At 41.4% G+C, this 144,179-nt stretch overlaps 2 protein-coding genes across 2 annotated transcripts; both read left to right on the forward strand.

Moving 5' to 3' along the window:
• The first annotated feature begins 4,621 nt into the window (after positions 1–4,621).
• On the forward strand, positions 4,622–55,174 carry col8a2 (collagen, type VIII, alpha 2). Its single transcript, XM_034124815.1, has 3 exons — positions 4,622–5,280; positions 43,591–43,782; positions 50,132–55,174. Exons 2-3 carry the CDS (start codon positions 43,620–43,622, stop codon positions 52,033–52,035), a joined length of 2,067 nt encoding a protein of 688 aa, XP_033980706.1. The 5' UTR covers positions 4,622–5,280; positions 43,591–43,619; the 3' UTR covers positions 52,036–55,174.
• Positions 55,175–56,535: 1,361 nt separating this feature from the next.
• ptp4a2b (protein tyrosine phosphatase 4A2b) lies at positions 56,536–78,768 on the forward strand. The gene is made up of 7 exons (XM_034124816.1): positions 56,536–56,701; positions 73,356–73,648; positions 73,969–74,077; positions 74,162–74,254; positions 74,395–74,525; positions 76,806–76,880; positions 77,560–78,768. Exons 2-7 carry the CDS (start codon positions 73,644–73,646, stop codon positions 77,669–77,671), a joined length of 525 nt encoding a protein of 174 aa, XP_033980707.1. The 5' UTR covers positions 56,536–56,701; positions 73,356–73,643; the 3' UTR covers positions 77,672–78,768.
• The last annotated feature ends 65,411 nt before the right edge of the window (positions 78,769–144,179 follow it).

The following is a 144,179-nucleotide window of genomic DNA, read 5'->3' on the forward strand; positions in this document are numbered from 1 at the left end:
CACGGCCGAGGGTTCGGGACACACCAAATTGACTTTGGGCGACAAGGAACCCGTTGTCGCCAAACAACGCAAGACGGCCGATATCGGCCTGGTGTGTAGGGGCCTAAGACGACAGGATCCTGGACAGGGACGTGACACTTTTGAGATGGTAAATGAAAACACTTTAATCTCTCAGTAGCCTCATAATCTAGAAGTTTGTTTTTATCTCAAACTTCGCCCTTTTTGGATTCATGCTCCTTCACGTATCCTACAACCTTGACTCGTGACACATACATCGTATTTGCGTACACACACTGCCATGAAAGTTCCTCTGTTTGAGATATAGCAGCACTTTTGCACTCTGGAAACAATTACCAGGCATTAATCTTCACATTCTTTCATCCCGCCACCAGCTCAGCTGATTAGGATATCCACTGGTACGCAAGGCTAACCTCAAACACGCTAACACACTCACTGTACAGTACAGTAGGTGCTCTTGCTCCCTATATAGTTACTGACCAACTCTTTTTTTTCTTCTCTCTCACACACACACACACACACACACACACACACACACACACACACACACACACACACCTGACATCTGATTCCCGACTGATGATTAATGGCCCTCGAAGTCTTTCAGCATGGACCACCCAGGGTCAAAATAACCTGCCACAAATACAGAAGCAGTAAAATACTTTTCAGTCGCCACTCTTCTATGTACACGCTGCAGCGTCTTGTGCGTGTGTGTGTATGTGCCAGGGCAAGAAAAAGGTGAAATGGTAACTGTGGAAATACTTTAAAAAATGTGCACCCCCTCCTACTGCCTTCAATCATTTGTGCTTGTGAAGAAAGTGGGGGGAATTACAGTGCTAACACCTTTCAAAATGAACAAGCGCCCTCCTGTTATTCTTTGCTGCAACTCTTATTCACTTTCTCCCTTTCTCTTTTACCCAATCTTCTCTCGCCCCTGTCCAAAAGACGGAAGAATGACCCCGGCTGTCCTCTAATCTCTCCTGAGAGCATTTTCCCAGGGTGGAAACACTGCCATCCTTTTTCCTCTCCACTGTCCCCCCTTCCCCCTTTTATCAGTGTCAAATGATTACCCGAGGGGAAACTGAGCCCGCCAAACAATGTGCGTCAGGTTAGCCAGGGCGAGTCCGGCCAAAATCATATCCTCCTCTACCTGCTCCGTCCATCCATCCATCTCCCCTCCCCCCTCCCATCACCCCACACACTCTCTCCGCCCCTGTACCAGCCGAGGGCCGTGGCACAGCCCCAAGCCCATCTCAGAGGAATTTCCCTGTTGAAATTTATATCAATATCAGAGGCCTCGAGTTTTATCCACAGCGTGTGAAAAGTCTCTCCTCTCCTTCTAAGCATTCACTTTCCCTTCCTTCCTCTTCTCTGACTGTCCTTTCAACAGCCTATCTTTCCCTTTTCTTCACTTTTATCCCCTTCCTCAACTGTTTATCGCTTTAAATTCCCTTTTGTTTGACTTTTTCCCCTCTCCACAACCTTCTTCCCTCACCACCGACTTTGGGCTCTGTTTAACGGCCCTGTGTAGGCACAGCCTGGTGAATGCCAGGCATTCCTTTGTAAGGTTAGAACAGACAAAGGTGGACCACATCACCTGAGAGCAAAAACAGCCCTTTTGAATCGTCGCCCGAGGGGAAAGAGAGGCTGAAAGCAAAGAAAAGAGGGACTATAAAAGCAAGAGAAGTGCAAGATGGAAAAGAGGAACACCTGTCCTCTGCTGTCCTCGCGTGAACCTTCAACTTTGACCTTTGTTACTTGATATCAATGCCTTGTTGAATAAAACGGGCTTGACTGAAGGAAAGTGCTTTGGTGTAGGTGCAAACCTTCAATCCAGTATTGAAAAGTGGGAGCTCTTAAAGGGTCTTTTTTTTACCTTATAGTAATGCGATTATTTTCTGTCAAAAACATGTTAGTTTACTCCATCAACTCAATTAGCCCCACACAATACTTGACTCAGAGAGTGACCACTGACTCGAGTAAACATGGTCATAATGCAACCCATAAGTTAATTCCAATCAAGCTCACAAACACAAACAACTCCACCCTTCAACACACTTCAACCATTCACACAACCTACTCAGGGAACATATATGCCCAATGACTCACCCCACCTAAACATACCACCTTTGAGTAGAACAGACCCCCATACGTTAACACATAGTGGGTTTATGTTTGGTGACGCTGGGTGTGGTGTAGGGTGGAGTGGATCGGTGACGCCAACCTGCCCTTCACAGCTTATTTTTGGGCTTTTGACGGACATCAAGGGCAAAGCAGGTCTTTGTGATGCAATGCAACGGTTTTCCAGTCACTTAACGGCCACTGTTTGTTTTTATTCTTACTAATGGAACGGAGCGAAGGGGAAAAGTGGAGTAGAAAAAAGAGAAACTTATGTCGACCAGGTGTTTTTTCCCTCTACTTGGGAATGTTTCACCTTGTAAAAGCAAGCAAGTGGGAGGGGACTTGTGTACCGTGCTGAAGTGAATGGTTTGGGGATTTTTCAAGGGGTGTGTGCTGACCAAACCGTACAAGGGAGAATGAATGTGTGTTGTGTGAGTGTATCAGAGGGTGAGCAGATATTTCTAGGGAGCCAGAGGCTGAATTCTTCGGTGGAACTGTAGCATAACCATGACTAGAAGAGGCGGGGGCTTCACTTTGTGTGCGAGCCTCCAACAAACTATTTTTTGCCTCATTGAGCTACAGAAAGCTATTGCTTTTTGTGGTAGGGTGTGATCAACAACACGCACGCAAGCACGCATTCTCCCGCAAAAACACACACCTTGTGGGATGAATGAATGGCAGGCCCTGACTACCACACAGGGCTCCTATTGATGACATCATTGCTGGGCATCTGGTCACTCCACCCTTTCCATGTTTCAGAGAGCCATTCAGTCACCTTCAACTGCACCATGACTCTTTTACATTCATGACGCCCATTGCTTATTTTCTAGTGATTATTCAATTTAGCCGGCTCCAGTCATGAACAAAATGCTTTTCTGATGGCACAATCAACAATTGGCCAGTTCATGCACATCTATCAGTGCAGTAAAGACCTCTCTTAACAGATACAATTTAAGTAAACTCCTCCAATGCATGTCTAATCATTTTGCTATCATGATATTGATGGGATTTGCAAAAAAGTGAACAAAAGCAACACATAAAACCCCATCTGCATCGTAAATTTGACCATAATTACACTCTTCAAACAGCCGGTCCAATTTAATATAATGGACATTATTGAAATATTCCCTTTTGAGACGTTGCCTCTAGTTCTCATGCAAGGAACGCGTGAGTCTAGCCTGACTTTGGTTCTAATGGTATAAGATTACACAGTCTGGGGACATTTATTACTCTTCATGAGCAAAACATGAATGAGGGAAGTGCAGCAAGACTGCCAGCGTTTGGTAAATAGATGGAATTCAAACAGTTATTGAAGTAATGAATGAATAGATGCTTTTGAAATGACAGGCCTTTAAATAAATCAACCCAGACTGGCGCTACGTGATGATGAATAAAACCACTAAAAACTTGGACCGTGTTGGAAAAAGCATTTTCTTGATTCTCTTTACCTCTCTCTCCTCCCGATGAAGCAATTTAATATCAACTTGGAATCAGATTCTTTATCTGATCACAAACTCAGCCAATGGCTTAGTCCCAAAAGGTCGTTCAGGAAAAGGCTAGGCCAGTTTTCTTCTGGCTCGTCCAATCACAAGCTAGGAGCTGCTTTCTCTTCAAGGTCCACTACCAAAGCACAGGGCCAGCTAACATGGTGCCAATTAAACACTGAATGCTAAGCCTGTTATGGCTTTACTAAACCTCTGTTGGAAATCACCTGGTGACCGATAAGGACCCACTGTAGTTCATCCAGGTTGTTAGCTAACATCCAAACCATTATTTCCAATTACCCATGCTGATGAGAATTTATGCATTCTCCCTGCAAATGCTTGGCACGTTTTAAATGTAAGGTCTATCTGATACTTGTAATACATCTTGTAGCAATGAATAGCTGGGCTGTAGCAGCGAAACGTGAACCGATGTCATTTGCTGTTGTGCTTTGGTGATTAAGCACAGGAGAGTGCTATCATGTAACGATTACACAGAAACGGCAGCAGGTTTGAGGCAACAACACAATGCCCCTTTATGTATTACACTTATCCAGTGTTATGTCTCACATAGAGGCTATTAATTGGCTATGGAGCTACAAGGCATGTAAAGAGAGAAGTTTGTGTAGGAGGCTTTAGGATTAAATTCTCTGGGGTGTTTATTGCCAACATCTACAGGTTGAAATGTAGATGATTTGATTTGTGTGTTTGCATAGCAGGAGGATAAAGGGCAGGGTGATTTGTTGGGAGGTAGGTTTAGGACAGAGAGGAGAGTGAAGGGAGGGAGAACATGAGCAAGAGACGCCTCCGAATTCCCCACTTTTGGTCTCTTTTCGTTCCCTCTTCATCCTACCCCACCCCTCTCTGCCGCCACCCCACCCCATCCTGCTCACTCCCCTCCTTCCTCAGAGCAGCCAGCCACAGACACTTGCTTTTTGTATGAAGGGGTTTAACCCAATGAACAATCCTGTCTGTCTTTCCCAAAATAAGCCAGTGGGAGAGGGATCGCTGAGTAAGCCAGGGAGATTGGAGCAGCGAGGTGCACAGCCCCTGGTTATAAGTCCTGGGAGTGCTGCTTGGACCCACAGCCTTTAGCTCCATATACACTGCCTTGCTGCCTGCCTGCCTGACTGACTGACTGAGTCTCACTCCACTGTTACTCACTCTCTCTCCCTCGCTCCTTCCCTCCTACTTTCCACCCTGGAGAGCGAGAGCGCACAGATTGGGAAGGTGCTCCTCAGACCTGCTTCTGGACGGCTTGAAGACGGCACAGACAGGACTTTTTGCTCTGCTCTCACTTTCATCCTCGAGCTTAATTTCAACATCCCTGCCTGAAACCACATGGATGGACTTTTTTTGTTTTTTGCCTGAGGCAGAGAATAAAAGTTAAACAGATAATTTGCTCCACCTGTAGTTGAAAATAACCTTTTTCTTACTTTTTGGTTGTTTTCCCCCCTGCACTTGTAAGCAGTACTGGACCTTTCAGGGTACAATCTCTTTTGGTTGCATGTTCATTGATTATCTGATGCCATCGCATCCCATGGGAGACACGCGTGGCTGAAGCAAGGAGGGAGGTAGACGAGAGACCCACCTGAAGCTCACACCTACCGCTGCCCTAACCAGTGCTCCCCCTGCCCCTCAACGCTCTGAGGAGAGAAAGGTAAGCTCTACCTGCCCTCACTTTTCTCTGGGGCTCTTTTAGCATCCTTGTGTCCTGCCGTGTTTTCTCTTTTATCACATGTGGCTGCAGTAGCAGATGCCAGAAGAAACAGAAGGAGAAAACAGGTTGCAATATCTTAGTCATGGGACTTGCTTAATTCTCCTCAGTCCTAAGCTAGTGCACAGAGTGCAGATTAAACAGAACCGGTGCAGTTTGCTCACCAAGCTCCAGACAAACAGACGTTGATTGCAATATTACAGTTGTACCTGTCCCCTGACTCTTTCTGTAGTCATAGTAGGAATCCTCTGTGTTTTACCCTGATGAGTGACGGTAGTGATTATTGATCCAGGTAGGGTGTAGACATTGTTGATACGTCATTGCTCCCAAACATCTACGACTCTCGCTGGTGATGTTGGGGTGGGCGTGGTGTGTACTGGGCTGAGTACAGGGGTGGGGCAGTGTGGTAGTGGGATATGAACAGTGGGTTTGGCTCAGATATTCTGATTACTGTCTTTAAAGGAGTGTTATTTTGGACTGTATGATTTTTGATAGATTTATTAATCTGAGAGTCTATCAAAGTTCATATAGTGAGTGGAATGTATGAGGTAAAGGAATACTGAAATTGGAGACATGGTCCTATCATTTTTCCTCTTCGTCCCTCCTCATCCCCCTGTTGCTTCACTCTGTCCATCCACTGTGACGCCTCTGGCAAGCGACGCTGCATTCCATTGTAACGACATCCCTCCATCGCAAACAGAAAAGAGGACACATAGCAGCGAGTCCCCAGGTATCCTCAGAACGACAGAGAGGCAGAGAGACAGAAAGCCGAAATGGAAAGGGAAAAGACCACATCAGTAAAGCTTCAAGAATGTGTGCTAAAATAAATAGAAGTGCTCTCTTCGCTGAGGAGATACATTTTTTCAATCACATGTGTTTCAGTGCACCAGCAGCATGCTTTCTTAAGAAGGAAGGAGGGAGACACAGAGAGAGAGAGAGGTGTAGAGAGAGAGGAGGGGGGGAGTCTGGAAAAGACAGTGTGCTGGAGTTCTGAAATCCAAAAACATTTGGCAGCACCCGTTTATTTCACTGGCTTACAGCAAGCAAAGTCCACTGAATATGTACCTGTGTGTGCGTCGGCGCAGCCACACATGCACGCTCCTAGGTGACCGAATCTGTGTGAGTATCAAATGGTGTTACTCAATCCTTTAAGGGGAGAGGGTGAATGGATACACACTTAAGCGTGAACTCTCCCCCCTGGCAGTGAGGTACGACAGGAGTTCTCAGGTCTGCAAAGCCGCTGGTGTGCAGCAGCAGTGTCTGCTTTAGTGTTCAAAGTAGTATTTGCTCATAAAGTTCAGGGCCTCTCTTAGATTTAGTGGTTTCCAGTCAGCTTCCAACACTCTCTTCATTTCCAATAAAGTACCTATAGGTCAGGAGATTTATGCCCCTCTCTGCATCACTAGCTTTTCCTTGGCACCAATTTCCATGGCTGGCACATGCATGATGGTAACATTGCTCTGTAACCATGACACCCATGCCAATGACTCCAGTGGTCACTTACTTAGTCACTGGTGGCTACGAGCAGGTCGAGTGTGTTTGTGTGTGCGGTACATTATTTAACCGCAGCTAACCGCCTCCATCCAGCTGCCCATCGAGGCCTTTGATACAACGTGCCGAAGCGTGACCGACCATGCACAAACAACAGTCACGCTGAATGCACTGCAGCACACACACTATCTCTCTGCCCCGTGCAATACAAACACCTACATGGTTTTAACACTCCTGATGCACACACATTTCAAACAGATGAACAAGCGCACACTGCCAAACCACCGCGGAGACTCTCGCGGCCCACTGCAGTTACTTTATAGGCCAGAACGTGTTGAACTTGGGACTTTCAAGACTCCAAACTCAACATAAGCTTTTTTCTGAGAATATGTCTTGTTCTGATGTCAAGGTGAAAGAACAAGGTCTTCTCTGTAGATATGTAAGCTTATTTTCAGAACACTTTTTTCTCACAAATCAAAGAGACACAGGTAGAGTGGATGCATACTCTGACTGGGAATTTAAGAAAATGTATTTTATTTCAAGAAAGAAAAAGAGAGAGACCATTTTTTTTAAATATTTCTCAGTGAAAAGGGGTTTAATTTAATATTATTATATATATATATATTATTAATTATAGGAGCTGTCTTTATGATGCCTTTCCTGTTTCTCACCCCTCTTTGGCTTGTAAATATATAGTTCCTACTGTGTGGCCACAAGGGGGCAGAATACCAGACAGGTAAATGTTGCACACAAACACAAAAACATGTCATGTAGTGAGGAGAAAACCACTTCCATCATTTGTGTTTATTGAATAATTGAACTCACCAATGCAACTATATACATCTAACTTATTTTATCATTTTCAATTGACAAACTTAGCACTATTTGTATATTCTTCTTTAAGAATGCCAAATCACTTACAATACGCTCTTAAAACATGAATCTATCATTTACAAGTGTGTGTGTGACAGGCCTACTTCCCTGAATTGTGCTCCCTAATAGTATTTAAGTGCATATGTGTTATGAGTGTGTGTGTGTGTGTGTGTGTGTGTGTGTGTGTGTGTGTGTGTGTGTGTGTGTGTGTGTGTGTGTGTGTGTGTGTGTGTGTGTGTGTGTGTGTGTGTGTGTGTATTACAGTGCACATGTGCTTCTATTACTCTCAGTCTCATGCCCGTGTGAGCAGGAAATGAAGGAGAATGCCACTCATTCTTAAGGAAAAGTAAACACACAGTTATTCCTTTACTTCCATGGAACCCAAACACCTTCAACACACACACACACACACACACACACACACACACACACACACACACACACACACACACACACACACACACACACAGAAATTCCCACTTTTGTTTCATAGGTACTTCAGCAGGAAAGAGTGTGAAAACAGGCCACTCCTTTAATGGCTTTAGCAACAAAGAGTGTGTTTTCTTTTAGGCCGGAAGACCATGTCTGCAATTACAGCCACACACACACAAGCAATGTACGCGCACACACTTTTCAGCACGAATTATAAGGCATACTAACTGACTGGTGCGGCTGATATACTGAGTGAGGAATTGCAGTGAAGGGCGGTGGAAACAGAACAGGCCCTGGTCTTAATCAGAGCCTGGACCATAACATTCAAGATGAATAGGCTGGATTTGTTTTTCAGCTAAGAGGGGGAGAAGAAAAAGACAGAGACAGTAAAGACAGAAACATATTTTTTTGCGTGCAGTATGAAGATTTGCATCTTGTCTCCCTCTACTTCCTTTAGCATCCCGGTTTATGCTTTCTGAGCTTGTTTGCACATCATCATTGGCCTCCACAGGCAGTTGATATATGTGGATGTCAGTCAGCTAAATGGCAGTGAATCTACACACACATGCAGCCCTCCTGAGTTGGTGGCGCAGCACGTTATTAATCAGACCCTTGAATGGAAGGACATTGTTTTGGCTCTGTTTGAGCCTTGAGAAAACATTTTAGCAGGAGTAGTAGGAAAACAGTAGAAAGCTTTCTATTGTTCTGTTTTCAAAGTTTGGCAACTTAATGCACTTATTTCTCCCTCTCTGTCACTATCTAATTATTTAGTCTGTCTCCCTTCATCAGTGTTCATCTGTCTCCCACTTCGCTCTTTCGTTCTCTCATAACTGTGTCTGGACCAGTGGGAGTTTTTCCACTGGGCTGGCAGCAACAGGAGGACAGAGAGAGAGAGAGAGAGAGACAGAGAGAGAGAGACAGAGAGACAGAGAGACAGAGACAGAGAGAGAGAGACAGAGAGAGAGAGAGAGAGACAGAGAGAGAGAGACAGAGAGAGAGAGAGAGAGACAGAGAGACAGAGAGAGAGAGACAGAGACAGAGAGAGAGAGAGAGACAGAGAGACAGAGAGACAGAGACAGAGAGACAGAGACAGAGAGAGACAGAGAGAGAGATGAGAGAGAGAGAGAGAGAGAGAGAGAGAAGAGAGAGAGAGAGAGAGAGAGAGAGAGAGAGAGAGAGAGAGAGAGAGAGACAGAGAGAGACACAGAGACAGAGAGACACAGAGACAGAGAGAGACAGAGACAGAGACAGAGACAGAGACAGAGACAGAGACAGAGACAGAGAGAGACAGAGAAACACAGAGAGAGAGAGACAGAGAAACACAGAGAGAGAGAGACAGAGAAACACAGAGAGAGAGAGACACAGAGAGAGAGAGACAGGGAGAGAGAGACAGGGAGAACATGCAGTGGGGAGGCTTGGCAGACGCCCCTTGTTGTTTTTCCTCCGCCTCCCATTGACTCTGTCAGCAGTGGCTCACTCTCAGCCGGGCCTCCGAGCTCAGAGGGGCTTGACAACACAACCTCTTCAGCTATCAGAGGCAACTTATCACAGGCACGCTTAGGAAACAGAGGCACTTTCATCGTAGCATTGCCACATTTCCCCCCTTTAAACATGCCATTTTCTCTTGTCTTTGTTCCAGTTGTCCCGAACTGTTCCCTTTTCTCCTTCCTTTACAACCTTTTTTTACTATTATACGCTACAAATCCTCCCGAATCAAATCTGACTCTTTACTGGGCTCAAACTAAGACCCCTGCTGTAAAACAACCTTGTTCTCCAACATCAGACATTTCTGCCAGTCATTGAGGCCTGAACAAGGCGTAGCATCCAAGCCACGGACAAAACACGTATTGAGCAATGTCTTCTGGAGTCAAATCTATATTTTTCCAATGGTGTGCTGGAGCTTGTGTTTTCAAAGAGAATCCAACAGGAACAAACAAGGCTTACTTCTCATCCAGAAATAGTGCTGTTCCAAGTTATTGGGATGTAACGTCCCATTTTATTCTGCTGAGGCTGAGTTTTCCCCGCTACAATTCTGGATGCAGGAGTTTCCTTGCATCTCCTGAGGATGTGTGTGACCTCACTGCTGACCAGTCTTAGTTTTGAGGGGGAGAAATGGAATCAGTAGCACAGAGCTAAGCCAAATGGAAGTTGTTTGATGTTTGCTTGGTTCAGGTAGCGGTACAAATGAGCGTGAGTGTACAGTACATGCATGTAGGATTATTTGTTTTCCTTTTTTTTGTCCGCTCCCCCTCATTCATTGCCCCTGGGTTCACCGTCTGGCAAGAGTTTTGTTTGGGGCTTCCAAAAGCAGGACGTTTGGGCCAGCTCTTTACAGGGGTCAGCACCTCGGTATAAAAATCACATTATCTTTCTTTTCATCCCGTGACAGATATACTTCCAAAGCCAACTGTTTATTTTTATTATTTCGCTTGAGATGCAGGATGGATATATCTTTCTCTGATGGGTCAATATTGAGTAAGGGTTTGGAAACAGCTCTTCTGAGACCATATGAACAGCTCCAGACTTTGTTATTGTTCAGTCTGAGCTTGATTTAGACGTGTGCGTAGGTGTTTGTAAAAAGAGAAGAGTCTGGGGTTATTGTGGCGTTATGGTTCCCTCGGAGCAGGATAATAAAAAAGCATTTTATTTCACTGGGCCAGATTTATTTTGGAGTAGGAAATGGATGCTTACTAAGTGACATAATGTATTGTGCTCTGTGCTCAAACAGAGTGGAGTTTTTCCTCTCTGACATTCAGTAGCAGACAGCAACCTAATAACTACCATCTATCAACAAGTTTTGTCCCACCAATTACCTCATAGTAAAACTTCAACTGTTAGAGCAATAGTTCAACACTTTGAAATACACTTATTGGCTTGCTTGCCGGAAGTTAGATTAGAGGATATTTAGCATTCTGCCTGCACCTCTTATTAATCTCACTATAAATAAGAGAATTTCCGACATGTAAACTCTATTCAAACCACAAGTTTTCCTGTTTATGCTTAAAATGCTGTTCTAATTAAACAAATAAGTTATAATGTGTTGTTTGGCGAAGTTTAAATATGCTAGAAGCTGACTTATTTGAGCTTTTATGGGAAGAGCTATGCTAGATGGTTCCAATCCTTGTGCTAAGCAAATTAGCCTCTATTGGTCGCTTCATACTTAGCAGACAATTCCTACAAATGTTAACTTTTTGTATATATTCCAGGAAATTGAAGTAGTCAATATAAAAATAACTGCAACAGATTTGTTTTTAAATGAATGGCATATTCTTTTTTTTTTGGCCACTTGGGGGCAGCAGAACAAGATGTACTCCTACATTTGATATAATAACACCTTATAAAATGGATTCGCAAAGGTGTTAGCAAACAGTTGGATATATATACATCAAGTCAACACAGTAAGAACTTAAGTATTGATTCTAGCTTCTTGTTTTTTAAATTTTGAGACTGCAAGTGCAATATTCACTTTCCTTTCTGATATTTTTTTGCGAAATAACATCATAACTTCTGACGGTTTAGGACATTCTTTAGCTCAGGGGTCGGCAACCTTTTTGATATGAAGTGCCATTCAAAACAAATTATTTTATCAGCGTGCTCGACGCTCGTGAACTGTCAACAGGAAGGCTGGGGGAGCCTCGCTGCGGGGAAGCAGTGTGTGGACCTGTCAGCGCAACTTACATTAGGGATGCTCCGATCGCCAATTTTGGGGCCGATCGCCGGAATCAGTATCGGCCGATACCAATCGCCGATCCGATCGAGTGGGCGGGGCCTATGGGGATCTTCCATGTAAAGTGATGTTTAAAACTCAGTTAATGGGGCTCATTCACTGGAGCTTCCACAAACAACAACCAACATAATTATTACATTCAAATTAAGTACATTATTCAAGTTTACATTAACTTTGGATAATAACACGGGAGAAATGAGCGGATAAGCGCTCTCTTTTCCTCTCTCCCCCTCTCTCCCCCTCTCTCTCTCTCCTGACAGCCTGTCATATCAGTATAGTCTCATGCAGCTCACTGATCCAGTAATGCGTGACCCGACAGTGAAGAATACATATATTTATAACTAGTTTAGCTTGTTTCAGAGGTAGATAAAATAGCTAAGTGTGTTAGGTCTAACTCTTGTGTGTGTTGCTCCGCTCACCGGTCCGTCACAGCGGGTGGAGCTGCAGGATTTCTGCTTCACACACGTTGCATACCGCTATTTTATTGTCATTTTCGGACTGGTGAAGCCATTTTGGCGAGCTTGTTTTGCCGCGCACAGAGAAAAGTGTCATGTATTTTACGTCATGCGATCGGCTCTCACGATCGGCATTTTTAGAGAGCACCGATCGATCGGCAGAGAGTGAGTATCGGCCGATATCGATCGGCGGCCGATCGGAGCATCCTTAACTTACATGATGCCGAATTTAACAAACAAATTTAAATAATTGGTTTAAACGGCATAATAATAAGGACGACCGTCCGTTCTGTGATTCTCCAGAACACACATGGCCAGTTCGCCCCTGTGTAGCATGTTATTTAGATGAGAGATGAGCAGATCGCCACTGGGCTTTCAACTAAAGACACAGCCACGCAAAAACTGCGGCATTTGTACAGCTCCTTATGGGTACTGCAATTTGTGAAGTGCTTTCCTCTGTGGTGAAACGATCAGCACTGCACTACTGAGGAAAGCGGCAGAAAGTCGCCTGGAGTTAAAGAGAGCGGGGCTGCGCTGCGTGCATGGCTTCCTTCTGCAGGTAACGGGGAGACGCGCTCTGACGGCGGTCTCGTTCAGGATCCGCATTTTTTTTTTTTTTATATTTTGCACACTTATTCCACTTATTCCTAGTGTGCCACTGGTTACGGTGCCGCGTGCCAATGGTGGTTGCCGACCCCTGCTTTAGCTGCTAAATGGTGATGCATTCACGAGAACATTGGCTTTAAAAGTACTCAGAAGGACGATTTGTAACAACCAAAAAAACACGTTGCAAAAGAGTTTTGGCATTTTAGCACATGATTATGCAAATGCCACTAAGCATAATATAAAATGAAAGCACATCACACAAACTGCTTCTGATGTCCTTTCATATAGAAATCACTGTGCAGTCTTTTAATAGCATGAGACTACAGGTGCCCACCACATGGCCACAAACCTCTGTGAGCTCACTTTTTTCAGCCTTAAACGAACTGGCACAGATTACCACTTACAGCCCAGATAAACACCTCATATTTAGCTTGGCTCAGGCTGTTCCTCAAAGAGATGTATTTGAGGTAGACCACCCCAGGCTTCTGACTTGTTTCTTTCTGTGTCACTCTGTATTATGCATCTCAAGAGTAAATGACACCAGTGGTTTTGTACACTGATGTATATTTACCATGCCACTAATCTAATTTCAAGACAACAAATACAATCAAATAAATCCACAGCTACAGTATCCCATGATTGTTCAATGTAGGGTGCCGTTTCTTTCAGACTTTATCTTTTAAATGGCCTGGCTTAGAAACATAATCCTTTCTGTGCAGACTTTGAGCCCATTGAGTAACATGTTTCATAATGAAACGCTCAGAGGCATTAGGCAGCCTACAACACAACAAGGCTTTCAAAGTTTTTTATTTTCATAATCAGCAGCAAACGATAAAATGTAAAAGCGACTTTGTGCTCATTCCAGCTCGTTTGAGGTGAACACTGTGAGCTGTGCTGTACTGAGTGAAACCCACATTGTGTATGTGTGTGTGTGTGTGTGTGTGTGTGTGTGTGTGTGTGTGTGTGTGTGTGTGTGTGTGTGTGTGTGTGTGTGTGTGTGTGTGTGTGTGTGTGTGTGTGTGTGTGTGTGTGTGTGTGTGTGTTTGTGTATGTGGTCTTAACTACAGTTCTCTTGTTTCTGTTTATCCGGACAATAAATGTAATACTTCCGGTAGTTGACAGGAGAGGCAATGCAGTTTGGCAGCATTCCTAAGTACTTACAGAAGCTGCTAAAGAAGAATTATTTCATGCTCACAGGACAGGAAGGGTTGTTGATTTGCCCAACAATTTAGGAGGCATACAAGTGGAGTTTAGTTTCATGGAGTTTAAACTGCTATACAGTGAAGACTAAGATAAACACACAGTATGCTCATTGGATGACAGCCTCACCGTTTGCCTTTCCATCATGCATTCACTCTGATTTGTTTGAGGGGTAACATAAGTAAGCATGCAAGGGGGCAAGGAGTCCTAAAAACATGATGACGCAAAGTATATTTCTAGCGATCCAATACAACATTCAGCTCATGATAATTTCCCCATATTGGTGCAATGTTATCACCCTTTATCTACACGTATGTGAACACGATTAGAGAGATTAGGAAGCTGCTGTTGGCTGTCGAAACACATCTTTAGTTGCATAAATCAACACAGAAGGGAACTATCTTATTAAGAGGTCAACGATTTAGGTGACCTGAGTTGAAATGTGGATAAACCATGCATGATAGATAATCTGACGGAAACAAAACATCCTCTACACTACCTGGTGTTAACCATTGAAGTCTGTTAGTCTTTGGATAGTGAAAGCTACAGAAGTACAACCGCTTTTGGGAGGATGTTCTTTGGCTTACTAACAAAATACTTAATTAGAGAGGGCTTTGAATCAATTACCACTCACTTTCATGTGGTTTGCAGATGGCTATGTACTCTCTCTCCCCAATTTTCCTACTCTTTCCTCTCCGAGCAGCCAATAAGAAAAGGCCTGCTGTGTTGCCTCATTACTAATTTGAACCAGAGAAGTGGTCATTTCCTAACAGTAGGCCCTGGCCTGCAACGCAAGCCGACCGACAACCAACCCAATGGAGCCCGAGCTGGACCTAAAGCGGGGCAGAAACCACACAAACCGAGGTCTTCCTGACATGTGGGAAAAGTGTGATATGGATATAGGAAACATTGGGAAGAGTTACAAAAGAAGGAACGGCTATGAGTTTGTTTGGGAGAGAAAGGAAGATCGAAGTGGTACATGATGAAAATGGGGATAGGAGAACATTGAAAGTGGTGGTATTTGCGGGGAAGAGGCAAGGAGAGGTGAAAACCTATACAAGATGTGAAGGTGGAAAAAGCAGAAGAGAGAAAATAAGCTTTGTCTGAGTAGCACTCAGTTTGTAGCAACCATGTGGCGACTTTGATCTGGCTGAGGATTTGAACCAGTGTCAACAGAAACATTCAGGGGCCGTCTGTTTGCTCGTAGACACAGATCATTCCTACATGAATTACTCTGCTTCACTTCGCCGCAGATCTTTACTACTCCAATGTTTGTTTACCCTGTCGGGAACACCCAACCCATTTCTCAAGTTGAGCCACAAGCTCAGTAATACCCCAGAACTCCTGCAATCAGCTGAACTCTCTATGCTGTTAATCTCTAGAGGGAGGCAAAAGTCTGGGTAGTTTTGAAGATTTAAAAGATACATTTGAGTTAAACAGTGCTGCTAAATATTATGTAGCTTATACAGAAACAGAGTCATTTTTCATGTAGCACTATAATCCAATCATTCTACTCCAGTCGCTGTCTTCCATCATGTTCTATCCCTCGTGGTCTGGGAGGAAGAGGGAGGGAAACAAGGAAGAAGACCGGGATGCAGACATGTCGGCAAAATCGTTACAGTTAGAGGATGTGTCCTGAATGCGATGTCCTTGCCATATGACAACCTGCTAAATCAAACCTGAGAGACAGTGACAAGACAGATAGAGGATTGATATTGGTTAGACTGGAAAAATTGCCCATCTGCAAAATTGCTTGAGAAGCTTCAAAAATATTGTTTTTCTTAGAGCAAGCAATATTTTAGCAAAAACCATGAGTCAGATGACTATGCCAAATTAAAATGCTCCCCTACGCTAGGCTTATAGGAAATGTAGGCACAAGCATCTTTTGACCTTGAGCCATACCAGGTACAAGTCTCGAAACTCTATGGATGTACAATCCTAAATCCAAGGACAACCTCTTGAATCCGAGTATATATTTTTAGAATATTAAAATGTGCTAAACATAAGCATAGAAGGACCAATGATATATATGATAGGTTAGGGCTGTGCAATTAATCGTATTTTAATCTCGATTACAATTTTGGCTTGCAACGATTACAAAAACAATGTAATCGAAATAAAACGATTATTATTTTTATTAAAAAAAAATAGATATATATTTTTTTTAATTTTTTTTATTGGTTTTTCAGTTTAATTATACTTAAAGTTCAGGGTAATCAACTGTTAAAGACATACTGTTCAATTTTTTTTTTCAATATATGGATGTTTTCAGAGTAAATGGATAATCGTTTTTAATAATCGTGATATCAATTATTGACCAAAATAATCGTGATTATGATTTTTGCCATAATCGCACAGCCCTATGATGGGTATTATGTGTTTTTGTATCTTGAATGAAGGCTTGTAAGGGCACTAATTCAAATTCAAAAGTTTGAGCCTTGTCTACATTTGCAGTATAAAAACAGACATCTGAGTGTATGGAAATGGTTAAATAGTAGACTCATAGATCTGTGCTTAATCCCTCTCCGCGAGTGGATCACTAGGACATCTTGTCTTGACGGATGCTTGGGAAGACCAGCTTAGACAAGCCAGGCCTAAAGCAGCAGGGAAACGCTCAAGCTTCAATCCATTCTCCTGTAGAGACAATGTCTAATCCAGACCCCATCAACACTTATGGGGAATGTGCGGAGGTGACCCCCTCCAAGTCAGCACAGTACGCACTTAATAATTACAGTGCCCTGATGCATTGGGGGCCTTTCCTCTGATTTGAAAACCAGGTCCGCTGACATTTCTGTATTGTGTCTCCTTCTGTTCCCATGCTTTATTCTGCTGATAACAAGTATCTAGTTTTCCTTGTCGAAATGTATCTCCCAGCATGCACAAAGTGATGATAGTCAGATAGACTTGAGGCAAAGCTCTGCCTAAAGATGGTTAGTGTTTCAGTTGCACAAATCTGTACTACTTTGTACCAATGGATCCTGATATCAAGAGAGAAATCAATGGAAACTCCAACAAAACGCAGTCCATAGTGAGTGTACAATTTCCTGTATCAAACTAGACAGATTTTCTTGTTGGTTTGTAGTATCATAGTGAATATGTTGGGAAAAAAACATCCCAGCAGTAACCCTTGGAATTACGTCTAATTCCACACCTCACCATTTGCCAACATTGTGTGCCGTTGTAGAGAGGTCGCGATAATGTGGTTTTGCTGAATCGTCTAATATCGACATTCTTGCTTGGTGATAGGTTTGGAAAGAAATGGGATTCAGAGTTCAAGAATCTGAGTGGCAGATTGTTTTAGATATGTGACTGCCATTATTTGTACACACAAACACCAAGATACACATTCTGTATACAATGGTTGTCAAATAACTACCGTGTGCAGGGAAACTACAGGGACAAAGTCCACAAAACAGAAGCTGAGCTGTGTGGTTTCTCACTGCTGCTTTCCTCCTCGATCAGTTATACAAAACCAAATAAACTCTGAAGAATGCACCGTATGGCGTCTGAATCAATACATCTGCAAATCCCCTCCATGTGACACTCCTACCGCTTTGTCTTTACCCGTTTGATTTCTCTCATTACGATTATTCAGAGAGGAGGGGAAAAAGAAAAGCATTTGTTGATATGCTGCCCGAGTCCAAAATTATCCAAATAGTTCTCAGTGCTGCCAGACACAACAGCATATTCACAGTCTCAGGCTGTTGGTGGATTCAGTTCAGTCTGGTACATTTTGATCACGTCTTCTATTGGGTTCTTTAGCCGTTTTGGCATTTTGCTGAGATACAGCGTACAGGTCTTTTCTGTCTATCGCTAAGAGATGAAATTGCAGCACAAATAGCCTTGCTTTCTGAAACTGTGTCTCCTCTCTACAAAATATATTCTAAGCTCCAGGGAGGAGTGTTGTCCTGCCTCATCATAACCTCTACATCCTATGTCCTCCCTGCATCTTCTCTCTCTACGTTTCTCCACGGGTTCATCATTCACTCCATAAAGGGCGTCTGGAATGTGTCTGTGATCACTTTCACTGCATTTTTCTTCAATAACAGGGAAGCTCAGACTGTAAACGTGTCTATTGTTGGTGGGAGCATATGCAGAGATGCAGACAGGCAGACAGAGTAATAGATGGTGACGTTTGTTGGCCGATAAAACCAACTGATCTACAGATATAGAAATCAAGACTGGCCCAGGCTCGAACATTTTCTCAAAAGTGTCTAAGAACATAAAACATCTTTGTTCTGTTGACTTTTGATGCTTTGGGAAACCCACTTTAAAACCCAGATGGAAGGGTTTTGTCTCCATTGTCAGTCTAGACTCCATTTATTTTCACATCTGTACTTGTGCGATAAGCAAATTGTAGCCATTACCTTATGAGTGTAAGAGGCCAATTGTGTTTTTCCCCCACATTGTGGATGAAGAAGGAGGGGAAATAGCGCACACAAGCAGAAATGAGTGTGACCAATGTGGGAGATGTGGTGAACATCAAGAGGTGGGGGTGGAGGGCTGGTAGTGGAGGGGTTGGTTTGGCGGATGGGTGAAATAAAATTGGCATCGCTGATGGAAAAGGGATCTGGATTCAAAACACACTTGTGTATAAACACATACATGCACACCCAGAAGACAGACAGCAGCACCCTATCATTCAAATAGCAATTCAAGGGCCATTTAAGTCAATCCAAGAAAAACTGCAGCCCGTATGATGTGTTGTCCGAGGCAAAGAAAATGTTGGCATGTGCAATATTAACAAGGGGTAGTAGAAATAAAATACAGGGAAACCAAGTCAGACAATGTTTGTATTTTAGTCTGCACATTTTTTTTTATGTCATTCTCCCGCCCTGATTTTCTCTGTGAGAGAGTACTGAGTTCTCCAGTCTGGGGAAATGACTCAGTAACAAGCAGGAAGGTGCAAAGGGTTTATATTCCTGCCATTCTTATCAGTAATCAGTTCAGTTCTTCCCTGGGCTAAACTTGCGATTTTTCCCACCAGTGCAGTTCTGTAGGCATGAGGGCAGGGTTGCCATTTTGACCACAGTTCCCAAACATTGACCCCATGTTGACAACTTGTTGCCAGGCAACATTCGACCACTGCGATGCACCTTGCCGCGATTTGCTAGTGCTTATAGCGACCTCATGTGTCATCCATCACCTATATGCAACGGCTGCTTGACTCACTTACCCCCCCACCCTTTCCTTTGAGACCCTGGACTACCCTCAGATAACAACCTCCTCTGAAAACGTGACAGACCAGGCCGACATGTAACAGGAAGGTTTGGGGGGGAATTTATCTGTCTGTCTAACAGTCTTAAATCTCCATCCAAGGCCAACAACCCCATAAGCAGTGTTGCATTCCGACGACTGTTATTTCAGCATTATGTGTATTTGCACTGTTCTCAACTTAAGAGCTGTGAAAAGTCGTCTAAACACAGCTTTCTCATACCACGCGATCCTGACCAGTGTTAGCATAGCGGAGCGAGTGCAAATATGGAGCACGGCGATTGAGATGTCGGATAACCGGTGCTCCGCGGCTTCATGTCTTGTGTTCATTTTTTTTCAGTCAGCCTCTAAAGCACGCAAGTACTCATACCTCTTCACTGTACTTAAACAAAATCCTTGTTTTACTTACATCTAGTGGTATCTAGCCTTGTAGATAGTTTGATTTCCCATAGTTTTAAGATATTCATCTATAACTTTTCTACCGTTATATTATAATACAGCAACAGAGTTTTTTTGTGGTATTCCAATTGATAATTTAAGTGAGAAATTATACTTTTTGTGATTGTGAGGAACTCTTGCTCTTTACACCCTGCAGAAGCAGTTTTGCCCATCACCTTCTAGATTTATCCATGCACCCCCAGCCTCACAAATGTACTCAGACTCAGACCTCAGACATTTTTTACAGACCATTCAAAAGCCATTACCTCTGATTTACAGGAGACGTATGAACTTGTTCTCCTTTATATTCGCCTACCACAAACCTCGCTCTTAACACGCACTACCTTCACCTCCAACACATGTAAAGTTGATCAACTCACGGTTTGAGCATGAGTTGATGTCTCCTGTCCCCATCTCTTTTTGTTTAGCAAAGAAAAAGAAATGTTGGGGTTTTCACTCGTACCTCTCTGAACCTAAGTAAACACGCTGGCTTCCAAACCATACAGCGTCGAGCTGCAGATACGCGTCAGACGGGCCGGAGTTATGCTTTCTCAGCAGCAGATGAGTGATTTGAAAGGAAGGAGAGGTTTTGTGGGCAATTTACATACGCCGGACTTTGAGTCATGTCAGGGTCGTTTGTGGGCTGCAGGCAGTCATGTCTTTGGCTCTGGACAGACCTTCATATTTCAGTTTGATGGCTTACATTCACAAGTGTTCTTTTAGTAAGGTTCAAGAAAAATCTCCCACTTCAAAAGGAAAAATAGGAGAAAGGTGTTTCTCATTTGCTTGGGTGTGAGAAGAGGGCAGCCAATAGACCGAAAGACTTGACATACAATCCATTTCCATTATGTACTGAATGCCCCTAGAGCACTGATTTCAGATTTGGTGAATGACGCTCTCAGCCGTCTCCCTCCCCTCTGTGTTGCCCGCTGGCACGGTGTTGCTCAACTGGAAAACAATAGCAGAAGTCCTCCATCTGGTTGCAGTTTGTATCTCGTGCCAATTTGAGTGGGAGTGATACAAAGACCTCCAAGGGGCTTAAAACAACAACAGATCGCTGTAGAGAAGGCCGGTTGCATATTTCAAGCTACTGTAGCAATAAACATACTCACACACATGTTAAGAGAAACCCAAGTGAGTAACTATTAAATTGATATAATTCAGAAATCTGGTGACTGATTACATTCAGGGGAATGGCAGAATGGACAGGCATTGGAAATACATTAAAATAATGAGCTGTATGATGACATAGAGAGAGAGAGACATGCATTGGGCCCACAGCAAGTGCAGTGGTGGAATGTCCTGGGGTGTTTTAATGGAGTTTGTCTCTCCACACCTGTGGAACTAATATCCAGCCACTGAAGTCAGATATCCTATGAAAATATTTGGTGGAATGAGAGAGGGGGAGAAGGGGGAGGGATCAGTTTGAAGGTTCATACCTAAAGGCAGGCGTGTAGTTTGGCTAACGCCTAGGATTTCCATTAAACTCCAGGTTTGAGGAACAAGATAATTGCTCTAGCAGAGTCTGCGGCCTGAACCCCATCTCCTTCTCTTTCCCTGTTTCTCATAAACACAGTACTGTACATGTGCTGCACAATAAAACAAAGGGTATGCATGCTGTTGCTACATAAATGATATTGTGAAACATATGCCATTAGCCGTTTAGATGTGAGCATATTGTAAAAAAATCACAATTTGAAAAATTATTGATTCGAAAATAATATGATACAGTACAGTACAAGTACGTCTGGGTCTCTGTGTTTCATTCAAGCTCGGCTCTGTGTGTGTGTGTGTGGAACGAGCCATTTTGTGTGCGTGCGCGCGCGCGAGAGAGAGAGAGAGAGAGCGCACCGGTACCGGAGATCGTTGTTGTTAGCTTCTGGTGCTAGCGAGCTAGTGGCCGGGTCTCAAACGGTTTGGTCACGATTAATCTAAACAATTATTTCCGAGGCACATGTTTATATGATCATTATAGTTATACAAAAATAAGAGAATAAATGAAAAACAGGTAAATCTGTTTACAGTTCTGTTTCATATGGGTGTTGAGAGATGTATCCATAGACCTCTTAATTTTGCTCTCAAAGTGCACCAGATTGATGCTTTTAACTTCAACATTTAAAAAAAAAATCTTCTTTTTGAGCACACAGACTTATGGAGCATTGTTTTATTATCACTGTTCTATTTTTTTGAAAGGAATGCTCACGTTCATATTGATGTATTTTAATAAATGTTAACTTGGCCCATTACGTGACTATTTGTGTTGGGGGGGGCCCAACTTTTTTTTTTCTCCAAAGGGGAGGCCTGACAGAAAAGGTTTGAGAACCACTGCCATAATCCAATGAACATTTGCATATTTTCAGTTCAAAGCACTTGATTGAGCAACATCAGTCCTTGGGGTTCGTAAAACCTTTTTATAGCCAATTAAATTACTTTTAAAAATGCATGGCTTACAAGTGAAAAAAACACATATTTTTCTTCCTTTTGTTTTCATCCGACAGCTGTGATGTGCTTTAAAGGTTTCATGAGGTCAGTGAGGATAAGAAGCCAGAATGCGGTATGGACATGTTCCTGGTAGCATTACAGGATTCGCTGAGGGTTTCCATGCAAATTCTCCCCCTGTTGCTTTGAAGTCACTGTTGGTATTTATCTGAAATGATGATGTGTCTTTTGCAACTGAGGAGTGAGTTTTGGTGGTTACATGGGACCGGGTCTTTCTCAGGGCAAGATGTGCATGCTTTTAATTTAGTTTTCTAAATATCCGCCAATTGGGTAAGATGTTTTTCATGTGCAATTGTTTAGGTTTCAAGAAGAGTGTTCAATCAACTCTCATTCGAAGCCAGTGGTGTTGGAAGAATCTGCCTTTCAAGCCATGCTAGCAACATGGCGACGGGGATGACAATGTTGACAACATTTCGGTTTCGACTGAAATATCTTAACTGTTGGATGAACTGGCACACAATTTATTGCAGATATCCCAATGCCCAGATGTTCAATCGTCATATCTGGTGTTCATTTGACTTTTCCCTCTAGTTCCTCCATGAGAATCAAGAGTTTTCTCCCCTCAGGATGAATTCATAGACTGTATGGATACATTTTAATAACTTAAGTGATCCATTCTTTAGCTAAGTCTTTTACAAATGCAAATATACTTGTTTTAAGGAATGTTATTTAATCATGTAATTAGTTGTAGGCAGTGGTTTTATAACAAGGCAATAAAGGCTGAAAGTTTGTTGCAGTTTCCCAATTTGAAAGGGTCTTTTGGAACCTCTTTTGCACCCTGGCATTGAGAAAAACCGACATTAAAAAGGAAAGAAAACTAAACATTTGTTTACTGTGTTAAGAATGAAAACATTGGCACATTTCTACAATAATGAACAACCATTACGGCATGTTGGTGTATTTTCTGAGTGTCAGCTTTGAGGAGTGGTGGTATGTTAATAAGCCCGCTTATAAAATTCCCCTCCACAATTAGGGTAAGGCCACTGAAAACATACCATAAATGGAAATGGGAGCGCTGTCTACATCCATTTTTGGTGACAAACAGCTTCTAATCACATGACTAACAAAGAATCCTATCAGGCCAAAAATAAAACCTTTATTCAAAAAACAACATCAAAGATGAGGATTTGTTTATTGTCTTTGCACTTGTGTTCAAATACACTTAAACCCTAAGAAATTAAGTGTCATATTTGGCTTCATAGTCAAACAAAACCAATACAATATGAAATGCTCTTAGCAGGAACATCTTAATGGTAATACCATTCTCTTATATGCTATAGAACCTGCATCAAATGAGAGATAAGACTGGATAACAAACATGACCTTTGAAAGTGACTGACATGGGATTTGACACCTTGACCTTTCCTACTGCTTCATGATTAGTGACATTTCCTAGGTCACTCGGGGTCACAGCTGATGCTCAGTTGGAAGTGAGAAGGTGGTGAAAGCCTGGTGGGTTTTGACAAACAAGTGTTCAGCTAGTGGGCCGATTGTTGTTGATAAATGTAAAAAGTAGTGCAGGCTGAATGCTCATAGAGAAGCTTAGCAGGCTTTTATAAGGCTATCGGGTCACATTCCCCCAGACACAGACTTTGAGACACACATTTGGAGCGTGAGGTGTGACTGGACAACTGAGTATGCTGCGTATGGATGGAGAATGTTAGCTTTGATGAGAGGAAACAAAAGCTCTCCTTTATTTCCCAGCCATTTTTCGCTCACCAGAACAGAGCTAATGGTGGGCAGACTGAGGGCGAATAACTTTGTGGATCAAGCCCCGTCTAAAGCTGTGGCAAAGTGCCGAGCTGCCCCATACCATGCAACTCTTCCCCTCACCCAGACTTTAATCTTCATCCCACTTTGATATCAAAGACAGAATCGCTAATGTGGGAGGGATGGAAGTTAGGAGTGAAAGAGGTAGAAAAGGAGGGTGTGGGTAATGGGGAAATAATTGGGGAATATGGTTTCCAAAAGCTGTGTTATTTTTTTATAAAGCCGAGAGATGTATTCAAGTCGAGATCAAACGGTGTGGTGCTTTTTATGTTCTCAGTCCACAGTGAATGAAGGAGCTGAGGTTTCCCGCAGCGGCCTGCTCTGTGTCACCCGAGGAACTCAAACTACTTTCCCTCTCTCTCTGTCTACCTCTCTTTCCTTCTTTTTCTCTACCGTCTATCCCGCTCTGGCCAAAAATCTGCTGCCTCAGTTGTTGGAAATCAGTCCGGACTTTACTTCATTGGAAGCCGTTCAAGTCCCTTAATCATTCTGCAGATGATATCTTTTGCTGTGACAGTTCAAATGGCACACTGTTAAACCTGCCTGTCATGTAGGTCTGAACCTAAGAGTACAAATAAAGGGACTGGCTTGAGGAAGCATCCAATAAATCACAGAAGAACTGACACAGTCGTTTTTCCTGTAGCTGTGAAACTATCAGGTGTTTAGCAGAACATAAAGTCTGCTGTGTGTAACATTTGACAGATCATTAACAGGGGTGTATCCCAGAGGAAATGACACATTTTCTCATCCATGATCTCACTCGTACTTTTGCACGTGGATTGGAGGGATCTGCCTGGGCCGGATCATATAGTCAATCTAATCTGAGTCACCGTTTCCGACCCGCGGCTTTCCGACCGCATTTTGGACCCCTCGCTTCACTTTGCGCTTATTTGCCAACGGACAACTTGTAAACAAACTCGGTGAAAGAGGTCTCTCAACAGCCACTTCTCCCTCCGATCCCCTCCTCATCCCTGTCATTCCTTATTTTGGCTGGGTCGGTCATTTAGGTTTGTTTGGAGTAATAACACAGCAGAGACTCCCACCCTTGGAGAGGATTAATTCACTGGAAAGACTGAATATGACTTCATGGAGGTATACCTTTCACTCTTGATTAATGGGCCTTATTCGACCCTTTGTGTGTCACACCGCACAGAAGTTTCACTGTGCTAAAATGAATGCACAGTAATTAAGTATTCTGTGCCTTCTAAAACTCGCAATAACACGTTTTTTTTTGGCCACTTGGGGGCAGCAAAAACAAGCTCTGAACATGATACTGATATGTCATTTCATTTTTATATTTGACTGACTTTGCTGAATAACATTAGCATACATCTGGAGTAATATTTCCTACACATACATAATTTAAGTCGAACATTTACTCTCCTTTTAGCTAATCTTTGGTCTCCACCAACTCCTTTTTTGTTTATTTCACCCAAGACATGATCAGCAATCTGAGTCATGTGTTTCTTTGAATCATCCATCATCAACCCCAACCTCTTTCCTGCGTGGATTTTGCCACTCTTGTTTCCGTCACCCACATTTTTGCCTTGCTCCGATCATAACCGACTTATGCTCCCACATTCGAAGCGGATGTAAAAAAGATTGGTGTGAATTCTCTGTATGGTCATCATCAGGAACAATCCCTTTCACATACAAGTGGTAAAATGATGTATTACTGATCTTAAAATAGTGAGTATAGCAGCTTTGAACTTGTAAAGCACATTTGCATCACCTAGATTTGTCAAAGGTCCAAGAACTTGTGCATCTTATGCTTTTTCAAGACATGAGAACCAGTCTCTATGTCTGTTCTGATTTATTTGCTCCGGGTTAGGCTCTAGTTTAAGGAGCCTGGCCTCTGCTGCCTCTCAGCGTCCCTCCATCCTCACCCACAGCTCCTCTAGGGTCCAAGGATGTGTCTCATTCTCATGTCTGTGGTGTAATTTTTATTCCTCTCGAACTCTCATATTCCTCCCACCAATCCTCCCATCCCCTCCAGCTGCCAAGTGAAGACAAAGAAGCTGCTTCAGCCCTCCTTTGGTCTGGTGATTATCTAAGCGAGGGCCCATCAATCTAAACTAACTCCAGACTCCCAAGAATGTCCCTTTCTTTTGCCTGCCAGGTTGGAGATAAACACATATCAGATCTTGAGAATCGGCTTTTAATGAACCATTAGATGCACGCAGACTGATGTAGCCTCCATGACTCTTATCATAACCTCCCAAACTGCTGCTCCGTCATGCGAGATATGATCTCATTAAACCACAGAGCGCAGATCCCACCATTCAAATACAGAAAAAGCCCTTTAGAGTGTTTCATTATTTCTACGTAAATTCAGCCATTTGCCACATAATGCATAATAAGAAGGTTATTATTGCGTCTAGCCTTGCAAAGGTTGAATATGCCTTTTATTGGCCCTTGGCAGCACCGCAGGAATTCCATGAGGCAGGTGAACAAGGAAATAGAGTTCATTCAACACTACACAATTACCTGATGAACAGCGCTCAAACTCGACATTCTGGGGAGCAGACCAGACACTTTAACAGCCCATTAAGTGTACATTTCTCCTGATCTTTTTGGTGTTTACAGCAGTAACAGATGTGCAAATAATTAAGTTTCCCTACATTGACTCATGCTTGGGATATACAGTCTCCTATATAGCATTCAGGCATTTCAGAGGACTTTAAAAGTAATATAGAGATTATATTACTTTGTACTGTTGTTATGCCGCCAGCTTTGGGTCCCCCTTAAACCGTCCCAGACTGACCATGTCTACTCTCGCCGGCTTTGATCGTCGCCGTTATATCTTGTCTCGTAGCAACTGGAACATTCCATCGTGTGTCTCTGATCACCTCCTGATGACTGCGCTATGGAGATAAGAGACAGGGAAGGAGGAGATCTGGTTTTAATATAAAAAGGAGCCCCAATGAAATCAATCACACACGAGGGAACTGAAACAGGGAGTCACCCGGATCGCGATTAGTGTCAAGAGAGCGGAGGGGTGTTGACAGGTCGGGATGGAAGGTCAGAGGGAGATACAGTGTCAGAGAGGGAGAAAGATGCATTCTTAGGGAGGAAATATGGAGTTAACTCCCGTATCTTTGAGGCACGCTTCTTCTGTCCTGCTCCAAGGATGACTGATTTATTCTGTCTCTGTCTCACCTCCTACAATCCACCGTCCAAAAACTTCACTTTCACTCCTTTGCTTAGGTTGGGTTAAATAAACCAGATAATGCAAAATGAGAGAGACATCCAAGACTGTTGCTGCAGTTTTTAATTCACACCATTGTGCAATTGATTTTATTTTCCAAACATTGAGTCCATTATTGGCGGTGATTTTTCTGTTGTTTTGGCCGGCATGCAGCATCTCATTCAGCTACTTTTTTTTCCTCCCCTTCCGTTTGATTATTGAAACAAGACGTGGTGCTTTTGGCAAACCCACATGCTCCTGTCTCCGTTTCCTTTCTTGACATTTACCAAACACGCCTGTAGAGCCGTATGGGATCACGAGAAAATTCACATCTAATTTGTCATTTGTCTAAAATCAGCAAATAGCTTAGCTAATGACTCTAAATAATCCAGATATGATTACAGATATTTTAATGACGATGTTGGCCGTTGCAAGCCTTTTTTTATTTTCTTTTGGAAGTTTGCTGTCATGATATTGCCAAGTTTTGCATGTCTGGCTGTTTCTAATTGACTGACCTGGAAAAAAATTGCACTTCAACTAAGGAAAAGTCTTTTTTTGTTTCTGTGAGGTAGCTACTCATGTTTTTGTTTCAGTGTGCAGAGGTTATTTAATGATCCAGACACTTCCAAGGCCTTGAATATATGCCCATCTTCAGCTTCGAGCTTCATTTTGATCTCTGAATCAAACCTGAAAAGTTTTGTGACTCCAAATTGGGCTTGGGGTGTAAAGTTGTGACAAAAAATTGGGGGGACAGAAATATAACCCCCTGGAAAATGACTCATAACCTTCTCTGTGGTAGTTCATGTACAGAAGGTGTCTAAATCAGACATCTGGCAACATGTAAGTGTGAGTGGGACTGGGCCTCCACATGTCATCCTTCCCTCTAGAGTATCTAACACTTTTACCCCTTATACTGTCTGGTGTGACCTTTGCTGCTCTTTGGCGGATTTTACAGCCTTCATAATGCCAGACATGAGCCCCCAGTATACTGCCCCAACGCGGCATTTCTATCAGTTTTCCTACATTTTTAACACGGCACCATAGGGGCTTTTCAGAAGCCAAATACCTTTTTTATGTGTTTCATACTAAAAGCTCAGACTGATGACTGCACGGATGTAGCCACTGTAAAAGTCTCACCTGTCACGTGCTATGGCTGCTCCACTGACTGCACTTTTTCAGCTAGAAGCAATTTGGATGTCTTGAAGAATGAATGCGAGGGTTGACTGGACATCAGTCGTTTTCCTGTCCTGTACTTTCTGTTTATGGTGGCTGTTGCACTGCATTTTATTACCTTACTGCTTTTATATTTCTTGGAGATTATATTTGGGCTTTTTAGCCATATAGTGCAGCTGAAGAAAGACAGGAAATGTAAAGAAAGAAGGGTAAACATTCAACCCCTGGGTCGCTGCTTAGGACTCAGCAGGGCGTCCCTTCACCACATTTATTTTTGTTCTCTAAATTCTTACTCACACCAAGCTTATGCCATGTAGCAGCCATGTTTATGCAGCCCAGTGGAGGATTTGGGGAGGTGTGAGGCCAGAACTGGCAGGGTCCTCTTACATAGCCATGTGCTCTTAACCGGCAGCTTATAAAGACCTGCATTGATCCGAATGGGCTTAAGCGAGGACCACAGTCAGAGCGGGATCTGCACTGTACGCTTGTGGTCTGCTTTAAATGCATATATGCGTGTGTGTGTGTGTTTTAGGTGCATGGTGGGCTCTATTCACCCGGATAAGTCTGGATAATGCTGGGGTCAGCTGCTTTTTAAGTGAGTGATCAATCAAACAGGGGCCAATGTACAGTGAGTGGTCCACAACTTGGATTCAAAGCATCCAATGAATTCCCATTTAAAACATAATGTGAGGTAGAAGGGGTGGACAAGTGATTTCCGAACAGGAAGGGATACAGCATATTTTCTTCTACCACCTTTTAGAGGGGAGAGAAAATAGATGTAAGAGTGATGGAGGAGGGTGCGCTGCCTGTATGACTGATATCCTCAACTCTGTTAAGTGTTATATAGACTCTCAAGTGCAAACATGCACACTACGCTACCTGCAGCCTCAACGCACTGTTGGAAAAGCAGCTAAATGTAGCTCCCAACATCACTTTATGTCCCTATCCCACACCCTCTTATGGCCTTGTGTCACTGTCTGAGTCCTCCGGCAAGAAAAATTCACTAGCTATCTCATTTCCTCGCAGTCACTCCTTTTTAAATCCGACATGGCATTCAGTAAATCCCTTTTATTCTAGACTGTAAAAAGGAAGGCTTCACATTGGACTTAGCAATTGCAGTTACTCAAAGCTAGTGGCTTTCTTTTGTCATTTTCCTAATGTGTATTTATCTGCATTTGTTCTGGTTGCTAAATGTAGCATTAGAGAGAGGAAAACAAAATGTTCTTTTGCAAAATCAAAGGGAGTATTCACAAGTAATAAGATGCACTCTAACTCATTTCGACTCAGTAAAGGGATTTGCTGCTGCGACGCGACTTTGACTGGTAGTTTATGGTGGTTCATTTGAGCTAATGTTAGCAAACTGGATATGCCACCCTTTTTCATTTGTATAACAACATCTTTAGTTTAATTTCCTATTTGTAAAAAGTTAGTTAGTTTCAAACGTTTCAAAATATGTCCTTAGTGAAACCTTACAAGTTCTGATAGTTAGCATTAAATGCTTTTTCAGATTATGTTAGCATACTACTGCTAGCGTGACTATAACATTTGTTAATAGTTTAGAAATATTACAAACACAACACAACCATATACAAGACATAAGATGAATAGTACTTCCCGAACGTCTAGACATTGAGCCTCATTCACTTACATGCAACTGATACTATGGATTTACACGTTGCTGGTTCAATATTTGATATAGGAATATGGCTCTGGGTACATTGGGATTTCTTTCTCTCTGATCTTTTGTCTTCTTTTTTGGTTGTCTACCCTGCTGAGTGCCAGAGAAGCCCATTCAGATGGAGCCCAGTCAGTCTGAAGTCCAGTAGCCTCCAGCACGGAGGCATTTCAGCTCCTTCAGGGGGATTTGACCAAGATTTCCTGCCCCTTATTAAATTATAATCTCCCTTCTACCTCTCTTTCTTTCTCCCCTTCTCTACTTTTCGGACAGAAAAATGGGCCTCACTCTCTGTTTTGCTGCCAACTGATGTGTGTGTTTGTGTGTGCTCGACGCGTGCATGTACGTGTAAAGCTGCTATGGCTGCCAGCGGAAGGAGTGTGTGAGATGATTGGCGGGGCGCGCATCTGAAGTGGGTCAACAGGGAGATCAAGAGCTAAAGCTTTTACTTTCTACTCCCCTTTCATTTTTTTCTCCTCCATCTCCTGGTATGTCTTTTTGCCTGTCGTAATGACTTCACGTCTACTTCATGGCTCCTCTTCCCCTTTTCTGTTGCTTCAATTTCGTTTACGGTCAATATGGCCGTCGCCCTTGAAACAAATTTCCATCTCCCTCCATCGCCTTCTCCAACAGTGGCAGCCTTTTACAATGCATTAGCTTAGTGTTTTCATGGAGTGTCAAACTGTCGAATCCTTTGATAAAAGCAGACTAGCAGAGGACTTTTCTGGGCTTTTCCCTCCTGGAAGTTCGCCCCAGCTACGTGCAGCCTGGGATTGTTTCCAGTCTTGGCAAAAAGAATGGAACAATTGATGGTGTGCGATTGTTCCAGGTTTAGTCGCCTTATTTAAGCGTCCCACAACATGTCTCACCTTCAGATCACTGAATCGTGATTAGACCCATGCAAACACTCTCCACATGGTCTTGACTGCACGCCACAGCCAGCTCTGCCTCTGGATGAACTGACACTATGAATATTTTAAAACGCGGTCAGGAAATAACAAAGCTTTGTCCCAAAAAATAATCTCAATGCAAAACCCCTTACGAGGAGAATCGTGATTCATTCCCTCAGTAGCTTGTTTTGAGCCACTATCTTTGTCTCACTTTTGTCAATTTTCTGTGTGTTCTCTGGCATGTGCGTAGGCTGCACATTACAGTGGCTCCATTCTGGCAGAAGTAAAGCCACCCACCCAGTAAAAGGAGAAAGGTAACAGCTACTTGGAGACATGGCAAAGAAGCACAAGAAATAACACAGACCGAGCCCAACCCAGTACATTAGAGCCCGACTGCATCCAATCCCTGATTCACCAGCATCCTTTCCAACTACTGAATAATGTCCCATCGACTCTGCACCTAAATAGAAATGTCCAATCATCATTTTCCAGCTGTATATTGGCACATGAAGAACTTTGGATGTTTGGTTATCTCCAAATGCTGTGTGGGGCTCTCAAAAGACCAATAAGAAAAGCCTTTGGAATATGTTTTCTTTTTTAACATATACAGAATTATAAGTATTACAAATCTGTGACAAAGTGCATGCAATATATTAAGCTGCTGTAACTGAAGCTACAAAAGTTAGCATGCCCAGCTAACTAGCTTACTACTTACAACTCGGGAATGTCATCATCTAACTAGTTCAAATACCTAGCATAGTCCTGTTCTTATTCGGTATGGGTAACTAAAGGCCTTACTTAAGCGCTACGGGCACATTTGCTTTAGATAGCGTAAGCTTCCATTACCTTACAATTTCTCATCCTCAAGTATTTTTCTCTGGTAAAAATGAAGTATACTTTTGACAGAAACATGAGCATTAGCTAGCTAGCTAGCCAATAAAATCAGTAAGCAACAGCAACAATTTTCCAACAAAAAACACGGCTACCATCTCCAATTTAAAGGTCCCCTATTGTACTGTTTTTCATCAATATATTATAGGTCTCAGATATATACAAAACATGTCTCTGAAGTGTTTGGCTCGAAACACCAAACAGATCATTGCAGCATCCCATAATCCCCTCTGTTTCAGCCCTGTTTCAAAAGTGCTGATTCTCTGTCTGAAGAAGAAGAAGATTGAAGATTCAACTTATTGTCATTACGTAGTACAGGCACTATGTAACGAAAGGGTTTCTCTGCATTTGACCCATCCTAGTGTTAGGAGCAGTGGGCTGCCATCATGTCCGGCGCCCGGGGAGCAGTGTAGGGAATGGTGCCTTGCTCAGGGACACCTCGGTAGCACTTGGTCTTTCTGGGACTTGAACTGGTGACCTTCCAGTTGCCAAGCCAAGTCCCTATGGACTTCGCCACCACCGTCTGTTACTTTAGATGAAAATAAGGAGCCACTCCCCACGCCCCTCTGAGAGATATTTGGTTAAAAAGAACACAATGGTTCAGGTGATAAGGTGGGGGTTACCTTGGTTGGTGATTGGCTAATGGTTACACAACCCAACAAATCGTTATGACATCATAAAGTGGCCAAAATCTGATCAGCTCATTTTCAGACAGGTTTTTATATAAATGGATCAGGACAAAAAGAGAGAGAATCTTTGTTCCTGAAACTTTCAGAGTCTCTTTACACAGAGGGGACACATGTTGATGTAGAAAATACATGAAAAGGTGGATTTTGCATAATAGGTGACCTTTAAGAATTAGGTTTTTAAGAAAAAACCGTTTTAAATAACTTTGACTTTCTTCATTATTGTAAACTGTCTATATTGTGCTAGAGTGGAAACCATAGTGTCAGTTTTACTTCCTGTTGCTTATGCAGTCCCCGCTCACTCCTTCTTTCTCACATTTTCTGTTTTCTGTTCTACTCCCTAGACATTTTCTGTTATGTTAATTAAGAATAACAGAGACTTGAGTATGTGTCAGTACCAGTGGACTTACAGTGAAAGAGAAACGCCTTGCTTGGTCAGGCCTTTGCAGCACACAATACATGTATTCACACCAGCAATGAGTGGTGCGGAGAGCAGGAAGCTTTAGAAGGAGAGAATAAAAGAAAAAGAAGATCCCAGGTTTCCACTCCAGACTTACAAGGCATGGAGAGACAGTCTCCTCAAACACCCTTTATGGTTGTATTTCTCAATCCATTCATATCCATCTTGGTATTCATTTCTCAATGCTCACATAATGAGTAAATGATACCAATGTCAGTTTCTGAGAGTGCTGATCTGTGTGCTTTCAGTGAGCTGTTTTGCTGGACATTTATTGCTAAAGAGAGGTGGAAGCAGATCGCCTTTTATGAGATTATTGTTTTTACTCTTTCCTCTCGTTTACCTCATCAGGCTCTCATATTGAGTTTAGGTGCACCGACGGGTCAGCTGGAAAGAATAGCGGTATCTGTCTACCAACTCTTTTTGAGCTCCCCTGTACTGTATATGGTTTCTTAGCAGGTCAGGGGTTTGTCTGGACATTTTGCAGCACATGTCCCTTGGCTATATTCTGATCTGATGCTTCGCTGAACGATGAGGTGATAGAGCATGAATCGGTTAAACAGCAGGGGATTCAGACTGGATAATTTATTGTAATGTATGCCCTTTAAATGCCCTAAAACTGTACCTGCAAGCGGTTAAATAGCAAATAAGGCTCACATAGAAACTGTACATGTGTGGGGTCCTCCAGGTTAATACTTCTGTGACCAATTAGCCTCACACTGACTGCTTTAACCCTTTGCTCCTGACTACACACACACTTAAGTTTTCATATGCTCGATACATCAGCCCCCATCTTATGATTTGCACGTCTGATTCTGCACTTAGAGAAGTGCCCAGGGGTATTCAACGTGTTCCTCTGGATGAAGTCATCAAGAAATGGAAACCCTCCGTCTCACCCCCCACACTTTACGCCACCTTCATTTCCTTTTCTTCCTCTCACTCCATCACCATAAACTCACCCCTCCGCTACCCGTTTCTCACCTGCTTTAATCTTCAGGGATGTTAGGAAAACACAGCCCCCACCACCGGTATCATTTCCTGAACTGATGAGACTCTTCACTTTAACTTTGACAGGTTTTTATTTCCTGAAGTAAAGTGAGGCCTTTTTCAAATCTGTCTTAATTTCAAACTTAGTAATAATAATAATAATAATAATACATTTTATTTTTAGGCGCCTTACATGACACCCAAGGACACCGTACAATTCGTTAAAAAATAAATAAAACGCTAATAGGCAACAAAACATGATAAAAACACAAACAGGAAATCATGGAGGAGACAGTCAAGTGGACACAAATGAAACATATAATGGGGAGCACTACAGTGAGTAGGCAGATCTGAACAGGTGGGTTTTTAATTGGGATTTGAATGTGGTGATTGTGTCTGACTGTCGGATGTGCGGGGGGAGGGAGTTCCAGAGTCTGGGAGCAGTGCAGCTAAAAGCCCGAGCACCCATGGTGACGAGGCGTGGGGTGGGGACGGTTAGCAGACCAGCAGAGGAGGAGCGGAGGGAGCGAGAGGGGGTGTACTCCTGAAGAAGGTCAGCCAGATAGGGGGGGGCCAGGTTATGTAGGGCTTTGTAAGTGAGCAGTAGGTTTTTGAAGTTGATGCGGGATTGAACAGGGAGCCAGTGTAGTTGGATGAGGATGGGGGTGATGTGTTCTGAGGCCTTAGTGACTGTCATCTTCTGTTATGCTTCTTCCATTTCACATAAAAAACCCAGGGTGCATAATCTGTCACGCGGTTGTTAGGAAATCATTAGGTAGCAACATAGGACAACAAGCATGACAGACAGGCGTGACAGATTCTGGAAAAATTAGGATGTGATTGTATACTTAAGCACCTGCGCATGAGTAGGCAAGCATTGCATGTGTAGAGAGACAGTGTCCTTTTTGTCATCTCCAGTGCAGATATAGATCATCATTATAGCTACCTAAGATGGATGAGGTCGGCGTATCTGTGTGCTGAGATGGATAAAGACTCTTTGACTCGCCATCATCCTCTGTCTCTTCTCTGATACATTTCAACAGCTTTCACAAGTTTAGTTTGATACAGACCTTTACTTTTCAGTAATATAAACTGCATCGCCAAAGGTATGGACACATTACATCCACTTGTGATTGTTATTAATGCTGACAAATTAAGTCAACTCATCCCTAAGGTGTTGGATGGGGTTGGGGTCAGGGCTTTATGTAAGGCCAGACAAGTCCTTCAGCACCAAACTCTGATTATGGACCTTGCTTAGCGCCTAAGGGAACTGTAAACCCTAACTATTGAAACGATTGACAAGTGATCAGGAAACGATTAAAAATGTGTCAATTATTTTGGTAATTTATCAAAGAGAAAAGCCTAACATTTCCTCGTCCCAGCTTCTTAATAGTGCTGATTTGCTGCTTTCTTTGTCGAATATATGAAAGTAAACTAAAGACAATTTGGGTTTTGGTGTAAGCATTTAAAAAAAAAAAGAAGCATTATGACATCCTTTTAGGCTTTAGAAACTCTTGACAAAATATGTTTGCAGCAGTTGCACTAGACTTTCCTTAACTGGAACCCAAAGTCTAAGCCCAAACCATAAAAAACACCACCCGAATAATCCTGGTCATTTAGTGTAAGAGCCCAATTGTAGTTTAATACAGGATTGAAAATGAAGTGTGTATATTAGTGAGTTAATGTACTGTTTAGTTTATATTCTAAAATGTGTATGAGTCAGCATGTTACAGTACAAATATACAGTATGCATCATGTCTCGACACTAATGATTCAATGGTCACACGACTGAGAGAACACAGGAGCGTTTATTTCGGCGGTGCAGAAGAGGCAATATTTTCCTGAGAAGTACCCAAACAAAATCTCTGAGAGACACTTTCCAGCTGGTGGCAACACAGGTTAATTCAGATATGCATTAGCTTTAAGGCCACACGCACACAAACACGTTATGTGTAGCCATTCTGTTTCCCCAGGGCTTATTTCCATAGTGTTAAGTAATACAGGGTGCGTTCAAAGCCACCTTAAACTGTGACCACTACTCAAATATTACGCAGTGACCTGACACCGGAAAGGCGTAATGGTCTAAGTGCCACTCAGGCTGAAGGGGGATTACCTCATTCAAAAGGAGGTGATTCTCTAAATAAAACCCCACACGCTCAATTTCCTCTGCCCCCCCCCACACACACACACACCCTCAGACTGTAAGAACTGTGCGGCTCTGTCCGCCAGCATGTTGTGTAACTGTTCTCACTTTCTCCATCTTCTGTCTTTCCCTCAATCTCTTCTGTTGGTATAGAGCAAGGCGTTCACACAGGTCAATGGTCAATAGAGCCCTGTGTTGTCTGGAAGTGATACCTTAGCAATATGTTTGGCCTGTTTGTGCATGTTTTAGGAGTTGCTTAATGTTTGCAGGTGCGTGTGTTTTTACTGCAAATCGGTACAATTCGTTAATACTCATATGTCTAGACTACAGATTGAATAATAGACCGCAGGTGTATAAATGCAAGTTATTTTTAGTGTGCCTGTAATCCCTTTCCAGTGCTGGAAGTTAATTCTTGCTGTAAAGAAGACGTTTAAAGTTTCTTTGCTGAATTTACAAGAAGAAAGTTCGGTAAAAGAAAATGGCTGTGGTCAAATAAAAAGGCTGGCCACCCATGTGGGTTCATGATAACAGGCAGGAATGGTTATGGTCGTGGTTGTGGCGAAGTTTTGTGAGAATTGGATGAATCAGCTAAAATATGTGGTCAGGTTTTAAGTGCATTTTCTCCGCGAGATCTGTGGTCGTTACCAAACTATCATGGGCTGTTGTTGAACTATTTGGTGTTTTTTGAAAAAGCTGGGGCATGTTCAGGTGATGATTCCTCCACTCATGGAGCGGCTCAAATGTTAACCACAAAAACAACCGCGTCTTCTTCCCTCCATGACACCGAATCCTCACACTTGGTCTACCTGTAGTCTCTCTTGGGCACGTGGTTTAGGAAATGCCTGGAAGTCCTGATCCACACAAGTACCGCTTAAGGGAAGTGGAGGCATAGCACCTTCAACCTCACCTCCCCAGCGCTGGTGATTTCATTAGCGGGCAGACGGAGCAGTTAGGGAAATGTGTGCTTGGCTTGCACTCGGCCGCGGTGTCTGTGTCTCTTCTTCCTGTCTGAGCCACTTGAGATGCTGCTGAGTTTGGGTTTGGAGGCTGTTGAGTCTGCTTTGGCCGACCGAAGCCTTCGCAGATTAGCATTTCGGCTCTGTTGACATGGCATCCAACACATGTTTGAGAAAGACATAGAGGTATGCTTTTTGTCCGTGACTCAGATTACCAGGTGGTTTGGAGACAGATCTGTGAAGTGTTCTCGAAATGGGAAAGTGGATGTCTGTCTATGTTCATAATATGAACACTTGCCAACATGTGTTTTTGTGTTTGATGTGGGCATTGATGGATTTCTTCTTTTTTTAAGATTCATTTGTGGCTTTATTTGATAGCTGTTGATAGACTGAAGGAGAAAGAATGAGAGAGATGGGGCGATATTCAGCAAAGTGCCGCAGGTCATGTTTGAACTCAAGCCACAGCGGTCAGGACTCAGCCTTGGATTCCTGAAAGGGTCAAATAGGTCTTTTTGCTTCTGATGTGTATCAGAGCATTTTTGTTATTAAGTATCTGTTATCGGAATATCATTTATTGTTTATTTTTTCCTTCATATGACAGCGGCACAGTCTACTGTTTTGCGAAAACAGCTCTCAACATAATGTGCATTTTAGGCTTAATTTGATCACACACTCTACAAAGAGACACTTAATGACTACAAAACAACTACAAACACACGCAAATTGACTAAGAGAGACACAAAACAACAACTAAGAGACACTTAATGTATACAAAGGGATAAAAAACAACCCGGAGAAAATCTGTCACTTCCTTACAGAGCCCCTCCTCCAACACACGAACGCGCACATGACCAATGAGGGCACGAGATAAGTTTGTGCACAGATGGAAGGCTGACAGGCAGGTAGGCCATCCAGTTACTTTAGCGGGGCTGGCTAAAATGATTGGTCGTGCTTTTTACAGTATTACGGCTTCCACAGATGACATTTTTTAATGGATTTTTTGTCAAAGCACTTAAGATATTCATTGCTATCGGGATGTTAAGAGCATTCCATGGAATATAACAAAAAGTGTATCTCGAGCCGGTTTCTCAAACTTACCTACCCCACCTTTAAGTACATTTTTCTGGTATCAGTAATTTACTCCACTACTTATTTTTCTGACGACTTTTTACTTTTACTTACATTTTGAACACAAATACCTGTACTTTCTACTTCTTACATTTTCCAAACAGGCTGGTTCCTTTAGTTTGAATGTGTGTTTGGTGGCGTGATCATTATTATTTAGAGTCATTGCGTGCCTATTGATTTGAACACGATCCGTGTATCCATCATTTCCTGGTCTTCTCTAAAGAAGAGGGACCAATGAAAACGTTGTCATGTTGCCGCTGTTCAGCATGGAAACATTAATTAGCTAACAATGACATTATTGTTCTATTAATATAAAGGGAGGTCAGGTACTCTTTAAAACAGCTGCTAGTTATGGGTACTTTTTGCTTAAAGGGCCCATGTCATGGCCATTTCCACTGATCATAATTACATTGTTGAGGTATACTAAAATAGATTTATACTGTGCAATTTTCCAAACTCACATTGGTTTCGCATACAGCATCTCTGTCAAGCATGTGTATTCAGCAGTATTCACTTTCTCCACTAAACGACTCGTTGGAGCTCTTGCCCCCCCCTCCCTGTGAGCCTAGTGTGCTCCGATTGGTCAGCTCGGCCACTCGTTCTGATTAGTCAACCACCAGAGAGGCTGCGCCCATGTCAGTGCTTTTCCCGGCTGCTCTCAGCGTAACATCAGTCTTATCATGGCGTCGGTACAGCGGTATATTTTATATACATATATATTTTTAACTGTTGTTATAGAAGAGTGTGACGGCCTCAGGGCCTTTGTCTTACGGTGGGGTGGAGCTGAAGAGGGTAATCAGCGCGATCACGGACACCTCCGTAGCCGGTGCTATTAATCCCAGCGGCCCGGAGTCTCTCTCCAAAGCGGCTGCAGAAGGACGAACTGAGCGACCCTCTCCCCTCGACCACCTGTCTCTGCATTTACTACAATAAATGTGCCGTGGTTTTGTAAACTCGTGTATGTCTCCTTGTATTTCCGTTGTGGCCTACGAGCTACTCTCATAACAAAGAGTAAGTTATTTTTACCCGTTATAAACTACTACTGTTTGATGAGAAATCAAATCATGGTTTGCTATATATGAATTCAGGGAAGAAAGGATAGGCCTACTAAGTATTTCCATTAAACTTTATTTTTAGAAATGTACAAAATGAACATAAATATACATATATACACGGTATATCATCCATTCCTCCTCCTCGCATCTTGCCTGCGCACAGTCGGTGCGGTGCCTTTTAGCACCCTCAGTAGTAGTAGAATCCCTTCCCCGTCATGGATTGTCCGCCAGGATCTGGCTGGACGAAATCAAATGCAAATCACAAAATATTAGAGAAACTTAGTTGTTTTAGATTCGTTAGTAGTAGTTGTGTAATGAACAGCTTGCCTGCTAATATGCTAACCTAGCTTTGTTTACCTTGGTAGCTAACACGATATGAACGTTAGCTTGGAGGAAAGGCAACTATAATGCAGTGTAATAAAACTACTATGAACAAAAGCTAGTGGTTCATATTAGGCTAGCAATAACGTGTTTATAATTGCAATCGTATACGGGTATTCTGCTACGTTCGGTCATACAATGTAACTTGCATGAATACATTGTTTTGCGCTAGCATACAGCTAGCCTCGTTAGCTACATGCAGTATATGTACGGTCACAATGTACGGTAAATCACAGTACAGTATACTGTATGAGTATTCCGTGTGTGTGACTGCAGACATTCTCCTGCCTTGACAAACATGTAAGGCCATCTGCTGACATTGTAGTTGATATATTTAAACGCTAGCAACGTAGCATCACAAAAATGTTTTTCTGACCGAAACTAGCTCTAGCTCCGTGTGTTAGATCGCTACGCCAGCTATAATGTAATTACGTTTCGCGACTGACCGGCAAATCACCCGGAGTATACTGTCAATAGGTATTTTGTGTGTGAATGCAGACATTCTCCTGCTATGAGATACATGTATGCAAGGCCATCTGCTGATATTAGAGTTGATATATGGAAACTCTAGCAACTTAGTTAGCACTGTGTCAATGGCTTAGCAGTCCAACACAGTTTACACATTTAAACAGTCTTGTTTGATAAATACACAAATAACAATGCAAACTTACAGGTTGTATACCCAGATCTTCCCCTGCTCCAAACGGTCCAAACAAGCTGTGCATATCCGGCCTCAAACTGGGCAATGTTTTGGAAGCTTTCGTCTGTGAAATGCCGGTTCTTCGAACCTCTGGAGGAGGAACACGACGCTGCTGGTGTGGCCATAGCTCTTCGGGATTGGTCCATTTCGTTCCGGGTACCGCATGACATCAGGCGGTACCCGGAACTAAATGGAAGACTCAAATGGGCAGTGACGTATCTCCAACGAGGCGTTTTGGGGAGGTATTTTCTGTGTTAGAGTTTTACTCGCTACAGGGTGTACTTTGAGGGTTTTGACTCTGCACACCGTTTACATGCATAAAAACCTTCATAACACACAAGGGGACGGGTAATAACCGGAAAAGCATGACATGGGAGCTTTAAGTACATTTCAAAGCCCATACTTCTTTACTTTTACTTGAGTAAAGAAGTTTAGTCAGTACTTCTACTTTTACCAGAGTATTTTTAAACACGAGTATCTGTACTTCTACTTGAGTAAAGGATGTGTGTACTTTTGCCATGTCTGGCTTTTACACATGGGTAATCCATCCATCTGTATTTGTGTGTGGATGTCTAACAGTACAGCTATCTAACTGCTATTGGAAAGTCGGAACAGAAGAGTGATGACTACAGAAATACTACTGTATGTCATGATGGGGTTGGCGGTGCCCTTTTACACCCGAGGGTCAGACTCTCCCCTCATCAATGCTACTTTTCTGTTCTGCTCTTTCTTTTCTGTGTATTTTTGTATCTGTTATGTGTGAGGACCTCTTTTTTCAGCTAAATCTGTTTTATATTAAGTGTCACCCGGCCTGCCAGACGAGGCTTTTTTGCTGTAAATCTGTATGCCGCTCATGTTCAATGACTGATGGTGGCTTTGATTCAATATTAGATCTCTTCTCAAACCCAGGCTTTTGTTATGGTTTGTTTTGAATGGACCGTTTTTTATTTGAAAAAGGGGGAAAGTTAACGAGGGTGAGCATTTCCAAGACACCCGCATAACCACTTAACAGAGCTATATTGTGTTCTCATGCATACTGAGAGTGTGTGTATAGTATTTTGTGGGTGTTCTTGTGTGCGAGAGTATGTACGGGTCTCGGTCCAGCAATGGCTCATGGTGGCCAGCCAGAGAGGATTGCGTGAGATTTTTTAACAGCGTCTGCAGAGCTATTTGAACAAAACATTTGATAAACAGATTGTGAACAGCATGTCTGCGTCTGATCCCGGTTCATGCGCGGCTCCTGGGTTTGAGTGAGTGTCGCTATGGTTATTGAGAAAGTTTGACGCCTGCAGAATGGTGGGCATCCAGAGCCGCATTTTAAATTACAACTGCACCAAAAACCACAGACCCCCAAACCAGACGAGCTTCCCTGCCAGCCAGCCAGCAAGTCGGCCAACGAGCAAACACTGTCTTACCAAAACTGCTCTCTCCTTCTCCTGTTTATTTATTTTAACATCTTTGTCTTTGCTTTCTTAATTTCTCATAGATTTGCTTTGGTGTGAACATTGGAAATGATTCTTCTTCCTAGCAAAAACTCCATAAACAAGCATAAACAGATACCGCAGACACACACACTTTTCGTTAAATGACAAAAAACCAGAGCAACACTTTGGTAAATGACTGTAAAACAGGAATGTGACTATCTAGCTATGTGGCTGCTAAACAATCACAGACGTCGGTTGGAGCAGAGCTGTTAAACAGACCTGGTATCTGCACACACATGGTGCCAATGAACACACCTTTCTGTAAATACGTGTGAGTTGAAGCCTGCTGTGAACTCCCAGATTACTCGCCAAACCCTGCTTCCAATTAACTGCAGTGTGTAATTCCATGTCATTTTCCAATTACAAAATGTCAGATCATTTTCAAATTAGAAAATGTCAATGCGTGTTTGAGTTACTGCTGTAAACTTGCAGAGTGAACTCCCCTCACACTGTCGCTATCCATAGCTGCAGAGACTACTAAGATGTTTCACTCACACTGTGACATTCATTTGCATTATATAAAGCAGGGGAATTAAAAGAGAGAGATGACGACCCACTCAAAGAAATACAATATTGTATTTAGTCTCTTTTGATTTGCTGAATGTCACCTATCCCTGTTATGGATGTGACTCTGCTGCCAAGTCTCTATCAAATGTGTGGAAAGTTAACAGATATGAACTTGCAGTATTTCGTTTTTCACAGCTACCAACCATTTTCTCTACTCCTCACACAATTGCCATGCCTGACACTGTATTACCATGACAGTTTTGACCTGAAAACAGGAGAAAATGGACCTGAAATTACATTTTGCCTTCCATAATATCACAAAATACCTCCGCACAGTCATCAGTCTAAAGAGAGCTGAGTTGAATCCAGTCCTGGACACCTACCGTTGCTCACTTAGGATACGCAAACACACTAACCATCCTGGTTTCCTGTTCGCACCTGACCACGCTTGAGAAAATATTTGGCAGAGGGCGATGCGGTCATTTCTTCCTGTAGAAAATTAAAGTCAACAGATCTGCCTGTCACAGGTTCTCAGGGCCATCTTAATCAAATATTAACCCAACGAAATACTCACCGCATACAGTGCAGCAGCTGAGAGCCCGAGCGCCTGCTTACGGGTTATATTTCTATATGTTTGCACCTCATATTTGGACGTATAAAATGTAATTCATAATCTCTTCTGCTTTCCCTAGAAACATGTCTCCTTGGCTGCCTTGGTTTCCTTTGGCTAAAGTGTCTGCGGCTGGCTTGGCTAGGAAACACTATGCTCTTAGACAGACAAACTAATAAAACTAATCCTCACTGCAAAAAAAAAAAAGATTTAATATCAGTGCATTGCTTTAAATTGCTTGCAGTAAAGTAATTTAATAATGTCAGCCCATAAAGAGTAAATGCATGTTTCACAAGGGGAAATGACTGTGTGCTTTGCAACTTTCAAGTATTTCAAATAAAGTTTTTTCCATCTGCAGATACAGCTGTGTGAGGATGTTAGTGGATTAGCCTGAGATGCACTAAAGCATAATGGCAAGGTTTCAAACCAACAACAGTACTTATTATTACTGTGGGTCTAAATTCTTTATCCAATCAAACCCGTCTGCAGGTCATTGATTCCAAGAAGTATAAAGATATTCTGCTGTTATTTCTCCTTCGCTTCTCGTAAACTGCAATCCAAGATTTAAACAACCCAATAAAGCTACGTCATGTTGAAGCATATTAAAAATGTCTTTCCTCTTCTGTTTGTTCCTCCAGTTCTTTGTGTGTGACATCTGAAGCTCAGGATGCTGGTGACCATGCTGCTGGCTCCTGTCTGTGTGCTTCTGATGCTCGGGGGCCGGGCCCTCGCTGGAGGCTACCCCCCCATCGCCCACATGAAGTACATGCAGCCCATGATGAAAGGGCCCATTGGACCCCCATTCAGAGAAGGAAAGGGACATTATGTCGGTGAGTGATACACTGCTTTACTTTGAGGTCTCACACACTTCCACTGGGTCATTTGACTGATGCCACGTAGAAATGTATTTATTAGGATAAACCCCTTGAGATACATCTGGTTTTCAAGGGGGTCCCGACAAAAGCAACGTCTTACATACATACATGAACAAAATAACAGAAAGCAAAGCATGACAAAGAAGGACAAACCACGTACAGTCTGTTAAGTACAATTCATGAAGTAATACAATCGTTACCATACAACCATATGATTCAGACACAGAAGAAGCACTCAAGTAAAGGTAGCAATATAGACATATTCTGCAGGTAAACGATACAACCCCATATACTTTATTGTCCCTGTAAGGACATTTTTGCTGTTCTGCAGTTCCACAACAGATAAAAAGTATACCTACATTATAGTACACGATAAAAGACATAATAACACATGACAACTGTGTTAAAGTGGTAAAAGTACTGCATTCAAAAACGTACTTAAATCAAAGTACAAAAGACCTAGCATCGAAATATACAAAAGTCAAAGTACTCAGTATGCTGAATGGCACATTTCCGAATAATACCTTTTACTGAACGTTACTGAATTACAACAATCATTGCATTAATATGTTAGCATGGCTGTGTTTCAGATGGTTACAGTTATTACTTTAAAGGGGACCTATCATGCAAAATGCACTTTTGTACGTCTTTTATACATGAATATGTGTCCCCGGTGTTCCAGGGAACTCACCAAGTGTCAGAAAACACAACCCTCTCTATTTTCCTCCATACCCAAATCTCTAAAAAAGGGGCTGCAACGGATCTGATAAAAACTGATCCAGATTTGAACACGGACCTGACGTCAGGACAGTGGCGCTACGGCTATTGGGCCAACTCCACCAATCAGGAGGAGACAGCCACGGCCATTGCCGTTCGAAAGCGCTGGAGACGCTGTAGTACATATGCCAGGCCTGTAGATGGTGCTGTTCTCACAGAATCAACCCTTGCTAAAACAGATCTAAAAAATGTCAAATTGAGCAAAATGAGGCATGGCTAAAATGCATGATCTGTTTGGTATTTTGAAAAAAAAAAAGTATAAATATGCCTTATATAGGTATGGTCCTACACTATATTATTCAAATATAGCATGATAGGTCCACTTTAATTAGTGCCGGGTAGCTTGATACATATTGAAAATATCATCAGTTATTAGTTGAAATATAATATATTATTTGATTGATCTTAACATTGAAAAGTAGTCAAAACAACAAGTAACTAATGTTTTCAGAGAAATGTGCTGCAGTAAAAAGTACAACATGAAAGTCTTCAATGTAGTGGAGTAGAAGTATAAAGTAGTGCAAAACTCTAGGACGTACCTAAAGTTGTAGAAAGTTCAGTAAGTAAATGTAACTAGTTACAATCCACCACTGAATTTAAGCATATATTATTGAGATACTTCACTCACTGAGGCCATGCTAAATATGACGAGTGCTAAGTCTTTGATAAGTCTCACAAATAGCCGTAAAGAAAACTACAGTCAAGTCTTGATGTTTGTGTTCAAATTCGAAAAAAAAAGGTCCTAACTTAACGTTATTTTCTGCCGTCTGAATACCTCCTTTATGGTATCTTGATAACTTTTTTTCCAATGTAAGCAAGATGTAGATCATAAGTCTAAACTACATAGTATAGACGAAATACATACAAAATCAAATATATAAAAATAACTTCCTAGGAAGAAAATAGTCCCCAATATCGCAATTTAAGATGTGATTGATATGGAGACCCTCCCTGGACAGACGTGTGCACTAAAGCTTCTGGGTTTTCGCGTCTCTCTTCAGGCAGTTGAAGGACGCCCTGAGAGTCCAGCAGCGTTTGGTAGGACCCCAGTTGGGGCCTAATAGAGGCCTGAGTGCCTACTGTTTTTCCTCCTGCCATCTGGATGCTGTTACCCCATTGTTTATCACATATTCTTTAGCTGTGGGATGGAGGAGAGAGTGGGAAGGAAATACATATCGATGATATAAAAGGGCTCAGGCAAAGGGGAACTGGGGAAGGGAGTGGGGGTGATAATCATCCTGAAAAAATGTGCGTGCTGTCATTGCCATCATTATCAAATTTGACTCTAAATACCAATACAAGTTCTGGATCATATGAGACGTGCCTGGTGTTAACAGAGGCCCCTTCTTCAAAGCAAACCAGGGGGCACATTTTCATTTCAGTACCATAATATGATGATCGACAAAGACAGACTCCAGAAGTTGGATTCAGAGCTAATTTAGTGTTGAAACATTGCCTTTAAATCCCTCACAGAAACATCAAAGAAGTGCTAAAAGAAGTCATGCTTTCTATACATGCTATTTCAAAGTGTGTTAGCAACAGGATTTACATTTGGAGTGAAACTAATTCACCACGTCGCTAGTGTGAACAAAATGCCTCTACTGCCACTCAGTGGTCATATGTCCACATTGCAACACCTTCCAAACAATTGATCAATTATTGTTCAACTAAAATACTATTTATGTTTCTATAATCTTCACAGGATGTGGTGTAATAATAAAATGTATGAATAAGGTTCACTTTTGTTTTTATACAGAATAGACAACCTCACAAAATAAATCTGACAATGTCCAATATTTACTGTATTAACTTGTATTACCATGTGACAATAGATGTTCAAGTAAAAATAAATACTTAAAACATGTCAAATGTTTCAATGCAAGACAATTGTGTTGTAGAAAAAGGCTCCCAGTTGTTCATCTAGGTTCTCTGGTGCTCAAACCTGCATGAGCCATGTATCAATCTGAGCTGAAGAGCAAACAGTACCCCTTTAGGTTTGCTCTTATAAGAGCTTTAATACATTTCTTGAATCCGTCAGTTCAGATTTATTTGAAAACACGACTTGAGAGCATGGCAACATGAACTGAAGAAGCCCCTTAATTCCTCTCTCTGTGCGATGTATGAAGGCGGCAGTGGAGCTGTAGCTAAACAAACAAAGCTGAAAGGCTATAAGGCTCTTTAGATACCTGACCTCAATGTTTCAGATGGCACTCTTGCTTATATAGGCAAACCTCAAGTGTTGATGTTTTATGTAAATATTCATTCAGAGGGTGGAAACCTAAAGTGATCACACCTGAAATGTCCCTATTGAACTAATAAACCTGTCAGTGAGAATACGTCAAAACTAAAGCAAGAAGTCAGATAGGCGAATAATTGATCATGTACACAGATTTGGTGTACATTTGAATACTTATTAAAAATTGTGGATTTTTCTATCTTTGCTGCATCCACTGGATTTTAGCAATGAGGCTCAAATACTAGCAGGAACAATGGAAAACATTGCTGGAACCACAAAAATATACACAACATTGTTAAAATGTGTCTTTTTCTCTAAGATGGCCAATGTTTTCAATCTACTGATTAGCCTTGTACTGATGGTACTAAATGTACTTATATTCAAACCACTGCTCTGTAATAAATGTTGCTTATATGGGATCATGAAAATTATATTATGAGAGGTATCTTTTTGATCATACTAATACAAATCTTTACAAGGATGCATTCTTGTTAGCTACCAGCAGGGGGGAGCAGAGGTCTTTAGTTACATCAGTGAATGTACATTGTACTGTATAGGGAATTCCAACTTGAATTTCCTTGCATGCTTGATCAAAACAGTATGTTTCCCCCTACATCATATCCTGCTGTAGAGTTACAGGTGTAAGTGTATTGAAAGATCCAAGGTTTGGGAAGCCATGTCTCATATAATGCTCTTTCTCTGCTAAAGCATGGATTAGGTCATTTTGATCTTTGCAACTGTATTTGATTGAAATCTTAACAGACGCTATGCATTTTAAATGATGGATACTTGTTGTTTGCACTTTCTTATAAAATGAGATCAAGGTGAGCTGCCCTCAGGCCTTAAACCCACTAATATGAGTAATACCCAGGCGAAGTGCTGCTGAAATGAGGTTGAACCCTGTTATAATTGGCCTGGAGATGAAGTTTTCTGCAGACAGAGCTTGTGTTTCTGATCTTTGCTTCCTGGAGGTGTTTTTCTTTCACTCAAAGAAAAATGACTTGGTCTTTTACATGTGGCATACTTTTTCAGTCAAAATTATTTATATTTTGCATTTTACTTACACTTTAAAACCCAACTCAGTCAGCTAAAAGACATAAAAGGGAATTAATGTCCAATTGTACATGTTCGTAACAACTGCTGATTTTAGGAGCATATTCAGTTTTTTATATCAATTGGAGACCTCTCCAGTAATCTGATAGGATTTAGGCTTTCATGACACCTAACATGCAGTCAAGAAAAATAATGAATTCATTACCTGAATAGGCAGTAATATTACTATAAACAGAGACTTACTAGAAATATAAAGACGTGAATTCAGACTCTTTCTAACAGACTACATTCCCTTTAAACTGTCGACAATCAAAGGGTTTAATTGACATGATTGAAGTTTTAATTGTATTTCCTAGGGATTGATGTTGCAATGACAGATGTTTATTTTATATCGTTACTTAATTCACAAGTTTTCCTTCTGCCCTGCTTAGTTTTTTTCCTTGAATATGGACATATACCACAAAGGGATTTTTTGATATATTCTCTCTTAAAGGTGGGGTAGGTAAGTTTGAGAAACCGGCTCGAGATACACCTTTTGCTATATTCCATGGAATGCTCTTAACATCCCGATAGCAATGAATATCTTAAGTGCTTTGACAAAAAATTCATAAAAAAATGTCATCTGTGGGGCTCTGTAAGGAAGTGGCAGATTTTTTCCGGCTGTGCATTTTCAAATTCTAGCGCACTCGAGCTGGTTTCTCCAAAATTACCTACCCCACCTTTAAGTGCCTTTAAACCTGCTAAATGTACTTTATCTCTACAGTGTATTGAGACTGATATTTTAAAACTCACTCATATTTAATGTAAAAAATGAAATTATTTGCATCTAATCCATCAATCTGTGAGTTGGCACTGCTGCACCAACGCAGTCTGTCCTCAACTTTTCAGCCCGCAACCCCCAAAATAACAGTGCCAGAGACTGGCGACCCCCCACCAGGTGAATTGTCAACGGGGAAATTCTACAGATGGCCAGTCCGCCCCTGAAAAATGTCTATGTACATGTTATTATTAATAATAATAATACAAATAATAATAATAATTATTATTATTATGAATAATAATTCATTTGTAATCATCTCGCGACCCCCCCTCGGGGTCTCGCAACCCTCACTTTGGGAACCCCTGCTCTAATGAACCTCAATGACCGAGATATTTTACTATGTTACAGTCGGGATCATTATAGCTTAACTGGATGCAAACTTTTAAGGTTTGATGATTTTCTTCAAGGGTTTATTGATTGTCTTTTTATAAAAGTAGTATCCTTTTAAACACCTGACACTCCTACCACTAAGTGGCAGTAATGTGTAAAGTCCAGTGTTCACCCATCCTTCATTTCTTATAAGAAAACAAAGCAGTGTTGCCTTCTGAGTAGATTACAGGTGGTTACTTGAATACCTCTAAAGGTGCAGCTGTATGCTACAATGTACATCGCATCACATCTCATCACATCTCATCCCATCTCATCACATCACATCTCATCACATCACATCACATCACATCTCATCACATCACATCTCATCACATCTCATCACATCACATCACATCACATCTCATCACATCTCATCCCATCTCATCACATCTCATCACATCACATCACATCTCATCACATCTCATCACATCTCATCACATCTCATCACATCTCATCACATCTCATCCCATCTCATCACATCTCATCACATCTCATCACATCACATCTCATCACATCTCATCACATCTCATCTCATCTCATCACATCACATCTCATCTCATCTCATCTCATCACATCTCATCTCATCTCATCTCATCACATCTCATCACATCACATCTCATCACATCACATCTCATCTCATCTCATCACATCACATCTCATCTCATCTCATCACATCACATCTCATCACATCTCATCTCATCACATCTCATCACATCTCATCACATCTCATCTCATCACATCTCATCACATCTCATCACATCACATCTCAATACATCTCATCTCATCACATCTCATCACATCTCATCACATCACATCTCATCACATCACACCACATATCAATACATGCTGACACCTTTATCAAGAGTGTCTTACAATAATTGCTTCCAACCATAATGAAATACATTTAGGAATGTATAAACTTAGTACATTAGCTCTCAATAAACCAACACATTTAAAGTGTAGATAAGGACTTGCATGTATTGCCCCACACACAGACACTTCACCTATTATGTTATATTTTAATATTAACAACATGATTTCTTTTCCAGATATGCCACCCATGATAGAAGTGAAGGGGGAACCAGGCCCCCAAGGGAAACCTGGACCAAGAGGTCCTCCTGGGCCGTCAGGACATCCAGGAAAACCTGGACTGGGCAAACCAGGTCTTAATGGCCAGCCAGGCCTTCAGGGGCCTCCTGGTTTTCCAGGAATCGGTAAGCCTGGACTTCCAGGTCTCCCGGGAAAGCTTGGGCCAAAGGGGATGTCAGGGCTTACTGGTGAGGTTGGCCCTCGAGGTGAACCAGGTCCAAGAGGTTTATCAGGGCAGCCTGGCTTCCCCGGCCCAGCTGGCTTGTCTCTGAATGGGAAACCCGGACTTCCAGGCATCAGAGGCCCCTCTGGGGCTCAAGGGGAACCAGGATTAAAGGGTCTTTCAGGCCAGCCAGGAGAGCGTGGGTCTAAGGGTGAGAATGGACAAGGGAAGCCAGGGCCTTCTGGTATAAGGGGTCCTCCTGGGCTTAAAGGCAGTCCAGGACCACCTGGTCTTCCAGGTATTGGCAAGCCAGGACTGAAAGGTTTGCCTGGACTACCTGGTCTTAAAGGTGATCTAGGAAACCCGGGGGAAGGAGGAGAACCAGGAGAGCCCGGGGCTCCAGGTCTACAAGGTCTGCCAGGGCCAGTTGGGTTAGGAAAGACTGGGCTAGATGGACTGCCTGGAGGTCCAGGTCAAGTAGGTCCAAAAGGGGAGGCAGGGCAAAGGGGTTCTCCTGGATTTCCTGGGACCCCTGGCTATGGAAAACCTGGTCTAAGTGGGCCAAAAGGAGAGAAGGGCCATGGTGGATTGCCTGGTCTCCCAGGGGACAAAGGAGAGCCAGGAATGGTGGGCTCACTTGGGGAACCAGGCTTTGATGGACAAACAGGACCACCAGGACTTCAAGGCCCAATGGGACTCCCTGGAAAACATGGAATGCCGGGACAGAAGGGAGAACTAGGGCCCCAGGGCCCTCCTGGACTGCCTGGCTTCAGAGGTGACCAAGGCCCGAGTGGGTCCTTTGGAAAACCTGGCATCCCCGGAGAAAAAGGCCTCCCTGGGTCTATTGGTGCTATTGGAAAACCTGGACCCAAGGGTGAGTCAGGGCATATTGGCCTACCTGGAAATCCAGGGCTGCTAGGTGCTCCAGGGGTTAAAGGTGAGACAGGGTTTATAGGGACTCCTGGCTCCAGGGGTCAGTCAGGTATTCCTGGTCTACAGGGGCCCATGGGCCCCATGGGGCCCCAGGGGGTTCCTGGACTTAAGGGCGACTCCGGAATGCCAGGGCTTCCAGGCCTTGGTAAGTTTGGAGAGAAGGGACCAATAGGTCCCCAGGGTCCTCCAGGGAAACCAGGCCCTGCTGGGCTTAATGGTAACCACGGCACTCCTGGTCTTCCAGGGCCCCCCGGTCCTCCAGGAAATGGTCAAACAGTTGTTGCCGGTCCAACAGATTCACAGTTGGAAGGGGATGAGGTACCAGGGGACAGGAAAGTGCCTGCGTACAATCAAGTCCCCCTCTCGGCCTCCGTGGCTCCAGCCTTCACAGCCATCCTCTCCACACCGTTCCCGCCCTCTGCCATGCCAATCAAGTTCGACAGGACTCTGTACAACGGGCAAAATGCCTACAGCACTGCTACAGGCATGTTCACCGCTCCTTTATCTGGTGTCTACTACTTTGCGTACCACATGCATGTGAAGGGAACTAGTCTGTGGGTGGCACTGTACAAGAACAATGTACCTGCCACTTACACCTATGATGAATACAAGAAGGGCTACATGGACCAGGCGTCCGGTAGTGCGGTCCTTGAGCTGAAGGAGGGTGACCAGGTATGGATCCAGATGCCCTCGGATCAGGCAAATGGCCTCTATTCCACCGAGTACATCCATTCCTCCTTCTCAGGATTCCTGCTCTGTCCCACATAACCCTGTCTTTTCATTCAAACATGTTCCTGTAATGACACCTCAGAGGAGCCCTTAACCTAAAATACCTGCAGCCATAACAGAAACACAAAACCCATAGGATTTTATATATTATTGCCATCATCTTTATCCGTCTTACCGTCAGCAACATCAGCGAAAGAAAAAACAAACTTTGTGAATGAAACATGGAAAGATTTAAAAGGCAGGGGAAGGAATTCCATACTCTGTTCTTTATTTCAATGTCCTTCTAACGTGTGTTTTGGGTTGTATTTTATGTTGGTGTTTTTTAGCTTATATTATTTTAATTATTATATTTTCATAATTTTATTGTTATTATTTGGTCCTTGTCACCATTGTTGTTGTTGTTTATCAGATTCCGACTATTAAGTGCCTTACTTTGTAATGTGCTAGTAACAGACCTTCCCATGTGACTGCACATCCTGCCCAAATGCTCTGACATCACCAGACCGTGGGGGGTGATTAGATCCTCCGGCTGCAGTCATGTCCCCCTTGTGTTTGTATTTAAACCGTGAATGGCAATACTGACATAAAGAGCAATGATACAACATAGCAAATATAGACAAACAATAGCAAAACAAGGCATTTTGTGCTGTTAAACCATTACTTTTCACATTTCTTTTGTCTGGCCTTTTTGGTACCCTGAACGATTGCTACGTTAAAATGATTAATGGGATTAAATCTTTGTTTTAAGAGCGAGATATATATATATTTGACAATCAGTTGGCATATGTAGGGTGCTTATTTCTCTGCTTCTTTCTGAATTCAGTAGGCGACCATTTGAAAGGACCTTTATGTTTCTTATAATTTATTCAACTGTCCAGAAATGCCATTGAAGAAATACTATCCGACCTCACAGTATTATAATTATTAAATTTAAACTGCCCTTTTAAAGAGGATAATGCAAGTACAATTCCCCTTTTTAATGTTCAGGACAATATGTATTCATACAGATAATGTTTACATGCCATAGAATAGATACAGGAATGAACTGCAAATTGGACACAATTCTAGCTGTATCTATGGTCCGTTTCCCAAATCCCTGAAGTTACTGCTTTCTGATGCTACACTACCTATCAATAAATCAGTATCACATTCAAATGTAAGTGAGAAATCTTTATATGAATGCTATGAAAGCCCCTGATCATAAATATATTGCATATTTGTTATAACTGCTAAGAAAAACAGGGATGCAAATGGAACACCTTTCTTCAATGCCAGTTTCTATGTGACCTGTTGCTGGGCAAACAAGAATAGTTTATATTAATTCCCAAACCATTGTGCCTAAAATAACTGAATTATGGTTTAGCGTAATGTAACATCCGTGGCTACAAGGACAGGATGTTTCAGAACCAAATTAGAATAGAATATACAGCCGGAAATGAGAATGAATCTGCATTTACTCCACGAATAAGTAAAGGGACTGACTGAAGCCCACAGGTTGTGAAATACAGGTTGTTGTGTAACATTTAACAAACCTGTGCCAGATTTCTGGGAGAGGTGGTGGGCCAGAGGTGAGGGTGGTGTATTTACTCATTTCTGCTGGATGAGGCATTAAAGTTACATGCTGTGTGTGTATGTGTGCTTATATGTTGTAGTAGGTATACGCTTCTGTCTGTCACTGTGTCAATATACGTGGGTGGGTGTGTATGTGTGTGTGTGTGTGTAGTTCACATTGTCCCCCTGGCATTCAGGTCAAAAGCACTCCAGTGAAGATAATAACAAACTTGGATGGAGTTAAGAAACCTTACAGTCCTGTTAATGTTACACCAGTAATCTGACTTTAAAATCTTCCGGCCTGTTCTGGGTTTTTAAGAAACCCCAACGCACTCTGTTGTTGCCTTTGCAAAGTATGTAACAAGTTATGAACTTTGTAATCATAAGGAGTAAATGATGGGAGACAAAATCGACATATTGGGATAAGAAGACAACATTTACTTAACATAAATTACTGGTTAACACTGAACACTTTTGACTATTTTGCATATTGGCTCAATGATGGTGTGCAAACGGTTTTATGTTGTACCAAATGATGAAAACACACACATTGTTGTGCAAGATATTATCAATGGTCGCAGATACAGAAGAGAAGAGGTTTGGGCAAAACTGAAAAAAAGGTAGCTTATATTACCGACTCCATGCCTTTTTACTTATGCCGCCCAAACGCTATCATTACACTGAATTTAGGACCACCTTACACCTTGATGGAGGAATGTCAGCGTGCAGGAGGATTGTGCCAAACATTGAGCTTTGCAATCAGAATGAATGTATACTGTTTGACTGAATTTAAAAGTGTCTATTAAATCATCTGCCATGCTCTGTTAATATACATAAACAACTTTCTTTTGGGAAAGCAGTTCTAAGATAAGGCCTAATCAGTATTTCAAATCTATGTAATGCAAACCTGCTCTTGTCCATTTCATTTAATGACATGAAAACACCTTCTAAGTATCATTATCTTTATGGGATAAGTCTACAAGACAGTCCAAGGCTCGTTTTTTCGGACATGGTGATGTGAGTTACATGTGGCTATAACTCTCTGTCCTTATCTTTTCAAACACAATGTCACGGGCTTGCAGAGTTTGCCCCGTGTGCAAATCATATACTAAGTAGGATCCATGTACCATCTTGATCACAAATGGCTTTGAAGTGTTTTTTGTTTTCTTTAAAAAAAAAAAAAAAAGCCTTGCTTCGGTTATTAAGGGATATTTGTTTGTTTTAGTTTCAATAAATACAAACGGCCATTCCCATTTGCACATGAAATTAATGAAGATGTATTTATACATTTATGATAATTTAATAGGGATGCCAAAACCGACCACCGAAGCCTAGAACGTATACATGGTATTTAACAGCATTGACGAGTTAAGAGCATTTACAACATGTAGTTAGCATTCTAGAGTTGTTTGTGAAGGATTATGTGTGGACTTTTATTTTCTATTTGCGTAATGTACAATGTATCATCTTATAGGATTTTTGTCATACAAGGCTATTGCGTGCACTCTATGCAATAGAATTTGGGTATAAAATGCACTCTTTTTGATTGAAAATGTTTGTCTGCTTATACAAAATCTACAGTACTTGATTGTATTGATATCACATCAATAAAAAACCTTCTTGTATATCAGTGTCAGGTCCTCTCTGTTTGTGTACTGTCTCTGCATCTGGACTGTATAACATGTCACTGGAACACACAGGAGTCACCCAGTATCATGAGTGCTACTATTAGTTGTTTTGGTAGTATATTTGGTGTGGACATATTTTGCAAGTAAAATAATGAACACTAGAGGGTGATATATAATTATATTAAAAACAGTATCAGGCCTTAAGATTTGAAAGATCCTTGTCTGATGCCAGTAAGCTCATTGATAAGCTTGTCCTTGTCAGTTCAGACCACACACAGATAAGAAGTGTGTGTTGGTCATTTGCTCTGCATGCACATTCATTTGTTGATAACCAAAAGTCCTCTTAAAATTAGAATAACTTGAAACTGTGTTTTGGTGTTCCCTGTGTTTAGATACCATAAGAGAAGCACTTACAACAAGTAGGGGAAATTGACCTAAGAGGGACTTGGAGCACTGTGTAAAACTGCATCTATAGTGGTATCCATTGAAAATAAATGGTCCAAACATGCATACATTTATTGACATAATTTGACGAAAAACGTCAATAAAAGTAGAATTAGGCTACTTTAGACCAACCTTGATGTAGGTCCAAAGACTCTCCGATGTCCTACCACATGCGTTTCTTAGAAGGCCAGTAGAACAACTTGAGATGTGATTGGATACACACCACACGTTAGTTATATAATTAATGTCACAAAACAACATGTGATGATCGCAGGCGTACTAATGTTCAGCTATTTTCTGGAACTGTCGTCACCGTGCACCCGGATTCTTCTTACGTCGCTCTGACGCCAGAGCCTCCATGCTGCATTCAAGTGACCCCGGTGAACTCGTACATCCAGCCTGAGAACTTGGCGACTTGACTTGCACACACGTGTTCTTGTAAATATAAATAACTGCTGTTGTAAAGTAAAGTAATTGACACACATTGTGATACAACCATAGACTGTATACATACAGGGTTACAACAGTAAAGCAAATAGAGAAGCTTGCATGTCAAACACATGTCATGCACATGTTGGCAGGTAGGCCACTTAAAAATGATTGCAGCTTTTATGCTTCACTTCAGAGCACACAATGACGCAAACCTCTTCTCCAGTACTAGCATGTATGTTTAGTCCTACTCTTTAAACATGAAATACAATCTTAAACACAGCTCTGAAGAAGACAAACAAATGTGTTTATTCGTTGTTGTTGTTGTTTTTAAAGATAAATACATGACTTGTGCACACACATCTGCACCTCGATGTAGGGCCGCGGTTTTAATAATACAAACAACTCTGGTCCCAGTTGTTTTCACACTGTGTTGACTTGCCATTTACTTGGGCTTCCTCGTAATATTTCCGACGGTCCCTGAAGGTGTGGCTGACTGAGGAGGCTCCTCCCCAACAACAGTTCCCGACCTCCGACGAGAATTCAAGCTGCCACATTGAAGAGGAACAAATAGGCGACCTAGCAGCGTTTTTCTACACTCCCTCCACTTTCTCCGGGGTAGTCACGGGATTTCAATGTTCAACCTGCTCTTTGTAAGTACCTAATAAACCTAAATAACTATTACTGACCCGTTTGAACTTGTCTCTGATATGATCGCAGCTACACAGATCCGCAGGAGGGTAGAAGTTGGGCTACATATTGTTGAGATGATTAGCACAACACAAGGGAGCTAAAGTAAGTTGCATGTATGATAAGACGGAGTGTAGCCACGTTAGCTCGCTGAAAATATTGTCTACGCACCATTACACTGATAAACATTGTGCCAAAGTGTATTCATTTCATTATTTTTCCCTTCCTCAAGTATGTTATCTCTAGAATAGCGAGTCGTATCTCTGTCTTCTCTCCTCAAACGCTGCTGGGAAAAGCAAAGTGACGGAGATGAGCTAACATGCTAACCAATATAGCTTCGTTAGCATGCTAGCAAGGCTATGGCTATTTCCTAGAATAACAATAAGACACATCTTCATAAATTTGACTAGCAGTATTATTGTGGTACCACTTGGTTATCATTTGAAAAACGACACATTATATGTATTTTGCCATGTTGTCTACACTGAACGTCGTCCGCAATTTTATTAAATAAGGGCTAATGTTACCCATAGCAGCACAATGAGCTATTGGTATCAGTAAAGGTAGCTTTTCTCATAAACATCCAGCTTAACATTAACGATGTTTTGGTTTTAACTACTGTCTTGGCATTGACGACAGCAGCACCTTTTTAAAGATGTGTAAAATATAACCAGCTGTTGTGATTTCCAGTGTTTTTTTGTGCTTCTTTTGGTGTTTTGTAGTGGACTCGACAGACGTCGGTAGTAGTGAGAAGCTTGGCCAGAGGTATAGATGGCGGCTGAGCTAACTGCCTTCCGCCCTTTGTGACAGATCTTGACCCAGAGCATGGTTGACTCATTATTGAAGCCATATGTCAGGCTTGCATATTAATAACACAATTAAGTTCTCGACAATCGATATATCCGGTCTATTTAATCGTGTCTTGGATATTGTCAAACTGCTGTCTTTATTGTTAACTAGCCGGGTTTTACTCCGTTTATTCGCCAGCCTTTCATGTCAAAAATATAGCTAGCATTGAGGTTTTGTGAGTATCTATTTTAGCATTGTCTGGGTTTTTTTTAAGGCACCCCGCCATTTAGCTTTGTTGGATGAAGTGAAATGAGGAAATGCACTTGGGGAGGAAGTTGACTAGAGCAGCTGTGACACTAAAGGCCGCAGCACATTCCCATGCCTCTCAGTTTTCAATTTATGACCTTCCTATGGTTTCAGTCTCTGCTCTGTAATACATTCTAGTGGGTGGCTGATACAAATGCATAGCTTTGAACACTCCTAACAACATGGGTGGATGAGTCAATGAGTAACTGGTGTAACAGGTAAGCTAATTACATTCCTGCCTATGAGTCAGTGCAAGGTGACCCAATTTGCCTGCAGATAATATAGAAGATATGATCCGTGCAATGCCATCACTCTTCAAAACAAACTGAGGGCATAGCAATTAGGGTAGAAGTAACATGATATTCCTGTTATAATTACTATATAAGAGTTCAATTCCAATAACTGCACCACTTGTGTAATGCCAGCAACAATAACAAAGACATTCTTCATGAAAATGTTTTTTTCCAACTTTTATGCAGTATCACTAAGTCTTTATTCTCTATTCACATTTTATTGTGGAAGTAGGTCACTCATACTTGTGACCTGCTTTATGGTAAAGATAATTGACAGTCCAATCTAGAAATAGCTCAGTGCACATTCATGGGATACCACACTTCAAGTTAAACTCCCTTTATCTCATTGTTGTGCACATTTGTAAGCTATGCAAAGGCAATCCTAACCTTCATTTTGCGGCATCGTTGTTGGACTTTGAGAAAGAAATATCTTCATTTTGCCAGCAGTGTTCTGCTTGTTTCATTTTGTGTGCATAAAGACTGAATCTCTTGTATCGGTTCTAAATCTAGCTGAGTGCTTGCATGACATTTTCACACCAACAGACTGGTGGTTGCGTTGTCTACAGGCAGCATGAAGAAAGGCAATGTGACAAGTGGGGAAGTTCTCAGCCTTGGTTACCGTAACTGAGAAAGGTGAGCCCAGTGTACAGTAACATGACACCAATTTACAGAGGAGGTTACTGGGGGAGAAGAGCACCTATGTTGTGGCCTGCTGGCAGTCGGCCCATCTAGCCACAGGGTGGCTGTGAGTGTTGAAAGGTAGGGTTGAAGAGGCCCGTTCCACAGTGGCTGGCTTAACAGATTTGGCCAATTTAAAATCGAGTTATGCCCCCGGGTGTCTGGTAGTGTTGAGAATGGAACACAAGCTTTGGTTTTACTATGTGTTAGCTTGCTAAGATCCTTGGCTCCAGAGCACCGTTGTTGTGTTGAAATCATCCCAAAGTGGAAAGCCAGGTTTAGATGCCCATACTTTTGTTCCCTTCACATTTTCAGCCGTTTAGTGAAAAGCCATATATAATTATGCATTAGTAGCCATGGGTACCTTGTGTGTTTCTTATCCTGTTTGTTGGTTAATCATGCCCTACTCGGCACGATGTTCGTTTACTGTTGTTGCCACAGCGCTGGGATGAAGCAAAGGCAGTGGCTCTATAGCAGTGCCTGACAGACTGACACCTCTGACTTCTAGATGCTGCTGTGCAAGGCTGCCTTTTGAAGCTATAGCAACAGGTAGGAATAGGATCCTCCTTTGTTATTTGTGTTTACAGTGTCCATGTCTAGTTACAGCTGCTCATAGCAGGGGAAAACACTGTCAATGCCAAAACATGCTATTGTAAAGCATGTTGTTATTGTTATTAGAGCTGTTGTTTGTATGTGTATGTTGTTGCTCACCTTGATCTAGAAAGGGTTCTAGGTTTGAAGCAACTGTAGTCTAGAGAATGCTTGGTTATTACACCTAAACAAGCTTACTGTGTTTTTTCTATTGCCTAGGCACTGTTATGCTTGTCACTGGAGCATGGCTTTTTCTCCATTTCCTTAAGCAGCTTATAAATCGTTGACTACCTCTCACAACACGACTTCAAACTAATTCATTGTGGCTATAATCGCGGGGAAAAAATATGTTGTACTTAAATCTGATTTTAAGATCACAGGGTAAGGAAGTTGGACTTGATATGTTAATACGGTTCTAGATCAGTGCTTATGGGCTGCACCCCCCTACTGCTTCTCCATCTTTGCTCTGTGCATATTTAAAGAGAGCACCATTGCTCTTCTCTGATTTCTTCATAAGGGACACCACAATTCCCACCAGGAGCACTTGTTGCTACTGCTGAGATAATCGTTGGTATGGCAACAGGCATCCCTCGATGCCGCTGTCACAGGGCCAACTTCGTTTCCAAATGTCAGAAGAATGGATGCCACAGTGGGACTCTGCCCCTCTCGGGGAAAATGTGAGCAGACTTTCTCTTTGTCGAGTGTCGGGCCTCCTGTAATCAAACTTATTTCTATTTTAGATTAGAAAATCACTATGATTAGTTGTGACTAATTACTGTTATTTCAATCATCATTGTGTCCTACATTGACTCTGGTATATATTTCTGACATCTAAATAACAAGACAACGTCACAATCCAGACACACGCATACCTTTAGTCTCTATATAACTGGTTTATCGCCCCAGAAAGTGTCCGTCAGTTATTTAACTGGGAGGACACGCCTTGTATTCACATTGAGTCATCTGAATTATTGTTGTGCAGATCTTTGCTACACCTGCTAATTTCTTCTGCCAGCTTTAGTACTCACTGTTCATGCTTTAGTGTGTTGGCAAACAGGTGGAGGTGTGTATCACTGCTGTGACAAATGTCTGCCTAGACACAGATGTTTTTATCTGGAGTCGATTGTGACTAGCGTATAATGTAACAAAGGAGCTTATAGATGGCTGAATAATGTCACTAAACCTATATACCAGATGAGAATTTGAACGAAAGGTAACTATCCTTTCTTTGGGTGGTTGCAGCTTCAAATAATACAATCTATATTTCTTTGTACACATTTCTATAGAATGATAGTATCTCATTAAACACAAAATAATGGAGAACTTTCCCCTGTCGGCTGACTTACTTTAAACTTTATTGCAGCATCATATCCATGGATGTTCTGAACGGATGAGTTTTTAACCAAGCTTTAGTGATCCATTATAACATTAGGTAAATATTCAAACCACTGGACTGACACAGGTTAACGTTTCAATCATTTAGGGCTCTAACCAGGAATGTCTCAATTATATTTAATAAGTAATCCTGAATGTACACATAGTTTTATGCTAGATTAATTATTTAGGCATTGCATGAAATCCCATTCAGCGGTATATCACAGTTGGTACGTTTTTCTCCTGTCTCTTTAAATAGTTGCCCTATGTCATCAGTCTATCAGTCAGGTGTTTAATTTGTTGAGAAGTGTGATTAAAAGTGCTACTAAGCTTCAACAACAGAACAGCCTTTTTTTGGTTATGTTTTCCTCTTGTCATTCCCATTTCCAAGGTATTGAGCGCAGGTCTCTTTCAGTCCTTTCCAGAGACGGATCAGTCTTTGCCTCCCCCCCTAAGCGCTATCAGAGGCCTTTGATCGTCACACTGTTTATCTGTGCTCACTCAGAGGCTACAAAGCACTGTGATAAGTGGGCTTTGCCATGCGCGAGTACGTGCGCGCGGGGTGTTCGTCTGTCCATGGTAATAAGGAGGATACATATTCCCCCCCCCCCCCCCCCTTTCCTCTCCAGCACGTTTACACGGACACACGCAGCGCGAGCAACAAGCACTCTGCGGGAAGATTAGATCCTGTCCTCCGGGAGCAGAGAGATGCAACCTGTTGTGCTGAATACGGGACATAATGAGGATGCTTATCAACGAAAAATGATAACAACACTTAGATGGGCAACTGCCATCATAATCTTTTTACACGTATCATTTAGATTTTTCTCAATTTGATAGAAATATGGATCACGAATGGTTAATATATAAGGCTTGATACAGCGTCAGAAGCATTAAATGACAAAGCAAATGTACCTAAGGCGCACACCTATTTGCATCAACATTATATACCAAGCTAATACAGATGAAGATTACAGTTGGAGATGAGTGGATATAAACAAGAAGGACTTCACAGTTTCTGTCATGAAGAAATGTTTTTTCTGTCTCGGCTCTGACAAACCGCAGAACAGGTCTTTGTGTTATAAGCAGATGGCATGTTTTTAGACTAATTTAAATGTTGCAGAAGTGTTAAAAAAAAGAATAGCAACAGCAGTTGAGCTCTTCCCCATGCCATGACGCATGCATTATTGTCTGTTCCTTTGAGCCAGTATGTAGCCTAAAAAGGACAATTTGTATATATGCATGATGCACAATTATTTTGAAAACGCTGTTGCTTGAAACTGCAATATATTATTGCAAAGCATTGACTTATGCCTAGTTACTGTGTTGCCTGCAAAGCAGTGTCTTCACTGATCACTGTCTTACCAAATGGTGTCTCGGAAATGAACGGCCACTGTCAATGTATGATACGTAACATGAAAACAAGTGGACTGTCTTTTTAATTGTTTGTTTTACAGAGCAAAATAATCACGAGTCATTCTCAGGCAAGCGATCTATCATTTAAACTGCCTGTAAACCTAAAAGCATATAAATATTTAAGCCTGTCAACCTAAAAGCTTTGCATCAGTACCTCAGGGTTGAAGCTATCCTCGTCAGGGCATCATGTTATATCATAGCTTTTACGCTATTTTCAACCTTTTTTTACTTCTTATGTTAAGACGTTGGCTTTAATTGTTGTGTTTTCTAAATAAGGCTCCTGTTTTGAAAATGTTGTGTAACAAAATACTTGTTAAAAAAAAATGGAACTAGTAAACATGGGAAGTACACCACCAATTTTGCCCTACAGCAGTATTCTTATATAAAGTCTCATCCAGCATTCCTTTTCTGTCAGTGAGCACACTGGTACTAAGCCCTTTGTCAGTACCGTTAACTTCTGATGCTTCTATCCTCGCATGCCCTCTCTACAGACATTTGCCATTTTTTTTTAACAAAGCGTGTGAATCTTTAAACCCTTTTTTAAGAGGTCTGCCATGGCTTGAAGAATCTGACTTGTAGGCAGCTTTGAGGTCTGTTTGGTTGGAGGGTGGCATTCAGAGTGTCTGGACCCCCAATCTATTTCTAGGCTTGATCAACACAGTCCACCCACATACAACAGGAGGGGTGTTTTGTTTTCTTTACCAGCTAGTTTAAATGGAAAGTCTTAATAAAGATTTGAAAGATATCTTCGTTTTGCCATTTCGGTTTCATTTTGATGACCTTACAAGATCTTTGTACCCTTTTAGTTTGTGCCTCGCTTATCACCTTTTTGTGCTTTGGAAGGACATTTGCTTTCTTTCTCCTTAGAGCAGAGGTGTCCAAACTTTTTTCACAGAGGGCCACATACAGAAAAATATACGAAGGGCTGGGCCACTTATAGAGGTATATTGCCTTATAACTTAGCGAAATGTAGGTAAATTAGGCTTGATACATGAATATGCTGTAAGAAAAAAACAGCCTACATCGCAGCTCTCTATAGGGTTTCATTTATCTTGTTGGCAGCTCATTCCTTAAAACAGAAGCATCAGAGTGATTATAATAAGATGAAATAGGAAGGGTCTATTTCAAGCTTGTTGTGTAAATAAGTCATTGGGCTTTTTTTTTTTTATCAACTAAGATATGTTAGAAAATGTTTTCAAAATGAATTGACTGAATTGATTTTTTAAAGTGGGCTGATTATAGGGATGCATATCGTTGACTTTTTTACGATACCGATACCACTGAATGAAACCGATACTCGACCGATGCATATCGTGATACTTTCATGTTGCATAAGGGAAAAATTGAAGCGCTTTATGATATAGTTAACATGTCAAATGAATATTAAAATTCATAATTGTGGGACTTCGACCTTTTAGTACTGAACAAACACGAAAAACACGTTTGACAACACAGGCTTGAAGACTGTACATTCCTGTACTCTGATTTTATGTGACAGGAGCAAATATTTTGACAGGTTGGATGTGTTGCCGCCTTTCCCAGATATAAACTTCTTGCAGTGCAGACCCCACCTTTCAGACAGGCAGTCATATGCAGCCACACTTTAGATTTTCGTGCCGACATCGAGCTAATGAAAAAACGAAAGCTAACCGAAAGGCTCAGACGTTCGGGAGGAAGATGAAGGGCATTGTTTGGCAATCAAGCCAATCACCGAAGCCGTTGCAAGACGCGCGATCTGATTGGCTGGCGGTTTGGGCGTGAAAAAGTATCGAAAACCGGATCTGATTTCGGTACGGTATACCGTAGCCGCCAGTAACCGGTATTTCGGTAATACCGGGAACCGGTATGCACCCCTAGCTGATTAACACATGAATACTACTGTGTAATATATTTTTACATATATATTTAAGAAGTACAATATAAGAAAAGCACAAGTTTAATTTGTGGGCCATATTTCATTATACATTTTTTTATTTGCTGAGGGCCGATTCTAAATGGCCTGCGGGCCGCATTTGGCCCCCGGGCAGTAGTTTGGACACCCCTGCCTTAGAGACATCTTGTCCTGTGGTTTTCTTTCAAATCCATTTCCTTCCCAAAGTGGGGAGCCTGTACATCTCAGGGGTCTGTGGTAATCCAGCTGGGAAAGACACACGTTTTATATTTTAAACCGAGACAACCCTGAGTCTGGCTGTCTTAGGCAGGTAAACACAGACATGACTAGTTGTGATTCATGTCCCAATCATAAATCTCTGATTAGGCAACTCGGTCCAAAGGACAAGGAGCCTTTTATTATTACTCATATTCACAGATCTTTGCTGTGCTGCTTTTTGTTACTCCATTCATACATAAACATAATAATGCTGCCGTGGTGTGATACTGCACAAATTAAGAGTCGCTGCACAAGATATTTAAACCTGGAGATGAAGTTACTAAATTTGACTTTCAAATTTGTTCATTAAGCAATTTAATGGAGGATTTTCCTTAAACCTTGGAAGAGACGGGTAATTTTCTAGATTACATGGTAACATTTGATCAATTTCTTTTTCAAATGTTACATTTTTGTAATCTTTTTTAGAAATGTAAATTTTTCAACAATGGCCTCTTCAAGAATAAATCATGTGATGTGTTTTAGAGAAGTCGAATAGATAACATAAAATAGCATACATTTGTGCGATTAAGTTATAGAGAAGTTTCTGGGAATTTTTGGGAGTCAGCAGCTGGAAAAAAACTATTTGGATATACATTTTTATATTTATTTGGTGAAGTCTGAAATTATTTCAAGTACAATTTAGCCAAGATAGTACTACTTACCATACTTGAGTTTATATGCGATCAAATTTTGAAATCAATATCTAGGATCCAGGAACTAAGCAGCTTGGGTGATGCCATTTACAAGCTTAGTAAGACAGAAAGCCCATATTCTCAAACCTCATGTGAATACAACTTTCTGTTAAATGTTAAAAAGAGGAAACTCAACCCGGCTGACTCCAGTCTCTGTACACAAAAATCCAGCTCTTTGTGTATAAATGGCATCCTGGAGTCTGTTGTTGTTGTGGTTTGGTGTTAGGGTTAGGGTCCACGCAATTGCAATTAACCTTCACATCACGAACCCTTCCCTACCCTACCCTCATGGCAGGTGCTGTTCTTAGAAAGGACTTTCACTCCGTTACATTCTCAGAAAGCAATGGGAGGTCATGTTATCAGAATTCAGTCAACAAAGCATGAGGCCACACATAATCTACCGACTTCAATATCACTTTCAGCTTGACGCTCCTGTTTGCAAACCCCGGGGGTGTTCTGCTCATAGGAGGCACAGCAAAAGTTTCGGATCTGTTTTGGGAGTTTCGCTCATAGCCTCTATCTCTCAGTGCCTTCCTGTCCCAGCATGCCTGGAGATTTAGTTATTGCTTGTTACACTAGATAAACTCGTGAGGCTCAGAAAAAAAGATTAGTAGCTTAACTAGTGTAGTTCTTTGTAGTTCTGTGTGTGTGTTTGCTTTTTTGCTTGCACGTCGGTTTGTCTTTTTGTGTTTTTTCAAACATGACTGATGGCCAGGGAGGGTGGTGCACACTATTTCCTTTATGTGTGTACTGTTTTCTGAATGGTGTGTTGACCTGTCACCAAACTCCGCATTGACGGGCCCCGTCAGTCTTGGACTGTGTCCCGAGAGTCCATAGCACACTCTCGTCCTCTTTGAGCATGACGTTAATTCTCTCATTTCTGTGATGCACTAAGGGCGTACAATGTTACATTAAGATCATTTTCAGTCTTTTAAGGCCCAAGAACTTTAAAGCAACATTTGTTTGGGAGCTATAACTGAAGGTTGGCTCTCTTTCAAACTACGTCAAACATGTGAACATCTAAAGGTTAAATATTGTTACTTAGTCTCAGCTGACATGCAAAAGGGGAACAAGTCCTGCCTTTGTATGTAACATTGCATAAATTGTTTTTGTTTCGGGGAAGGAATTTCTCCCGTGCTTATACAATGATATATTAAGCTAAACACTTGTTTGTTGTTAAATGCAAAACACAGAAGCAGTGATGTTGCTAGGTATGCATTCTGCGTCTCTGATGGATTGAAACCTTAAAGGACGAACTAAACATACCGTTGATGCATATCCTGTCCCTGATAATCAAAAGGGTCGCACAGTACTTGTACATGTAGGATGATACAGTTTGGCTTGTCGTAATTGGTGTTTAACCCAAAGTTGAAACGGATTCAACAGAAAAAAGTGGCAGACATGAAGCGCATAGCCCAGATCAGATGATTAGCGTGACCTTGTTGCATGCTGGGTGAAAAAGGAAAGAAACATGAAAACGTAGAGGTTGTAGCGGTCCCAAACCACTTCCTGCGTCTGGCTTGCCAAATTTGGTAACTGCGACAGCTGTTTTGATAATGCAATTCCATGTAAAGAGTCGTTGTCGAGATGTTATGCAGTTTTAAGGCATTGCATCACACCGAGGTAATCGCAATTCCGTGATCATTGCAATAGAAGAGTGATTTCCTAAAGGATGATGGTGTATTGTAGGTCGAACAACTATAGTATGACATTTTCAACCAAGCATACTAATCAGCTTGTGTGTGCAGCGGTCGTCCTTGACTTTGAAGATGCGGAGCTAACTGTAGGTGTAGGGATGGGTACGGAGCCCCGGTATTAAACGGGCCCCAGGGCTGAATTATTAAAGACCGTGGTACCGTTAAGCTCCGACGTTATCGGTCTTTTTATCGGTACTGGGGGGTGGCATTGGGATATATATATTTGTAATCCTCTGGAGCAGAGAGAGGAGCTGTGGATTATTGTTATTGATTAATGCATCAGTGTTTCTTAGGGTCAAAAACATTTCATATTTAATAAAAGAGCACATGTTCAATATGAAAAGTGACAGTAGATATAGATTAGTTGCAATTTGGTGCTATATATATATATATATATATGAAATTCAAGGTGTTTATATCGTAGGTATTGGAAACACTGATTAGTTTACCTTGTTTATTTCTCCAAAAGTACCGTTAAAAGACCGGATCGATAAGCGGTATCGATAAAAGTAGTAGTACCGTTAAAACCTTAACGATACCCATCCCTATGTAGGTGACCCCCATTACCGTTTTGAAGTGGACAAGTTATGGCTTTTCTGACACACACTCAAGTTTGACACCAACTTTCACACTTCACCGAATACAACTTCTGCAAAAAAAACACTACGTCCAGAAAAATAACTGTGTGAAAAACACCCTTAAAGTCGAAATATGTCTGTCAGTAGAGCTTTTCCTCTGTTTAGCTTTTCACTGTCATTGAGGTCTGCCAGCTGTTGCTTTTTCTCTTCGTTTCCCAGCACTCATTTGAGATGAATGAGTGCTCTCTTTATCTCTACTTTGCGTGGTTCGTATGAGCACAAAGTTGGGTTGAAAAACTGCTCCAATTCAAGAATCTCCCACCCATCCTATCAACTTAATTGACGTCACTGAAATGAACCAGCTGGACTACTGGGAAGGTGTGATCCTCTGTTTTATCTCTGCCATATTCCCCGCCAAGCTCAAAACTTCACTTTTTTTTATTTGCTGTCATAACTACTTGTTTAATTTGGCGTGTCCATTGTTGTGTCGTCTTGATGATTTTTCTTCACATCTTACCAGCTTTCCTTATGTAACTATTACCTCCTTGACATTTCAAGTGTATCTTTTTTATGGTATTCAAAGAGGCCACAGGAATGTAACATTTGGCCTCGTTTTTATTCCCACTGATTGACTGTTGGTTTGATTGTGGCTGTCAATAGTTTCCCACTCGTGCGACTTACAGATCGTAAGGCTTTATTTGGACATTTGAAATGAGAACACACTACTTCCCTTTCACCTTGTTGTTATGCATTTGTGTTTATACCCTTCTACAAAGTTGTCGGAAAGGAGAAGTGGGTGCAATGAGTGTAGCAAGCAGGTGGGTATGTGGGCCAAGAGTGTCAGTGCCTTTATCTTTCTCGTGCCGTCCATGTCGCTCCCACACAGCGGAGAAGCCCTCCAGCTGCTTCAAGGCAGTACAGTCTGGTCATGCCTGGTCTGCCTCCAGTCAAAACAGCAGTGAGACTTAACCTCAGAGCAACACACAGGGCTGCATGTCATACTAACAGCTCTCACAAGGGTGTAAGAACTTAGACTCAGACATTCCACATTTTGTGTAAAAGTCTGTTTTACCACCAGTCTGTATATCCCATCCAGACATTTGGGCTCATTTACTTGTGCGTGTGTTTTCCTTGCTAATTTTAGAATGACCCCCTCGCCCTTGTGGCAAATGTATTGCCCCAGCCAGCTTGTGACTATCTCCACTGTGTACATAGCAGTGGCGAACCGTCAGGGCCTTCAAGGTATTCAGAGAATACCCTGGAACACTCGGATAAAACAAACCAAAAAATCGATTTAATTATATAAATAAAATGATGGTTGATTTGTTTGTCCTTCTCGGTCCATGCACGACGCATTTCAGTGGTTTTGTGTTAAAAAAAAAAGAAGCAACCAATCAGATATTTTTCTGTGTGTGTCTACAGAAGGTCCAGTTGTGATAGACACGGTTCGCCACTGGTACATAGTGTATGTTTTAAAGCTGTGGTGGTACGCAAATGATGAGGATTGGCCACCTGACGGCTATCGGGTGTCGGGAAGAGCTGCCTTCGCTCTCCAATTATAGAGTCCCATGGCAGTGAAATCCTTAACAATGTGGAAGGCTTTCAATTAGGACTCCCACTGTAGCAGTTGACTCCTTGCACTGTAGCTGCAATAACTTTACAACGTCCACAGTCTTCCTATCTATGGCTGATATTATGAGCTGTCAATTGAAAATATTAAGTCATATAATCTGCTACTGTATGACAACGATAAGGAGCAGTTGCCCTATATTTTCAAATCACGTAACATTTAAACAGGTGTTACATCATTCATTTTTTAAAACCTGACAGGTTTAATGCTTTGCTAGAAAAGACTGTTGAATCACCCAAAAGTGACGAGTTAGCGCTTGCAGGATACCCATGCCCTGATTCCCAGTCTTTAGAGACTGTATCACCTGTTTTTAGGTTTTTGTGTCCTTTTCTGTCCTAAGATATCGCAGCCCTTATCAGCAAGTACTCTTCCTGCTCTCTCCTTCTGTTCTTTCTCCGGGGTCACTGAACGCGATTTGTAGCTTTGCCAAGACAATCAATACAATGACTGTAGAGAAGAAATCATTAGTTTGGATGAAATATGACCCTTTTGTTAATCACAGGGTTCCCGCGGGGTCTTTAAAAAGTCTTACATTTGATAATCAGAATTTAAGGCCTTAAAAAGGTCTTAAATATGATTACAAAAAATAAATAAGAAAGGTCTTAAATATGATTTAGAAGGTCTTAAAAATGATCGGATTTGAAAGGTACTTCTGTGTTGCAACTTGCGATCGCATCTTAATGTGTTTTGGGGGAAATGTCCGGGCTGAAAAGTAACCAGTACGGTAATAGCCTTTCAGTTCCCCCAACAATTTGTATTGAAATAAATCAACATGGAACCAGTAATCATTAACTTTTGTTTTGTTTCCCCCGGCCCCTTCGAATCTACTTACAAATAAATATGAGGAAGTGTAAATTCAACTGTATTTGCCAAGCACTAAATCAAATGTAGTGCTTGGTTGAAACGAGTGGAGGGGAATGTGTTTGAAGACAAAATTAGCGTTTGTTTTGCTAATGTAGCGTTAGCTAGTGCAGCTACTCCCGCAACAACACCGGGGGACCTCCGGGTGACGCTTGAGTCTACGTCAACCCTAAAAGCGGAGGTGCTGTGGACGCTAAATACCGTAGCTAAAGACAGCAGAGCTCTGACTATAGCTCTCGTCACACACGCACGCACGCACACACACACACTTTTTGTCTAACACAGTTCAGTGTGCTGTTATGTTCAGTCATCGTTCTTATGTTGAACATGCATACATCATACTTTCTTGCCGTGAAATAGGTCTTAAATTCTATTCAAAGTGGTCTTAAAAAGTCTTACATTTGAGTTGGTGAAACCTGCAGGAACCCTGAATCATTTAAGTATGATAGTTAGTTAGTGTGTGCAAAAAGAAGGCCGGCTAAAACATAGTTACTTAAGGAAACTGCATCCTTCAAAGTACTTTTGGACATAAGGACACACTGATTAACCTTTATAATATGGGAAGACTGGTCTATAATAAATGTAAATATCAGTTGCAGCTACAAATTACTGTATGCTTTTTTCTAGATTGTTCATCTAAAGTAAAACTGCATATCTCCAATCCATGTTCAACTGAGCTGAAGGAGGCTCGGTGTACAACATGTATGGCATTTGTATACACTGCACATTGTTTCCTGTGTGGTGAAACCCCATGTGTTTTCTTCAACAAACAGTGTGTGTTTGTTTTGTTCTTCCTGCATCTGTGCAGTGCGTATCTGCAGAACCAGTTTGCAAATGTCAGAGTGATTTGCATGTGTGTCCCAGGCAGCGCAGATCTGGTATTACCACAGTTTACCCACTTCTCTATTGACAAGCTCACTCGGCACTTAGACAAAGCTTTTAGTTGTCTACACTAGATTGAAAAATAAGTAACGCAACTTAACCAATCTGCTTTTTTTATGTATGGTTAATGAAGCGTTGACTTTTTTTCATGTCTCCGTTTATACCTGTGTGATCTTTAAAATAGCCATCTTGCAACGCAACGCTCCTTTTGAATGCATTTTAAGCGCAGACTGTATGAAGTCACTTGGTGCATCTGGGCAACCATCCACAAACCAGCTGCTTTTCATCTTTTAGCATAAGCTGTCATTGTGGTGTCCTTGGTGTGTCTGCTAGCTCTTTTTTCTTCAGTTTTCCCCCTCCATGTTTCAGTCTCTCTTTACTGTCTACTCCCCTTTCCACAGTCAGGTTCACCCTCGCCTTTCTGGAGGATTAGAAGCAGACAAGCCTTTTAACATCCGGTTACCCTTTTTTTCCCCAGCTTCAGTTGTCTGCATGCCGTAATGCCACATTGTGTTCGGTGCCGCTCCGAGGCGGTAATTAAGACGTCACGGAGGATCTTGGCCATCATGCAAGAAAAATCAAGGCTGTTTTCTGAGTGTTGCCAAGTATAAAAGACTGAGGGGGGGGGAAAAGACATTTATGGTTGATGCATCCACACGACAGAGGCTCTGTACTTGGCATTTAACTGAGGATCGGTTCAAGGTTCAAGGCTTTTGTTTGTCATGTGTACATAGCTACAGTGTCGATGAACATCTTAGGTCACAGGCTCCACCAACAGTGGTTAGGGTTAGGGTACACAATAAAAAAGAAAAACCGAAAAAATTGTACAAGTAAATACAAAAATAATTGTAAAAGTGATTGGAATATGATATATTAGATAAATAATTAGTAAGTTGCAGCCAGATGAATGTTATGGATGTTCTTTCAAAAGTTCAGGTGGGGTAGAGTGAGTAAGAGAAAAAAAGAGTGTTGAACAGTGGCCTTGGTTGCTAACAATTCGATGGCTAGTCCTTAACCGGGTCTTTTTAGAAAAACATACTGAAAATCAAGCAGGTGGGGTTATAGACTCAATAAAAAATGGTCTATTCTTTCTTACAGTTAGGTTAAATACCCTGAGCAAGCGAGAGGAAATCAGACGCAGATTCTTGTCTCAAGAAGGTGAAAAGAAAGAGCGTGGGACTGAAAAGTTCGCCCTGCTTGAAGCTTTGCCCACCCTGCAATCCTCACCTTGTGACTACTGCCTGTGGCACGGTGCTGAAGTCCAAGCCCTTTCTCTCCGCTTCCCACCCACCACTTGTGTGTGTGTGTGAGAGAGCAGTCAGTGCAGTGATAGCAGGCTCTCGTCATCCAATTTCCCTCTACTCTGCTTTCCCCCCTATCCCCCCCCCTGTTGCTCTGAGACGGCTCCAGCCAGTTTGTGGCGGCTGGGTTTAGACTGTCAAGGACTTGGCACAGTTTGACTGACTGCTCCCTCTCTGGCTTGTTACAAACCAGACATTACCTGTGCTGTAAGACGCCCTACGTGTGTGTGGGTGGGTGTGTGTGTGTGTGTGTGTGCACTCCATACTGAGCATATTATTAGTTTCCATTTTGGTGACAGACAGGTGTTAAATTGAAAGCGGTGATGTAATCCAAAGGTGAACAACTAAGGCTAAAAGGTGGACAGACCATCATGGTGCCTTTTCTTGAGTTTCTGGACTTGAAAATCACATGTCGGATTAATTTTAAGATGCAGCATTCTTCTACCATTTTTCTTTAAAACATGCTACAGGAGATATTATGTTTCCGTTTGTTATGAACAAATATAAAATGTCACAAAGGATTGTGAAATCAGTTTTATGTTGTGAAAGGTGTGGCTAGGGCTGGGCGGTGTAGAATAGACAACACTTATGCAATATTAAGATATCCAAAATCTGAAACAATATCTGGCCTTATATCAGGATATTCATATACTGTCCAGCTCGAGGTTGGTGTAAGGCTAAGAAAAGTATATCGCATAATTTCTAAATTATATTGCGAGTTAACTATTTTCTGTTTTGTGTAAAGTATCTCCATGTATACTTGAGAAGATTTTTTTCACTGTCTTCCAATTAGGTGAGCATGAATTGATGATGAAGCGATGGTATTGTTGAATATTGTTCACTCAGTTTTGCATATTCAGCTGCCAAAATACAACACTGGTTATTAAAATCAAACAATTATTGCATTTCTCTATGTCACTAGCAGGTGTGTTTGATGTCATCACTATCATGTTTTTTTCTTCTTCAAGGATTCAAGGCTTTTATTGTCATTCGTACATAGCTACAGTGTAGTGATGTCGATGAAAATCTTAGTTCCCAGGCTCCTCCAACAGTGCGACACAATAAAACAGATAAAATGGTGCAAGTAAATACAATACAATGGAATAGAAGTAGTGCCATATGAGTCGATATACAAGTGATACATAATGTGTAAGTTGCAAACATTACATTACATGTCACTTGTTAGACGCTTTTATCCAAAGCGACTTACATACTCAATGTCTTGCTCAGGGACACAACGACATGCTGACTGCAGTGGGGTTTGAACCTGTGACCCCCTGGTCCAAACACCAAGGCTCTATCCACTGCGCCACACGCCTCAGGTGAAATGTTATGGATGTTCTTAGTTCAGGTGTTTAACGTTGTGTTTTCTTTTGGCAGGTTTTCTGTGTCGACTTGAGCCATACCTATATGGCGTGTGTGAGCGGGGAATTCTGCCAGGCACAGCACCTCACCTCCGTGGAGAAGTGAATCGGCCGCCCCCCAAGGGACTACGCTACCCAGAAACCCCCCTGATTTCCAGCATACTAGGAACTGCTGTCTAATCCAAAGTCCCTCTGGGATACCGCGTAGTCCTTGGCCCGACTGCCCTGCCCTGCCCCAACCAATACGACAAGTCTTTGCTCTCTGCTTTCTCCTCGAACAGCCAATCACAAACAGCTCTCCTGAATGGGGTAAACTGATTGGATGACTCCTGGATAGTCTCTCCATCTTTTTCTTTTTCATTACATTTTTTCCCGGCTTTGTATATATTCATTTTTCACATCCTGGAGTACTGTGGACTAGTCTATCCGTTTTGTTACCCTTTTCTGTGTGCATCATCCCATAGTTGAACACCTGTTGTCCTCGTGACCCATTCTCCACCACGTGTTGTCATTTTTATTTATTCTGCCCTTTTTAGGAATTCACAATTCTCCTAGCAGTCTTTGCTGACTTCTGAGCCAAAAGTCGCTTTCGTTTTGTAAGAGTATTTTTATTGTAATTGTTTTTAAAGCCGTCTCGCCAACATGAACCGCCCCGCTGCAGTCGAGATTAACCATGAGGCCATGAGGTTCCTCATCACTCACAACCCCACCAACGCCACACTCAACAAGTTCACCGAGGTATGAACACACCTGTGCTACTATCGGTCTTCAGTTTGTTTGCTAGTCCTGTGTTTAACATCCTCTCTGTTTGATGTATTCCAGGACTTGAAGAACTGTGATGTGAACACACTGGTGAGAGTTTGTGATGCCACCTACGATAAGACTCCAGTGGAGAAGGAGGGGATTCAGGTCATTGTAAGAATTGACACACACACACACATACATACATACATACATACATATATACACATATATACACATATATATATTTCTAGCAGCCTTTCTTATTGTATGTTTATCCTATTTATCTTACTGTCTTCTTCTCGCTCCCATAGGACTGGCCCTTTGATGATGGCGCTCCTCCGCCCACCCAGATTGTGGACGACTGGCTCAAGCTGCTCAACACCAAGTTCAGAGAGGAGCCCGGCTGCTGCGTCGCTGTGCACTGTGTGGCAGGACTGGGCCGGTGAGTGGACAGCTGCATTACTTTGCTTACTCATTACCCCTTTCCCACCAAACCAGTTCCCGTTCTAGCTCCGTGCTTTTCTGGATCCGAACTGGTTCTTCTTTTTAGCCCCAGTTGTGTTTCCACTGCCCAGAGCCTGACGTGTGCTGTGACGTCACCGTTTACGTCAACAACAACACCAATGGCAGACTGCGTCGGGTCAATGCTCATGTTGCTATAAATCATACGAAGCCAGATCAAATTATAGAAACGACTCCTCCAACGTTATACTCTTTCCCAGAGTGCAGTTGTTCATTGTTTATTAATGTGGTTCAGCTGCATTTACCAGGCGCTGCAGAGCTGCTCGTCCACCGGAGTTTAAGTCTACTTTTAACTCACGGCAGCACAAGCAACTCATGCATAATCCCCCGTGAATGTGTTTCATTCTGAGTTGACGCTTTTTGGCATCACAACGCCGTTATTAAAGTTTCTCAGGTGACAGGTGAGAGAGCATAGCAACCGAAGCTAATCGGATCCATCATGTGCCGTTTTCTACAGGCATATTTTACCAGCACATTTTTTATTATGATTCTACTTTGCACACATGTTCTGATTCCACCCGATAGCTGCTATAATAAAGACTACAGGAAGACGTATGAGGCGGTGTGCTGGTCTTCAAAACGGGAAATAACAGCGAATGGATGGTCATTAAAAGTACGGTAAAAACAAACCGCATCACACTCTGCCTGGTTAGTGTTTCCTCAAACAAGTGTGTGGTCGCGTTCTTGTCAGTTTGCTCAGCGCCAGTATGTGTGACGTATTTAGTTATTGCTTCTTCACAGGCAGTCGAATGGGGCCAGATAAGAAGTGTTTTTAGGGCCAAGAGCCCACTTCCTGTTTCGTGCTTACAACCTGCTGATAAAGGTCAAAAGGGTCTTTCCCAAAAGCTAGTGACAACAATGGCTTCAGCTAAGTTAAGGTGGACTTACCCTGTTTTAAGGTGGAACAGCTATTCTCAATGTGGTGACAATCCACTCTTCAGAGGTTTTAATAGTGCTCTGTAAGAGTCAGTTAACACACAAAACCAAATAACTAATCGATGAAGGTTCCAAGAGTATACATAGGTCTGCTTATTCTGCTAATATACCGTTATTGTCCTCGTTTCAACTCTCCATCTTTATTATCACTTGTTGCTTCTTCAGTATTCATCACACACCCTTTTGCTGGCTTGGCTCGGTGTGAAACTGGACGTGCTGCACTTGTCCCTGTTTTTCCTGTCTCGTAATGAATGTACACTAAACGCTCTTCCTGCTCCTGTCAAGTGATATGCAAATAGGCAATCGGGTGTTTAAGTTATCTATCCTAAATGATAACATTCTGTCGCCTCTGGACCTGCAAATAAAAGGAAATGACATTTCCATGTTATCTTTCCGTCGGTCATGAGGCTGTGCAGATATCATACTCGCAGACCAATGTGTCAGTGAATTACAGACGAGAAGTTCTAGCGAATAACAACACAAGTGTGAAAACAAAGAAGGCAGAAGCACATGACGTGGGCGAACCGGTGTGAAAGAGTCTTTCCGGGCCGCAAGCGCAAAATAAGTCAATAAGTTCCTCAATGGCTTCCAGCATTGTGCATCGCTGGGGCATTCCAGAGGTTCTATAATTACCGGTGTTGGTCAGACAGGCATTTTTTGAATTCATCTCTTCTTCCCCGTCTTGTGTTTACTCCAGTCGTTTGGGTGCTTTCAGTGTGGGAGGCTGCAGTAGCATGCCTTGTTGTTGTTGTTTGTCCCTTTTTTCAACAATATTCTCATCCCTCGTTCCACACTATCGCACCGTTTTTTCCTCTCGTTCCCTTCCAACCCTTCCCTTCTCACACACACCACCCCTTGTGAATTGTGTGAGAGAAAAGCCTTTTGAAGGAAATGCCCTATCAGCACTGAGTTTTGACCCTCCAAGTGGACTAGAACGTTTTTTTATATTTATTTGTTCTCATCTGGTGAGAAAGCGGAAGGTTGTCTTACTGTAACTTATCACAGTTTTGTGTGTGCAAGAGGCCCAGGGTGTGAGCACCGTGCCTCAGCAGGGCAACACTGAACCTGTGCACCCCCTGTTGATTTCCCAGGCCCTCTTTCCCAGGTTTAAACCCCCCCACCCCACCTCCCCCCCCCTGCCCCTCCACCATATTACTATGGAGCCCTGTGGACCTTGGCATTTAATCTTCTGTTCTCCCTCTCTCTTTCTGTGATTCTCTCGCTGTCTCCTTGAACGGGTGCGTTGGATTTCTTCACCTCTCAGGGCTCCAGTCTTGGTGGCCTTAGCCCTCATTGAAAGTGGGATGAAGTATGAGGATGCTGTGCAGTTCATAAGGCAGTAAGTACACCCCTTTACTTTTGTGCTTCACGGTTTTAATAAAGGTTGAGTCTTAAATCAGTCAGTAGTGTCCGAATAAATAAAAAAAAAAAAATCAATCTGGTTTATTGCTAAAATCTGATTTAAGATTATCAAACAGTTAAATCAGATATGCATTTCATATCTGGATGCAGAGTCCAGTAAGTTACTGCTCCCATCCCAGAATGATTGCACATTGACCCCAGAGAAATTGCAATGTGAGCTTTTTACTACTTTATTTGTACAGATTAAACAAACATGATATAATATGTTAATTATTGAGCGTTAGTCGGGCGGGCAGGTGGATTGTGTTGCCTTTGGACTGAGCAAAGCTAGCGGTTTGCTTCTGTTTCCAGTCTTTATTATAAATTCAGCTAACCTTTAAGTAACTCTTAATCTAAGGAAATGTCAGAGTGTCTACACTGTCACCCAACCCTCATTTTAAGAATATATCAGTGGTGTTGTCTGTCAGAAAGAGTGAAAGTATATTTGCCTATACATAGAATAATACTTGAAATGATATTCTATACAAAATATATATTCTAAAAATAAAAGGTAGGTTTGCAACACATTCATTATAATGCATATCATTACAGTAATAACCATAGTGGATATTATTACCCTAATCTCATTCCTCCCCTTTTCCCTCTGCTTTCCACAGGAAGAGACGTGGAGCCTTCAACTCCAAACAGCTTCTTTACCTCGAGAAATACAGACCCAAAATGCGTCTGCGGTTCAAGGATACCAACAGCCACAACTGCTGCGTGCAGTAGGCTCTCTGTCGGTGCATCTTTCTTATGCGCATCATGTGGGAAATCTCCCAACACGGGGAGATTAATAAAAAAAAAAAAATGAAGAGAGTGCTATCAGTAATTATTGTGATGATTTGTTAACACTGAGTCATGGCTAAATGATCAGAGAGCTAGCGAGTGATGGAATGAATGAAACCAGATCTGGGGATCCACCAGCCGAACCAATGAATGGAAGGTCAAAGCACACAGAAAGGCCCGCCTCCCGGTTACACTGTTCAACCACGGGCCACAATTTTTCAACTTGAGTCCATCCTGTTTTTTATTTTTTTATTTTTTGTTTCAGTTGTAATCATGAAATAGCATTTTCCATTTTGTGAATTTTTATTTTTACAAAAAAAACAAGGTGAAATGTTTAATGATTTTTATTTCCACATAATTATTGATATTTTAGGCCTGACTAATGTACCTTTTTGAAAAATACATTTTTAAACTTTGAACACATTGTGACTGTCCATCTTTTGGTATTGGGGTGTTATTTTTATTTGCACAAAAACTCAAAGGTTCACCAGAAAATGCAGTAATGTTTTCTTTTTTCCCTTCACTTGCTTAACGTCACTTTCAGTTTTAGGGGTTCACTCAGTTTGAATATGTCTGCAATATTTATTCACGAGATATGATATGTGTGGCAGTTATGAGTTTGGCAGGGGCAAGGACACTTTGTTATCCAATAGTTTTGTTGTTTTTTATCCTTTGAGAGCCATGTCTTTTATTTCATCTTTTTTTTTAAATCTTGTTGGAGTGCAATAATCAGTCCACCTCAGATAAGCCCACCAAACCCTGCCGCATACACATACACTTCATACCTTCAGTTTAACAGGAAAAAACTCAACAACAGGTACTTTTCCTGCTCTCATGAGTTCTCCTTTACGGGGCTACAATAGGACTTCCCTAAATATGCATATTTAAACACACACACAGAGCCTAAGATTCAATCTGAAAGACAAGGTGGAGAAGAATGAAAATGGTCAGTTTTTTATCATTGTACCCATTTTGAAAACATCCCCAATTCGTATTGGTTCTTTAAAGATAAATAAATTGAAATAAAAAGCAAATGTTTGTCTTGTTTTCTGTGTTGAATGTTTGTTGTCAAATTTATTACATTACATGTCATTTGTTAGACGCTTTTATCCAAAGCGACTTGCATACATTCAGTACTGTGGACAATCCCCACAGGAGCAATTTAGGGTGAAGTGTCTTGCCCAGGGACACAACGACATGCTGACTGCAGTGGGACTCGAACTTGCTACCCCCTGATTCGAAGTCCAACACACTATCCAATGAGCCGCCTCCACATCCGCATACCACAAATGATATTGTGGTATGCGATGTAGTTTGAAATCACATTGATTCGATTTTTTTTCTTTTCGAATGTGTAAAACAATACAAAATAATTATAATAATGAAATTAAACTTGAGAATTATTATACAATACAAACTTAAGCAGTGTCAAATTGATAAACAAAAATATTACTGACTTGTAAATGATATATAAACTAATGATCTACTTAATTACACATCCGAAAAGGGGCGGGAAGAAGTTTACCCTTATTTAATCCCACCCCTTCTCTCAAAAACTAAATTATTAACATATATTTTTGTATTTTCTTAAAGAAATACATTTGTTATTGCAAAACAAAAACATTGACACTTAAGATAACATATTTCTGCTGCTGATATTGTCTCTGCTACAGATGTCTTAGCCATTTCGTTCTGATATAGTCCCAATTCGTCCAAAGCACAGTTTTTTTCCCGTTATTACAAATCTTGTTGTTTTTAAATTGAGCCAGCACGTTGCACTTGGTCATTACTCACACTCTTGGTGTCACAGACAGTGTGCTCATGGTCCATGTCTGTCAAAAGCCTGGCCTACATGCCCTCTCCCCAGCAGAGGGTGAGTCAGCCTCACGCGGAAGGCTGAAGCTCAGGACACCCAGCGACTGAGAAATGACTCACAATCTCAACTGGTAGTCACGACACCAGCTGATACCCAAATCAATTGAGAGTGCGCCCTCTGCTGCTCACATCCTGTCATAGCCTAAGCTAGTAATTAAGACACTGGTGGAAAAATAACTCAGTACCCAAGTATTGTACATGGATAACATTTTAAGGTAGTTGGACCTACTTCAAGTATTTCAGTTTTCTCTTTCAATATATATATTTTTATTTTCAGGTGAGAACAACAGAACATAATAAAACCCACAAAACAATAACAGTATAGCAACATAGTACTCACTCACACTTATCTTGTTATATTTACGCCCACAGTTATTTCATTTTTATGCTGGTTTTTATTTCATCTACATCTTAGTGGCAAATATTCTACTTTTTTTCCCACTGCATATTGAATGTACAATTAATTTCTAGATTCAGATTAATTATACGAATACAGGTTTTGGATTTTACCAGCATTTACCAGCTGCAATATCAAAGGAATGAACACATAAGCGCATCAATAACTATAATTCTGTAATATGTATTTCAGAAATGTGATATTCTTAATAAGCACTTTTGAAGTATCTTGATGCTTATTTTGTTGTGCCTTTCCTTGTGTTTTAATGCAGAACTTTTATTCATAACAGTAATTTGTTATTGAAGTAATTCTACTTATTTAACTGTTATTAATTATTCCACGACTTTACAGAGTTTAATTAAAAGAAGAAAACTTGCACATTAATAACTTTTTGACTATTAAGTTCAGCCTTTTTGACTGAATAAGCACTGACGTTAATATGTTTATGTCACTGCTTGTAACAAAGCAGCAGAACCACAAACAAATGAGCTTGTTTTACCAGTTCAGTGCTGCACATCCTGCTTTGAATAACACGGATGTCATCTGCAGTGAAATGTATGACAGCCAAAGCCTCTGATTTAAATGTAACTTTGTATTCATTGTTCCAGTTGAGAAGCTGTATTCCTTGTATCGGCACCACCCTATGATCGTATTCAGTCTATCAAACAAGAATGAATACGCCTGGCCTTACATTTTCCAGTTGACTTTGTTTTGGTTGTTCACTTTTCTTGAGAAACAGATTGCATTATTCATCATCTTATGTTCCATGACGGTAATGTCGTCGGGCCAGTTTAGTCAAAGTAAAGACAACAGATGCACTTCATAGAGTCTTGCAGATTGTCACTGACAGCTAACAGGATCTTAGTGGTGCTGTAACTATGCCAGATCAGTAGATACATGACTCAGGATGTCATGTGAAATATCTATTGTGAAATAGTTTAAAGCTCCCATGTCATGCTTTTCCGGTTATTACCCGTCCCCTTGTGTGTTATGAAGGTTTTTATGCATGTAAACGGTGTGCAGAGTCAAAACCCTCAAAGTACACCCTGTAGCGAGTAAAACTCTAACACAGAAAATACCTCCCCAAAACGCCTCGTTGGAGATACGTCACTGCCCATTTGAGTCTTCCATTTAGTTCCGGGTACCGCCTGATGTCATGCGGTACCCGGAACGAAATGGACCAATCCCGAAGAGCTATGGCCACACCAGCAGCGTCGTGTTCCTCCTCCAGAGGTTCGAAGAACCGGCATTTCACAGACGAAAGCTTCCAAAACATTGCCCAGTTTGAGGCCGGATATGCACAGCTTGTTTGGACCGTTTGGAGCAGGGGAAGATCTGGGTATACAACCTGTAAGTTTGCATTGTTATTTGTGTATTTATCAAACAAGACTGTTTAAATGTGTAAACTGTGTTGGACTGCTAAGCCATTGACACAGTGCTAACTAAGTTGCTAGAGTTTCCATATATCAACTCTAATATCAGCAGATGGCCTTGCATACATGTATCTCATAGCAGGAGAATGTCTGCATTCACACACAAAATACCTATTGACAGTATACTCCGGGTGATTTGCCGGTCAGTCGCGAAACGTAATTACATTATAGCTGGCGTAGCGATCTAACACACGGAGCTAGAGCTAGTTTCGGTCAGAAAAACATTTTTGTGATGCTACGTTGCTAGCGTTTAAATATATCAACTACAATGTCAGCAGATGGCCTTACATGTTTGTCATGGCAGGAGAATGTCTGCAGTCACACACACGGAATACTCATACAGTATACTGTACTGTGATTTACCGTACATTGTGACCGTACATATACTGCATGTAGCTAACGAGGCTAGCTGTATGCTAGCGCAAAACAATGTATTCATGCAAGTTACATTGTATGACCGAACGTAGCAGAATACCCGTATACGATTGCAATTATAAACACGTTATTGCTAGCCTAATATGAACCACTAGCTTTTGTTCATAGTAGTTTTATTACACTGCATTATAGTTGCCTTTCCTCCAAGCTAACATTCATATCGTGTTAGCTACCAAGGTAAACAAAGCTAGGTTAGCATATTAGCAGGCAAGCTGTTCATTACACAACTACTACTAACGAATCTAAAACAACTAAGTTTCTCTAATATTTTGTGATTTGCATTTGATTTCGTCCAGCCAGATCCTGGCGGACAATCCATGACGGGGAAGGGATTCTACTACTACTGAGGGTGCTAAAAGGCACCGCACCGACTGTGCGCAGGCAAGATGCGAGGAGGAGGAATGGATGATATACCGTGTATATATGTATATTTATGTTCATTTTGTACATTTCTAAAAATAAAGTTTAATGGAAATACTTAGTAGGCCTATCCTTTCTTCCCTGAATTCATATATAGCAAACCATGATTTGATTTCTCATCAAACAGTAGTAGTTTATAACGGGTAAAAATAACTTACTCTTTGTTATGAGAGTAGCTCTAGCCACAACGGAAAGACAAGGAGACATACACGAGTTTACAAAACCACGGCACATTTATTGTAGTAAATGCAGAGACAGGTGGTCGAGGGGAGAGGGTCGCTCAGTTCGTCCTTCTGCAGCCGCTTTGGAGAGAGACTCCGGGCCGCTGGGATTAATAGCACCGGCTACGGAGGTGTCCGTGATCGCGCTGATTACCCTCTTCAGCTCCACCCCACCGTAAGACAAAGGCCCTGAGGCCGTCACACTCTTCTATAACAACAGTTAAAAATATATATGTATATAAAATATACCGCTGTACCGACGCCATGATAAGACTGATGTTACGCTGAGAGCAGCCGGGAAAAGCACTGACATGGGCGCAGCCTCTCTGGTGGTTGACTAATCAGAACGAGTGGCCGAGCTGACCAATCGGAGCACACTAGGCTCACAGGGAGGGGGGGGCAAGAGCTCCAACGAGTCGTTTAGTGGAGAAAGTGAATACTGCTGAATACACATGCTTGACAGAGATGCTGTATGCGAAACCAATGTGAGTTTGGAAAATTGCACAGTATAAATCTATTTTAGTATACCTCAACAATGTAATTATGATCAGTGGAAATGGCCATGACATGGGCCCTTTAAAGGAGAACTTCATCCACAACATGACCATTTGTTTATCAGTTACTCAGCTTGTGTTACTTTAAATTCTTGAGAATAGAACATGTTTTTTTTGCATGCCTCCACGGTGAGTGAAGAATCCAAAAACTGTGAAAAGTCGTGAAAAATGTAAGGTAAGGTGGGCCATTTCAACAACAGCTAAACACTTGTTTACACACTCTCACACAATTTAATGCAATTTAATTTAGGTCTCATTTATCCAGTCTTATGCCCACCATTTCCCAAACATGCATTTTCACTAAAACATTACTATTTAACACAGCAGTAGTGTGTCGTTGCAACATGAGACTGATTATGCTAAACTGTTTTAAATGGTAAGGTATTAGTGAAAATGCATGTTTCAAAAGCAGTGAGCATACACCTTGATACATTAGATATGGACTGCATGAGAAAATGTGTGTAAGAGTTTGTTAACTGATGTTTTGATACAATTTCACCCCCATAAATTTAATTAAACAAGAATTTACTCTTTATTTTGTTCACCTTGGAGGCCTGTGAGAACGAAAATGAACCGAATTCGATATAAAAAAAGTCTTCCGTTCACACGCAATCGGCTAAATAAACGTGTCCGTTAACACGAGACCGCTCGACCCGCTGGAGACGCTGTAGTACATATGCCGGGCCTGTAAGTGGCGTTGTACTTCCGCCACAAAATACACCAAAAGCAGCAAAGAAGACCCCCCGAGCATGGTTGCCATGGTTGCCTGGTTTCCCTTCTGTTTATTTTCCGCGGTGGATTTAGCAGTAGTTCATGTAGTTCTCCATGTCCACTTGTTGCTGATGGTTGTGGTAGAGGACCTGTAGATGTTGCACTAACATCTGTAGCATGGTCAGTAGCTACTGACAGTAGCTACTGACCATGCTACAGCAGTGAGCAGCAGAGGCGGGGCTATGGCTTCATCGTTATCAGGAAAATGATCGTATAGGACATACACACGGAGCCGTTTGGCCCCCCAGAGTGTTCCGTCCGCAGATCTACCCACCTTGGGACCCGTTATCGTTTGAGGGGTCCGTTTCCACTTTCCGTTACGGCCTCGTGTGAACGAACGGGCTATACGAAAGAGAAAAGTAGCAGATACAACCCGAACCGTATCCATGTAAACGGGGCCTAAGAAGGCTCACTTTTCACCTCAAATTGTCCTGGTGGCTTATTATCACTCCTATCTGCTTGGTTGATTCTGGTGGATAATATTAGGCGATATAACCAACAAAACTGTGCACATTTTCAAGTTACTTTGATTTGAGGCAGGTAAAATCTCTTTGATGCCTACAACTTGTACTGAGGGACAGGAGAAAAAACGATACAACCAATGGATTTAAACCTAAGACCTTAATGCTGTTAGGCCTCATTGCCAAACATTGTTGTCAATATTACCACATAATGTAATGTAACACAATAAAGGCGGATTAATGTACCACATAATCTGATTTGTATAATTGTGGTAGAGTAAACAAGAGTGTGATAAACATATTAGTTCCTTGAGGATGAACACACGACATTTAATTTAAAAAAAGTGACAATAGGCATTTTTTACAGCAGATGTTTTGGCATATAAAAGTAGAAAACAGGTGTAGTTAATACAACTAATGATGGTTGTCCTGGTATTTTGCACGCTGGCTTACTTTCATCCACAATATGACAGGGATATAAGGATAATTTATTGTCATTATAAAGCTCAGAATTATGCAATAAAATACGGTTATAGTCCCATTTTGCTACACAATGTTTTTTTGTGGTGTAGTGGATAATGAGTTCTCACAGCCTGAGGAAAGTGTATAGGCTATTAGTTACACCTGTGCATATTTTACAAGTCACTTCTTAATCAATTACATTGAATTTTAAATGAAAAATAAGACCCTTTTATATTAAAGATCCTGCTGATAAAGCTATACATTTCGGTGATGCAAAGAGATATTTATCTGAGGTAACTTCCGGCAACCATCTTGGAAAAAACGTCATGATACTGCAGCAGGTGTGTTGATTTGGTGGTAGCAGGATAGAAGTATAGTGCTTTTCCACCATCAAATGAATCAAAAGAAGAGCAGCTACACCTGTTAGCAGAGCTGTCAGCTAGCTACCTGTCCAGGTGCTACAATGGAGGAAACATGTGTATATATTTTAAAGAGGAAATTGACGTTTTGTTGACGAGAAGACCGACAGCTCAGTCCGACCTGTCACCTGAACTGGCGCAGTGCTGCTGGTAACAGTATAGGCCATGCCAGTAAACTCATTTCAGGGACTGGTTGTCGAGTTTTTCAAAAGTTCGACACCAGAAACAGCCTTCAGAAAGTTGGAAACTCTGACAAAAGGAGGGGACATTTTCAACCTAAAAAGAAAACCGCATGGATAGGCCTACAGGAGTAATAAAAACTGGACATGAATTACATCTTGTCAATTCCAAGGCAGGAGGACTTATTACCACGAGGAGAGGTCCAGAAATGCATGCATGAAGTCAGCTCACAGTAAGTGCACATTATTTGTATTCGCAGTGTTGTGTTTTATTTGTGGCACAATGGCCGGCGAGCCAGCCAACGCATTGTTCTGAAGTTTGTGGCTTTTTACCATGGTCGAAATTACTGTCAGTCACTGTGCTGCCAAATTAATCTGAGGCTTCCTTCTGTTGGCTATCTGAGTTTGTGTTGACACACAGACTTGGGTTAATGGTTATTCTGTTATTTTAAGGCCATCCTTCTGTCTATCTGACAGTCTAACTTGGAAGGAAAGGCTGATTATGACACAATAGGCCCAGGGCAAAGACATCTCTGTGGTTTCGTGTCACTTTGTACATTTTTTTTTTTTTTTGTAGTTATTTTACGTCTGTCTTTGTTTTGCCCCTTGTTGTGGGCATAGTTGTAGTGCATATCTTTTTACTTGCCATGTGGTCATTTTGTTTCTCTTCATCGTTGTTTTGCCCATTGTCATTTGTAGTGTCCTTGCCACTGTTTCAAATTATTTTTGTAGTTTTAGTCTCTGTAGTCTTTTTGTATCTCTATGTAGTGGTTTGATATTTCTTAGAGGTCATTTTGATTATTATTTTTCTGGTTGGTATGCGTCTGTTCAAGTGACATTTTATCAGTGAAGGCAACAAAGGGCCCTGACATGATGAGCCCCTGGGCCTGAGCCCCCTGGCCTCTCCATGTTGATATTAAATAGCTGCCGACGTTGATGTGATGTCTGTTTTATAAAGGTTACTCTGTTCAATGAGCACGTATCTTCTAATGATGAGTCTGTCCATCGTTTTCTCACTTAATCGATTCATTCCATGGTCATTAAAATGTCAGATGTTTTTCTAAACTCCTATAATATTTGTGTCTACATAGGAACATGCTCAAGGTGACATTTTAATGTTTTCTTGTGCTGCTAAAATTCAAAAACTTCCAAAGGTTTACCATAAAGAACATATAATAATGAATTATCATTATTTGACTTTAAGTGGCTGTAGTTTGTGGTGTTGTTGAATTGGGTAATACTGACGGGTGTTTTGAAATGTACCATTGATATAAATGGTTGAATATGAAAACAATTTTGAACCCTAAATTAATAAATTAGCTAATCTAGTGAGACTTCTGCCAACTGAGTATAGATCCACAGTCTGACCAGCATTTTGGATCATTACAACTCTTGAACAAATCAAAGCCATTTCATCAGCCAAAGCTCCTCTTAACACTGCGTGTATCGATTGTAAGTAGACGTCAAGAGCCCAAGAGCTCCTTCTATGTTTGCTGTAAAGGTTTTGATTATTTGTAATAAGACCTTGATCAAATGCAACACTCAGTCCTGTGCAAAGCTGATCTAGGCCACATATAAACACGTATAAACACAACGGCCAACTCTGCGATGAGAATGCCATTGTGAATCGTATCTGCTTTTAAAAAATGCATATTCGCTCTTGGCTCTGTAACTTTAATGAGGTGTGTCTGAAATATTTGATAGCCTTGTGCTCATTTGAAAAACAAGTACGTTTATTTTCATTAATATTTGATACGGAAATGAATATATGTAAAACACATTAATTAGTCTGTTTTGATCAATTGTCTCTGTCTAATACAGAGCGAGTATTTCCGCACTGTAACTCCCCACAGGCTAAACTCCTGCATATCATTCTCTGGTGCTTCAGAGCAAAACCATTTAATTTTCAAAGTGGGATTTAGCATCTTTAAAGTCTCTGCACACTCAAATAAATGATCAGTTTCCACTCGGCATACAGGCACATTTGTAAAATAAATTTATCCCATTAGAATATGTTGCTTGAATGATGACTGAATAGGAATGTACAATTGCAGATAGTAACTGTGACAACTCAGGACTGATTTTGCCTTGGGGGTGCATTCTGGGTATTTTATCTCAACTGCCAGTTATGTTTCATATTAAAGACATTCAAAGTCTTTAACATCAACTGATATAAAGTGAGATTTTACCTCTGGGGATTTTCTCATTATTGAAGACAGTGGTTTGCATTAGTCATTGTCAGAATCTTAAGTAACATGTAACAGTGGATGTAGAGACAGGTGAATAAAAAGGCATTCAAGTGCTGAAAGAGTGTTATGTCTCCCCTCCCCACCAGATGGTGATGTAAGCCTATATGAACAGTGCTGTAATACATGTAGTGACCACTAGAGAGCAGTACTAATACATCATCGCCTCAGATGCCACAGCTGAGCTGCAGTGCTGAGAAGTGTGATGTATTATCTCTGGCAGCACCTTGGACAGCGGCAATCTGGTGAGTCATACTACCACTGTGTTCAGGGTTTTTGGATTCAGCAGCACAGGCCGTGCAGTAATTAATAACCACATATTTACTATTGTGGAACAAGGAAAGGGGTGGAAAATGAAGGTTGTTCAACTCCTCTGTAACCCATCCCTAACTAACTCAGTGAGGAGAGACTGCAACAAGAAGAAGGTGTTTGTAATAGAAGCGTTTCAGCTTGACTTGGCATATAGAAGTATTTTTTTTACAACAGTTTAAAGCCTTCTTTCAAACGCTTACCCTGATATGACAGCAACTGTGATGTTGTTTGTATCAGGATGGGTTGACACAGCTCTCAGATGTCTTGCCAGAATAACATGGATGTTTATTGAGAAGGAGCTAAAGATGATGAATCGCATATCCTAAAAAGCCCCTTTTTATGCAGCGCAGCCGTTTGGCACGGGGCGGTTTTGTGTTTGTGAGTGTTATTGTGCAGCGCTGCTTTCTGCCCTTAATTGGCTTTGTCGCATGGAGCCCAGCCAGTGTGTGTGAGTGTGAGTGGATGTTGACTGGCAGGCCGAGACACTGTCAGTCAATCAGCAGGGTTGTGTGGCCCCTCTCCTTCGCTCCCTAGGGGATGAGATATGTGTCATCCTCCCATGAGGCGTCACACCACGGCGCTGCCTCCATCCTCCCTCGGTGCCAAGTCCTCCACGCTCTCCTCTGCTTATCCGTGCTAAAGTTTGTCCACACAATACACCCCCCTTCGGCTTATCTCTACGGAAGTCTCATCTCCTTCTTTCTCTCTTCATTCACCTGTTTGCTTATCAGCCCAGCGCTCATTTGCAACTCCAGCTGCTTCTTTCCATCGTCTCCTTTTCCTGTGGATTAGCAGCGCTGCAGTACATCACAGTTTATAATGCCAACTCCCCCCCCCCCCCCCCTCTTCCCATTCCTTATTCCTTCTTTTCCTCTCTCTCAAAGCTGGTACAAAGACTAAATTAAAGCAGCAGGTAAACAGCACAGGAGTGGTTTGTGGTTGCTGTTTAGCACGCTGGTCTTCATTTATTTGCTGGCTGAAGATGAAATGGTTATCCAGAGGAGAAGCATTTTTCCTCTCTTAATGACCGAGTCAGCAGTCGTATCAATAGCCCCAAAGCAGCCATGAAAGGCCGATACATCCTGACACGGCACTCGTTAAGTACCTGGTTTAACATGAACCTTTTCTAATTGGCTTTGTATGGGTTCTTTCTTCATTAGTGGATGTGTTCGCCAGCGTTTCCGCCAGGGGGGCGTCTATTCAGCTCGGAGCGCCCTGAACTCGAGCCGAGGGCGTCCAAAAACAGAAATAATTCGAGAGAAGATCGAGAGTATTTGTAGCTTGAAATGACGAAAAGGAAAAAGGACAAAGACATCCCTCTGTTGGAGGAGCAAAGGAGTCTGGTGGGATTCTTTTCGCCGCCAGCAAAGCGTGTTCCTGTGACGGAAAGTGTACTGCCGGCGAGAATAGACGGGGGGTGCTAGTGGAGCACGCACGTGAACTGCGAGTGCCGGAGCCTCGCATCGGCAAAACTGAGGCTCCGTGGTAAACTGTGGTAACATGAAGAGTCGTTTAGGAGCCGAAAGAGCCGGCTCTTCTTAGTGAGCCGAGCCAAATGATCCGGCTCACTAAAAAGAGCCGGAATTCCCATCACAAATACGTAAAGAGATAGTATCTATAAGGGATGGCTCAATTCAAAAATTCAAGTCACGTGACATCACACCCAACCCTGGATCTGATCGATATGGACATAAACGCGAGTGAAGTATAACCAGACGCGAGAGAGAGATCAGATCAGCTGCGGACGGAGGCACGCAGCTCTGCATGATCACCTGAAGCCCCGCCCACTGTTTAAACATCAGCATATCCGGTCATAGTCCGGTAATTACCTTCTAACGGAAACTCTGCTACACAATTGTTGTTATTATTATTGAAACATGACCGGCAAGTTTCAAATTTGTCCGGTAAAAGAAATTCTGTTCGGACATTTGACCGGCAAGAAAAAAATCCTAGCCGAAACCCTGGTAGGCAGGTGTGTGTATTCCTTTTGTTGTGTATCTTCATCTGCCTGTCTCTTTGTTTTTTATGTGTAGCTTAAGCCCTGTGGCTCCCAGTGATTTGCACGAGCTGTCTTGAGCATTCCGTCCACTCACGCACGTATCTGATTAGCTACGGAAACCAAGAAATTGCAAGAGCTGTAATGTGGACACACACAAACGCTACATATGGAACGTAATTAGCAACCGTTCCTTAGCAACCACTGAAGAAATATCACCGGGGCAGAGCATGTCTGAACTCTTTAGAAGAAGTATACCCACATCCAGGTCTTCAGTATACAGACCATTGTCATTGAGACAGGAATTTGAATGCACGTGTAGTGGAGGAGTATTGTTTAAGGATGTTGATACACCTATCATTTATTTACTCATTATATGACTTCCGAAGTAGACTGTACAGCATGTAAACAATGCTGATATTTGGCACGTTATAACAAAAGGGCTGTTTATTACCACAAACTCCTTGAAACACCTCCAGGATTTAATGTCAATGCTCAGTAATTATTCAAGGGTTGGTTCACACTTGAGTCCTATTGGATGCATCTACTCCTCTCACTCCAACCAATGTAAATCCAATCAGCGAATGCATACGTCTGCTTATCTGAGCTCCACGTGTGTTTCCATGAGAGATCCCTTTTTTAATTTTTTCTCGGGGTTAGCTGTCAAAACCCTCACCGAAGACGGCGTCAGTATCCCAGGTGTAATCTGTTCTGGCAGCTAGCTGATCCCTGCTGAGGGAAACAGCTGCCAAGGAATCTGGTTTGAATGGCAACGCTCCCCTCCAGTCCCTCGCCGACAACAAGCAGGCCAAGTCCATCTCTGGGGTCAAACTGCTAATCAAAACAAAGGCATTAGCCATTCTCTTGCAGCGCACAACCAGCGCTCCCCCCGCTGATTTACAACCTTGCCTGTCTTCGGGATAGTCCTTGTTTAGACTCTGCATTGAACCAAGTAATTCAAGTAATGCTAATCTCACAGTAATGGTCAGATCATTGACCCTTTTCCACTATTGACTCTTGATACAAAGCTTTGCTCATTGACTACTGGCAGAGTGATATTCCAGCCAGTGGATGAGAGGGGGGTCGCCGAGGTGATCTCACCATTATCCCTAAGCTACTCTCCTCTTGTGAGCAGATGAAAGTGGTGTTTATGCTAGGCCTCTCCTCTGGATATGTGCATGTCTCGTTGCTCTGCAGAAGTATACTTCAATGTAGTATGAAAGCCTCTCCATTAATGGATGAAAGGTTGTTGGCTCAAATCATCAGATGGAAGTTCAAAGGGGCTAATCAGGACCTGAGCAGTCTAATGAAATGTTATTTTTGCTGAGTATCAGCAACCTGTACTCGGCTGTTCTGTTTTAAAGGTCACCTATTATGCAAAATCCACTTGTTCATGTCTTTTCTACATCAACATGTGTCCCCTCTGTGGAAAGAGACTCTGAAAGTTGCAGGAAAAAAGATTCTCTCTCTTTTTGTCCTGATCCATTTATATAAAAACCTGTCTGAAAATGAGCTGATCAGATTTTGGCCACTTTATGATGTCATAATGATGTTTTGGCTTGTGTAACCATTAGCCAATCAGCAACCAAGGTAACCCCCCCCACCTTATCACCTGAATCTCCTCCTGTTGGAGAAGCCTGTGACATAAGATTTTCAACTGCATAATTACTCTGTAGCTATGTCAGATTGACAATAAAGAACCTTGAACCTTAGAGCACCATTGTGTTCTTTTTAACCAAATATCTCTCAGAGGGGCGTGGGGAGGGGCTCCTTATTTTCATCTAAAGTAACAGACAGAGAATCAGCACTTTGGAAACCGAGGGGATTATGGGATGCTGCAATGATCTGTTTGGTGTTTGGAGACAAACACTTCAGAGACATGTTTGTATATATCTGAGACCTGTAATATATTGATGAAAAACAGTATAATAGGGGACCTTTTTAACCCTTAGTGGGTCTTTTTGGACCCGGTGAGGTGGTTTTCTTGAAGTATCTTTGTAATTACATTTTACATCATTTCATATTCCAGCTATTCCTCCAAAAACATGTTTTCGATATCATGCCATTCAAATTTTAAATTGAAATGTTATACATTTTAAGAAATTGTAGTTTTTGTATTTCTACCCCAAGCTCCCATAAGTGGGTCAAAAATGACCCGCATGCATTTTCTATGGGATCCTACGGGAACCTTTGATTCTTATCACCTGTGGCTGTCAGGACTACATTCACTGTAGAACACACAGACTACATCACAAGTGACACAGATTGTTTTACACAGCAAGATCTGATACCTGTCAGTATAATAATAATAATAATAATAATAATAATAATAATAATAATACATTATATTTTTATAGGGCTTTTCAAGGACTCAAAATCGCTTTACAATATAAGGGAAGGTTAGGGTGGGGGGTATAGGACTATCAAACTTGATCAACCGGCATGGATTGATGGGGGGGGGGGGGGGGGGGGGGCTATGAGTAGACAAGAGGAGAAGAGATGAGTTTTGAAAAGGGACTGGAATACCCTGAGGGTCTCAGAATAGCGGAGATCTTTGCATCAATATGTTCAAAACGTTTTTTTTCAAAATGTAAAAAATAAAAGTCTAAAATTATAAATAGTGAAAAATTAAATATAAAATATTTCTAGTGTGAACCAAAATATAATACTAAATATTATACAAGTGATTTTTCTTAACCAAAATGGCATAAAAACACATTACTCTAATACGGGTCATTTTTGACCCACTTATGGAAGAGTGTAGGGTCCAGTCACTTGTGCATCTAAGGGTCAAAGGAACATTTGGAAAGAAATGCACTTAGTTTCTTTCTTGCAGATAATTAAACATGAGGGTTCTATCCATTAAAAAAAAAAAAAAAAATCTGTGTGGTAAATGTGTCCCTGCAGCCAGAAGCCAATTAGATAAAAATCAGACTGGGATAGAGAGGTTATATCATGTATTTTTAATCCTTCCAAGAAAGGGATTTGAAAAAGGACAAATGGTGATTTTATGGACGATGCCAGACTGTTTCTTTTAGCCAGGCACAGTAACTTCCTGGAGTCTCAAATGGTTGCCTGGCAATCTCAGGATGATGACAACAATCCAGGAAATGAAGCAACCTGGCCAAGAAACAGTTTCCCTCATCAACTTTTAAATCCTTTTTTGTACAGGTTTATTTAACAAGATATATCATGTAAGAAGTGAAGCTTAACGCAGCTAACAGGTTGATAACTATAGATAGGGCAGGGTGAGCCACTTCCTCCAGTTTCCATTCATTATGCAGAGCTAAGGTAACCACGGAGATGAGAGAGGGTTTAGTCGTCTTAACAAAATCTTGTAAAGAAGGAAAATGTAGTTCCCAATATATTCTTTCCTCTTTTACAAAAGCATGATCAGAAGACAAAGTTCAGAGAAGAACAACTAGACAAAATCAAAGTAATGGCAAAATACAAAATCATTCTGACAATATAAATCAAGGAAACATTTAAAATCTTCTGGTGGTTGCTCAACACCACCCACTGCCCCTGGTGCATTAGGAATATGATGTGTGGTAACATATTGGGAGAGAGGGAAAACAGGTTTATCATACTCTCTGACAAGTGTGGAATGGTATTGAGGCATTTCAGGAGGTCTTTGAATGATTCCAGGGCTGCTGGGAAACGCACAATGTTCAATGTGGGAGGAAATGTGCTGAGCATCATCAGTTGGGCTTGGGGCACAGCAGTGTGGTAATGTGTTGAAGCATTTCCTGTCTTTGTTTTCCACGTTTCCCATATTCCTCCAGTTTGCTTCTTAAATGTTCCATTTCAGCTGTTTCTTCCTTTTCACTCTCCCTCATTGAGCCTATGATATCAATTAGGCTCTCCTAGAAAGAAGATTTCCTGGGGCCAGCTGGCTCTGTATCACCCATTACATCTTCTGGGAACCTGACATGTTCTTGTGCAGTAGGATATACTGTGTACATTCTCAAATCCGTAGCGTTGAGGTTTTCTCCTTTGTCGTTCTGGACGAGTCCTCCTCTCTTCCTCCAGTGGTGGTGGTTGCATTTCCTCAGTCTTAATAAGTCAACAGGCTCCGGCTCGAAGGACCATGAAATGAATTTGACCACTTAAGAGTCTTGAATAAAGGAGTTCTGGTCAGAAATGCAGTTCAGTTCCATTTATTTACTCCAACTCATGGTTTATTCTCAGGGACGCATGAGGGAGCCGGACTGGAGAGGCTTTCCTGCTAGTCCGTCTGCTCTTTAAGTAGCAGCAGTAATCAGTGTTCACCTGAGTGTGTCCTGATCACACCTGTTGTCACTTTCCCCAATCAGGAGCATTTGTTGACAGTCAGGTGAATGTTCATTAGCCCTCTAGAGGGCAGTGTTTAGGCAGCACAGGGAATTCACAACACCACTCTAAATATACGCATCTATTTTGTCGACACTGGAAGCACATCTGGCCCGATTGTAGGAGATGATGAGAGGTTGATAAAGGTGACTATGTTCTCAGAAAGATAACTACTCAATTTTGGTAAAAATGTGCTGTTCCAATTCCATGTTTTAGTCAAAATTATTTGAACATATTCAATGTTGGAGTTCCTTGCGGATTTCAGTAAACCAAAAGGAATGTGTTTTCTACTTATTGTATTTTTTCAATTGCCTTTTTAGATATTAGTTTTAATCATGTGCTGTACCAACCAGGTCCCATGTGGGTGTTATATCCAACATCATTTAGTCAAGTCGTGTACTGCCTTCCAAAGGTATTTTTCTTTTTCTTCATTTCCCCCACAATTATTGATTTGAAACGAAAATGCATCCCCAGATGTTATTTTTTAGCAAACAAGTGAGGATCAAGCACTGAATACCACTTAAAGAATCAGATGATGAACTAACCTACTCAACTATGCATCATTAAAGCAACATGTTTTAAATGCAGGCTGGTCTGTAGCTGCCACAGTTGGAGGTACATGTTGAGCTCATCACTGTGTGACATTGAGGCATCTGTAGGTGCTCCAAAGCTCCTCGCTGTGATGTGACGTCTGCCTGCTCTGAAGATAAAAGTGCAGGCGCTGATGCTTTCATTAAACGACAGACAACATGCATCTGTCTAAAAGAAAAAGTGCCTTTTTTAATCTCCACAAACCACCAGAATCTCTGTCTTGCATAACACTTCCTGTAAAGAGCTTTAGACAGCAACCCTTTCAAGAAGCACACCTCTGCTTTCTCTCTGATTCTCCAAGGATGTTGTGACCAAAAGGCTCTTAACTTAAACACACAAAAACTGGGAAGGCAAACGTTAGTTACTGCTGACCACCTCTAAGATTAGCATTAAAAATGTAAGGTTCATAAATGTAATTGAAAAAGCCAAGTCTGAAAATGAGACCGCTTCGTTGCTATGGTACAGATTCAAGGTTGTGTATTGAGATAATGAGGTAGGTTACTACTTCATGGTAAGCACCTGAGCTGCACAATGGCAGGTGTCGCCGTGTAATCGCATGTAGGCATTTGGTGACATTCAAAGCGTTCTATTTCCTCCCATGTCAGCGTGCAGTTTTCTGTCTCTTTGAATATGAGACTGGCTGATTGCTGATAGCGAATGCTCCGCATGCAGCAGGGTTTGCATACTTAATGCCGGAAGGCTGGGACTCCGATTGCAATCAGAGGGACTGAGCGAGCGAGTGAGTGAGCGAGCGATGGAGGAGGTGGGAGGGAACAAACAATAATGCATCCAAATTCAACAAGTGCAGTTGACAGAGGGCACCAGAGGCAGGGGGAGGAGTGGGTGAATGTGAGGCCGGTGTAATTGACAGCTGATTCTACATAACGGACCTCCGACCTCTACAGCTTTGTTTTTCTCTGCCTCTCCACGCACATGCTCGCAGTGATCTCCAAAGACATGTTTATTGAACCCTATTTCAAGCCCATATAGAAACCCCCTATTTGGCATTCCATCCATTTGACACACAGGCAGACACCCACTACTGTCATGATGCGTCACAGCTCACAGGGTTCCTGATGGAGGGAATCAGAGGGGGGACGAGGGGTTGAGGGACTGATGAACTTGTCTTTATGCAAATGCACTGGTGAACAATTCAGCGTGTTTCCTCAAATGTGTTTGTGACGCACCACCTTGATGGTAATGTGCACAGACCATCCTAAGACTTGCAGGCAATCTTCAAACAAACGGCGGGTGTAACAACAAGCTGAAGAGAGGGGGGCATGTCTTTAAGGCTATTTGTTTGCATACATGTATATGGATAGATGCGATGCCATGTCATTGCTAAATAAAGCTCCACAGTCCCTCTGTGTTTACTGTAAGAGGACTATTGTAGATTCAGGGACATACACCTAAGGCCTGCTCTTCAGCTGTCTCCAGGAGTGAGAGGATGGAGACAGGAAAAGGTCTTGGGAAAGGTCTGCCAAGGGCTTAGCCTCTTGTAGCTAATTAGGCTTTCTCTCCAGGCCACTCGTCCTTTTGAGGCCTCTGCCTCAATCTGACTACAGACAAAGGCTTGTTAGGACATAAACTCCTGGTGACAAACTGTGTCGTCACCCTAGGCGAGCACACATGGAGGGTTGTGCATAGTTTGCACGCAGTACACTCGGTCATGCAGAAGAGCAACAGAATAATCAGTGTATTTCTTCTTTTTTTATCACGCCAACTTTTCTCTGGCCTACCTTTTTGTAGTATTCCTAACTCTGCCTGGCTGATTCTGTATTCTCGTTACCCGTCTTGCACTCTGAGGCATACAGTCTATCCTTCTGCTCCATCGCTCTGCTAGAGTGGTATTTTAATAGACAGGATTCAGAGGCTATAGGTCCTGAAGTGCCCTTTGCAGGACACTCGCAGAGGGTGGGCATCGTGTGGGCGTTTTATTGATCGAGTGTGGCTCTGACAAATGTAATTATCGGCCGACAAGTTGCAAATCAGTGCCTCTCAGTGCCATACTTCTGAGAAGATGTTATATTCAAGCTTGGAATTTGATTATATCTTCTGCAAAGGAAATGCAATACTGCAGAGAGTATTGTGTTGCAGAACATCACACAAGGGTTATCTTGGTTTCATCCAGCTTTGTGAAAGAAGTCCAATCTAATACAAGTTTGGAATCGCAGAAACACAAAGCATGAAAAGTGTCCTTCGTGCTCACAGCGACACTACTGCTTCCAGAAGCGCTGCAGTCAATAAATATCGGAGACAATCCCTCCCCCCCACACCCTTATATCAGGCAGACTCTAAATCCAGTCTGGGATGCATTCAGTGCTATCTGATCCCAGCTGTCATATTCCCTGCAACACACACACACACACACACACACACACATACACATACACATACACATACACATACACATACACATACACATACACATACACATACACACACACACACACACACACACTCTTCACTGCCAACACAGTACCTACCCAGCTTGCATGGTTGACTCTATATTTCATAATGTGTCATGTACCAATGTGAGATATGGTCCCTGATTTCATTTATGTGGAGCAATGGTGGCTCTCTTATCTGTGCTGCAGTGAAATAGCTGTGGATCAACATCGTTAATATGTCAGTCTCAAACTGATGGAGAGTTTACATGCTGCAGAGAGCTACAGCAAAGCATTGGGAAGCTGCTGCGGTACAGCAAAGTTCGGATAAAAGTAAGCATTTCTTGAGTTTTACCTGTCGGTTCACCCAGAATTATATTTTGACTTCATTCAGTGTCAAGCTAGGATCTCTTGGGTTTATTATTTGGTGTCATCAACAAGATTAGGTGAGAGGATTGAATCAGTGATTCATGCAGAAGGTCATCTACAGTACTGTATCATCCTTGAACAAATACCTTTACAGCAAAATGTTTCCATTATCAAATGGAAGCTCAAAGACAAAAAGACAAATCCTGAATAACTCTAAATGTTAATGGCATCCTGTCAGAAGTTGCCCCCCCCCGTCATTAAAATAACTGATTTCTGTCAAACAATTTCAATGTTTTATTGATTGATTGATACATTTTATTTCGAACAAGTGAAATAAATAATTACAAAACAAAACAAATGTTGCAGTGCATAGTCATGTAAGATAAATCAAAACAAAAAATGACATTTACAACAACAGCATTAGCAACATAAACAGTCCCACATCTTGTGTTCAAAAAGGATTGAGAAGAAGTATAATTTATTTAATCTCACCCCCTTGTCCCTAAATGATTTATTTATAATCTGCAATAATTATTATTAATTATTATTGTTATTATTAATCTGCTTTACCTGTTGATTGACATATGTACATATACATACACACACATACACATATATACATATATGCACATATACATATACACACCTACATAGTCAAACACCTTCCCCATCCCTGTACCTCGAGAAAATAATTTCTCTGTATTTCCTCTTGAACTGGTTTCAATGTTTAACAAATGTACAAAGGTTTGACGAAGAAGACAATCATTTATTCTGGTTTGTGAGGCTGCTCGTTTCTATTTGGTATGTTTTTATCACATTTCTGTTTCCAGATAGATTCACAATGAAACAATCAGCCATAAACATCTCTGATGTTTCCAACCTCTTTCAACCCAATTTGTAATTTCCTTGATTCAAGTTGCATTCAATTCCAACAAGTTCACAGGGACAAAATGATGTTTTTGGTGCCAGCCGTGTCTCTTTTCTCTCAGGTCTTTGGACTGCTGCGAAACACACAAAAGTTAAATGGAATAGAAAGCAATCTGTGGATATTTTTTTTATCAAAATACATCATGAGCCAATTCCACTATCGTAGACCTCTCTTTTCATTATTTATTTCCATCCGTTATTGAATTCAGCGGGTTTTGTGCTGCTCTGGGCTTTGTGTTCAGTAATTGAATCTGATGCTCTGGTCCAGATGGAAACTCTTTATTCTCAGGAACAACACCCGAGCTGTTGGCTTATTGAAATAAGAAAGCAGAGACATCGCAACTACAGAAGCCTAACTAATCATTGCACAGCTTATATCTCATCAAAGCAGCATGAACATGTACCGCCTTTCAAGTTACTCTCCTTGTAACTCTGTAAGATGTGCCAGCATTGATGTGAATATATAAACCGGCACTAAATCGATCAGCTCACATTTCAGTTACTACTTGAGGTGGAGCTAATGCCATGAATACAAACATCTGGACATGTGCTATCTGTCAGAATCTGCAGTCAGCTCAAGACTGAATCAGAATCTCTACAGGGTTTGAAATATGACAAAATATCAATGTGTGTTTTGAGCCTTGAATTTGTTCTGCTTTTCACAGGCACTGTACTCACAACACTCTTAGCTCAGCTTTAAAGACCTTTCAAAGCCACTTCTTGGTTTCTTGGCATTATAAACTCTCATCCATTCACGAGTCGTCGTTCTTCCCCTACATAAGCAGTCCACTCACTCCCTAAGGTTCAAGTAAACCGTATAATAATCACTCTGAATACCAGATATGGCGTTTTAACATTTGGAATTATTCCATAATTTCTGACTAATGCATGACTAATAGCTTTCTTGCTCTTTCCGTCTTCTAGCCCATCTCGTCCCCTCCTTCCTCCCTCACTTGGCTCTTATTTCTAATAGCCTGCTTTCACTGCTTCTCTCCTGCAGTTTGTTAAAAGATGTGGCGGAAAAACATCGAGAAGGCAAGGAATAAAAAGCTGCCACTTTGCCAAAGGAAGTTTTAATTGGGACTCAGGGGAAAAGAAGCTCTCTCCGTTTTTGCAAATTCTCTCTGCTCTTTATGGAAGAGATGAGCAGCAATCCGATGGCCAATTGGGGAATGGGATGCTGTTTATGTAAAAAAAAATTAGGAAAAGTATTCCACTGCGCACGTTCAATGACGCCGGCTTGTGTTTGTATTTATAAAACAGCGGGGCTTTTCTTTTCTCTCCCTAAATGATGTGGCGCTTTTGAAATCAGCCATGGTGTTCCTCTGCCACTCAAAATGTTATCGCGCACTCTAAGATGTCTCCGAGGACTTGGACGGGGATAACTGTGAAATAATATGTTATGCATGTATATAGAAATAAAAGAGATTGGCATGAATAAACCATGGCTGGGTTTCACTATAACGTCTGAACAAAAGATTATTTCTCACTTTTCTCCCCTTCTGTGTCACTTCTAAAGATGTCGTCTCATTCCCTCGCCCTCCATCTCGTTCTTTCCTCCTCCCTACGACTCTTTCTCCAAGTTCATTCATACTGGCCCATATTGAGTTTCTGTCCAGACGCTGCTACAAACTTCCAGCAACGCACGTTCCAAACTCTAAAGAAATGTCCATCAAAAGTCGAGCTAACGGCAGGAGCTGCACACGACAACAATGGCGGCAGGAGTGACCTCTTGACGAAGTGACATCACCGAGAGTAATTGCCTGTCATGTGCCGTACTGTTTCACATTTCACATAAAAGCCCCCTCTGTTTTCTCATTTAAAGTTAAGCCGGGGTGGCCAAGGTCGCTGCACTCGTCCTGTAAAGAGAGGGATAATTAACACCTTCTCTCCGGACGGACAAAGGATGGAGTGACAGCGGTCACAGCGAGAATAACTGGAGGTTAAGGAGAGTGGCTTCTGGATTTGAATAGAGATGTGTTGGTGTTGCTGGAGTGTTTACACGGGGGTGCGTGGGCTCGGGGTGACTCTTTATACTGCTTGTCAATTTATCTAACTCTCTGTCATCTTCCTCATCTTTCCTTCAAGCCATGCTAACGGGGAAAACCAAAACCAGTAGGGGTCTTGGACTCTTTGCCTAACTTAAAAAGAGAATCTTTAAAAGAGTTCGCCATATTTCTAAGTTAGCTTCTTTGGGTTCTTCGCTGTTAGGAGAGATGACGAGTGGCATTCACAGTGGCCAATCAGAGTGGTACTCAAACCGGATACGTCACACGGGATGAGGGTTCCCAACCAACCAGAATTGTTTAAACTAAGGAAGTAGCGTAATTCATATACCGATAGCAGCACCGTTTGTCCAGCGGCTTAACGGTATATCGATACCGTCCAATCGGCTACCGGTACTGACTTAGTACCGGTTCTCGATACCCATCCCTAATCACAAATGATGCAGTATCAAAGATCATTAAACAAGCATCACATGTTTTCTTTGGTTGTTTACTCTTAGAGCCATATTTTGCTGATTTCTTTTCTTTTATGCGCACATTAAATCTGAACTCAGAGCTACACTTCTATTCATCGCCTCCACCTAAACACACACATCAGATTCAAAACACCTTCTGTAATGTAATTTAAAATGTAACTACTTGACATGCACCGCAGGTCCATATCTGCACAATAAACCGCTGCAGGAATATGTGATTTAAAATGAAATAATTAAACATTCAGGTATACGTGTATTTCATCATCTGAAATGACACGCCATACCTTCAGGCCATTCAATAATTGGTGTTTCAAATATAAATGTTTTATTTAAATCCATGCTTATGTCATTGACCATCATTACGATTTCAACCAGTGCACAAAATTAATATTTAACATGCTGCATTTTGAGACTGAGATAACCAGGAGAATATTAAATGTTATATTTCTACAAATGATTGTGCCTCTTTTTCTAATAGCAACAAATGCAAACCAGATGCTTAGATTTTGTGACTCTGTCAAACAGATTTACACGAACACTCTTGAATCCAAATGATATATAAATCACTATATGAGACTATCAAATGTTTAATGAAACAATTAAGGGTTGTTGTGATACAGGCTCCATTTTCTTTTTAATATTTGTGCATAATTGAGATCAACCCTCACTCAAAGATAGTGTGATGGTCTTATCGGCGATGGCTTTAGTTGTTTATGGAAATGATACTAATGCCTGGTTATTAACATGGTAGTGATTTATTCATCTTAAGATGCTCTCTGATGTTGCACCACGTTATATGGTTATTTTTGCAGTGTGATGATGAAAAAAGGAAGCAGATAGAGGGAGAAGGGGGGGGGAGAGTGGTTGCAGAGGTGATGTGATAAAAGATTCATAATGCAGCAGATCCCAGGTCAGCTGGGGCCTCTGCAGCCTCTCTTCACCACCAGCAGCAGCAGCTCTCACGCAGAGGCAAAGATTGTGTCGGGAAAATATAGACCGATAGAGATAGAGATTGTCTGAAGAGAATCTATTCATGCCTGCAGCGAGACTTCGATCAGCTTTAACACTTTAAACAAATGTAATGTCCGCTTGAGTCTGCTATATAAACATCAATATTGTTTGAATACACAAATATATCAACGCCCCCCAGAAAGTGTGTGTGTGTGTGTGTGTGTGTGTGTGTGTGTGTGTGTGTGATTAAGAAGGACAGGCGGAGCTTTCTATATCATATCAGGTGGAAACCATTTCCACCCCTGCCATTTATTTATCATCCCATGTCAGGAGATTCTTTCCCCCCTTCTCTCTCCGGCTCCCTCACACTGTCAAAACAACACCTTTTGGCATGTATTGTATTTCACATATATTACTCTTATTCACTTTCCACAGAGAAGAATCGGAGTAGAAATGAGTGATCTTGTGATGAGTTTGTTGTGATTTATAATTAGATGTTCCAGTGCAAAAATAAGTTTCATTATTCTCTTCTCTCATGGATTCTGTAATGATGATGTATCGCCGGTATTACCTCCCCGCTCTGATTTGACGCTGGCACAAGAAACCATGTTGAATTTTGTTTTCAGGTTTTTCTTTTTTTCTTCCTGGTGGTACAGATGGTAGAAAATGTGCTTTGCCGCCACTGAATTCTCCACACCTAGGATTTATTTTCAGGATGTCACAGGCTGGATGGCAAGCAGGAGAAAATGTCTCAGGATTTTCTCTGTTGCTATTTTCCAGGAGAAGCAACACAAATACCGGCTTCTAGTACTGCAGCAGAACATGGAGAAAAGTTAGGTTTGGTATATTATCATAAAAGGGGCTCAAATACTGCTGACACTGAGCAAAATGTGTGCTGTGAACTCCCTTTAGTTTCAGGTGGGGGGTGTCACACAAGAAGAAGGAGTTTATGGTAAATCAACACTTTTTGATGCACCTGCATGTATTTGTAAACTCAAATTGCCTGTGTGTGTTCCCGTGAGCGTGTGCATATTGCATCTCCAGCCGTGATCAAATATCCATAATGCGGGTGTCGTGCTGTCACTTTTGATTATTTTGCGAGTTGCTAATGCCTCCTAAAGCCTCATGTTCATCTGTTGCCTCCCCCCCCACGCCTTCCTTTTCTTCATTATTTTGCAAATGGTATGCATCTCCCTGTAGATATGATATCTTGGCTCATGTTATTCCAGTGGTATTCGCTGGAGTTGAAGTAGGATACCAAAAAAAGTCCTAGAAAGACATGGTCAACTAATGTGCATTTAAAAAAGAGGAATAGTTTCGGCGAAAACTAAAAGGTCCCATGGGGTCAGATTAGAATTTTCCAAAGGGGGGTTCGTTTAGCATGAAACACTTGAAATAACTAAAGGTTAACAAAGAAGGTAGAAAGAAAAGTGACGTCAAAGAAAACTATTTCTGATAAGAAGTGAGCGATGATGTCAGGGTTGAGTGAAGCAGGCAGGACCCAAATGCAGATTTCACAGAAAATACCTTTATTTCAAGGTTAAATAGGAACAAACAGAACACTTCCCCGTGAACACAGGGTGTTTCTCAATCGCGAGTAAAGCTGCTTCAGAGCCACTATTTCAAGCATACTACGTCATAGAGTGCCGCCGAAGTACTGTTCCAATCTCCAGCATACTTGGAAATCTACCGAGCCCGGCGTACTCCGTTTGGAGAAATATCGAGGCTGCACATGAGTAGACTTCGCGGTCTTAAAATCCCCACAATGCTTTGCGCACGGACCAATTTCCCCAAATCTGTGGCGGAAGATGTAAGGCGGGGCCTCTCATATGACGCACACCTGCACACTTGCTAGCGTGTTCCACACTTCGTTTTCCGAATGCCAGGAAGTATTCTTGACTCGCTTCTGAAGCAAGATGCTCGGCAGACATGTGCTACCAAGCAAGCGTACTCGCGATTGAGAAACACCCACAGTCAAAGACAAACAAGGATCTAACAATGACAGACAGAAAAACCAGAACTTAAATGCACACAAGACTAATCACACAAACAAGTGACAGGTGAGGAGGGAGGAGAAAACACAGGGGCACCAGGTGAACACAATCGGGTAATCCGGTAGGAGGGAAAACAGACAGAAAGCAACAGGCGAGACGGGGGGGTGAACACTTTTCAAAATAAAACAGGAAACCAAAGACAGATCAAGACAAAACACAACATTTTGTGACAAATGATTGAGAGTCAGATGTAAACATTTCAGATGTGTGTATCTCACACTGCACTGTCACTTTAATTCATGTACCTTTGATATTCATGTTTTATTATCTTTGCTTTTAAATGAGTGTTTTTAAATGCCCTTTGATAATATGTTTCTTAATGTCTTTTATTTTGTAAAGCACTTTGAATTGCCTTGTGTTGAAAGGTGCTATATAAATAAACTTGCCTTGCCTTGCCATGGATGCAGAGAAGTTTTAGAGAGCCCTTGGTGTCGCCTCGCTGAGGAGAGGAAGGACTTTAATGTTCAGGATGAGGGATGCGAGGGGAAACATGGACACGCATTAGCCCGCGAATAGAGACAGTTGTGTTTAATCATCCCGCCCACATTGTCCGTATAAAGTGCTGGTACAGGCTTTTAAAAGGATTGCTTCTGTAAAAAAACAAACGGCTAGACAGCCAAATGAAAGAGTCCATGAGACTTTCAAGACCGTGTTACTGAAATGAAGCTAGGGGCATTCACTGATGGAAAGAAACAGAACATGAGCACCACTTCTCTTCTGAAGAGAGACTCACAAGGTCCTAGACAAAGCTTTTATTGTGTGGATTGTAAGGAATATTGATATTTTTTTGGCAATGGATTACTGAGCAGTGGACTTGAAAAAACAAACACACTTTTTTAATTGGAATAGCGGAGATCCTGCAGGAGACACACATCTCATGATATCACATTTGAAACTTACGCTGAAACTCATACTCAATCATTATTAATCCAACATGGTCTTTATTCAATTGATCTGCAATATCTACAAATAGTGAGTAATGCCCACACGCTCCAAGGGCCCAAAGTGATGTCAATAGGTTGCGTGTTTGACTTTATGGACATACTATTGGTATACATATTTTAATGTTAGTCTCAACAGAGCAAATACGAATATTTCCCAAAATGTTTAGTTTAATTATTGAGAGATGAAAATAATGCTTATTCGCATAATCAATAACTTAGCTGCTTATTATGTTGATCAATCAATTCATCATTTGGTCCATTAAATGTCTCAAAATGCTACGTCCAAAGTGATGTCTGTAAATTACTCACTTATCTGGAACTTTGTTTGAAAAATGACTTAAAAGGAATTCATTATGAAAAGAGTTACAGATGTATTTTCTGGCAATCACCTAAACGTCTAATAAACTAATTGTCTCAGCTCAGAAATTAATCTAATTTATTTTTCAAAGCTGTTTGAACATGTTCGGCACCAAAGCTATGCATTTAAATCAGGGGTGTCAAACTCAAATACACAGTGGGCCAACATTTAAAAATCAGTACTAGTCGAGGGCCAGACTGGTTCAATGTTTACAGCAAAACGTATTGAAATGAACTTATTGCACATATTAAACCTGGAACTAACAAAGCTTAAATGATTGCCTATAAAAACAACTCTTATGATTACATTTTCCCACAGGCCAACAACAGCTTAAAAAAAACAATTTCCCTCAAAGAAAAAACCAAACATGCCCTGTTGTCGTGAGAAAGAAAGTGCAGAAGGAAACATCCATGTAAACGCAGTTTGCTGCTCTGTGATGAGTTCAAGCCAGATACTTGGCATCTCATCTTGGGTGCAAGTTCATCAATGTTTGGGGTCAGGCTCTGAGCTGAGGAAATCCTCAGGATTGAGTGAAGGTGTGCGTGCAATATACCGGCGGGCCAGATGGAATAGTAATTAAAAATTATCCTGCGTGCCGAAATTAAATCCACCAAGGGCCTGATTTGGCCCCCAGGCCTTAAGTTTGACACATGTGATTTAAATGTTTGCACATCTGAGGAAATGGTGTGCTCCTAAGTAGAAGTTTAAAAAGCTCTGAATCTGCTTGAGATGGAGCAAGAAGGCTAATGTTGTTCGAGGAGTTTGGAGAACAAAAAACCTGCATATATGAACAGTTTAATACTTTGACTAAGTATAAGTTGTGTCCTCTGGAAGCACCGCTTTACGGGGATTGTAAAAAAACAAAAACACATGTTCACACCAACAAGTAGGGATCAAAATCACATGTCAGCACCCTTTTATTTGCTCCACTATCGAAACCTAAAGAGCTGTTTTATTGGTCGTTTTGACAGTGAATAGAATCATTAACGACTGCAGCATGTTTCCCTTGTAATAAAGAATCACTCTGTCCTCTAGATGTGCCTATGGTAATTACTCTTCATGAGACAGAAAAAAAAACACTTTGATATTGATTACTCTCATATTTCATTTCTACCTTATGAGACATCTCCAGAGGGAGGGTGTAAAATATGCTGGCAGACGAGCAGTGCGTCTTGAGAAGAATGTTTTTTCCCCAGCAGGCTTAGATGTAATAGATCCCTGCTGCAATGATTAGTGGAAAGGTCCGGGCCTTATGGTCCTATTCTCTGTGACACACACACTCAAACTGAGACATGCAACCATTACAAGTATGAAACATTTCTGAGGATGCTTCAGACTTCAAAGAAAACCTCTTCATTCTTTACATCTCTCCTCTTCGCGAAATTACGAGAAATAATATTATATGTGATCCTTTGTCATGCCTTCAAATCGGACACAGATTTGCGGGAGACATTAGATTTAGCAAATGCTTTTTTTATAGCTAAAATTAGGTTGGAGAGACACTTGTACCATAGCAACAATCTATGGTAGAGTTAGGGCTGCTTCGAGATCTCGATGTGTGCAAATTAGGTTATGCTACAACTTTTTAATGCTTCATACAAAAGGGAGACTTTGACCCTAATCCAGTTTTTTACTTGATTAACACTTTACTTATTGTAGCTTTAAGTAAGGCCGCAACAGTTTGATTGATTGATTGATTGAAAAGTTTATTAACAGCTTGTATGTTGGGTACAGTACAGTACAGCTCAAAACATACAATTGTTAAGGGGATGCAGACCAGAGAAAGACTTTCGTCTTGTTTACATCAGGGTCCCCCCGTTTCACAATGTAATGGAGATCAGAGACAACCCCTTTGTGTTGGAGGCTCCTCTTTCCAGTGAACAAATGTCCCTATAGCGTTGTGTAATGACAGTTTATGCTATGTGCGAGTCCATCGGGTGTTGTAGCGATTACGTTGCCCTTGTTTGTCTGCTAAAAACAAAAGATGTTCTCGTTTGTCACGAACGACGGCATTATTACCCAGGACCTGGTATCGGTGAAGGTGAAGAAACTGGTGATTATACAAGATGGCGCTCCTCACCCAGACCTCGTTGGTGTCTACGATTGTCCCCTTTAATTGAACTATACAAAACAACAATAACTCTGAAATCCTGTCTTTAATATACTACGTTAATCCTTGTTCCTGTCATAACATTTGTTATTACTTAGTTGTTGGTCCATTCCTTTGAAATATTTAACCTTTATGTAATGAAGGTAGTGGCGTAACTATCAACGGTGCAGCCGGTGCAACGCACCGGGGCCCAGAGCCGGCAAGGGGCCCATGCAAAAAAAATAAATATATATATATATTTTCTTTTTATATATTTCTTTTAAATATTTTTTTTGTGGGGCCCCAATGGCATTGACCGGTTCACGCAGTCTTCAAAGTAACCAAGCAACCTAAATTAATTTGTAATTTGTCTGTCCAATGACCTTGCTCCCTTTCATGTCATGTGATACCTTGCGTGACGAGCGAACCGTTTAATCAACCTGTACTGTACTGTAGCTAGCAGCAGCAAGTTCGGCAGCATTATAAAAAATGTAATAGCTTGCATTTATAATGTACAGCAAACCAAAGCACAAGAGCAGCGCTCAAAAGAGAAAGGACAAGAGAGAACAAGGAGATGTAACAGTTAAACTGACAAAATTAGACCGTTTTTTTTGTCATACATTGTCCTCGAAATCGAGCGCTAACGTTAGCAATGTTGATGTGCAGCTGCAGCCAGAGCCGGAGGCTAACGATAGCTCACCTGCCTCACCACCATCATTGCCATCTAGCTCCACAAGTGAAGCTGTATCCGTGGCCGTGGCTCTGTCTGGATTTGGCTGTGCCCGGCGGTGGTCCAACAGTTCCCCCAAGGGCCCCAACCGATAGGGGACTCTATGGCGCTATTGAGACCCCCGACGCCAAGGTCAAAAGCTATATTATAGCAACAAACATCAAGGAAACAGGTTTAATCCTCTTCTTAGTTCGCTGTGCCGTTGTCAGGCTGTGGTGGTCTGAGGCTGTTGTTGATAGCCTACATGTGGCGCTTCTGAGTGGTTGTGTATGTCCGTGCGTGTGTGAGCGCATCAGCGTGCACTTATGTTTGGGGCGATGGGGTGGGGGGGCCCAAAACAATATTTGCACCGGGGCCAATCACAACCTTGTCACGCCACTGAATGAAGGGTTATGTTTTCAAGTTCTCCCCTTCTCTTGCACACACATATTAAAAAGGACAGGGCTCACAGTAATGAAGGTTCACCGTGAAAGGTACAGTATGAATAAAAATACTCCTAAAACCTAAAATTAGTTATTTTCTACAAATTGAGATGAGATGTAGTGGATTCGGTTTGAAACAACAACCGCTTTCTCATTAGTTTTTATATCTGGAGTTTAGAGCATGAATGTCATTCTGGAAATGTCATGTCACTCAAGATATCAAAGGTTTTACTTTGCTCTAATCATAGTGATTTTATTTAAACGGCACACCTTAAGATCCCAACAGCAACCAGCTCAGTTACAGCAGTTATCTAAATCTTGAACATTTACATCGCATGGTGGCATTGATTTGTCCCTGTCGAATAAATACTTACAAATGGTTTCTCTGAATCATGTCCAAGGGAAACACGGATGATCTAATGTGAGAAATTAAAGGTCCCATGTCATGCTTTTCCGGTTATTACCCGTCCCCTTGTGTGTTATGAAGGTTTTAATGCATGTAAACGGTCTGCAAAGTCACAAACCCTTAAAGTGCACTCTGTAGCGAGTACAACTCTAACACAGAAAATACCTATCTATGCTGCCCCAGAACGCCTCGATTGAGATTTTTCTTTTTCCATTTTTTTCTTCCTGGGTATGGTGATGTGACCATACCCAAATGGACCAATCCGTGGAGCTCCTCACACACACACACTCACTCAGCCTTATCTCTTCAGCCGCGATATTCCGCGGAGTTTCGCCGGCACAGTCAGCCTTATCTTTTCTCAGCCGCAGCTGCGTGGATCTCCACTCACAATTCGCCACACACTCATGTGTGTGTGCTCAGGCTGAGTTCATGCTGAGTTTCGCCGTGTCTCGCTGTCTCGCAGACCCCACGCAGCAACCAGGAAACGACACCAGTAATACAGCTCACACTGTCGGCTCCTCGAGTCTCAAAGGGCGGAGCAGCGAGCCCTGCAACGTCCCGCCAACACGGCACCCAGACCCCACGCAGCATTCTCATCTGTTTGTCATTACTGGTGTCCTTTTCTGGTTGCTAACAAATGCCATTGTAACACATAAACACACATCAGAGCACAGTGGGCTCATAGGGAGGGGGGGGGCAGGAGCTCCAACAAGGCGTTTAGGACAGAGAGTGAATACACATACTATACAGAGATGCTGTATGAGAAACTGTATGAGAAACTGTATGAGAAACCAATGTGAGTTTGGCACATTGAACAATGTAAATCTATTCTAGTAGACCTCAACAATGGAATTATGGGCCCTTTTAAGTACTACAAAAAAAACAAAAGTCTTAGACGGGAAGAAAAATCAGGCATTATCAGGAGGCTGATGTTTTTTTACCTCTCTGCAAAATGAGACGGGACATCCTCACATTTCTCAGAAGCAGCTACAGTAATGGGAAGGGTTGAGAACATAATTGTGTTTCGTGAAAAATGATTAGATCTGGGTTTTGAGATTCAGTTATTTATTTTTTGGAGTAATCCAACAACATTATTTGTGGTATTGTGACGACTTTTTGCAGTACTTTGTGTAGACTTGTTGAACTTTATGCCATGGGTTGACTGAACGAGATCAGATTGAGATGGTACTCTCCACAGTGAGCTGCTGAATCCACATCCTGAATGATTGATCGATCTTGACTTGACACAAGTGGTACCGAATGCTCAAATTGCTCCTCAGCTCAGACAACCTGCAGGCATCTACAGAGGCGTCTGCTGATTGGCTGGTAGTTACTTTTTGAAACTATGGTGGGTGAACTTCTGACCCCCCAGGGTGGTCCAGAGGAATACTCTCCTGGAATAAAATGGTTTTAAAGTTAAATGGAGCTGTCTGGTGCACTTTCAGAGCAAAATTACCTTTTGAAAGTACAATTTCTAGTTAACAATTTTGTGATTTACGTGCCCTCGACCCTATCCTCACGCAGGGTCATTTAGGCTAACCACTGTCTGCAATAACCTTTTGGACAGATTTCCCTCTTTTATTTTGGAGGATTTATTATATTAGGAGCACTGTAGCTGAGGCTAGAGCCACGCACATAATTAATTGTGCCCCGTTATAGCCCATTTATTACGAAGTCAACAAATAGTTTGTGTCATTCTGAACCTTTGGTGGGAGATGGTTGGTCACTATAGGCTAAGTTATGATGAAAACGTTCTTCAAGCCCATTACGAAAAACAAAAATACACTATACCTAAATACACATTTTCCATCAACGTCTTTTGAACTAATCCCTTCATTATTTGTACAAATTGTTATGACAGTCTATCCAAATGTTGTACAGATATTATAACAAAGAACCACAATGTCTATGTGATGGTGGCATTAGATGTCATTAAAGCGACCAACAAATCGTTAAAAAAAAAACCCTTACAAATAAATGAACAGTCTGTAATTTGAATGGTAGGTTTATATGAACACTGAAAGTAAGAATATCACAAAGGAAATCCAGAAATTGACATTATATAAAAGATAAAAATTGATTTGCAATTAGGCCGTTAATTTCTTTGTAAGTGGGTAAACTTACAGAATCTGCAGGGGATCAAATACTTATTTTCTCCACTGTAGGTACAAAATGTCATGGCAACACATCCAATTATACTCAGAAGCTTCAACCTATAATCAAGTGCAGGCATGGCGCACTGACTCTACCCTCCATGGAGCCTCGAGCTAACGTCACCAAAACTCAAATTTAGTTTCTTGGAACTGACTCCAAAAGAGCGGATCGCCAGAAAATCTCCAACTGCCGGCACGACGTCAGACGAGATGAATCATCCACATGTGAAGTTAGCCCTCATTCCAAAGCCGCTGTTACCAAACACCACGCTGTTGTGATTGAAGCATTTGGCGGCACACTTATGAAAGCCCATGTTTTTCAATGAGACACTTAATCAAATGAGTTTCATGATTATTCCGCCACAATACAGCGAGGGAAGATATGACCATGTGTCTAATCTACGGAGTGGCTGCTCCCCCCTCTTTTCCTCGCTATCTCCCTTTCGCTTTCCATCGCTCTCTTCTGCTCTCCAGTCCTTTTTCTCATTTTGCCTCTCACAATGAGTCGTAATGTCCCTGGCTAATCTCTGACTCACGTTTCTCTTTCTTGTCCATCTCTGGCGTCTCTCCGCAGCCCCCTGCCCTCTCTCTTCCCTTCTTCCATTCATCATTAATTCATATGATGCAGCGCAGCAGAGCATCAGTAAGTGATGCTCTTCAACCATAACAAACAAGCCCAAATGTCTGTACTCGACAGGAATGATCTGCATCGATGAAGACGGAGAAGGGGAAGAGTGAGATGAGGATAAAAATATGTTTACCAAATATTTTTCGCCTGTCAAACTTTTCCCTTTTGCATCAGAACTTGTTTTTGAACCCTAGGTTATATGAAAAATAATTTTCAGCACATTTGATTTTTCCAAAGCCATGAAGAATCAAATGTTTTTACTCAGTACCAATAAACTTAACTACAGTATCGCTATTAAACAACACTGTTTATTGAAAAAAGGAATTGCACACTTTCTTAGCTCTGCGTGAAAATAATCAAACTTCTAAATTGTACTCGCTATCTACTCTCTGTCCTTTTTTTTTCACTTTTATTGTCATTACGTAGTACAGGTACTATGTAACAAAATGGTTTCTCTGCATTTGACCTATCCTAGTGTTAGGAGCAGTGGGCTGCCATTATGAACTGCGCCTGGGGAGCAGTATAGGTATAGGTTCCGGTGCCTTGCTCAGGGACACCTCGGTAGCACTTGGTCTTGCCGGGACTTGAACTGGTGACCTTCCAGTAGCCAAGCCAAGTCCCTATGGACTTCGCCACCACCTCCCGTCTTGTGTCTAAAACAGGGTTTTATCTAAACCGAATAACAGGGGCGATGCGTCCTCTTACTTTCGGCATGTGCCCTCATACCAAAATGCAGATTTTCCCCATAACATTTTAAAGTGATGCCAGAAAACAATATTTCTGTTCGTCAGACACGGTATAATTACTCCAAAAATATGAAAACCGTGTCAGACTGTGAGACAGATTTGTTTTTACGGAGCTCCGAATAAATAGGGGATCGATGTCCGGTCGGTTTGCCGGTGGATGAGTGGCAGACAGCAGGTTGACATTTAAAGTGTGATTTCTGAATTAAATCATTTATTTTAGGCAAGGCATTATTTTCTCCGTAAAGTGGGCGGGGCCGTTATTTTGGCAGGAAATGACGTTAACGCCCTCATACTATATTTTTCTAGAAAAACCCCTGTAAAACTAAAGCCAATGTTTGTGCATTGTAGTAAACAGAGCTGAATGTTCATTTGATAATGTTAAAAAAGCATGTGATGAGTTAGTATCAACATCTGGCATTTTGAGTAAATCTAATATGTACGTTTTCTTTCCCGAATTCCTATGAATTGTTTATCTTACCTATTGCGTCATTGCAACCAACTTGTCCTTTCATTTGACTAATTAATGACAAATGTAACATACTTGAAGACCAATAGATGTTGACAAACACTTTCATAATTCATTCAGGTTGTCAGAAAGTTGGCTATAATGAAACACTGCAGCTTCCCCCGATTTGTAATTAGCAGCTCATGTCAAATTACTGCTTCACTGTAAATCCCAAATTCTCGTCTACTTTCTGATAAATGCCTCATCAGCTTATCACGCCCTCTCATAGCCCAACTCTAATTTTGGGTCACGGATTTTCTCACAACACATTTTGAAAGTCCGGCTTGACGGGAAAAGCCCTGGGGCCTCATTTATAAATGGTGCGTATGCTCAAAAGATGGCGTACGCCAGTTTGTACGCAATGTTTGCGATTTATAAAATACTAACTTGACGGGAAAATGTGCGGTCCTCCACGCAAACTCTAACCCATGCGTACGCACTAAGCACAAAAACGGGAGGGACGAGAAACTGCGACACCGTTGGCAGAAGGAAGAATGGAGAGAAATATGTGGAAATGATACCATAAATAAAATGTTACCTCTCATTTATCAAATATGAAGAATTAATTTTCACAAATTGATTAAAGCCAATCTTAAAATGATTTAACAAACGCCTGTTTGAGACTCCTCAGTGCACACAAAAACATAACTTGGAGAAATAAATAAATACGGAAATGTTATTGATCACCCCTCGATTATGTTCTCTTGTTAAGAAATGTATTCTCATAAATGATGCGGTAAACAGGAGGACAGAATTACTTTAAACTGACGCCGTTTTGCATTTCTAGATACGAACACAGTGTGAGAAAAAGTTTTTAGAGAGTACTTGTCCATGGACAAGTGAGTTTGGCAATTTACTTGTCCGAATACATTTTTCACTTGTCCAGAATGGACAAAAATTGGGGCCACTGGAATCTTCTTCTTCGCCAACGTATTTTACTTTTCCCCACGATTTTTACGTCACCGCTAACGTAAGTGAGCGGTAAGATTTTACTGCATCACACATAGGGTTGGGTATAGTTTGGATTTTAACGATTCCGGTTCTGCTTTTCGATTCCGGTTATTTTCGGTTCTCGATTCCGGTTCTTTGAGAGGGTAAAAATAAGTCCCATGACAAACTGGGAGAAAAACATATTTATGAAAACATTAAGTCAAATCTGTATTCCTATTTAGAAATCACTTCATACTGTTTAATTTCTTACGGTTATTGAATACAATTATATAAAAATAATCTCTGCATTGTTTAGTTAGTTCTATGTGGTGCAGTTTGAGAATGTACAATTGGCCCAGTCTCCTCTGATGTTACACTGCAACCTGCCTGTGAGACAGAGTCCAACCACACATGTCCAACACATAGGCCTAATAATAATAATACATTATATTTATAGCCTATAGGCCTAGCGCTTTTCTACAACTCAAAGACGCTTGCATGCTTACACATGTCCTGCAATACACATGCTGCAGCTGCCCAGCTGCTCACTGTTTGTAAAAGTAAATAAATACTATTTTCATTTCAATAATGTATTTTCTATACCCTGCTTCATAAACAATACTGACATCCCTGTGCTCCTCCGAGTCTGGGGGTCGGGGGATGTGAGGACAGCGCGAGGACACAGACAGGGAGGCTGATTTACTTCATAAAGGAAATGGCGGTCAATATTAACAACATAGGAGCTAAAACGCTTAATAACCTTCATTACGTGTTAAAGAAAGAACATAAGAAAGTTTGACAAAGATTAGGCTGTTAAACGGGCAGCGGGTCCGCTGTGTGTAGAAAGAGAGAGAGAGAGAGACGCTGAACTGCACCGTGCAGCGATCAGATGATCCGGAGCAGAGAGAGAGAGCTGCGGTCCGCGGGGCTCGGCCTCGCCTCCTGTCCTCACAACTCTTATTAATCCCGGTACCGGACAATTGTTATTTGTTCCTACTCGGAACCGAGTTTTGCTTCCCAACCCTGCCACTGTGCTACACGTCCCGCACTGCCCCGCCCCCGTCTAACAGTACAGAAAGCGGCGAGATGCATTTCCTTAGGAATCGACAAGCAGAACCGAAACTAACATTTCTAAACGAACAATGGCGGACACGGACAATTTGCGAATGAGTTCTGCATTTTGTAAACTGAGTTTATCAATAATTTGTCAATAAATGAGGGCTAAAAACGTCACTTGTCCGCTGGACAAGTCAATTGAAAGATCTACTTGTCCGACATTGTAAATAACACGTCCCGGGCGGTGGGACGGGTACTTTTTCGCACACTGGAGCATGGTTTTATATACTATCATGTTTAATCGTGTTTTATGCCGTTTGCCAATAGCCTACTTGATAAGTCGCTCGTAAAACACAGGAGGTATGGAAACTAAGAACACCATATGTGGTAAATTGTACAGCTAATATAACACAACACATTAGTTGTATTTCCTTCAACTGGTGGATTATGGATATATAGTTGCTGATCGACAGCTGGAACACAAACCACCAAATAAAATAAAAAAATGTGATTATTCATGACTCCACTCCGGAGGGATTCCCCGATCATTTCTTACAGTTTCTCATCAAGGGGGTGTCTCCTGTCCCCGGTACAAACACACTGCCTGAGGAAGATTAGGCTATGTGTATTTTTTTTGTCATTAGCCTTTTTCGGACCACTTATTTATTTATTTTGGTGACGATCCGACCTCCATGCTGCTACTCTGGTTCAAACTGCATCCACCAAACAATATGACATACATCTGACATGATGTGAGATGTCTTTTTTAGCTGTTCTGTCGTCATTTCCTGCGATCTTCTTCATGCAGTCAGTCAAAATGAATGAATGAATGAATGGGCGTTTCTTTGACTATTTATTGGCAAATATGGGCGTTACGTGAAGCCCGCAAAAGCTGCGCCGCATTTCGAGTTGATTGTTGAAAAGGGGAAACCGGCGTAGGATGTGCCGTACGCAAGTCCTGCGCCGGTACGCAATCTTTTATGAATGTCTGTGCGTATTTATTTGCTTTGTCCTACGTAAGCAACCTTCCCACGTGAATCCTACGCAAGGCTTTATAAATGAGGCCCCTGGTCCTCATTGTGCTCTGACGGAGGCTTGTCCTTGAAGTTGTGCAGCCTTCCAGGACATTGAGCACATTTCCCCCCCAAAGGAAAGCCTTGCCTCTGAACACTTTCTGCTGGCTGCTGTCCCCTCTGCGGACAGACCAGTTCTGGCAGGCTGTTTGTCAAAATGCCACAATATCGAGTGCGCCTACAGGAATGTGTTCACCCAAACCGAGTGCCTCGTCATGCTCATGGATTACGCTGCTGGATTTGTGAGTGTGTCTGCTTTTGTCTGTTTGTATATTTTTGTTTGTATCACACAGAGCCGTCTGCGTTTTGTTAGAGGAGGCACCAAAAGGATTTATTTTCTTCACAGACTCATGCTGCCCTGATTTCCTATCTACAACCACCGTAGGAATGGAAACCCTTCTTCCCACATCCATTAATATTGCATTTCATTTTTATAACATTACCCCAGCCCCCAGGCACATGCTCTGGATAACACAGAAGAAGCCTGTCCTTAGAATAGATTTAGAGACGGGAAATGTACGACTGTGATCTCAAAGGTATCACCTTTAGTGGGGCTTCAACTTTGACTGGTATATATTAATTGGCAGAGAGTGTGACTCCCTAATGCAATCGACTGCAGTGTGTGTTTTTAGATTATGTAATTTGGTGCGCTCATCTACTTAAACCAAAATATCGCAAAGTATATCAGTGTTTCACAAGATGCTTGTTGATGGAATACTTTAATATTTTATGAAAAACAATTTGTGTTTTCTCGTTGCAAACACTTGGGAGGGTTGGCTAGTCACAGGACAATAGTTTAAAAGTCAGATCACCCCTTTAAATAATTGAAAGAGCTAAAGGTTAACAAATATTGTGGGGGAAACTTCTGAAGCAATTGGAAACAGGACTCGGAGAGACACGAGGAGAGCTGGAGCTTTGATGGCAAACACTGACGGTTTATTTGGAGCTTCGGCCGGAGAATTCACAAGACATGTCACGGGCCACGAGTTGACCACACGGTTGAGATGCCACAATCAATTCTGAAGAACTTTTCTGTAGTTCGAGGTTTTAACTAGTTCAGAGTGTAATAATCAACATTCTTTATCAGCGAGACTAAACAAATATGGCCCCTGAATCTAACTAGAGCTGTCGTCCATAGAAAATAATGTGCGCCAGGGAACCTACGTCCCTGAACAATAAACTACCTCATGGCGGCTTGTGCTCGGTCATAGACTGGCAACAACAATGTGCCCAAGCTGCCCCTCCTTAAGAGAGATAGCAGCAATACCCAAGGCCGTAGACCTATGCCACGGGAAAGGAGACAGTGAAAGGAGAAAATTATGAACTGTGTCAAAGGTTGAATACCTAAGCAAATTATTCCCTAACAAATATAATAGATGACATAACTGTCATGCCCGTTCCTTTAAATATAAATGAAACAAGTGATTTATTTTGTGACAGGCAAACTTTTTTTCACAATTGGAGTCGGACGAGGCCAAGGCCACGGAAATCTAATTAGTTTTTTTATCCACTTAATCTGCGAAAAACATCCCTATATTCAAATGCAACGCTCCGATGGTTACATGGTTCTCCATAAGCTAAAGCTGCTTAAAACAAGTATGAAAATGCACAACACAGTTATACTGTAGGGCCTTATAAATTATCAATGTATTCTTTATTAATACTGGTCTAATTGAGTATGTTTAAAGTGTATTAATTCATTGTCAAAAAAAGAGAAAAAAACTCTTAACACCGCATAAACTAACATTTTATTGAACATAAAAAGATAAATGACATTAACTGTAATTTCTGCAGCTCAAACCCAGGTTTAATAGCCCGCACATTACAGGAGTGCTCTGAAGTAGACTGAACACACATTACTAAATTACTTATTTTATGTTTTTCTATTTAGTCAAATTTCAGATTTGAAAAATGACAATTATGAGACCAGACTCAGTGGCATTAGCCTAAATGTAAACTGAGATATAAAAGTATTGAAACATTAGCCTAATTGACACACACACACACACACACACACACACCCCCGCCCCCCCCCCCCCCCCCAAGTTGAGGCAGGCTTTCCCTTCAGCTAAATTTGAAAACCCCAGAAAATGTGATAAAGACAACAGTTATGCAAAAAGATGGAACAAACTGATTGTATCTGCCTTGATCATCTGCCAATTTTGAGAGACGTCCATTTTGGACAGAAAATATGACATGCTTCGGAGAAAAGTATTTCATTTATGAAATCTCAAAGCTGTACACAAAGACCAGGTTTTATTCAGGCTGAACTCACAGCCTTTCTTTGCTTGTACTGATATCTGAACAAGCAGAGCATTTGCTACGTACATGCCAGCCTCAATCCAGTGTATGACTAACTCCTGGGAAACACATTCCTGGGGCCTCATTTATAAAGGGATATACGCTCAAAAAATGGCGTATGCCAGTTTCTACGCAATGTTTGCGATTTATAAAATACTAACTTGACGGGAAAATGTGCGGTCCTCCACGCAAACTCTAACCCATGCGTACGCACTAAGCACACAAACGGGAGAGACGAGAAACTGCGACACCGTTGGCAGAAGGAAGAATGGAGAGAAATATGTGGAAATAATACCATAAATAAAATGTTACCTCTCATTTATCAAATATGAAGAATTCATTTTCAAACATTGATTAAAGCCAATCTTTAAATGATTAAACAAACGCCAGTTTGAGACTCCTCAGTGCACACAAAAACATAACTTGGAGAAATAAATAAATACGGATATGTTATTTAAAACCACCTCGAATATGTTGTGTTAATGTTATGAAATGTTTTCTCATAAATGATGCGGTAAGCAGGAGGACAGAATTACGTCTAAACTGACGCCGTTTTGCATTTCTATAGGTTGTAGATACGAGCATGGTTTTATATACTATCACGTTTAATCGTGTTTTATGCCGTTTGCCAAGACTTGATAAGTCGCTCGTAAAACACAGGAGGTATGGAAACTAAGAACACCATATGTGGTAAATTGTACAGCTAATATAACACAATCCATTAGTTGTATTTCCTTTAACTGGTGGATTATGGATATATAGTTGCTGATCGACAGCTGGAACACAAACCACCAAATACAACAAAAATAATTCAGATCCAGTCGTCATGACTCCACTCCGGAGGGATTCCCCGATCATTTCTTACAGTTTCTCATCAAGGGGGGGGTCTCCTGTCCCCGGGACAAACACACTGCCTGAGGAAGGTTATGTGTATTTGTTTTGTCATTAACTTTTTTCGGACCACTTATTTATTTATTTTGGTGACGATCCGACCTCCATGCTGCTACTCTGGTTCAAACTGCATCCACCAAACAATATGATTTATCTCGACCTCCCCACAATAACCAAAATCTGACACGGTGTGAGATGTCTTTTTTAGCTGTTCTATCGTAATTTCCTGCGATCTTCTTCATGCAGTCAGTCAGAATGAATGAATGAATGGGTGTTTCTTTGACTATGTATAGGCAAATATGGGCGTTACGAGTCGATTGTCATTTATCAAGGGAAACAGGCGTAGGGAGTGCCGTACGCACTTCCCTCGCCGGTACGCAACGTTTTGTGAATCGGAAAATGGCGGAAAATTTATGTACCTATTTTTGTGCTTTGTACTACGTAAGCAACCTTCCTACGTCAATCCTACGCAAGGCGTTATAAATGAGGCCCCTGGTGTTTAGGATGTTCAGCTTTATATTCATAGAATACACCATACAGTCTCCATGAATCCCTAGAGACGATTGTGTCTGAGAAAAAGTCCTTTCAACAACAAAAACAAGCATTTGTAAGTTACCTTTGGATACCTTGTTTTGGCCATGACCTTCATCTTGCTGTAGGCAAGGCTTAATGCTGGAAGGTGTCTCACATGCTTGTCTATGCTCTGTACCACCTGGCCTGCCTTTTCCATGTCACACTAAATGAGGAGGATAAGCAGAAGGCCTTGAGCTACCTGAACATAAGCTCATTCACAGCGAGCCTACAAAGTGGAACACATTCTGGTTAAATGTTTGTGCTGTATTGGACACGGATCTTAAGAAGTAGCACCTGATGCTTAAACACTCAGGTATAGCAACACCATACACTGTTGGAAAGATCCTTGGCCCACCCGACAGCTTCCGAGACACATTAAGTGAAGAGAAAGACGCCATGTTGAGTCCTGCACTTGAAATGGAAAACATTTAAGAGATAAGAGCTGACTTCACAGCAAGTTATGCAAGTAGATCGTTGGGCACGGCCCTCAACACTACGACAGTCCTCGACCCAAGATTTAAGGACACTTTTGTTACCATAGAGTAAGAGGTGAAGGCATTATGATTGAAGAAATCTGATGAAACTCCATGACCGCGCAAGGAAGCGAGTCCAAGCAGCAACAGGAAAATAACGAAAGGGTTAAAAAAAGTAAAATGACTTGAAAAGACACCATCAAGTTTCAAAAGTTTAAAAAAAAATCCGCTGCTGTTCTTGGGACAACTTCAGAGGACCTACATGAAATAACTCTACACAAAACCATAAGCTTTCGACTGTGGCTTCAAATGTACCTTCCACAATTTGAAATAGGTTACATATTCTCATTTAATTCCCTGAATGTTAAATTATTCCATAAAGAGTGTGCCAGCAAAAATATGCATGTTACACAACACTGTCTCTTTTCTTTTTTTACTCAAGGTAACCCAACTTGGATAGTTTTATGGTAACCTCAATAATTCAACCCTGCAGATCATTAGAGATCTTGCCGTGTATGCATGTAGCTGCAGAAAAATATGCTCTATGATTGATACCCAAGGTAACTCAGTGGGCGCCTCCATTCCTTCTTTTAAATGCTGATACAATCTAGATGATTGCCTCTACGTATTCTAAAACTCTTAGCATGGTTTTGGTTAGATCTCTCGTAATCCCATGGACTATTTCCAGACATAATTGTGTGTTTTAATTCCCACTGGCCTTTCTTTTAAGTTGTATTATGACCTGCTGTCTTACAAGTGAAATACATTAAGGCAGTATTGTTATTGGCGTTATCTCTTTTTTAATTTTACATTTGAAAGTTGTGAGCTTCAAAGGTGATAGCAGCTTTATTTTGCTACTATTGGACAGAACCGTACCAGCTGTTTTCAGTCTGTTAAGCTAACCTGTTGCTAGCGGGCGCTTTAGACGGCATACAATATCTCATTAGAGTCATAATGACACATTTTGCTTTTTGCAAATGCTGATGGAAAAACATAAATAACCTTAAGTGAATAATATGGGTTTGGTATTTGACATGTCTATTCATTACATCAGATTTAGTGACTGACAACCATGATAAAGAATGCATTTTACAGTAAATGCATTGTAGTTTGTCAATGAATCTGAGTGGAACTGTAGTTTTAACTTGTTTGAAGCACTGAAACCCATTTGAAGACATGCTTTAGTTATACTTTCTGTTGTGCAGAATGAGTTGACCGCCTCTTTCAAGGTTAAAAGGTTTTGCAGTGATGCCAAGCCAATGGCAATTACCCCGACACTGACTCTGTGTCCTTTGGCCAATGAATACATTGCTTTCCCCTCTAAAACAGGCTCACGGCTAAGAAGAGAACTTCCTCTGAAGTTTGTTTTAAATAATGTTAACCTCATCATTAACTTAATGCTGGCAAGAAGGATGTGGAAGTCAGAGTTTGGTCTGACCCGCCGTCTTTAAAACATTTGTCTTCAGCTCTGTTTAATACTCTTAGGATCGTTAATGGGAACTTGCCAATTGGAAAGTGTGCCCTAACAACTCCATTAGTCTTCCACCACTTTTTGTTTGTTCCTAAACACACATATTTTTAGTTAGCAATTTGCCTAATCGCCCGTAAACAATCATTGTCCTGTCCCTTTAGAGGGTTGGACCCTGCACAGTGTTTATACTGTTATTATTGTTATGGCATCGCTCCAAAAAGAAATGCTCAATTATCCAATCTGCACTTTACCCTTCCTCTCTCTGCTTGTATCCTTTCTTTTTATCCTTTTTCAAACAACATGCACACATGCCCTCCCCAATCCCGTCCCTGTTACTCCTCCCCACTGCACCCCCCTACACTGTATTCAGTGCCGCATTACACTTGCAAATAATCACATTATTGCCAAAGACACCCTCTGATAAACCGAGCATGTGTGCATGTCAATGAGTCGTGCATAAACACTGAGTTATTATTTTAATGAAGATATGTCACTGTTGTCGACATTGTGTGTGTGTGTGTGTGTGTGTGTGTGTGTTAGCAAACTGCCTTTAATTTGCAACAACAGTGCCACTGGGGACAGTGACAGAATAATTGAATGAGATATAAATAATGAATTAATATAAATGCATTAAAAAGATCCTTCTGTGGATATTGTTCTTCTTTTTGATAGCTTGATAGTCAGGACTAATTTGATTGAATAATACTGTGGGAAAGGCCAATTAATATTATTATATAACAGACAAACAACTTTTACATAATTACTTTCAAAGTTTTTTGCTGTTGTATGCAAAGCCAGTGACGCTTCCTGATTAATCTTCCATCACAAAGCAACGCCAGCTAAATCTAAATGTATACAACAGTCGAGTTTGGCCAATGACGCATGAGAAAGGAGGAGCGTGCGATTCGGTTGACCCGAAACAACGTGTGACAATTAATTAGCCTGTAATTATTCTGCAGAAACTAATGAGAATCATACTTAGTCATGTGGAGTATTTAAAGTGTAATACATGTACGTTTTTTATCTGATTTGATAAGCAACACAACAACATGTCATTAAGTGAGATATTCTGTAAATACATGAATTCTGTATTCTTTTTTTTTGCTTACTGTGACTTCAAGTGTTTATTTTGAACGATAAACCCTGCATATGTTTCACTATAATGCTGGGCCTTTTTTAATTTAAGGTGCTTATTATAACTCATGTGAAATGCAACCATAACAACTTCATTCGGGGTATATGTGACGGGGTGTAGTTTCAATATAATTACACTTCTTTAAAGGTCACCTATCATGCTATTTTTAGGCAATAGCATAGGTCTCAGATATATAAAAATATATAAAAAACATGTCTATGAAGTGTTTTGCTCAAAATACCAAACAGATCACCCATTCTAGCCATGCCTCATATCCCTCTATTTCACTTCCTGTTTCTAAAGTGCTGATTTGGGGTATAAAGCTTTAAAAAAAAAAGAAGAAATTGATACAAAATAAAAAAGTAGGGGGCTGAGCTCATGCGGGACCCTACTACCCTTACTGTCTAAACTAAATACTGCGGTGATGAAACGCCATATCATGGATTATCAAGGATTATTTCTGAAACAGTATGGAGCTCAAAGGCTTTCTCTCTTGCCGGTTATACCACAAGGTGAGTTCCTTTTTATTTCCTGCTTCTTCACACACATGCTCTCCAGTACAGGTTAGCTCTGAGTGTTAGCGATGCTAATGTAAACACCGACCATATTACGTCCAAAACAGTCGGGCATTGTTTCTGATAGCAACGTTTCTGATGGTGCCGTGCGGGTCCACATTTCCGATATTACGTCATATCGGACGCAAATCTGGATCAGCTCCGTTGTAGCCCCGTTTTTAGAGATGTGGGTACGGAGGAAAAGAGAGAGGGTTTTATTTTCTGACGCTGCGTGAGTTCCCTGACACACCGGGGACACATATTTATGTATAAAAGACATCAGAAAGTGCATTTTGCATGATAGGTCCCCTTTAAGCATCATTACTTTTTTTCACGATCCAGCTGCCTTCTTACTTTTTTTCATCCATAGCTATACAAAAAAAATCAAATCAAATAAACCCAAAACTAGCTTTTGTTCATGTAAGATTTATGTTATTTGCTCTATTACTTAAAAAACGATATTCAACATGTTGTAGGACAGGCAGTTAGATTTTAATCCCCAAACATTTATACATAACAGATCATGACTTTAACACTGTTTTTCTAGCTTCTGAGCTTAATATTGACTAATATGACCAACTTAAATGCTCCAACTCCAACCCTAAAGTGACTTCCTATGCCTATTAAGGATTGTATCGATAAACATGTTTAAGCTACCATAAAGCCTGTCTGAAGAAATGTATTTTATTTAGCTATACTGCAATAATTCAAATCTTCCATACTGTAACTAGCCCTGAGGCTTTGAATAAAGGTTCCTCACTCAGACATTGCTCTAAACAGGAAGTGAAGCAGAGTGTGACCTCTCTATCAGTCCTGAGCGTGACCAGGCTTGTGGGTCACCCAATTATTTCAAGGGTCACTACTCCAGTGTGAAGTGTGTGTAAGAAATACAAAAAATACAATTTCAACTGTGTGAAAGCACAGTAATGGGTTAAAAAAAAAAACATGTTATTGTAGCAAATAGCCATTGTTGCATGTCAAATCAGTTTGTATTTCCATTCCACTAGAGCTGTCAAATAAATTGGACAAATAATAAAATAGTAACCTCTGTAATAAGCCCTTGGAAGAGTTGAAAAATAAATGCTAAGAAATGTGAACTTGCAAATTAAATGTACTCAAGGATTGCGGGTTGTTTTAATTGTTGGTTGAATTCATAAACCTCCTAAAATGGAGGCTGGTGTTTTTTCAAAAAAAATATTTATTTGATTAGATTTATTTAGAATATGTAAAACAATAATACAAAAATGTAACAAGAATTATTATACAATACAAAATTAAGCAGTGTCAAATTGATATACAAAAATAGTACTGATTCTAAGTTATGAAACAAATAATCTACCTAATTACACTTCCGAAAAGGGGTGGGAAGAAGTTTACTCTTATTTAATCCCACCCCTTCTCCCAAAAACTAAATTACTAACAAACCAAATAATAAATAATCTGCAAACACCCAGTTATGATTAAACAGCGTCATCCCTGTATCTTGTTAAAATCATGGTGTTAAATATCTGCGGTTTCTGTGACATCGGGTGTATTTGGAAACCTTTTGTTGCTGCTACCTCTCTATCAGCAGAATCACACAAAGCCCCGAGTGTACCTGGATGGAGAAGGGAATCAAAACCTGAAAACCATCTCCGATAAAGAGCTGAAGCCGGCGGGAGGCTCAGAATATTAAGAGAAGGGAGAGGTTGTTGTTGTTTTTTGCAGGCAGGATGACCAACTTGTCTCAATCTCAGAATGAGTCTGTCAGATAGCATTGTAACGGAAATAGCTTAGGGTGCTTGTGTTCTTGTGCTTCTTACATATTCAGAGACACAGTATGATATTGAGTCCTTTCTGTAGCTGTGCATATACACTGTGTGTCAGTGGGGCTGAGATGTCAGGGGAAGAGTCTGCAGCACAGAGGGGGGGCAGATAGCAAGTGTTTGTGTCTCAGGTGCACTACAGGAAATGAAAAAGGAAAACAAATCTAATGTCAGGAGCACTTGTCGTAGGAAGGCACTGCCATATCTGACTGGAAATTAATAAAGTATTCTTGCAAATTTGCGCTGTTTTTCTGGGTGGTGGGCTTGGATGAGATCTGTAGTGGACTTTGAAGCAAGGAAAGAATGCTGATCAACTGAGAGGGAGAAGACACACGTATGAAATCCAGAGTAGACACAGCATGCATACAAATGCTTGTAATATTGGCTGATTTAAATGCTTTCTGATTATAAAAACACTAGAGCTGTAATTGCTATATGCACAGATATGCTCCTCCTGTGAGCTCCGTAATTGACTGTGATGTTCATATGTATTGTGAGTGATTACAATCAATAGAAAATATTGATTTGCCAAATGCACCAGGTCTCCAAGGGCAAGTAAAGATATTTGAAATGATAGGTTGCAGGAAACAAAGAGAAATTGATCAAGGGAGACTTGTAAATTATTTCCTTCATTTTACAGCATTGTGATATCTATCGGGGTAAACCAGCTCTTACATTTGCATACAAATTGACATTTTAAACTCTAATACCTCTCCCGCAAACAAGTCAGAAAGATAGTGTCAGGAAAGAACATCTCAAGAACTAATGCACATCAGGAAAGCGCCACACACATGTGGCCACTGATTGGGTATATTGCACTTTCATTAGCTCCTAAATGTGTCTGGCATCCATCAGCTGCTTGCAGGCAGCAGTAAAATACGAGCAAATCAATCTCATAATAGACGCTTGAATAAATGGGAATGCCCGTGTAAGCTAAACAGCATACGTCTGGAGCTGCCCGGCTATTACGGAAGCTGTGGATTTACATTCTGCTATGTGTCACTTGGATATTGCTTTCCTGAGCGTGCAAGGTCAGCTCTCATTGCTTTGCTAATATCCTCAGGTCCTCTTTTCATCTCCTCAGGCTTTCTCTTGTCCGTCTGACTGTATGTGTCGGTGCTTGCAGAGCCAGTTGCTGTGTGTGTAAGAGCTCTTAAGGCCTCTATATTCCGATCAATTTCATGGCTGGCTTCATCCCGGCGCCACGTCTTTTTCATTCATCAGCCACGCCATATTGTAGTCATATGAACACGGCAGGCGTCGAGTCACCATGCACTGCAGTCGTCTTCGCCTCAGACGCGCAGGTTCATGTTCGCTGTGTTTTGACTACTTTCATTAGCAGGTAGGTTAACATCCCTAGAGGCAATAGTCTTCTTCTCTTGTCTTGATTTTCTTTTTTGGCTCTCCCACTCTGACTCCCACTTCAGTTTGATGCGATCTATCCCTCAGATGACTGTCGAGGTGTTAAATATTAAGTCTTAACTGTCACACTGGTTTCTTTAAGGCACAGAGTCAAGCCTCCCCTTCGCTTTCAGCTAATTCATCTAAAGAAATCCAACCTCTGTGACTTAGAGAAAAAAGCAGAGTGAAATGGAAAGAGCAAACAAGACAGATGAAAGGGTGTTACAGCATCTTATCACCTTGCTCTAAATGGACTCATTCATTAATTATTGACACAGACACGTTGTCACAGCATTTTACAGTCTCTTAGGTGTCACAAGGGATGACTCAATCCACTCGTCAAAGAGAGATCAAGGACGGGGCAAAGTGTGACACTCACTTTGATATTACCGTCAGCACGGTCATGTGGAGGAAAGTTTGGAGCTCAACCATCACGTATGATTTCAGAAAAGATCCCTTAGAGCTTATGTGTAGCGGTTTCTGAATGCAACATAAGGACTGCTTTCTCCACCAGTTGACCTTGGACTAAGATCACCATCAAACAAGCAACCTTTCTATTGCCAAATGAAAAGATTTTTGTTTTAGTCAAATACAAAAGTTGTTGTTTTCTTATCTATATGAGCTCAAGAATTCACATGAATCACAAATGTCAAATCCAGATGAACAACGATCTTTTTTTGCTAGCACCCTCGAGCGCAGTGACGGATGCAAAAATGGATTGATTCATGAAACGAGAGACAACCCTGCGCCAATCAGGGTAGGCAAAATATGTTTTGTTTGGCATTACAGCTGACAACGGTATAGCTGTATTTGATATCTACTTTTGTGGAAGTATTTTTTTATCTAGACTAAAGGAAGCTTTTTCAAGAAGTGTTCAAGTCTCCGGGAACAAACCGCACCACTGGAGATAAAAGGTGTCAAACTAAAGGCCGGCTGTATTAACGCCACTTCTCTGGAATCTCCTCTCTGGCTCCATTAGCCAGCAACCCATTGATTTAATTTCACCTTGCATGCATGGAGTACATCCTAAGGTCACATGTGGCGTTTGCCCTTGAGATATGCTACCAATTTTACAGATGGGTCATGCTGAGAAGATTTGTCCCTTTTTTTTGCTTCCACATTTTGCCTGCAAAAAGAGAAGGAGGAGAAAGAAGTGGTCATGGCTGATTGCTTTGGTAATTTACAGCTAGGATGGCTATATGGAACAAATTGAGTTCGAAATGTCATGTGTCATTTTCTGTGATTGCATGGCTGGAGCTGCTTTTCTGCCCATATTCTCAACCTCACTGGCTCTCTTTACCGTCCGATGCCATTTCTCTCTCTCTGTCTGTGTGTGTGGCTTTCCCCCCACACACGGCAGACATCCGCCCTCTTTAAATAATTGGCTGCTTAAAAGTCAAGGGAAGGTTTTGTGTAGTGCGTCACAATGCTTGTTAAAGACTGCTAACAACGTAAACCTTGCAGCTGAAACCTTCGCAGAATCATCGATTGAAACGACAAAATCGAAGCTGTGAGCCAAGAGTCTTCCACGCAAAACATGCCTCATCAAAATGTCTGTTTTCTCTAACCTTGACAGCCAGCACACACTTCCGTATGACAAACAAAAGAACAATACAATCCTTTGTTTTGTGTCTTCCTCCTCGGATATAACATATTCAGGGAAATGTGCTTTCCAGGTGCCTTTTGATAAAGACATCACAGTTCCTGTTCTCACCTCTGTTATTTGGCAAACTGAGGAGTACAATTAATTGAACACATACAGTAGGTTCCCCGAGTTTCATCAAATACACCTGGGGTGCATACAAGCAAACTAAAGGGAATGTTTTGTCTATAGTCACTTCAAAGACTTGTACTCCCATATCCGAAGACACTGCAGGGTTATGATCTTATTCAAACATATTCGCACGAGGAACACATTGTTATTCATCTTTAATAAATCACTAAATGCAGTTTTAGTGTTCAGATTTGTTTTGTTTAGTTATTTTGCACATGCAAAGTCTCTTTTGAATTAGTTTGAAGCTGTGCCGGCAGAGGAGACGGAGCACACACATCTAATAGGATTAAACTGCTATGACTTTGGGTATTGAGTGTTCCCGTGTGTGTGCTCTGCAAACTTATGACATTTTCACTCCAAGAAAATGGAAAGTTCTGTAGCCAAGCATTGTGTTACATCCACAGATAAAAAATAAATAGATACCTTCCCAAAGCATAGAGTGTAGTCGGTGTTGCCACTTATTTTTACTCAGCGTTGTCCCCCAGCTATTGTTCAGTGGCATTGACAGCATATGTTATTCTCTTGTTATCGTTATTTACCCCAGCTATGAGCAGCACTATGTCTCTGCAGATTCACTTCACCAGAATTCTGCAGAAATGTGAACTTTGTTTAAGCTGGACAAACCCAGATTCAATAAAATCCATGATAGCTGCATTATATAAATACAAAATATATAGTTTAACAGTATAACAGCTGGTTATAAATTCATGGTTTGGGGCTTTCATCCAGCATCAGCCTTTGTGTCAGTGCTTCTGGTCCGGCCATGCCTGCAACAATCCTCTGTTCCTTTGAAACTAAACTTCAAAGCTGTACTGAACTCTCCCAAAGATCAGTGTCACTCAGCATTCACAACACTGTTTTTAAACCCACTGTTTTCCTAAGACTTGCATTTAAATGCATCATAGGATGACTACCTATTATGAACAACAATAATTAGGATGGGAAAGTATTGATTGTACGTCAAATTTGTGTATCCTTTTGGCCAAAAGCATCCCATGATCAATAATCCAGTTTGTTCAAATCCACCTTTGCTGCCGCTTGAAAGAAACTTTCAGGATAAATAATTGGAAAAGCTTTGGTTACGAGGAATAATAATTTTGGCATCCATGAACAATGATGCTTTGGGTTGAAATAACTTATTTTTCAAGGTTAGAGCACCTTCGTGGTTTGGTTTCAAATGACTACTTTGATTAGGTTAGGGACGTTTTGTTGTAATGGTTACAAAAGTAAAAAACGTGGCGAGGAAATGATTGAGGTTATTTTCGAAAATAGCATTTATTTCTGATTAGAAATGGGTAATGAACACACTCTCCTGTGTCAAATTCTGATGTTTTTTGACCCGATCCCGGTCATTCCGCACGTTTTGATGTGTTTTTTGTGTCTTTCGTGTCAGCGCTGCCGGGCGAGTAGCATGACAACATTTGTGGCGGAAGAAGGAGAATAAGATGAGATCATTATGTTGAATATTAGACTGTGTGTGATGTCAAAATAACCTGTACAGCATCAAAGATTGACAAAGGGCCCAATGCAAGATGATTAGGAAGCATTAGCACAGTTGGATTTGTCGTTCAACCAATCAGATTGCTTGGTTGAAACTGCACAGTAGAGAAGAAGAAGAAGAATAGGGAGGGATGAAACCCTCTTTAATGGTCACACATGCAGAGCACACAGCACACACAGTGAAATTTGGCCTCTGCTTTTAACCCATCCTAGTACAAGGAGTCTAGTACTAGGAGCAGTGGGCAGCTATTGTACAGCGCCCGGGGAGCAATGGGAGTGGGGGGGAAGGGGGGTGTCCGGTGCCTTGCTCAAGGGCACCACGGCAGGGCAGGAGGTGAACTGGGACCTCTCCAAGTAGAAGTCCACACTCCATATTTAGGTCTGGTCGGGGACTTGAACAAGCGACCCTACGGCTCCCAGTCCAAGCCCCTACTGACTGAGCCACTGCCGGACATATTGTACATATTGCCCCTGGCTATTATACATTCCCAGAGAATGTCAAGGATCCTGCTGAGTTTCTGATGTGCCACACTTTAGTCAACTCCAGAGAAACAGGGTTTTTTTCTTCCAATCACCGTCCTTATTTCTCTTTTTTGAGGTCTTTTATGAGATCCATCAAGCAGATTTAGACTTTTAGATTTCACGTTTCACCCATTTATCTGACCCTTATCACAGGTAGGGCTGCAACAAACGACTAATTTGATAATCGATTAATCTATCGATTAATCGACTATTCGGACTATTATGCCTTGCACAATTTCTGAAACGCTCTTATTTAGCCATCAACTTTTAGATTTAGTTTGAGGTTGTTTTAGGCATGTGGAAACTAACAATGATAATAAACAATAAAGATGAATACTTGATTCAGAAATACATATATATTATTAAATTAACTAAACAAATTGTGAACAAAATTAACATTGCTTTTCATTTAAATTAAATAAATAATATTTCAAATCAAAAGAAACAACAATGTTTTAACAAATCGTATTAAATAATGTGATGACAGAACTGTAAACAGAAATAGCTGAAACTTTGCGCCATAGTTTATGGGCGCTGTATGCAATATAGGCGTAGTTCTGTTAAGATAATAGGATGTACTTTGTTGATCCAAAATCGGGAAATTGTTTTGTTATGAAATTTAAATAAAACATTTTTTTTAATTTAATTTCTTTTTTATTTAAATAAAACATTTTGGCGCCCCCCATAGGTTGATGCGCCATTAGCATTCGCCTATAGGGCCCTTGCTGAATGTGGTGCACTTTTGCAAAATGTTTAGACAAATTGCTCGTGTTACCGCCCTTACATGCTAAACTCTTATTGCACTATTGGCAACGAGCATTGTCCACCTCAAGACGGGTAACATTTAACCACACCTTGGAGCGCTTCTCTCCGCCATCCCCACCGTGTGTTGCATGCATGTAGCAGCCGCGCCCCCTCGCACACAGACGGGGGAGAGAGAGATCTCGTCTGGATTGGAAAGATCGAAACCGATAAAAAGACCGATAACGTTGGAGTTTAACGGCGCGTAAAACACACGTGATGACGTCACCAACGAATCAACTACTGAATTAGTTGGCAACTAATTTGGTTAGCGATTAAGTCGATTAGTTGTTGCACCCCTAATCACAGGTGAGCTTCCGCAGAAATTTAATTCCTACATCACAAATATTACCAGCAATCAACAGTAGAGCCACACAGCCCGGCAATGCAATATTGTGACAAACATGTGTGAGAAATGGTGCCAAATTAGCAAAATAAGAATGTTTCAGTGAGTGTTTATAACTATAATATTGCAGATGGTATAGAAGCATGTCACACTTCAAGGAGAGGCTGTTGCGATTGGTTTACCAGGGGCACCCCACTGTGACCAGCAGTGAATGATGCCATGCTAAAGGTTAAGGGGGTACCACATACTTGCAGGGAGCCATCATGCAGTCTGAGGAAGGTTAACCTTTGCTTCTCCCTGTTGATCCCCCCCACCACCAAATAACCCCTATTGATCTGGCCTGTGGACCCTCTGGAATCAGCGGCTTTTTCTGTAAACAGAGCTGGGATGCATCTCACACCCAAGCAAAATCCCATTTAATAGCATGACATGATGACTCCATGGGGGATTATTACCCACGGAAAATGAGGAGGCGTTTCTTTTGACACCTTCTATTAATTTCTGTGGAAAGGACGAGGTGATGCGGCTGCAGGAGGCGAGACACGGAGCAACGTGTGTTATTGAGACTGACATGAGATTGGCAGTCTGAGTGGTTCCCCGAGCTGATTTGTGTCACTCTTACCTTTCTTGGTCTGATGCAAGTTGTGTCTAAACTGAGACTACATTTACATGTAAGAAAATAAAACCAATTAGTTGATTAATAATTAGTCAGTTGACGGGCACAAACATAATCAACACTGTTTAGATATAATAAAATCACCATTAGAGTAATTTCAAAACATGCCAATCATTTGAATGTGTTGTGTCTCGTCAAATGTGTTATGTTTATGTATTTTGTCTGTCATTTCCTGTTTTATTTTGTACTTACTTCTTGTCTTTCATTTCAGGCCCTGTTTCTTCCGCCCCTTGTGTGTTTTTCCCGCCATCATCAGTGGGTGTTTCTCAATCGCGAGACTATTTCAAGCATACTACGTCATCGAGTGCCGCCGAACTACTGTTCCAATCTCCAGCATACTTGGAAATCTACCGAGCCCGGCGTACTCCGTTTGGAGAAATATCGAGGCTGCACATGAGTAGACTCCGCGGTCTTAAAATCCCCACAATGCTTTGCGCACGGACCAATTTCCCCAAATCTGTGGCGGAAGATGTAAGGCGGGGCCTCTCATATGACGCACACCTGCACACTTGCTAGCGTGTTCCACTCTTTGTTTTCCGAATGCCAGGAAGTATTCTTGACTCGCTTCTGAAGCAAGATGCTCGGCAGACATGTGCTACCAAGCAAGCGTACTCGCGATTGAGAAACACCCACAGTGTCTGCCCCGCCCCTGATTGTTTCCACCTGTTCCCACTCACCTCATGTTTAAATAGTCCTGTCTCTCCCCTGTCCTGTGTCAGTTCGTCTAGTTTGTTTCTCCGAATGGTCGTGCCAAGCCTCAGCTCAGAAAGGATCGCTTTCACTCATGTCAGGTTTTGTTTCTTTTGTTAATTTTGTAGGCTTAAAGGTGGGGTAGGTAAGTTTGAGAAACCGGCTCGAGATACACTTTTTGTTATATTCCATGGAATGCTCTTAACATCCCGATAGCAATGAATATCTTAAGTGCTTTGACAAAAAATCCATAAAAAAATGTCATCTGTGGAAGCCGTAGTACTGTAAAAAGCACGACCAATCATTTGAGCCGGCCCGGCTAAAATAACTGGATGGCCTACCTGCCTGTCAGCCTTCCATCTGTGCACAAACTTATCTTGTGCCCTCATTGGTCATGTGCACGTTCGTGTGTGTTGGAGGAGGGGCTCTGTAAGGAAGTGGCAGATTTGTTCCGGCTGTGTATTTTCAAATCCTAGCGCACTCGAGCTGGTTTCTCCAAAATTACCTACCCCACCTTTAAGTTTTTCTTAAGTGCTCTTTTTGTTATGCCTAGTTTTTTCGCCTTTTGTTATTTCCAGTACCTACTCTGTTAAGAGGGATTACCTGATCTGTGAAATTAAAATTACATTTTTTTTTACATTCAAGGCTTTGTCTCTGGGTCGTGCATTTGGGTTCATCAGTTTGTGTCGAGAACCTGACAGAATGTTAAAGCTTATTAAATTGGAGAATTGTCCACTTTCTTTCTCTAACATTGAACTAAGCATAATACTTTCAGGTAGTAAAGGCTTCTGTTGCCTTTGAAGAGGATGTTTTTTTGGAGATATTTTTGTCTTAAACAATTGTCCACTGCTGCTGGAAACATTGTTGTTCAGTTCAAGGCTTTTACATATGAGCAAAAACCTTTTTATTTAACGCATTGCCATTTGGATTTAAGCTGATATTAATAGAATTGATGAGAAATGCTTTAAATGGGACTTGGCGTCAATAATTCGAAGAAAATCCCCAAAAACACAACTTTCTGTGTTGCCTGCATGGAGAACACACCCAGTCTGAATCAAGCCTCCACTGCCTTCAAAGCACCACTGAAGTATTTGGCATTTTAATAGACTAATGTTATTAGTTCTACTTAATATAAAGTGTTAGGAGGACATTCGAGAGTAATCTGTTATCCAATTTCACAGGCGGTCTAAAAACGGCTTTTGAAATCTCCAGTGTCTACATCTGCTCCTCCCTCTCGCTCTAATCTGCTCCCCTCCAGCTAGAGCCCGGGGAGCGCTGGAGCTCCAGAGCCACTCTGAGGAGGGGCTAATCTGGGAAGGGGCCGCCCAGGATCGCTGCTCTGGTCCCGGGCTGGCGCACTTGGCCAGCTCGCTGCTCCCATCACGCTGGAAGCTCGCTTCGCTGGGCGGCGCGGAAACGCAGTGGTGGATGGAGGGGTCAAGAAGAGAGATGAGGAGGTGGGGAATGAGTGGGTGGTGCTTAGGAAATAGATGGATGATGAGGAAGGGCAGGATCACTTTGGAGAAGTGAATGTATTAATCTTAAAGGTCCCCTATTATACTGTTTTTCATCAATATATTATAGGTCTCAGATATATACAAAACATGTCTCTGAAGTGTTTGGCTCCAAATACCAAACAGATCATTGCAGCATCCCATAATCCCCTCTGTTTCAGCCCTGTTTCAAAAGTGCTGATTCTCTGTCTGTTACTTTAGATGAAAATAAGGAGCCACTCCCCACGCCCCTCTGAGAGATATTTGGTTCAAAAGAACACAATAGCCGCGTTCACACCGGAGTACTTTTCCACGTACTTTTCGCGTTTAGTTCCGTTAGTACCCCTTATGTCGCGTTCACACCAAGAAGAGTACTGAGTGCCGGGAACTTTTACCCCCATTTTTAGTGCCTGCTGAGAGATGGTACTTTCCTGGGGGAAAAAAGTGCCCCAGTTCTGATTGGCTGGGCGAATTGCAAATCACGCCCTGTAAAACTCTGAAATGTTTTGTAGAGCCGCCATTTTATTATCCTCGCATTAGCATTATTAGCATTAGCATTCGCCCAGCGCACAAACGCAGAGAGACTATCTTCTGGCAACACAAAATAAAACATGGGAGCGGTGGAGATGAGGAGGTGTCGACGTTCTGGCGATTTACTCGGAAGGCTTCAGTAGACGCTGCTGGGAGTCCCAGCAGCTTCTACTGAAGCCAGTCCCCAACTCCGGGGACTTCCGGCCGGGGACTCCGGGTGGCAGTATACGCCGTGAAGTTGTTTGCGGCCTGCCAGTAAACCCAAAGCAGAAGAAGAAGTGACGTCAGCAGCTTCATTTGCCTAATCTTCCCTCAGGGAACTTATTCCGGTGTGAACGCGATCTGTACTAAGGGGGGGGGGGGGGTTACCTTGGTTGGTGATTGGCTAATGGTTACACAAGCCAAAAAAACGTTATGACATCATAAAGTGGCCAAAATCTGATCAGCTCATTTTCAGACAGGTTTTTATATAAATGGATCAGGACAAAAAGAGAGAGAATCTTTTTCCTGACACTTTCAGAATCTCTTTACACTAGGGATGTTAAGATTCACCGATTCGCATCGGTGCACCGGCATAAACGTTCAAGATGCGAGTGCACCGGTTGAAAGAGTGCACATCGGCTACAGTTTGGGTTGAACTCGCGATGCATCGATTGTAGCGTCTTTGCATCGGTAAAAAAACGATTCATTCATATAATATCCCCTCATCTTGTCAGCACTCAGCAGAGACGATCTTTGATCTTTGCTTCGCCACTACGGAGGCCGAGAGTCTCAGTTATCAACACACATGGAAGTCGAGGAGAAAGAGAAACACAGCGCACCGAAAGATACCTACAAATCAAACGTTTGGCAACACTTCGAATTTTTCAAGAAAGACGGACAACTTGAAAAATCGCTCGCAAATTGTAAACGATGCCGTGCGGCTTTAAAGTACACAAGTAGTACGAGGAACTTAGCGACGCACAGAGGCAACATGGGGTCTGCGGCTGAAAAGAGAAACCTGAAAGTTAGACATATGAGTTCAATCACTCAGTGAGGTGTTCTGTCAGTGAGAGTGGTGTTTAGTTTACAACAGCCTGTGACTGCCAATAATAGTTTAAATGTCTTCCTTACAATTGTAAGCAGTTATGAAATACCTGTTTGTGAAAGGTTGTTTTCTTTATTGTTCCTATAGAAACCACTGCTTTCTGCTCACTGGTGAGTTAGCCTATGAATGAGTGTTAAGCACATCAGGCTGGCAGTTGTATGGGCATTGCACTATGGTAGTTGTTATTTGCACATTGTTAATCCTGGGCATCCTTAAATTGTTTAACTGTGAGGTGTTATAAAATTGAACTGTACTCTGGAGACAGAGAACACTACTACACTTGTGAAAAGGCCAGTTTGTGAAAGGTCCAAGTGTTTTTTTTTTTTAAGGTAAAAAAGAAACAGCATGATGGGATGTGCAGTACTAGTAGAGAGAAGCAAATATGTGAAGCACTTTTTTTGTTAATGTATGATTTATAAGGAATAAAACAAAATCCTCTGTCGTACCATATTGAATTGTATCATTATTTTGCATCGTGTTGAATCACATCGTATCGCCCCGTATCGCATAATGTTGAATCAAATCGTATCGAACTGTATCGCAACAGGGGTGAATAGTATCGTATCGTATCGCATCGCCTGGTGTTTCAAAGGTATCGTTAATGTATCGTATCGTTGGTAGCGTATCGAGATGCGCATCGTATCGGCCTCAGTGATGGAGATGCACATCCCTACTTTACACAGAGGGGACACATGTTGATGTAGAAGAGACATGAACAAGTGGATTTTGCATAATAGGTGACCTTTAAATGTGAATTGTGCTGTCGGAGGTCGGTAAGAATGCTTGAAATGGAACCAGTGGCAGGGAGACGATGGGAATAAGTAATGATGGTCGGGGGAGAAAGATTGTTGAAGTAAAAGAGGTTTAGAGACGGCTGGCAACCCAACATTTTGCCGGCCAAGATGATAACCATTACTTACTATTTATTAGCTGATTTACTCCATCAGTTGATAACCGTCATCATCACAAAGTGAAGCCCTTGGATGATGTTTGATGAATGTGCTCCGCATGCAGATTTCAGAATGATTAAAAAAGTTCCTTCCCCATTTTTCTATTCTTGGAATTGGATAATCAAAAGTCTCTTAGAAATAGAAATTGTCATTTTTGTTCACAAAGTCAAATATATGTTTGCTTTAAGAAATAGTTTTACCATTACTTTGTTTGTCCACCAGAGAGCAATGACAAATGTATTTTTCCACTCCAAATAACAATTATATAAAGACCAAATAAAAATAATAAAAATGGCTTCTTTTCAGATGTATTACATTATATCAATAAATGAGTGTGTCCTGTACGTAAGCTTGTGGATTTAACATCTAATTTCAAGGGAAATTAAATAAACTTAATAACCTTTGTGTTTATAATGTTTGCTTTTTCATTTTAGTATAAGCAATGTTGTCTTGCCAATCCGTGTCAGACGAAGTAATCACTTCCTCACATTAAACCCTATGTAGCCAATTATTATTATTTGTGTATGTTTTTTTTATTTCAATCAACACTAGTTACTTTCTTCTATCACACCTTTTGAAATACAACAGATCTAAAATAGAGCCATCACACCTTCTGTGTTGTCATGGAAATATTCACATTTCCATTTTCCTCTAAGCTTCTTTTACAACTTAAACATATCATTTTCTTCTCAAATCTCATATTGTAACACCAGTTTTTGATCCTTATTGTACTTTCTTAGAGTTGCAGTTTGTTTTTCTCCGCTTTCCAAAGCTGACAAAGCATCTCGGTAGGAAGTCTTTGTATTTTATGCGGTGAACTAAATTCATAAAATTGTTAAATAGAAGTATATTTACTGAAAGGCTTTGAGGCGAATATGCAGACTTACTGGAAACAGAAATTAAATTCCATTAAATATTTGTCAGCCCTAATGAAAAAATTGCTTATTTTCTTAAATTGTTCCCATTAATTCAGTGTAATAATCTAACAGGGATTTGTAATTTGTACAATCTACTATAGAAGACCATCTCAGATAGTGGGATAACTTGCTGAGATTTTAGGTGTTGAGTTTTTGGTGTTTCCAAGGGGAAATGGTAGTGAAGAGGGATAGAAGGAAACAAAAGGGAGAGGGAAAGTGGATGCTAGAGATCCAAATAAAAGTGAGACATCGCCTGGGTAAAGCACTCAACATACAGACAGAGAAAAAAGGGACAGATGGGTGACAGAGAGGAAGAAGAGGAGGAGGGGCTCAAACAGATGAGAAAAGTTTCTGGACTGAAATAGGGAGGACAAAACAAGGAATAATAAAGAAGTGCAGATAGTGAGGTGTACGGTGGAGGGAAGTATTTGCGGTAAAAGATGGAGAAAACAACCATGATCCCCGCTTACTGTGTGCCTCTTTGTGATAACAGAGCCAAAGCACGGCGGTGCGTGCAAACGGGTGGAAAAGTAAAAGCATACAATGACACCCTTTCAAAGAAGAGTTGCCAAAGCCTTTTGGATTAAATGTTTACTCTTAGTAGTTCTATTTGGGAGATTCAATCCCTGGGTTTTTAAAGCAAAAGTAATTACTCGCCCTTTACCTCAAAGGGGGGTTGCATAATGAAGGATTTCTCAAAGCCGAATAATGTTACTTTTCTCATGAAGTGCATGTATTAAACTGGCTTTAAGCGTGTCTCTGCGAGGGGACATTGTATGTTTTGACAGGCTCTGGCACTGTGAGCTTGGCCTGGCTGTGCATCTGGCAAAGCTTTAAAACCTCTACAGGTGCTTGGGCAGGTGTGTGTGTGTGTGTGTGTGTGTGTGAGGTTTATCGGGGTGTGAGGCAGCATGCATTTCCTGTATTACGATGAGATTGCAGCAGGCGGTCTGTAGCGAGGAAGCCTCACACATTCTGCAATATTCACAAACACTCTTTCATCAGAATGTAGACTATTATGGTAATAAAAGCACTTTCCAAAAGACACGGTTAGACCAACACTACTGGAAAGACATAGCACTTGAGAATGCGAATGTTGGTGAATACATTTCAGTAATAATCAAAAATTAAGCACATCATTTCTGCTTTTTGCGTTTTCGTTCATTCATTTATTTATAGGGGGGTTTCACCACTTAGACATCACCGCGCTTTCCTCGTAAAATCAATACCAGGCAGCGTCTCCTGGTGTGTCCCGAGATCAGGCACACATGAATATCAATATGCTCCTTCACAGATGTCATTAGAGATGCTGTTACTCATCTCTGCATCAGAGTACCTGTCAGAAACAGCCAGCTACACACTCGCAGCCTGCATGACAAAACTGTTGGCATGAATGTGTGCCTGTGTGGGCTCGTTCATATTTGATTATTTTAGAAAATAATCCATAAAAGAGGTTGTACTGTAATAAACCCACCTTGTTTTTTCTGTCACTGCATGCATTACAAGTGACATTTACGATTTGATCAGCTTTTGCCAAAATGTAAATATGGTGATGAATTTGGAGTTATATTGTCTGTAAATTAAACCTGGACTTAAACCAGAAGTAGGTATTGATCTCAAACATTTCCATATTTTTTAATATGGCTTTGGCTCAGGGGATATTTGCACTGATCTGCAAATCAGGGGTTACTGGTTCAAAGCCACCCCCTGCGTGTCTACAGTATCAATGTGTATGCAAGTCATTTGGATAAAAGTTTCAGCAAAATACCATGTGATGTTATATGCAAATCATTTGAAATTAGGCTTACCTAAAGCACTTTGAATTGCCTTGTGTTTAAAGGTGCTATATAAATAAACTTGCCTTGCCTTGCCTAACCTACTGTTCATCTATGGACCCTAACCCTAACCCTCCTAGTCTGGGTTGAACAAGACTAATTGCAACCTTTGATAGTCCATAGTGATAGTAATTGCAAATGGCGCTGGACCAACAACACCCATAAATCCTGGAAGAGATAAATCCCATGATTTGGTTAAGAATTTAAACGCATGCAAATTAGTAGCAAGAAAATGTGTACATGTGAAAACGTTGCCAAAAGCTCAAGGCATCAAAGGTCCTTCATGCAAACTTGGACTTGAGCATTGAAATGATCTGCATTGCATGTTCGCTTTAAAATGGTTAGGGTTAGTACAGTGATTGACTGTGTCAATAAGGCTGGTCAAATCAAATCATTAGTATGTCACCATTGTTAGACATTTATTATTTGTAAGTTAAGACATTAAAACAAAGCATTAATTTAACCATGATGTATCCCTTGGATGTAAAACTCAAGCTTGAACTTGGAAACATTAGTTGATAAAACAAGGTATGTGTACAGTAGTAGCTGTTCTATGTTTTCAATCATACTTCTATCATATCAGACTTCCTTTCCAAGCTTATCCATCGCATCCCCAGGTCTCTTGCTTAGTGGTCTTACAATGGACCTTTTTGTATTTGATAAAAAGTGTTGTGATATTGTGGTATTTGTAGAAGGTTGTGAAATGCTCAGGAAAAAGCTGATATATAAACCTTTAAGGGAATTGTTTTTTCCCCAAGAGATATGTTTTAAAGGTCAGGAATAAACCTCTGCGCTCCAAGAAGTTTCATTGTCATATAGTTTAATTTGAATCGTACAGTATAAAGGCAAATCTATTATGTATTCCCAGATCAAAGATAAAAAATGCAAATGAGATCTTTCTATAACCTCTCATATTTTTTCTCTTAGAAGGCTGCATTGAAATGAGCATGCTGTCCTAAAGCAACTTACCTATCATGAATGTTTTCAATTGAACTGAAAATCTGTGATTTAGTGAAGTGTCATTGTGGTTTGACAATCTTGTACCTGTTTTGTAACCAAAATCAATACATATTTGGTATTTTAATGATGCAGAAAACCCTCATCCACGCCCTCATCACTTCCAGACTCGACTACTGCAATAGCATCCTCTACGGTTCACCCAACAAAATCACCAACAAACTCCACTTTGTCCAGAACTCCTAACCCTAACCCCTCGCCACATACAAAGCCCTCAACTTCCAGAAACCCTGAGGTCTTCACTCACGCTGAGTTTCTTTTAAGTCGAGGCTAAAAACACTACTTTTTTCAGCTGCTTACCCAGAAGCCTTTTAACTGGTTTTAGCACCTACCATATTTACAATGTTGTTTTTTAAACTATTCTGTATCTCTTTTATGGCATGGTTTTTATGAATCTGTTATTCCATTATGTTTATTTATTGTGTTCCTTTCTGTTGTCTTCTTGTTAAGTGTTAATGATGATGTAAAGCACTTTGAATTGCCTCTGTGTCTGAACATGTGCTTTTATAAATGAACGTACCTTACCTTACCTTACCTCTCTGACCTCCTCCACCGTCACATCCCACCCGTTGCCTCAGGTCCGGAGATGCTAACTACCTAAAGACCACCAGGACTTAACAACACTAGTGTGACCGAACCTTCTCTCAGTCTGTAGGGACTTGGTCTTGGAACTGAAGGGTCGCCGGTTCACGTCCCACAGGTGCCCTTGAGCAAGGCATCTGACCTTGAAACTGCTACCCTTGGCGCCGGATAACTGGCAGCCTCTGCTCTGCCACCTCTCCTCTGTATGTGGTTGTGTGTGTGTGCACATCTTCTCTGTGTGTGTGTGTGCATGTATATACTCTGTGTGTGTGCATGTATATCCTCTCTGTGTGTGGGCATGTATATCCTCTCTGTGTGTGGGCATGTATATCCTCTGTGTGTGGGCATGTATATACTCTGTGTGTGTGCATGTATATCCTCTCTGTGTGTGGGCATGTATATCCTCTGTGTGTGTGCATGTATATCCTCTGTGTGTGTGCATGTATATCCTCTCTGTGTGTGGGCATGTATATCCTCTGTGTGTGTGCATGTATATCCTCTGTGTGTGTGCATGTATATCCTCTCTGTGTGTGTGCATGTATATCCTCTCTGTGTGTGTGCATGTATATCCTCTCTGTGTGTGTGCATGTATATCCTCTCTGTGTGTGTGTGCATGTATATCCTCTGTGTGTGTGCATGTATATCCTCTGTGTGTGTGCATGTATATCCTCTGTGTGTGTGCATGTATATCCTCTCTGTGTGTGGGCATGTATATCCTCTCTGTGTGTGGGCATGTATATCCTCTGTGTGTGTGCATGTATATCCTCTCTGTGTGTGTGCATGTATATCCTCTCTGTGTGTGTGCATGTATATCCTCTGTGTGTGTGCATGTATATCCTCTGTGTGTGTGCATGTATATCCTCTCTGTGTGTGGGCATGTATATCCTCTGTGTGTGGGCATGTATATCCTCTGTGTGTGTGCATGTATATACTCTGTGTGTGTGTGGGCATGTATATACTCTGTGTGTGTGGGCATGTATATCCTCTGTGTGTGTGCATGTATATCCTCTCTGTGTGTGTGCATGTATATCCTCTCTGTGTGTGTGCATGTATATCCTCTGTGTGTGTGTGTGCATGTATATCCTCTCTGTGTGTGTGCATGTATATCCTCTGTGTGTGTGTGCATGTATATCCTCTCTGTGTGTGGGCATGTATATACTCTGTGTGTGTGGGCATGTATATCCTCTGTGTGTGTGCATGTATATCCTCTCTGTGTGTGTGCATGTATATCCTCTGTGTGTGTGTGCATGTATATCCTCTCTGTGTGTGGGCATGTATATACTCTGTGTGTGGGCATGTACAGTATATCCTCTGTGTGTGTAAAACACAACAGAGTGGAGACACAGACATTTAATAAAGTATCGTTCAAGGCTTGTATTGTCATGTGTGCATAGCTACAGTGTAGTTATGACAATGAAAAGCTTAGGTCACAGGCTCCTCCAACAGTGCAACACAATAACACAGATACAATAGTACAAGTAAATACGATAAAATGGAATATAATAGAAACAGAATATAATAGAAACTGTGCAGAATAGTCTATACAGTAATTGGAATTGATGATATATATATGAGTTGCAAACAGATTAATGTTATGTACGTTCTTTCAGAAGTTCAGGTGTTTAACAGTATTATATCTTCCTCTTCTTCTTCTGGAGCTGCACCCTCGCTCTGGACGCCCTCCCCAGCCTCATCAGACAGTCAAACACCCAACCATACTTCAAACAAGCCCTCAAAAACCCACCTCCTCAGACTTGCCTTTCCCTGTTAAACCCCTTCCCCCCCACACCATTACTCCGCCAGTTCACAATGCCTTCTGTTCTGTGTTTATTTCCCTTTTGTTTTGGCTCCAATTCACTGCATCTCATCTTTGTTTGTTTTGTTCAATGTTTTGTAAAGTGACTTTGGGTATGTAGAAAAGCATTATATAAATTGAATGTGTTATTATTCGTAGATGCGGTCACCAAGTAAGTTATTCCAGGTTCATTATCTACGATTCAGCTCCGTCTCCGCCCCTTTCTTAATATCCCAAATGGTATTGACATTTTCCTAGACCGTACAGTACAGGTCATTTACACAACCTTCCATTTTTTTATTCAGATAAGGCGCACATCTGGCTCGAGCACTGTCGACTGATAAAGGGCAAATGAACCGTGAAATTATGTATCATCCAAAACTAGCTCTTTTAGCTGATCCTGTGTTATTTTGGGCAGTAGGTTAGACATGCCTTTCTCTTACTGAAATGTTAGTTTATCATTTAATAACTACTATTATAAATATTGTAAAATTGCAGTTTTCTTTGTTATCAACACCATATTTTAGCACAGAACTAACGGAGAGCGACATTTCTTTTACAAATGAACACCACACTATGTCTTGGGGTTTTTAACGACGATACCATCCTGTGTTCTGGTGGTATCTATCTATCCATCTATCCATCCATCCATCCATCTATCCATCTATCTATCCATCCATCTATCCATCTATCTATCCATCTATCTATCCATCTATCTATCCATCTATCTATCCATCTATCCATCTATCTATCCATCTATCTATCCATCTATCTATCCATCTATCCATCTATCTATCCATCTATCTATCTATCCATCTATCTATCCATCTATCTATCCATCTATCTATCTATCTATCTATCCATCTATCTATCCATCCATCTATCCATCCATCCATCTATCTATCCATCCATCTATCTATCCATCTATCTATCCATCTATCTGTCCATCTATCTATCCATCCGTCCATCTATCTATCCATCTATCTATCCATCCATCTATCTATCTGTCCATCTATC

This window comes from Trematomus bernacchii, unplaced genomic scaffold (genome assembly GCF_902827165.1).
Source record: "Trematomus bernacchii unplaced genomic scaffold, fTreBer1.1, whole genome shotgun sequence".
NCBI classification, from domain to species: domain Eukaryota; kingdom Metazoa; phylum Chordata; class Actinopteri; order Perciformes; family Nototheniidae; genus Trematomus; species Trematomus bernacchii.

Excerpts from the sequence above, each read along its gene's own strand:
- ptp4a2b (XM_034124816.1), top strand. Across the intron at positions 74,078-74,161 it reads CACTCAACAAGTTCACCGAG|GACTTGAAGAACTGTGATGT; the intron begins GTATGAACACAC and ends GATGTATTCCAG. Across the intron at positions 74,255-74,394 it reads AGGAGGGGATTCAGGTCATT|GACTGGCCCTTTGATGATGG; the intron begins GTAAGAATTGAC and ends TCGCTCCCATAG.
- col8a2 (XM_034124815.1), top strand. The coding sequence starts at position 43,620 with ATGCTGGTGACCATGCTGCTGGCTCCTGTCTGTGTGCTTCTGATGCTC. Across the intron at positions 43,783-50,131 it reads AGGAAAGGGACATTATGTCG|ATATGCCACCCATGATAGAA; the intron begins GTGAGTGATACA and ends TTTCTTTTCCAG.